The sequence below is a fragment of the Diplotaxodon limnothrissa genome, linkage group LG16 (assembly GCF_057381915.1).
Source record: "Diplotaxodon limnothrissa isolate DT_005_m linkage group LG16, D_limnothrissa_male_GT1.1, whole genome shotgun sequence".
NCBI classification, from domain to species: Eukaryota; Metazoa; Chordata; class Actinopteri; order Cichliformes; family Cichlidae; genus Diplotaxodon; species Diplotaxodon limnothrissa.
Genome location: NC_140611.1, coordinates 1,772,072 through 1,916,250, shown reverse-complemented (window position 1 = coordinate 1,916,250; position 144,179 = coordinate 1,772,072). Strand labels below are relative to the sequence as shown.

Here is a 144,179-nt window from a genome sequence, read left to right as displayed (position 1 = left end):
GAGTTTGTTCCAGATATAAGGAGCATAAAAGCTGAATGCAGCTTCTCGGTGTCTGGTTCTGACTCTGGGAACTGATAAAAGACCGGATCCAGATGACCTGAGGGATCTGGATGGTTCATACTGGGTCAGGAGGTCATTGATGTATTTTGGTCCTAAACCATTCAGAGCTTTATAGACCAGCATCAGAACTTTAAAGTCTATCCTCTGACGGACTGGCAGCCAGTGTAAAGACCTCAGAGCTGATGTGGTCCACTTTTTTGGTCTTAGTGAGGACTCGAGCAGCAGAGTTCTGAATGAGCTGTAGTTGTCTGACTGATTTTTTAGGTAGACCTGTAAAGATGCTGTTACAGTAATCAAGCCTACTAAAGATGAATGCATGGACTAGTTTTTCCAGGTCCTGTTGAGACATCAGATCTTTTATCCTTGATATATTCTTGAGGTGATAGTAAGCTGACTTTGTTATTGTCTTAATGTGTTTTTCTAAGTTTAGGTCTGCATCCATCACTAGACCCAAATTTCTCGCCTGGTTTGTGGTTTTTAGATGTATAGATTGAAGTTCTCTGGTGACCTGTAATCGTTTTTCTTTGGCGCCAAAGACTATTACCTCAGTTTTGTTTTTGTTCAACTGGAGAAAATTGTGGCACAACCAGTCATTGATTTCCTCAATGCGTTTACCAAGAGCCTGTAAAAGAATAAAAGAAAGTGCTTATAGATGATCCTGTCATCTCTTACATATAAGATTTGTATTAATTACACAATTGAAAATGTAAACTAAATTAAGACAACCTGGGGGGGGGGGGGGAAAAAAAAAAACCCACACACACAAACACACTTTTATGAATAAACAGATTTACACAAATATAACTTGTGCGTTATCTGACAACAGTTTCAGCTTCTGTACATGCATTTACCTGTACAAGATTTCAACTAAGTTGAGCCTTAAATGACATTGTTACATAATACCAAACACCTACATGAATTTTAATCTTCATTTTAAACATGTAAGCAGGACATTAAGGTTGACTTAGAACATATTGCTAAAAATTGTCAGTAAAAATTTCTTACAACATGATACCAAAAGGAAAAATTATCCTGCATTGCAGTCACATGAGGGGAAAACAATAAAAACATAAGCAGTATAACATTACTGAACACAAAATGAAAAACTGCAAAGAATTGCAGAAGTGCAGTCTTTTACTTCTCAATGAAACAGATGGTTTTTCATGTAGATACACACTCCCTTGACAGACGCAGCATCAACATCTTCACACTGAAATGAAATGTATGTAATTAGCATCTTCATTCAGCCCTTGTCCTTCATTTAAGTTTTAATAGTGTACTTTACATGAATGTTTTTAAAGTAAAGGCGCACAACTTAATAATAGGTTTACTGGCAATTAATAATAAGTTGACAAAGTGAAGGTTAAAAAAAAAACAAGCAGATGTAAAAATACAAAATGAGAGAATTTATCATGGGGAAACATTTGAAATCTTCCACAATTATAAAGTTTCATCCAAAGAGGATCATGTTAAGTGAATGTTGAGGCTTAATCACTTACATTATCCATTTATGCCACAATTCTTTTCAGTATTAGTCCACGCTCCCCTCTTCTGTTGACCAACTTCACCAGGTTGTCCAAGTGGAAATCCAGCTGAGCCAGGAACTTTGTTTGAGGGGGGATGATGGCAATTCTCTTAAACTCAGCGTTGATCTGAAAACATGAGCACAGAGGAATGAGCTTCAAAAGGTTTAATACCTGGAAGAAGGCCGCAATCACTCATGCTGAAGAAATGGGCTGTCAAATAACAACTGTGCCTTAACCATTTTAGGCTAATACCACAAGAACACCGTGTATGAGGCAAACCTTACCTCATGGAAATCAAATAGAGCAGGCCATCTTGCCATGAAAGCCTCCACCATTGGTGCATCACGAACAACTTCACGTCTTCTGTATGAAAAAGTCTTTTCCATCTTTAGTTTCACCAACTCTGTTACTATTTTTTTATGTCCATGTGGTGGGCTTTGACATGTCAATAGCTTTAAGAGTCCCTTTGTCTGCTACTTCTGAAACTGAGGTAAGGTTAAGAAACTCATTCCCAAACAAGGAATCCATAAACTGAAGTCTGAAACTGCCCTGAAGACAACACTGTCTCTTGACTTCAACGATGAGATCCTCAGTTGATTCAGGCGCTCCATTAGAGAGTGAGCCTTCGACAGGTTCCGTCAGCCAAAACAGTCTTTAGGACCATAGGACTCTGTAGGAAAAAAAGAATTAAATATCAGACATTCAGAAAGAATCCTTTCAGTTTAGTTTTCATAAAGCTATCCATACCAAATACTCAAAGTTATAAAGATCAGACATAAAAAAGAAGAATTTATCTAATGAAATACATGCGACTGAACCTATTACACTTATATGAACACCTTTTATTTCTATATGCCTTTTTAAAGTCACAATGTGGACTGATCCAATCTCATAGTCAACCAATGGATAAGTATCAAGGAGTTCACAGAGTGAAACGAGAGTGAATATTCTTGTGGATACTGGGCTGAGCTCAAAAGCTCTGTCGTGCTCTCTGTACCAGCCACCAAGCTCTCTGACAATGTAGAATATGCTGTGGTACAATGCAGATATGGGTTTTCAGTATTCTGGCAATCCACCTGCTGCCCTTTGGGCCAGTGCCATTCCATTTCTATAAGTTATGCCCTTTAATGTCACACACTGTGCAAGGTTGACCTCTAGAATGTCAGGGAATATGTACCTAATGACTTAAGCTATCTCCTTTTTAAGCAAATCCACTAGAAAGGCCGATACAGCTGAGACCTCTAATTCAGACTTGCCAAGAGATGGGGAGTTTAGATGTTAAGCTATCATCATCTGATGTTTTGACTTCTCTAATCATAAAGGTAAAAGATTCCACCATCACAAAAAACATTAATTTTAATTGAAAAAAGGTATTCCAGTCCAGAAGAGCATCAATGGTTTCTTTAAAGTACCAGTCTTTCCCTCATTTATACATAATGTTTTGAGAAGCAGCTCACATATGTTCTACACAAAGTAGAAAAAAAAAAAAAGGGGGGGGGGGTCCTAATTTGTTTTGGGCCGATGTTGGAAAATTCACAATACATCACTTAATAAGACATACTCTGAACAAACTTATCTCCTTGTAGATATCTGGGGCCTGTTCTTCGTACCGCGCTAAGTGAGTTAGCTGGATGAGATTGTTGACGATTTCGCGTGATCCTGGATCGTTCGGTTCCCCGAAGCCCATCCGGGACTTGCTGTCATAGCAACAGAGCCGTAAGCGTAAACCTGCTGGGGAGCAGGCTTACTTTATGTAAACAGGATTAGATCGCGGCCACGCAGGTATGTCCGCGTCATTTATACGAAAGCAACAGCGATATTCCACCACTGTTTCACCATAAATAAATAACATCAATGTAACTAAAGATAATGCAGCACTTGATCCTTTTATTGATTTCACACAGATACATACAGGTCATTTCCTAAAAAAGGGAAATGTACTATTAACATTCTATTACATGTATGTGATTATTACAGATGTAATTCATATTTCAGAGTAGTAATTGTAAATTACTTCGTGTAATCAAGATGAGAGACCACGGCTATAAAAGCGAAGGTGGATTTGGGAAGTCTGTCGCAGTCATATCCTGTCCGTTTACGCGAGCCACCCATTGCGGAAGGTGCAAGATTGATAAGGAGAGTCCTCAGAATTCAGCGTATATTGCGGGATAGACAGGATCCTTTAGCTCAGCGCGACAGTGTGCTCATTGAGAGATATCGATATTCCCGTGAGGGTATTATTTACATAACCAACTTGTTGACGAGGGGGTGCAGGACCACCACCTGTCTTTGTTTGCTCTGCCCTTTTCTTGGTTGCTGTTATGAACAAACAAACAGAGTATTCCAGGGTCTCTTTTCAAGAGACGACAAGCAATATAAGTGATAAATATTACCATTCTGTAGAATATTCTTATATTTCACTTTTACTTGTTCCCATGTTCTAGTGGGTCCTGTTGTGGCTCTAATGTGAAAGGGGATATAATATAACATATTATAATATAATATAATGTAATATAATATTGGATAATATGGTGTGATATGATAATTCTACCCTACCGCCTACTGGTGTTGGCCAGAGGGGCCGATGGCGCAATATGGCAGCCTGGCTTCTGTCAGTCTGCCCCAGGGCAGCTGTGGCTACAACTGTAGCTGCCTCCACCAGTGTGTGAATGTGAGAGTGAATGAATAGTGGCATTGTAAAGCGCTTTGGGTGCCTTGAAAAGCGCTATATAAATCCACTCCATTATTATTGTTATTATTGAATTACTTACGAGTTTGATTTGTCAGCAACTTTCTGCCAGCCCTCTCTCCTTGCTTTTGCAGCCTTTGCAGTGTTCCCTTGCGTTTTAATTAAACTCTGAAACTCCTGAAATCCCTCACTCAAGAGTTCTTGCTCTGCTGCCGAAAAATACCGAGCGCGCTCCTTCGACATTTTCGCCGACCAATCAAAGGGTTGCCGATCAATGTTTCTACTATCGATGCGTAGCCCCTGTTGGGCCACCCAGTGATCTCACATTACTTCATCCAGCTATACTAATCGTCAACAACAGGTGTGTTCGGGGAACCGGAATAGCGAGCTCAGAGTTAGCGCGATGATTTGGTCTTGGATGTTTCATTTGATCTTGGATGTAGTAAGCGACGTACGAAGCACAGGGCCCTGCTGTATTATTTGGGCGTGACCAATAGAATAGTCAAGTAAGTGACACTTCACCTAAAACAATGACTAAATGGAAAAATGATTTGGCATTTATGGACACAGGTTCTCAAACCCACGTCTAAGGTGGCAGGATCCTTATTATAACTTGAGTGTGTGTCATCAGCAAGAATTAAGGTATGGCACTGTGGCCCTCCCAGCTTCTTAAACTCTGACGGTTACAGCCACACTAATTAGCCAATGTAGCCATAGCTAGCACGAGTAACACAAACACTATTGCTCTCTCAGTGACGTTTTAACTTGCTAAGCCATCAAAAACGTCAGTTCTCTGTCACATGGATAAATTCCATATCTGACCGACAACAGCTGCTTTCTCCCGACTATGTGCAATTTGTTAATATTTTTCAGCTTTAGCCACAAAGCTAATACCAACTTTAGCTAGCACTGTAAAAACAACATTACAGATTACGTTTCATATAGCATGCACTACAACAATTCTGTGAAAACGTACCCAACTAAAACAAATGTATTTAAATTACTTACCTTCTCACTATGACTGACTCGGTGCCAAAGGTTGCATGTGGCTGAACAGTCTTCCAGAATCTGGCGGTCAATTGCGCTCTCCTTAAATTATGTTGTTGTCTTATTGGATAAGGTAGGTCTTATTATCCAATCATATTTAGTTGTTGTCTTTGAATATATTGCATCATTTCCGGTTGTGGTCAAACATGATTACAATGGTTTTAGTATTCTAATTTAGTCACTTTAAATCAATGCAAGAAAAATGAGTAGTCTCAGTATTGTTTATAATCAAGTAAATGGTACTTTATTTAATCATGTAATTAAGAGAAACATGAAAGGCTTGTGTAGCATTAACTAAATTCATTTGTGCAAATTCAAAAGCCTGCCAATTCCCATTTTTTCAGTGTATCTGAGGTAAAAAACAAACAAACAGGCAAATGATCACTTATATCATTTATGATGAAGCCACTGTTAATATTATTCAATAAACTAAACTGTGCTAATGCACAAAAGAATACCTGCAGTGGTACTTCTGAGTAAAAAAAAACCTCATAAAATATGTATGTGGGGTAATCAGGTTGTGAGCTTTTACTTGTTGCAAATCTGCAACGCCTGCCTCGAGAGGGTTAATAAATGATCAGTTAATGTTGCTGATGTATCCGTTATTCTACTCGGCTTTGAAATCGGAGGGTATAATCCATTTCCAAATAATAATTCTAAAAAGTCTGATGCCATCTTGTGATTAGTGTCTTTTCCTAACTCTGTAGGAAACTGACACCTTTCTTATTTATTTTATTTTATTTTTAATTTTGCTAGTTTTTGATCTGTGTTGTTCAGCACTTTGGTCTGCCTGGTGTGTTCTTCAAGTGCTATACAAATAAACTGATGATGATGATTGGGTAGATGTCTGCCTCTCCGTGAGCCCAGTTCTGCTCCGTGTTTGCTCATGGGATCATGAGATCATTGGGATTCTCTCTTTAATATTGCAGGCTCTTTAGCTTACAGTATAAAGTACCTTAAGATGACTGTTATGGTCAACTGGAGCTGTTAAAATAAAATGTAACTGCATTCACATGCCCAGAAACCTTAAAGAAGACGTGTCAGAAGGCAGCCTAATCAAATGACAGAAGCACATCAGGAGCTTCTTTCGGTGTGCTGGAGCAGCAGCAGCTCTACTCTGAGCCCCTTTGGGATTACCGAGCTCCTCACACTATCTAACGGTGAGCTCGGGCACATTTCAGAGGAAGCTTGTATCTGCAGTCCTGTTTTTTCAGTCACTACCTGCTTTTTTGTATTATTAATGGCATAACAATAAAAGTAATGTTTTAAATAGTAAAATACACTCTTCTTTCAATGGAATAGTACAAGTCTGGTTGCCATATTGTATGAAAATGGTTAAATGGACTTTAACATGTGTGAAAATACCCACTGGTTGTCTTAGGAAAATAAATTTCCTTTGGTTTATAAAGACATCTCTAAGAATGATACAATACTGAGAATACAATGATTTCACACTTTTTGCACATTTCGACACGCTCTCATCTCAGAAGCTTTTTTCTAAGCTTTGGAGGATTCTGGTGTCTGATGATGCAAGTCCTGGCAGGCAGGAACGGCAGCTGTAAGAATCCCCACTGGGAGGTGTGTGTGTGTGTGTGTGTGTGTGTGTGTGTGTGTGTGTGTGTGTGTGTGTGTGTGTGTGTGTGTGCGTGCGTGTGTGTGTGTGTGTGTGTGTGCGCGTGTTCCATTTCCTATATTGCGAGGACATGTCATAGACCCCATAAAGCTGTGCTTGGTGTTGGCATGACTCATGGCATCATTTCTGCAGATTGTCTCTCTCAGTCTGATTGGCTTCAGAGTGTTCTGGTTATAAATCTCTAACACATGAAAGATAGCCAGTGTGAAGGTGATCAGGAAGGGAATCTAGTGTAAAAATCTGTGGAAATTAAATATCTGGATCCATCTGCTCTGGTGACTAAATTAACATAATGTTGAAACTAGACAATGAGCCTCTCTGCTGTTGTTAGCTGGTATCATACATGTGCCACAAAATGATGATGGACACATGGTGATGGACGCAGAATGATGTGACGCGTGGTGATGGACGCATGATGATGGACGCACAATGATGGACGTGTTATGACGGACACATGGTGATAGACGCAGAATGATGTGACGCATGATGATGGAGGCGTGGTCATGGACGCACAATGATGGACGCATGGGGATGGACACGTGATGACGGACGTGTCCATCCCCATGATGGACGCAGAATGATGTGACGCATGATGATGGAGGCGTGGTCATGGACGCATGGTGATGGACCCGTGATGATGAACGCGTGATGATGGACGCGTGATGATAGACGCGCAATGATGGAGGCGTGGTGACAGACCCATGGTGATGGACGCACAATGATGGACGCATGGTGATGGACACGTGATGACGGACACATGGTGATGGACGCAGAATGATGTGACGCATGATGATGGAGGCGTGATGATGGAGGCATGGTCATGGACGCATGGTGATGGACCCGTGATGATGGACCTGTGGTGATGGACGCACAATGATGGACGCACAATGATGGACGCATGGTGATGGACGCATGGTGATGGACCCGTGATGATGGACGCGTGATGACGGACACATGGTGATGGACGCACAATGATGGACGCATGGTGATGGACACGTGATGACGGACACATGGTGATGGACGCATGGTGATGGACACGTGATGACGGACACATGGTGATGGACGCAGAATGATGTGACGCATGATGATGGACCCGTGGTGATGGACGCGTGATGATGGACGCACAATGATGGACGCACAATGATGGACGCACGGTGATGGACGCATGGTGATGGACCCGTGATGATGAACGCGTGATGATGGACGCGTGATGATGGACGCACGGTGATGGACGCGTGATGATGGACCTGTGGTGATGGACGCACAATGATGGACGCACAATGATGGACGCACGGTGATGGACGCATGGTGATGGACCCGTGATGATGGACGCGTGATGACGGACACATGGTGATGGACGCACAATGATGGACGCATGGTGATGGACACGTGATGACGGACACATGGTGATGGACGCAGAATGATGTGATGCATGATGATGGAGGCGTGGTGATGGACTCAGAATGATGTGACGCAGAATGACGGACGCACGGTGATGGACGCACAATGATGGACACGTGATGATAGATGCGTAATGATGGACGCGTCGTGATAGATGCAGAATGATGTGACGCGTGATGATGGACGCACAATGATGGCCACGTGATGATAGATGCGTAAGGATGGACGCGTCGTGATAGACGCAGAATGATGTGACGCGTGATGATGGACGCGTCGTGATAGACGCAGAATGATGTGACGCGTGATGATGGACGCACAATGATGGAGGCGTGATGATGGAGGCGTGGTGACGGACACATGGTAATGGACGCACAATGATGGACGCATGGTGATGGATGCCTGATGATGGACGCGTGATGATGGACACATGGTGATGGACGCAGAATGATGTGACGCATGATGACGGACGCATGGTGATGGACGCACAATGATGGCCACGTGATGATAGATGCGTAATGATGGACGCCTGATGATGGACGCGTGATGATGGACACATGGTGATGGACGCAGAATGATGTGACGCGTGGTGATGGACGCATGATGATGGACGCACAATGATGGACGTGTTATGACGGACACATGGTGATAGACGCAGAATGATGTGACGCATGATGATGGAGGCGTGGTCATGGACGCACAATGATGGACGCATGGGGATGGACACGTGATGACAGACGTGTCCATCCCCATGATGGACGCAGAATGATGTGACGCATGATGATGGAGGCGTGGTCATGGACGCATGGTGATGGACCCGTGATGATGAACGCGTGATGATGGACGCGTGATGATAGACGCGCAATGATGGAGGCGTGGTGACAGACCCATGGTGATGGACGCACAATGATGGACGCATGGTGATGGACACGTGATGACGGACACATGGTGATGGACGCAGAATGATGTGACGCATGATGATGGAGGCGTGATGATGGAGGCATGGTCATGGACGCATGGTGATGGACCCGTGATGATGGACCTGTGGTGATGGACGCACAATGATGGACGCACAATGATGGACGCATGGTGATGGACGCATGGTGATGGACCCGTGATGATGGACGCGTGATGACGGACACATGGTGATGGACGCACAATGATGGACGCATGGTGATGGACACGTGATGACGGACACATGGTGATGGACGCATGGTGATGGACACGTGATGACGGACACATGGTGATGGACGCAGAATGATGTGACGCATGATGATGGACCCGTGGTGATGGACGCATGATGATGGACGCACAATGATGGACGCACAATGATGGACGCACGGTGATGGACGCATGGTGATGGACCCGTGATGATGAACGCGTGATGATGGACGCGTGATGATGGACGCACGGTGATGGACGCACGGTGATGGACCTGTGGTGATGGACGCACAATGATGGACGCACAATGATGGACGCACGGTGATGGACGCATGGTGATGGACCCGTGATGATGGACGCGTGATGACGGACACATGGTGATGGACGCACAATGATGGACGCATGGTGATGGACACGTGATGACGGACACATGGTGATGGACGCAGAATGATGTGATGCATGATGATGGAGGCGTGGTGATGGACTCAGAATGATGTGACGCAGAATGACGGACGCACGGTGATGGACGCACAATGATGGACACATGATGATAGATGCGTAATGATGGACGCGTCGTGATAGATGCAGAATGATGTGACGCGTGATGATGGACGCACAATGATGGCCACGTGATGATAGATGCGTAAGGATGGACGCGTCGTGATAGACGCAGAATGATGTGACGCGTGATGATGGACGCGTCGTGATAGACGCAGAATGATGTGACGCGTGATGATGGACGCACAATGATGGAGGCGTGATGATGGAGGCGTGGTGACGGACACATGGTAATGGACGCACAATGATGGACGCATGGTGATGGATGCCTGATGATGGACGCGTGATGATGGACACATGGTGATGGACGCAGAATGATGTGACGCATGATGACGGACGCATGGTGATGGACGCACAATGATGGCCACGTGATGATAGATGCGTAATGATGGACGCCTGATGATGGACGCGTGATGATGGACACATGGTGATGGACGCAGAATGATGTGACGCGTGGTGATGGACGCATGATGATGGACGCACAATGATGGACGTGTTATGACGGACACATGGTGATAGACGCAGAATGATGTGACGCATGATGATGGAGGCGTGGTCATGGACGCACAATGATGGACGCATGGGGATGGACACGTGATGACAGACGTGTCCATCCCCATGATGGACGCAGAATGATGTGACGCATGATGATGGAGGCGTGGTCATGGACGCATGGTGATGGACCCGTGATGATGAACGCGTGATGATGGACGCGTGATGATAGACGCGCAATGATGGAGGCGTGGTGACAGACCCATGGTGATGGACGCACAATGATGGACGCATGGTGATGGACACGTGATGACGGACACATGGTGATGGACGCAGAATGATGTGACGCATGATGATGGAGGCGTGATGATGGGCGCGTGGTGATGGGCGCGTGATGATGGACCCGTGGTGATGGACGCGTGATGATGGACGCACAATGATGGACGCACAATGATGGACGCACGGTGATGGACGCATGGTGATGGACGCATGGTGATGGACCCGTGATGATGAACGCGTGATGATGGACGCGTGATGATAGACGCGCAATGATGGAGGCGTGGTGACAGACACATGGTGATGGACGCAGAATGACGGACGCATGGTGATGGACGCACGGTGATGGACGCACAATGATGGCCACGTGATGATAGATGCGTAATGATGGACGCGTCGTGATAGACGCAGAATGATGTGACGCGTGATGACGGACACATGGTGATGGACGCAGAATGATGTGACGCATGATGATGGAGGCGTGATGATGGTCTCGTGATGATGGTCGCGTGATGATGGACGCAATGATGATGGACGCGTGATGATGGACGCGTGATGATGGACACATGATGATGGACGCGTGGTGATAGACGTGTGATGATGGACGTGTGATGATGGAGGCGTGATGACGGACACGTGGTGACGGACACACAATGATGGACGCACGGTGATGGACGCATGGTGATGGACCCGTGATGATGGACGCGTGGTGATGGACGTGTGATGACGGACACATGGTGATGGACGCAGAATGCTGTGACGCATGATGATGGAGGCATGATGATGGAGGCGTGATGATGGACACGTGGTGATGGACGCGTGATGACGGACACGTGGTGACGGACACGTGGTGACGGACACATGTCCAGCGACTCTTCTGTCGCTGTCTGAAAATGTCTCGTTGGCGACACATTGGCTTTCTGCTTACCCAACACTGCGACCTAGTGTGAAATGTTCCACATTCAGCTTTCTGACTTTGTAGTTTTGTTGATTTGACTCAGTGGCACATTCACAAAGACGAAACAGACGAAATCTCTGTACGACTCAACAAGGAATGATCGTGTTTGAAACATCAAACATTTAGAAATTTTACCATCACATTTTTTGTTTTCATTTTTTCTTATAACAATATATAAAAAATAACAATTTTTCTTTTTTCTTTGATGCACATGTTTTTCTCTGTTATAAACAACTGACAGCTGTTTGTTTAAAATAGTATACCAAAGCAATGGGAATACGTAGCCATAGCAACAACAGTCCAGAATATCGTACATGCATAGAAAGACTGCAGAGAGTGTGATTTGGTTCATTACTACATTATCACAGTTGAAAAAGCAGCAGAAGCTTTGATTATGTAGTTATTTCACCCCAAAGAGAAGAATATGAATGGCTGTTTACAGACTCAGGCCATGAGGCCACATGGTTCCCTGGTGGCTGTAAATGACAGTGTTTACATTTATTACTTTTTTAAATATTAAAAAATATTCAAAGTTGCTTTATGAAGCTACACAGTTTATTAAACTTAGATGAGACGTTGAGCATGAGCAAACCAAAGAATGGTTCGATTGTGATCTGTCTTTGAATCAGTTCCTTTAAAATTGTGAGAAAGGTTATAATGGATTGCATTTATATAGCGCTTTTCTAGGTACCCAAAGCGCTTTACAGTTCCACTATTCACTCACTCTCACATTCACACACTGGTGCAGGCAAACCACAGTTGTAGCCACAGCTGCCCTGGGGCAGACTGACAGAAGCAAGGCTGCCATATCACACCATCGGCCCCTCTGGCCAACACCAGTAGGCGGACACAAAAAAGGTTAGAGTGCACATTTTCAGTGGCTGTTCAGTTTAATACCAGAATGAGTTTTACTAATAAGTACTCTTATAGTTACTTTTGGGACTGCATCACATAGCACTTCTATTCTTACTGCCCAGTTAAAGCCTTTAAAATTGGACAGTCTCTGTTTTCAGGCTAATTTGTGTCTCCTGTATAATAGTGATGTGTCGGTCGCGAACGAAATGGCTCTTAGAGCCGGATCTTTGACGTGAACGACGCGAGCCGTGGGGTTTTTTTTTTTTCTCTCACCCTCCCTCTCTCTCTCGCACTTTTTTTCCGCGTCACTCCGCACGCGAGCCTTGTGCTTTGTGCTGGGAAGAGAGGGGGGGCGGTAGTTACACTCAGTAGCACAGGAACAGAGCGGGAGGGAGAGAGAGAGAAAGAGAGCCAGGGACAACAACGTCACATTAGAAAGGTATAGTAATCATCCACAACTATTTTCAGTTGCAGATGATAAAGGATTCAGAAAGTTTATTCATGCGGGCCCATATGACAGAGAATATGCATCTTCTTTTTGTTTTCATATTTTAATTTATATTTAACGTAATAACTCAGAAGCACGTAAAAAACACAACAGAAGTGCTCCAGGATGCTAGGGGGCAGTGTTGAGCTTTTGTTATCTTGTGGCTACACAAGCCAGCAAGTACCAACGACCAGATTTGGTGTGTGGTAGTAAAAGGGTACATGAACTTTTTTTTTAAATTATTTGAATATATATAAGTGCCTGTGTATAAATACACAAACAATACACATATGCTTTCAATTGTGTGATTTAAGTGATCTAGTAGCTCTGTTTCGAAGTTCAGTTCATGCTAGAAATGTGCTTTGGAGTTTGTACATGTTTTGTCTCTAGGGGCCACCGCATATATTTATATATAAACATATATAAATAAAACCACTTCTTTTTTTAACATTAGTAATTCATTTTGTGCATAATTTTATATTATTGTTAATAATAAATTAATTAAAGCAACAAAACAACCTGAAGAGCCGGTTCGGAGCCGAAAGAGCCGGTTCTCTAAAAAGAGCCGGAAATCCCATCACTAATGTATAACCACCTTGTTATAAACATTCTGTATTAACATTAATGAAGGCATCTCTTGACTGGAGTTTGTTATACTACATGATCATTTGGTTCTTTTTTCCCCAGCTAGTGAATACGCTCGTTCTTTTATACAGAACAAACACAAAGCTTTCAGCCTCCTTTACCCTTTATTATTATGCTTTATCCTTTACCTGCAATATCTCTTTGGACTTTATATTAACAGGTCCAGTGAAAAGCTACCAAATGCGATTTCAACACTTGAAATCAAGTCCATATCTTTAACTGAATTCACCTATCCATGAAACTGCTTATATGTCAATATGGTACCTTTGTCCCTGACAAAGCGTACTGTACTGTTTTACATCCGGCAGATCTAGAAGAAAAAGTCATGTTCTGTATGAATTTATAACAATATTGTAACACAGTAACAGTTGGGATGTGGTTTGGGAAAATAAATTAGAAGTATTTAGCTGAAGTGTATTTTATTTATGTTAGTTATTTTTTACCTTGTAGTTCTAAATTGGAAGATTATTGTGATATCGAAATATAAAAATTTAATTATATTCTATTATTTTTTCATCGCTCATAATAAGCATCACACTGGCGGAAGCCGGTATACCCGCCGAAACGGCGTGCATTTATCGAGACTTTCAACCCCACGTAGGCCAATTATGGATCTTCGGATCCACATTATGTCAGCAGCTCCACCGTGAACTATGTTAAAACAAACAGCGCTCACGCCTCACAGATGACAGCTTACAGTCCTGTAGAGATGAAAGTGACTTCGTACAGGGGCGGAGCGTGGGGGTGGCTTACTGGGCTTAAGCCCAGGTTGTTTTGTCAGAAGCTCTTTTGGAGTGTAATTTTTTCATAGTTAGATGCCTGGCTGACAACTGTATAAAACAAAAAGTACACACAATGTTCGAAGCACATAGTGCACACTGTGGGAATTTACGACTGTGCGTGAATCCCCCCTGATATTGGTATGATCCGAGCTCAGACACTAAGCGCGAGGGGGCGGGGCAGCTGCTGCCTGTGAGTGCGCTGTTGGAGAAACGGAGCCAGCCATACTAAGGAGAGCTTAAGTTTGAGCAGGTACCAAAGCAAATCATTCGTACTGTACAAATAATGTAACTATGACGGTGTATCACGAAAGATTGATATCAAACTGATCACTTGACCAATATTACGTTACTTGCTCTTCAAGTGAATCAACAAATGGCGAAATGAAAAGCCGAACAAATGCTATTTTTTTTAGAGTCTTAGCTTACGTGTGTTTATTTCACATTTTCAGTTCTTACCCTCCCCGACTAAATCGGTTTCAGTTATGTACTGAAATATAAGAATGGACATTAGAGGGTTCTTTCAAAGAAAAAACTCAGGTAAATGTTATTTTATATATTATGCTTTGTATGTTGTTCAGTATATTTCTATGCAAAACAAGGCTATGTCCACACATACCCGGGTATTTTTGAAAACGCAGATTTTTCTACACGTTTGCACCTTTCGTCCACACGTAAACGGCGTTTTTAGTCACTGAAAATGGAGATTTTTAAAAACTCTGTGCAGGGTGGATATTTTCTAAAACTCAGTTTTTGCATTTACGTGTGGACGAAAAAAACGGAGAAAACGCAGCGTCAAAGCTGTGAACCTTTTTTGACGTCACAGTGTGCGCCACGTTATTGTTTCGGTGAAATGAATTTCTACAATACTGTTACTGTTAATTTTACTCTCTGCAGTGTTTAAATGCTTACATATACACACAGTTACTGTCCCTCCACACATACGAGTCGGTTCTGCTTCTATGCCCCAGCTTTGTTTACTTTTTCCCACCGAGGCTTCTAGACTTCTGATTGGCCAACATTTCTACACGGTTAGGAATCTAGCGCCACCTGCTGCTTTGGCATGTTCATAGCAGCGTTTTCCTTCATTTCTGCCTTTATGTGTGGACGGGATTATTTTTTAAAACGAAAACGGAAAATCTCTGTTTTCAAAAATACCCGTGTACGTGTGGACGTAGCCCAAGAGGGATTTCAGTACACAGCAGGATATTCACATTTGTAACCAGATATTTACATACACTTTAGGTAGAAAACATAAAACATTTTTACTTTACAACATCAATTTAGAGTAAACTTTTGTTTTAGATAAATATTGAAATATATTTTGAATTAGTTAAATGTCAGAATAAAGAGAGACAGAGCTTTCTGTTTTTTATCACTTTCATCAAATTTAGGAGTACATGTACACTAAGTTTATTGTTAATTAATAAGAAACTCCAGACGATTCCATTCTGAGCTGAAGAAGCTTCTGATAGGTTAGTAGAGTGAACCCGAAACTCTGGCTGACCCACACCCAGTTTCACACCTTGGCTCAGGCGATTAGAGGATCATCAGGGGGTCCTTTTGTCCCTCTGTGGGGGGTTACTCCTACTAGGTTTATATCTGGGACTCTCCACCATTTGACCTTAGAACTGAAGAAGCTTCTCGGATGAGAAGTGAAACATCTTCAAGTAACTTAAAGAAGTCCAGACGCTTTTCTTTGCAAGCTCCTTTGACTACGATGACCTGGATGACTGAGAACCTTCACAGACATATCTCGTACCTAGTGTTTCTTTTTAGGTTTGTTATTTTTCAAATTCTATATTTATTAAGTTCTGCAGGCTTGTTTGCACAACAAGGCTAAATAATTATATAAACTTTTCTCAATCTAAATATTGTACTTTGGTAGAATTAAAAAATAAGTGTAGTGCAGGTATATGATGATTTTTAGTGCTACTATCATCTAGTTCTGATTATGGTTCTGTCTTGGTTAAGTCCCAAGTAGTCCTGATTTTGAACTGTTGTAGTCCTGTTTTAATTCTGGATCAGTTCTGGGTCTGGTTGAATTGGGGTTTAGTCCTCGTGTCTTGATACAGCCCTGACTTTGTTCTGCCTTGCTGCTTAATTAAAATACTAGTTTAAGGTGTCCTGCACATGTGATATATATTTTTCCCTATATGAAGTCATTCTTTTTTGAACAAAACTCAAAACAGAGCCAATTAATCTTTGTTAGGTAGACTGACACGGATGGATTACGTGGCAGAAACACACACGGACACAAAATAGTTTGTGATGCAAGTTTATATACACGAGTAGGGGATATTTACAAGGGAAGGGGCTATATACAGTGACAGATAAAAATGTGCCAGGAGATTAACACCGAGGAGATGAGACGGAGCCGAGGTATGCAGGTAGGCAGATGACGCACCGGAGCTACCTGACAACAAGGAACAAAACAGAGTTTACGGCATACCGTTGATAGCCGAACGTTAAACACAAGTGGACGGAGAGAGTTGGAAAGCTTACTTGACACACAAACCACAGCTGCTGCAGTGACCGCAGCCTGATGGAACGTAGCACTCCGTCGCGGATCCACAATAGCCAACACAAAATCCTAGGTAGGCGGACAGGCAATGGAACAGGCACTTGTGACAGCGACAATACTCCGACACCAGACGTCCGTGACTCTGCTCCCTAAAAGCGCTCACTGATGACGTCCGATGCGTCGCAGGTGTGTTGGAATGCCATCAAGCCCCGCCTCGCCTACCTATAACAAAAAGGAAAACAAAACCCAAACAACAACAATACACCTACCCACCACCTCCTAACAGTATCCCCCCCTCAAGGAACGCCACCCGGCGGTCCTCCAGGCTTGTCAGGATGCCTCCTGTAAAAATCCACAATAAGCGCCGGGTCCACAATAAAGGCCCTAGAGACCCAGGAGTGCTCCTCCGGGCCATACCCCTCCCAGTCCACCAGAAACTGGGAACCACGGCCACGACGGCGCACATCCAGCAGCCGCCGGACCGAATAGACAGGACCGCCGTCCACCACCCGGGCAGGCGGAGGAGGTTCCACGGGTGGGCACAGCGGACTGCGAGAGACTGGCTGCAGTTGAGAAACGTGGAACGTAGGATGAACCCTCATGGAGGCTGGCAGTTGCAGCCTCACGGAAACAGGATTGATGATGCGTTGGATGGTGAAAGGACCCAGGAAGCGAGGGGCAAGCTTCCTGGACACGCACTTCAAAGGAACATTTGCAGAGGACAGCCAAACCTGTTGGCCCACGGCGTATTGAGGCGCAGGCGTTCTCCTCCGATCAGCAGTGCAAGACACGCGCACGCACGGCCGCCAGAACAAACAGTTTACCCAGCGGGCCCGAACCCGGGTCCGGATCCTGCCGCTGCGCTTGACGCACCAGGCTCTCGATCTCCCATGTCACGGCCCCCACCACGCAAGACGAGGGAATGATCGGAACCACCCCCGTAGACTCAGACGCGGGGGAAAATTGACGGGACAAGGCGTCCGGCTTAACATTGCGAGAATCCGGGCGAAACGAGATAGTAAAATGGAACCGGCTAAAAAACAGCTGCCACCTGGCCTGCCTGGAGTTAAGCCGCTTCGCACTCCGAATGTAAGAGAGATTCTTATGGTCCGTCCAAACCACAAACGGCTGTTCCGCCCCCTCCAACCAGTGACGCCACTCTTCCAAAGCCAGCTTAACCGCCAGCAGCTCACGATTACCCACGTCATAGTTCCGCTCAGCCGGAGAAAACCGCCGCGAAAAAAACGCGCACGGATGGAGACGGCCATCATCGGGCGAGCGCTGCGACAACACCGCCCCCGCACCCACATCAGAAGCATCCACCTCCACAACAAACTGTCTGGCACCATCTGGGTGGGCGAGAACGGGCGCGGAACAAAACAACTCCTTCAACCGAGCAAACGCCTGCTCGGCCTCAGGAGACCAACTGAAAACTCGAGCCGGGGACGTAAGCCGGGTGAGGGGAAGGGTGATCTGACTGAAGTTCTTAATAAATCTGCGATAAAAATTAGCAAACCCCAAAAACCTCTGCAGGTGTTTGCGCGAGGAAGGAGTCGGCCAATCAGCGATCGCTCTGATTTTACCAGGATCGGGCCCCACCCGCCCCTCAGCAAGGACATAGCCCAGGAACGACACAGAACGAGCATGAAACTCACACTTCTCCGCTTTCACGAAAAGTTTGTTTTCCAGAAGCTGCTGCAAAACGCTGCGCACCTGCTGAACATGGTCCTCAAAAGACCGCGAAAAAACAAGGATGTCATCCAAATAAACGAACACACACCGATTCAAAAAGTCCCGAAGCACATCATTAATCAATGCTTGAAACACCGCCGGCGCATTCGTCAGCCCAAAAGGCATTACCAGATATTCGTAATGTCCACGGTGAGTGTTAAAGGCCGTTTTCCACTCATCTCCCTGGCGCATGCACACCAGATGGTACGCATTGCGAAGGTCCAGCTTCGTAAAGGTTCAAAAGCAGAAGAGATCAGGGGAAGAGGGTATTTGTTCTTCACAGTAATGTCATTAAGACCCCGAAAATCAATGCAGGGTCGGAGAGATCCATCTTTCTTATCCACAAAGAAAAAACCTGCCGCCAACGGCGAAGACGACGGACGAATCAAGCCCGCCTCCAGTGACTCCGTGATATACCTCTCCATGGCCGCCTTCTCCGGACCAGAGAGGTTATACAGCCGGCTGGTGGGCAACGGAGCTCCAGGTAACAGTTCAATGCCACAATCATAAGGACGATGGGGGGGAAGCAAGAGCGCACAGCGTTTACTGAAAACCGCCCCTAGATCATGATATTGTTCAGGTACAGACGAAAGATCCACCTCCTCGGGCGCCAGCTTAGACGAGCAGACAGGCGAAGGCGGAAGAGCAGACTGTAAACAGTGAGACAAGCAGTGGCTACTCCAACTCTCAATGCAACGGGAGGACCAATTGATATGAAGATTATGACGCTCGAACCACGGGTAACCTAAAACGATGGGAGACTCCGGGGAGGAAAAAACAAAGAAACGAAGAAGCTCACGATGATTACCAGAAAGAATCAACGAAACCGGTTCAGTCTCGTGAGTGACGGAGGGCAGTAACTGACCGGTGAGAGCCACAACGGAGACGGGAACCTGCAGGGGTTTCGTCTCAATACCGAGACGCCGCGTGAGACCGCTGTCAATAAAATTCTGCTCAGCGCCAGAATCCAAAAGTGCGTTAGTGGAGAAAGTGCCAGAAGCGGCGTTCACGATAGCAGGAAGCTGCATGCGGGGAACTTGGGAAAGAGAGGAAGTGCCACCCACCAGTACTCCCACAGTTACTGGTGGGCACCGCCTTTTGACCGCAACGGGCAGGTGGACACAAAATGGCCCGACTGGCCACAATACAAACACAACCGTCCCTCAAACCGCCTCCGATGCTCCTCCAGCGTCAGCCGTGTACGACCCAACTGCATAGGCTCTTCAGCGGCGGCCGCCGGAGGAGACCGTGCGTGGGCCGGACCGGGAGGAGGGGGACGGGATACTGTGCGCACAGCAGTGCGCTCTCCACTCCCAGCACGGAACCGGCCACCCCTCTCCCTCTCACGCTCGCGAAGGCGATTATCGATATGAATAGCCAGATTAACTAGAGCCTCGAAACTCTCCGGTTCGTCACGAGTGGCGAGCTCATCTTTCATGCGATCGTTCAACCCGATGACGAAAGCCCCGCGCAACGCGTCATCACCCCACCCCGTCTCCGCGGCCTTAACCCGGAAATCAATAGAAAACTCCGCCACCGACTGGCCCCCTTGGCGGAGCCCGTGCAGTTGCCGCGCGGCCTCATCCGAGCGCAGGGGGTGATGAAAAACAGCCTTAAAATCCCGAACAAACTGCTCATACGTGACAGTCTCCAAGGGATGCAGAGCGAGATAAGACTCGGCCCAGTCCAAAGCACGATCACGAAGGGCACCGATAACATGAGAAATCTTAGAAGCATCATCGGAAAACGCTTGGGGAAACCGCTGAAAAAGCAGGGAAACCTGAATCAAAAAACCCCCGCAACGGCCCAACTCTCCCGTAAAAGGCACCAGAGCCGAGGGAGCGGGGTCACGAACAGAGCCCGAACCCCGTGAGGCAGACGGTACAGGCGGGGGGGCAGAAACAGCAGGAACAGTAGGAGGAACTAACCGAGCCAAAGTCTTTTGAATGGCTGACAGGGTCTCATTAACCCGGCCCGCCCATTGCTCGGACGCCGCCAACTGCCGAGACAAGCTTGACAAAGACTCCTCGTGTTTCTGGAGTAAATCGCCGGAAGCGGGACCTGTGTGTTCTGCCGAATCCATCAAAGTGGTCGGAGTATTCTGTTAGGTAGACTGACACGGATGGATTACGTGGCAGAAACAGACACGGACACAAAATAGTTTGTGATGCAAGTTTATATACACGAGTAGGGGATATTTACAAGGGAAGGGGCTATATACAGTGACAGATAAAAATGTGCCAGGAGATTAACACCGAGGAGATGAGACGGAGCCGAGGTATGCAGGTAGGCAGATGACGCACCGGAGCTACCTGACAACAAGGAACAAAACAGAGTTTACGGCATACCGTTGATAGCCGAACGTTAAACACAAGTGGACGGAGAGAGTTGGAGAGCTTACTTGACACACAAACCACAGCTGCTGCAGTGACCGCAGCCTGATGGAACGTAGCACTCCGTCGCGGATCCACAATAGCCAACACAAAATCCTAGGTAGACGGACAGGCAATGGAACAGGCACTTGTGACAGCGACAATACTCCGACACCAGACGTCCGTGACTCTGCTCCCTAAAAGCGCTCACTGATGACGTCCGATGCGTCGCAGGTGTGTTGGAATGCCATCAAGCCCCGCCTCGCCAACCTATAACAAAAAGGAAAACAAAACCCAAACAACAACAATACACCTACCCACCACCTCCTAACAATCTTTCAGTCATTTCTACCCCCCTCCCAAAAAAAACAAAAAACAAATCCCACATGCATACTACCCTTTTGGGCTAAGCCCCGGGTGTTTCAAATGTCTGGCTCCGCCTCTGACTTCGTACAGCCCTGACCTGCAGACGCTGTGCGCAGAGGTTCAGGAGCAGAAGTCCCGTTGTAAACATATCACGGCAGACCCGACGATGTTTGCATGAACACGCTTTTCACACACGGTTGCTGTACGCACACAGCCGGCTGTAGCTTTGCAGCTCACAGCCCGACACACACCAACACACCAACACAACAGTAGAGAGAGCACAGACGTTAAGGCGGCGATGCGTGATTGCGGGTGCCGCTCAGATGAGTCCGCCCCCCCTGCAGCGGCGCTGCAGACCACACCCCGCCGCACACATTAACCAGGTTAAATACATATTTAGGCAGAATTTTGCAAATATCTACTTTTTTTTTTTAGCAGCATCGAGCTTTTTTCCAATTATTTTTTTAAAAGTCAGGTCAAGGCTCCAAAAGCGAGATATAAGGGTGGCTCACAACAGTTTTTCTTTGCTGGATCATTTTAGTTCAGCGTCTTTCCTTTTGTTATATTTCTTTAAGAGTTCAAAATGTGTTAATTACATAAATAAAATGTAATTTTCTCTGTCATGGATTTCATAAGCAACACACCTTAGTTATTCACACAAAGCATAAAGGTAAAAAACAATATGTACAGTGTTATCTTCATTTTAGATGTCAACAGTGCCGTAGCTCCGCAAACGCACATAACGCACACTGCGCAGGGCACCAAATGGCCGGTAGGGCACCAAAAAAATCAGGGTCGTAAAAAAAAAAAGTAAACCATATTAATACTATAAATATCATATGCATTAATATGGTTAAACAATACAAAAGCAACATAAAACAATTTTCCCGAGAAAAGGGGTGAATCTGCTTTGTGCCCTGTCTCCAGTCTCCTCCTGGTGCCCCCCCACTCCCAGTGGTCTGTTCTATAATTGGTAAACACCTGTTTGAACATGGCCTCGAAACGGCAACAGGAGTCGGGAGCGGAGAAAAGAAAGAAGAAGAGGAAGCGTGATGAAACTCAGGCGTCGCTTGCCGGTAAGGCAATGTTTAAATAATAATAATAAAAAAAGTTCATTATTGTAGCCCTTGCTTGCACGCTCATGTCCGTCAACTCTGTGATAGCTCCTGTTAGCAGTGTTCATACTGTGTTAACAAATGTTGCAAATGATTGATGTTGGGTAGTTTGTTTACGTTGTGGATATGAATATAGAATGGACTACTAAAAGCAACTCATCATGGTCACTCAATTGACGGTTTTCAGATAACGTTAGCAATCGTGACTCACGATTGCTAACGTTATCGTGATTCGTGAGACTAGCATTTCCCTCCTCAGGTTGCTAGCTGGCTAACGTCATGCATGCTACTGATTAACCTTAACTTTGGGATAGGTCAGTGATGCAGTCAAGTATTATTATCAGATTAGACAAGATTACTTTGTATGTTGCTGCATTTCAGGATATCTATAAAGACGCATATCTTATTTATGCCATTGACGTCTGAACACATAAATAGTTCTCGTCTTTCTTTAGGTTCATAGATCAAGGGCGACATCTGTTGGTGAAACTGTAATATGAAACCTATATCTTCCAGTAATATAGATTTCCTACTTGCGCATTTATATCAAATTATGTACAGCATGTTTATATTGCCATTTGCCATTATGAAAATCTATACATGTAAAATATAGTTAGTAATTTTTAAATGTACCAGTGACTTACTTAATTTATTAGTCTTATAATGCAATCTTTCGTAGGCCTACTGTAGATTCAAAATTGTATTTCTGTAAAATCCCTGAATATTTTCTCTTGTATGCAGGGTCAATGCTTAAATATGTTCAAGGAGGATCTCAAGGACAGGATGAACCATCCAGTAGTAGTGCCATCCCTGGACATCAACCACCAGCCATTGTAGACCCTGCAACAATCCCTAGCCAAGAAGAACAAGAACCATCAACCACCAGTTCAGGTACAGTTCCATACACAAGTACCACTGAGAGTCCTGTCACTGAGAGACTATCAGAAAGTGACACTGTGGAGACATGTGTGCCCCCTTCAACCGATCCTGCTCTTTGGCCAGCTCACATTGTAGATGCTGATCGTGTTGAAATTGTGCGGAGAGGTCCTTTTAATGTCAGCTCTGATTTTAATTTTCCAAAGGGGCCTGATGGAAGAGCATTTCACACTAGCCTTAAGTTCAAAATTCTTCCCAATGGAGAAAAGGTTCACCGGAGCTGGTTAGTGTACTCACCGCAGAACAATGCTGTGTTCTGCTTTGCATGTAAGCTTTTCAGTGTGAAGGATATAAAGCTGAGTACAGAGGGCTTCAGTGACTGGTCGAACATCAACATCCGTTTGAGGGGTCATGAGTGTAGCCAAGACCACATACAGTGCATGCTTAAGTGGAGAGAACTGGACACACGGCTAAAGAAAAGCATGGCAATAGATCAACAGGAGTTGACCTTACTAGAGGCAGAAAGGAAAAAGTGGCGAGAGATTCTCAAACGATTACTCTCAATAACTCTCTCACTGGCTTCCAGAAATTTGTCTTTTAGGGGCTCTTCTGACTGTCTTTATGAGCCGGACAATGGCAACTTCTTGAAGGAAGTAGAGCTTATGGCAACATATGACCTTGTAATGGCAAATCACTTGGCCAACATAAAAGATGAAGGTTCCCACACACATTACCTCAGCCCTGAGACACAGAACGAACTAATTCAGATTATCTCTTCAGAAACATTCCGCGCCATTGTGAAGCAAATCCAGTTGGCAAAATACTTCTCCATCATTCTTGACTGTACTCCAGATGTGAGTCACACTGAACAAATGTCAGTCATAGTACGCATTGTTTGTTTCCAAGCACAACCAGATATTAAAGAATACTTTCTTGGCTATATAAATGTGGAGCAAACAACTGGCCTTAACCTGTCCAATGTTGTCCTTGACAAGTTGAAGGAGCTTGGCATTCCATTTGAAAACTGTCGAGGACAGGCCTATGACAATGGGGCCAACATGAAGGGGAAGAAGCAAGGTGTTCAGGCCAGACTGCTACAATTAAACCCGAGAGCATTGTTTGTGCCTTGTGGAGCTCACACGATGAATCTGGTCATAGCTGATGCTGCCAAGTCCTCTCCAGATGCAACTGGCTACTTTGGGTATTTGCAGAAGTTGTTCAATTTCTTTTCCAGTGCCACCCAGCGATGGGCCATTTTAACAAAACATGTGAAATTGACACTTAAATCTTGGAGTGACGTTAGATGGGAAAGCAGGCTTCAAAGTGTAACTGCTGTCCGGAGTCAGACAAAAGAAGTGAGGGATGCTCTCCTGGGGGCCAGAGAAGCTGTAAGTGATGCAGTCGCAAAGGTGGAGGCTCAAGTGCTTGCTGAGGAAGTAGCCTCATTTCGATTTTTGATTTGCTCCATCGTGTGGTGTGAACTTCTTACAATCACAAACCAGGTGAACAAGTTACTACAGTCCAGCTCCATGCAGCTCGATGTTGCTGTCAGGCTCATTGACACTGCCAAAAGTAACCTCTCTAAATACAGACAGTCTGGGTTTGATGAGGCTGTGTCAGCTGCCAAAGAACTCTGTGAGGCCCTGAACATAGAACCACAGTTGAAGGAGAAAAGGCTCAGGAGCACAAAAAGGCAGTTTGCATATGAAGCTGTTGATGAGCCCCTCCATGATGCCCTTAAAAAGCTTGAGGTCACATTTTTCAATTGTGTTGTGGACTCTGCTTTAATCTCCCTACAGGAGAGGTTTGAGACCATGAATCAAGTGAAGGAGAAATATGGAGTGCTGCTTGATTTCAGCAAAGTGAATGGGATGTCCAAGGAGGATTTAAAAAAAACACTGCACTGAAGTACAGAAGACACTGACAGATAAGGGAGTAGCTGACATTGATGGACCTGAGATGATGCAGGAAATCATCAACCTTCCTCAGCTGCCACCACAGACGTCTGCTTTGGAAATGCTGTCATTTTTACATGACAATCAGCTTCAAGAGGTATATCCCAATCTGTGGATTGCTCTGCGTATTGCACTGACCCTGCCTGTCACAGTTGCCTCTGCTGAGCGAAGCTTTTCAAAGCTCAAACTCATTAAAACGTACCTGCGTTCATCAATGGGGCAGGAACGTTTAAGTGGTCTGGCTGTTATCAGCATCAATGGTGACGTGGCTCAGAAGCTATCATATGATGACCTTATAGCTGATTTTGCAACCAGAAAATGCAGGCGTGTGCCTCTCTAGGCCCTAGAGAGGCACACCACGCCTGCATTTTCTGGTTGTCAGAGTATGCCCTAGAGTCTAGGGCATACTCTGACAACGAATTGTAAAAATGTTTAACATAGTTACTTAAGGAATGTGGCTTTTGTGTTCAAATTCTTATTTTTCTTATTTAAGTTTCTTATTTAAATTCTATTGTGAAACTATTTGTAAATATATTAATAATAATACTATTATATTATATATATTATTTTTTTATAAAAAAAATTACACATTATTGCCAGGCTCTTTGTTCTTGTTCCAATGTTCAATTTTTGTTTCAGTATTTATTTGTAACAGTATTTTTAACCTCCTTTAACCTTATTTATTTGTTTAACTGTCATGTTTGTTGTTATTTAATTAAACAAATTCCACTGAGAAATTCAAAAGTATTAATGTTTTTTTGTTTTTTTTTCAGTGGCGGGGGGGGGGGGGCACCATAAAGCATTTGTGCTTAGGGCACCCAAATGGCTAGCAACGGCCCTGGATGTCAACAAGTATTTGTGGCTCCCAGAGTTTTCTTTTGCGTGGAAACTGTGTCCAAATGGCTCTTTGGGTCTTAAAGGTTGTGACCCCTGAACTAGACTGTATCACGTCATCTCAACAAAAACGAATTAAGTTGCTGAATTTCATGCAGAGCCTACGTGATTTAATTATGTTCACCATAGAAACATGAAATTATTTTGTTCAAATTACAAGTTAGACTTTTGTAAATGTAACAACCACCCAATTTCCTTTTTTGAGTGTAGAAAAAGATGTCTTTGATTTAATTGGAGATGTGTCAAACTGGGGCCTATTGAGCAAACACAACAATGCAAAGTGAACATTTTTTGTACTACATCTCTTCATCCAGAGGAGGGCAGCATGACTCTGTGTAACGAAGCAGTCCAGAGACTGTTTTCATTTACAAGCAGAAAGCCAGCTGACAGCTGTGGATCAGGCTCACAGACTCAGTCCAGGGGTCCATTCTTCGTACTTTTTTTCGGCAGCAGAGCAAGAACTCTTGATTGAGGGATTTCAGGAGTTTCAGAGTTTAATTAAAACGCAAGGGAACACTGCAAAGGCTGCAAAAGCAAGGAGAGAGGGCTGGCAGAAAGTTGCTGACAAATTAAACTCGTAAGTAATTTAATAATAATAATAATAATGGATTGCATTTATATAGCGCTTTTCAAGGCACCCAAAGCGCTTTACAATGCCACTATTCAGTCACTCTCACATTCACACACTGGTGGAGGCAGCTACGGTTGTAGCCACAGCTGCCCTGGGACAGACTGACAGAAGCCAGGCTGCCATATCGCGCCATCAGCCCCTCTGGCCAACACCAGTAGGCGGTAGGGTAAATTTATTATATTACACTATATTATATTATATTATATTATATTATATTATATTATATTATATTATATCATATTATATTATATTACATTATATCCCCTTTCACATTAGAGCCACAACAGGACCCACTAGAACATGGGAACAAGTAAAAGTGAAATATAAGAATATTCTACAGAATGGTAATATTTATCACTTATATTGCTTTTCGTCTCTTGGAAAGAGACCCTGGAATAATCTGTTTGTTTGTTTATAACAGCAACCAAGAAAAGGGCAGAGCAAAAACAGACAGGTGGTGGTCCTGCACCCCCTCGTCAACAAGTTGGTTAAGTAAATAATACCCTCACGGGAAAATCGATATCTCTCTATGAGCACACTGTCGCGCTGAGCTAAAGGATCCTGTCTGTCCCGCAATATACGCTGAATTCTGAGGACTCTCCTTATCAATCTTGCACCTTCCGCAATGGGCTGCTTGCGTATACGGACAGGACATGGCTGCGACAGGCTTCCCAAATCCACCTTCGCTTTTATAGCCGTGGTCTCTCATCTTGATTACACGAAGTAATTTACAATTACTACTCTGAAATATGAATTACATCTGAAATAATCAAATACATGAAATAGAATGATTAATAGTGCATTTCCCTTTTTTTAGGAAATGACCTGTATGTATCTGTATGACATCAATAAAAGGATCAAGTGCTGCATTATCTTTAGTTACATTGATGTTATTTATTTATGGTGAAACAGTGGTGGAATATCGCTGTTGCTTTCGTATGAATGACGCGGACATACCTGCGTGGCCGCGATCTAATCCTGTTTACATAAAGTAAGCCTGCTCCCCAGCAGGTTTACGCTTACGGATCTGTTGCTATGACAGCAAGTCCCGGATGAGCTTCGGAGAACCGAACGATCCAAGATCACGCGAAATCGTCAACAATCAAATCCAGCTAACTTACTTAGCGAGGTACGAAGAACGGACCCCAGTACCTGTATTTCCAATGTCAACAGTGATAATCCCTCATTTGCCATTTAAAAACGATTTTGTTGGCCCAATAGGATTAAAAAGATTTCTTTTTTCTTAATCTTTTGTAACATTTGCTCTCAAGCACCAGAGTTTTGTTCGCAACACGGTTTATTGGGGAGGTACAGGAAAGAGGGCACAGGAAAATCCCGAGGAGAGTCAAATGGCCTGTATTTGTACAGCGCTTCACTAGTCCCTAAGGACCCCAAAGCGCTTTACACATCCAGTCATCCACCCATTCACACACACATTCACACACTGGTGATGGCAGCTACATTGTAGCCACAGCCACCCTGGGGCGCACTGACAGAGGCGAGGCTGCCGGACACTGGCCCACCGGGCCCTCTGACCACCACCAATCAACTCACTCCCCCGCTACCCAACAACAACAAGAGCCCCCTCCCCTTCCCGCACACACTCGTCTTTTCCTGCAACCCAAACACTTCTCTTAAAGAAACAGTAACAGTGCACAGACAGTGAACCTGTCAAAGTAAAATAACCTCAACAATCGTTACAATACTTATAAAAATCATCATTATTATTATCATCAAGAAATACTTTAGGAGCAAAAGTCATCCATCCTGATTTTTTGTATGAAAACTTTAAAGAATATACACAACCGGTCAAAACTTTCAGAACTGCCCAATTCTCCAAGTTATATTTTCCAATGAATAGTTTGAAATGGTACAAATGTGGTGAACTAGGTTAAAAAAGGGTAAGGTTACCCAAAACTGTAAAATAATGTACATTTCAGAATTATACAAAAATGCCTTTTCAGGGAACACAATGTTGGTTAACAGTTTAAAGCTGTTCTGCAGTAATGGGGGCGGATGAGGCCTTGAAAGCTGCTGCTACTAACTCCTACAGCTGTTCCAACCCCCTCTGCAGTGTTGAACACACTGTAGTTAGCAGCTTGCGTGATAAGTGGCTCACAGGACAACAGCTTCAAGCACAGATTAATGGTGGCCGTAGTAAGTGGAGGAGGGAGTGTGATGGTCTGGGGCTGTTTTCGGTGACTTGTACAGAGTGAGAGGCTCCCTGAGCCAAAATGGCCGCATTCTGCAGCGCCATGCAGCACCCTCTGGTATGCACCTAGTCTGTCAGGGCTTCATCCTACAGCAGGATAATGACACCAAAAAGAGGTCCAAGCTGTGCCACAACTACCTCAGGAAGAAGAACAAGATGGTGAGCTTGAAACACGGAGTGTCCAGTACAGCCTCCAGACTGAAACCCCATCGAGCTGGTTTGAACTGGACAGAAGAGGGAAAGCAAAGCAGCCTACAAGGTCCACATTCGTGGGAACTTCTGCTACAGATGTGGGAGAATATTTGATGTCTATTGTAGAAAGCCATCAAAAAGAGTTTTCATGTTTATATGGGGCCTTGCCTGTTCCTGTTAAAATTTACAAAAAACTGTTTACATTTTTTTAAACAGCAATATGAGAGGAAGCAAGCTCAGTATAAGCCAGTTCATTGTATAATAAAGCAACTGTAGACAACAGTCAGAAACTCTGTACATGCTTAAAACTGCAAGGACAGAGATGTGACATAGAAACAGGTTATCACAGTGCAACAGATTAGTGCAGAATACGGATATTTGACACATTCATTATTAGCACATGGATGGCTCCACATGATCAAGTTGAAAACAGGTTGTTTCTGTCATATCTGGTGACATGTGTTAATGTAGACCTTCCCAAAGTGTGGGGCCCGTGCCCTAGGGGGGGGGCGCGGTATGAAAAGGGGGGGAAAAAACAAAATGCTTGGACACTGCTAGCACTGGGCGCCTACAGAAAGGCAAAGCAGGAGATGAAGCATCGCTGAATATGTTTCCAAACCAACTTCATTTCAAGCCAAAGACTAGAAAAACAGCTGCGTTTTCAAAAATACCCGTGTAGGTGTGGACGCAGCATAAAAGAGTTAGTAGTTTATTTTATTACTACCTGTAATTTATTGCAGATTACTGGTATTTGCTTAATTGTTTACTAAATGTTTGAGGTGTGAAATAAACCGCAGCGGAGCAAAATATGGGCGTGTGTGGTTGGAGGATGTGTTTGTGCGGGGGGCGAACATTTTTCTTGTAAAACAAAGGGGGCCCAGCAAAAAACTTTGGGAACCACTGTGTTAAGGTCTGAATATGTGACATTTCAGTCTGATTCGACACTGATTTGTCGTGGAGGTGTTCGAGGACGGAAACGGAAACGCCTCTGTTAACGTCACGACCTTTATTTTGAAAACCGAACCAGACAGGAAGTTAAATGTTGCTGCTCGCTTTAAGTTAGTCACTGGACGAGTGCGTGCTTCGGGTGTTTCGTCAGTACCTTTACTTTGCTGTTTCTGATCGTGTCGATGCTTTGTTGTATTCGTCGTTTACTAACGAGCACGAGTCCCGCGTGGCTGTTCTCTAACTGATCTGTTACGTTGGATACTTTTTGCTGAGAGTTACTTCCGCATTTTAACAGGAGTTGGTGGGAGCGCCAGCAGGGTTTTTCTCAGCGCAGCTGTGTGACACTCGTCTCCAGACATGGCGGTGTTCGACAACTGCTCGGTGCTGTTCGAGCTCAGAGGTTTGTCGTTCAAGGAGAAGAAGACGGTGAAATCAGCAGTCACAGGTCACGGAGGCAACCTTTCGTTTGTGGTCAACAAACAGGTCAGTGAGCTGTCAGCGCGGGGGGAGGGGGCACTCCTCACGGCTGAATGCTCAAATGAAACTTTACTAAACAACTTTACTTAAAAAGAGCTTTTTTCTTTGGTACCTGCTGCGTCCATATCGAGCTGCAGCACGTGACTATTTCAGTATAATGTTCACAACATGCCAGAGCTGCACCACGAATGATCGAAGTCATTCTCCCACATCTATAGAAACATGTAGTTAATAGTTGGTTATGAATCGGCTGCACTTCCATGGAGCCTCACAGGACTGTCTGGTACCAACAGAAGCACACAAGTGAGCAAAAGTGCTCGTTCTGCAGAAGGACGTCCCTGTGTTAGTGACGATGGTGCAGATGCTGAAGTCTGACCTAATAGAGCTAGGTTCTCTTCTGCTGGGAAGCTTCAGCAATTCATTATTTTTGTAAAAGTATATATTTGCACACTGACTGACCAACACAGGCCAGCAGTGCAAAACGCCTTTTGGATTGTGTTGTGCTTTCAGCTACAAACCTGCAGTGTGTGCATTCTGCAGCTTTATGTTCAGAGACCAAAAACCAATAAATACATTTAAAAATCTTAGACTTCTCTCTCATTTCTTCCTACATTTCCCACAGTGCTCTTTGGTAGTGACAACCGATGTATCCAACCTAAGCTCCAACAGGCTGCGTAGCATTCAGAAACACCACACACCTGTGGTCGGGGTGGATTACGTGTACAGGTGTGTGGAGAGAGGAGTTCTCCTGCAGGTGGATGAATACAAGCTGGACACGTCCTCTGCCTTATCAGCTCCTCTTCATCGCTCCTCCTTCAAGGCGGCTCCACTGGCTTCGCTCGCACCTCAGCAGATAGGTCTGTATAGAAAGCACCACTAAGCAGATCTTTACAGTTTCATTTATTTCTGTATTTTTTTTCCATTAATTTGCGTTACAGACTACAAGCTGCTAATTCTACCCACATGCAGCACAATGACTGATATTTCCTTTACTGTTCAGTAACATCGTCCCCCCACGCTGATTGAAATACATTCACATTAAAAATGTTCAGCAGACTCAGCCAGCAGGTTGAACTAGTTTTATTAGGTCAGATGAACATGGGTGTGTGCAGCTGTGTGCAGCTGTGTGCAGTGTTACACATTCACATTGTGTTTAAAGCTGATGCAGCACTGTTGTGCAAATTGATAAGAACCTGTTTGCTACTCGGTGTGTGCAAAGATCTGTGCACAAGGTGATATGATATGGAGTTAATTATTAAACTGTGTGTGTGTCCATACTGCAGGGTCAAAAGGCCGGGCCCAACCTGTGGAGTGTGTCAGTGGGACTCAGAGGGCAGAGAGTCCTGAGAGGAGTGGGAATGTGCTGGACAGGTTCAGGTGAGAGACGCCATCTGTCTATTAGTGAGTTACATTAGGACCATCTGTCTGTTAATGTCGACGCCCTGAGTTATGAAGACACCTCTGACCTGTCACGGTACAGGACAAAGTACCAGGGATGCACTGATCTAATATTTTGGATCAGATGTGTCTGATTCTGGTTCAAGAACCTGGATGTGGTACATGGTTAACAGCCAAGTTCATTCTGCTCTGATTTACACACAAACTGGGTTCATGTGAGCGATTACGCGTGTAATAGGCATGTAATAGGCGTGTAATAGGTGCACCGTGTGCGTTTCACACTTTGCCTCTGCCGAGTGTGAAGTGGACACACAAGCAGAAGTTGCTTTACCAGCAGGAGGAGACAATATATTTAAAGTCAAGAATCACTAGTAAAGGCACGAAGTACATCCCAGCGTCCTTCTGTGCCAGAAAGGATAAAGCTGGGCTGCTAATATGTAATTACATGTTTATACAGCACCACATGACAACAACAGTGGTGTCTTTATATTGTGAGGTAGAGCCTACAGTAATACAAAGATTGTGACTGTGATTATTGTCATGTTGGCTTGAAATCAGGTGTCTCCATCTGCTGGTACTGCATTGAACTGCAGCACAGACAGCTTTCTCTGTAAGCCCCGCCCACGTTGGCTTCAGATCTGGAAACATTGGCCTGGTTAAAAACCTGAACTGTTTGTTCTCTAAGCTGCTGTAGTTATTAGATTGGTTTAATAGTGCAGATAACTGCTCTGATAAGCTTCCTCCAGTCATGGCGCATCAGAAGAAAGCTGATGTTTGAAATGTTCATCTTGACAGAATTTATAGAGACACTGATTCGGATCTTCCATCAGACCAAAGTGACTTTCAAGTGGCAAAGTATTCGATCTTTGAAAAGGTAAAAGAACATTTTTGTAGCTTACCACTAATGACATTCCCACAGCAATAATTACTGTAATGACTCTTACTGGTATGAAACATATGCACTGTAGGTAAACAGCAACAGTTGGTGTGTGCTGGAGCTGCAGAGCTTCAAAGGGGAGGAGGGGCGGCAGTACCGTGTGGTCAGATACTGGAAGGATGATATACTCTGTGGGGTAAGAAGTGTTTTTACATGTGTGTATACATGTGTGAGACTGACGCGACTCCACTCTGGTTCATGTTTTCTGTGTCCTGATGTGAAACTCTATAAATGTACATTTGTCTTTTGAAATGAGAGCTGAGCTGGATCCCTGCAGAGAGCGTAGTGTTGCTTCTTTAGCTGCTCGTCTTCAGGTCCAACAAATATTAGTGCGATGAAATCTCCTGACAGAAAAAACCAATCAGTCACAAATGTAGCGTCAGTGTCACGCAGTGCTGGTGAAATACTGTGTGTCATGTGCACACTCTGTCAGTGCGCCCCAGGTGAGCTCGGTGAGCTCGAAATCATCAGCAGTGCTTAAACGAGTCCTGTGCCAAACCTAGAAGGGTTACGACCAACTCCTGGTGACTTCCTGTTTCTCCGTACAATAGCAGCCCATCTGTCACTGCTCATACCTGAAGGATTGTGTGCATAGACAGTATAAAAGATGTTTCAAATATTTTCAAAATAGACTTTTTATTCAGTGTGACCTCAAACAGCTGACAGACTGATAAGATCAGCAGGAGGGTCAGGACGACTATCGTAGTCTAGGTCCTTCAGATGGAGAGCAGCTTTGAGACGTCCTCCGAGCTGCACTAACGGCAGTGTTGCTGTTCTCTGTGCAGCCGGGTCTGAGACAAGTAAGCAGGGACTGTCTGCAAAACAGGAAGACGTGTTCCACAGTGCACTGTCAGCACAATCACATGTCACTGCTTGCATAGACCTTTGATTTTGTGTCTTTTTTTGCACACATACTTGTGTTTCACAGAAGAAGGCCGTGAGGGACAAGCTGGTGTTTTTGTCCACCTCAGAGGAAGCTCTGGAGGTGTTCCAGGCCCTGAGAGACAGCCTGGAGGCTTCAGGTCTGCGGAGGCAGAGCAGGTTTCCTCCTTCTGCCCGTGAGATGGGCTCTGCGCCCCTGCAGCAGGTCTGACACACTCACTGATGAATATTGCATCACATCTTTGCTCTTTGCTCTCAGCTTTTAGACTCACCTTTATTTACTTCACTCGTTTTTTATTTGAAGAATTAAAGTTTAAAGAAATTTTCTTCAATACAAAATGTTTTCCACTTTCTTTCTGAGGTTTAATGAATCTTCAGTTTTTCCAATGAGGAATATTGTTGAATATCAACACTGACCAAAACACTGGTTATAATTTTTGACATATTAAGAGGACACAATATTACAAAGTACACTCCCACCAACCACTGTGGCCTGAAGCATCAACCTTTACTACAGCGATCTTTCTCTCTGTTAAACTGTATTGCAGCAGTTTACAGTACAAAGCTGTGGGTGGATCGGGTCTCACACCATGAATAATAACAGTTCAGTACAGATTAATTAAGAATGTCACCGTCACATCAGATGCTCTGCTTTATGTGTTCGTGTCACATTTTATATTTGTGCTCAGATTAAAGTTTCCTAAAAGTAACATAGAAGGAAAACACGAGCGTTTTGGACGTGTGTCCAAATCTGCTTTAAACTAAAAGGACTGAATTCATGTTTCTGGACGAGAGAACATGTGGGAAATCCTGTTTCTTAGTAGCACGTTTGACATCTGAGACCTCCATCTGTGCTGCTCAGCAGTTGGATGATACATGCTCTGTTTGATTGACAGCTGCTCCTGGAAGAGAAGCTCAACACAGGAAGCTTATCACAGGAAGTGGGTGTGTTTGTGGAGCTGCTGTGGACCGAGGCGCTGGGCTGCCTCGACAACATCCTCAGAGTTTCAGTGGACAAGCTCAGCCTGAATGATGTAAGAGTTTCTCTGTTTGTAAAACGTGGAGCTGCTGACGGTGACCACTGAGAGAAACTGCAGCTTTCCCATCAGCCTGACCTGATAGGACCGTGTGTGTGTGTGTGTGTGTGTGTGTGTGTGTGTGTGTGTGTGTGCAGGTGAGCAGGGCAGAGGGCTTGTTGCTTCAGGCTCAGAAGAAGCTGACAGAGGGAAACCACACTGAGCTGATGAGTCTCCTGGAGGACGTCTACACTCTGCTGCCACACAGACAACCCTCCATATTTCCCAGCACCAAGCTCATCTCTCAGAAACTGGACCTCTGTCAGGTACCACGCACACGGCTCTGAGACACGCCCACTGACGTCACACGTACTGAGAAAAATATCCTGCAGAATGATTTCTGTCAGAGATGCAGTGTGACTGAGCCAGGACAGAAAAGCCAACAAAACTATCACAATACAACTTGCAAAAACACGAGAGCACCGACTGGTTCCACCGCTTTGGCACCATGTAAGAAACAGTTCCATAAAATCTTAAAGGTCAATGTGAGGCACGTGATGTAAAGTACACATAAGGCCTCTCCCAGCTGCTGGGAGTGTTTCTGAAGGAGGAACGTTGCACTATGAACTACGACCCTTTAACTCCACCAGGAGATGGCGCTTTTTCACAAAAACCTTTCACAATTTTTTGATCGCTTTTACACTGAAATATAAAAAATTGGTTTAGAAAATGTCAAACAGGTGGATAAACGTTAGAGTCAACCTGACCGTCCTGTGCACTGCGACATACACTACAGACGACCAAAACAATCCCAGCATGCATTTCTTCATTTATCCAGAGATGTTTGGGCTTCAGCTATTCTGGTTCACTGTTCCTCTTAAGAACTTTTCAGCTTTTCAGGTTTTGCTACTAAAACATATTAACACAGTAAAATGTTAACCGAGCTAGCGCCGCAGCACTGGTGTAAGCTGAGTGCTTCCTGGCTCTGTCCTGTGTCTCAGATATCATCACACATTTGTAGAAAACATTAAAGAAAAAAAATACACGACGACTTCAAAGGTTAAAAGTCTGTTTGAAGGGCCAGAGGAGGATGATGATTGGACAACATCACAAATCCCCCCACTCCAGTGCACAAGTCCATGATATCGATCAGCTCAGCCTCTGTGTTCTCTTTGTATCTTTAGACTAACACAAAACAACGATTTGATTTCCTCCAGTTAATCCGAGATGTTCTGAATGCAAGTGAGATGACTCTGAGGAGCCCCGCCCCTTCCACTGTGGGGAAGTATCGAGCTCTGAGGTGCAGCGTTGAGACGGTTCCCCCCAGTAGCTCCGAGTTTCAGGCTGTGACCGATCTCCTGCAGGACAGGTAGTTTCACGTCTACTTTCCAAACGAGGATTAAGTAACAGCGACACATTCAAATTCATGGTGACATATTGTGATAAGGACCCAACACACAGGATTTCATGTTGTTTTGACGTTTTGTGGTCACTCAGGAATAGCTGCTGCATTCCACACACCCTCCTCCATCTCCGCTGTCACTATATATACCAATCAATCAAAGCTTTATTCGCCACATGCAGGTCGCCCTGCAGTGAAATGGGACCCCCCCCCCCGACCTTACACACACAACACAGACATCACATGGGGAGACAAGTCGGAGATCGGTAGCGTTACAGAAAAACACTGAAATGTACACTACAATGGGAAAGTACAAGAGGAAAAAAAGAGAGCTCTACTCATGCTGTGCTTCCATGGCAGGACAGCACGAGAACAGGAAACAAAAAAAACTCCTCTGCACAGAGAGCACATAAATGTCCACAGCACAACTTTGTGAAAGACATGACAAGCCACAGGATTGGGTGGGGGGTGAGGAGTAATCCGAAGCGAACACAGCAGCCGCCCTGCACAGCGCTACCATTCCAGCGCGGCACACCAACCCGCCGTGTTCCCCCGCAGGAAACAAGCATCGAAGGCGTTTGGAAAGGGAGGGGGATGAGTGTGTGCTTATCAGTGTAAGTGTATGTGTGTGCGTGTCCAGAGTTCAGCGGAGACAGTGTCCTTCGCCCTGCCAGGCTAAGTAAACAGTCTTCCAGCCAACCCAGGTGGCCTTGTAGGGAATGGGAAGGAACAGACTCAACAGAGTCGTTATCAGGGTGTTGTTCGGCTCCGGCCTTGAGCCCACAGCTGGCGCTGAAGGGGTCTCCGCATTATAATGGTGGTTTTTCTTTTACAAACAACTCATGAGAATTTCAAGCCGTTTTTAACACTCCGACACCGACACTGGTCTCAATCTCCCGTTGGATAGCTGCGAGTTTCTCCATGATGTTATTTACCTTCAGTTCTGTGATCTTTTCAGTCTTTTGCTCACATAGCAGATTCTGAGACCTCACAACCGCAGCCAACTGATCTGCGATGTAATCCAGCTTCCACCCAGAGGTGTTGTTCCGAGTGGATTCTTCCCTGATGTACTCCAACATACGCTCAGAGGTGTTATTCTGAGCATTCACTGCAGCCGTAAGCGCCTCCAAGCTCCATGCTGCCTTCAGTGAGCCCTTTCTGAGAAGTCGCACCTGTCGTTCCAATCCCAGCGGGCAGCCTTGTGGGGGTTTGAACAGCCGGTTCCGCTCTCTTAATTCTCCGATAAGCCAGGGCCAAGCCAGCTCCGATCAGCAAGAACCCTGTTATCATGGTTCATAGGTAGATATCTTTAGCGTCCTCGATCGACAGTCCCGCCAAGCACACGATCCTCTGCCACCCGTCCATCGTGTATCCGGCAGGGAAAGTCCCTCCAGGGCACTCGGGTTCTCCCGAGCCCAGACTTCTCGTTAAAGGGTGTCAATAGCATCCAGAGACCAGTTGATCAAATCCATAATTCTCTTTTAGGTTTTAGACACAGACTGTGAGAGAGTGTTCCAGGGAAGTGAAAAAAGCACGAGACAAGACAAGGACATAAGAAGCAAAGCAGGGAAGATAAGGGAGAGGAGTGCTTTTAGGTGCTCTGCCCCTTCACTTTGGAGTTCCCCCGACCTCACAAACATCACTTTATTCCCTCTTTTTAAGTCCAACCTTAAAACCCACCTGTTGAAAATTGCCTACTCCATATAACTCATCCATGAACTTAAACTTTCCGTCTGCTGCTCTTATTATTGTGTATATTTCATGTTTTTATGCCTGTTTATTTGCTGTACAGCGTCCTTGGGTGTTTTGACAGGCGCTTTTAAATCAAATGTATTATTATCCCTGCTGTAAGAAGCCGGTCGTTGCAGAGGTAAACGAGCCAACGTGTTCACAATGATCTGTCTTCAGTTTTCTGGCGCATGTCTTCTGTATGCAATGACACAAAGATCTCTTTCACAGATGTTCCCTCGCTTTAATCTGTGTTTCGCAGCAGGGTGCAGATCCAGCAGATTGTGCGTGTCGGCCGAGGGGTGGAGCTTCAGACCTTTAAGAGCGAGCTGGGGAATGTTAAGCCACTCCTCCATTCCTCCAGTCCCAACAACTTTGTGGGAATCCTGTCTCGGTGAGAACAACTGATCCTGTCGTTTGTCTCATACCTGATTTACTGTAAGAAAACCGATTTCAAGCTGAACCCACATCGACAAAACTCTTCTGTAAAGCCGTCCATTCAGAGACTTAGCTCGTCGCATCGAGCTGTGGTTGACACTCTCATATACACTGAAACAAAGTCTGAATGTCGTCAGGGTGTTGTAGCCACCCGCCGTGGGCAGGCAGGCGGGTGGCGTGAACAACAAGTCAAGAACGTGGCGCTGTGGGGAATTTAAACACTTTAGCTGCAGCTACCAAATATCTCGATGAGTCTGGATCTCAGTGACGTTGACCTCGAGGTCAAAGTTGTCTGGAAACTTCATGATAACTTTAATTGATACCATAGCTGCATGTAGTAGTGACCTTGACCTGAAGGTCAGAGGTCAACTGAGAGTTAATGAGGAACATTTATGCCATAGATGCGTCTTTGGGGAGGGGGCGACTTGTGGCCGTCAGTATTTAATTTTATTCAACTTTTGGGGATAAAACACAACCGTGTGGACGTCTTAGTCCGTTTGCATGAACACGTTTGATTTAATATGTCGACCAATCAGATCAAAGACTGAAGGAAAAAACAAAGGTTTTCTGTATTTATTGTGTTTATTGTATTTACATGTAATCTAACTGATAAGCTACCAGGACATCTCTGCCTGTGTTCTGCTGCGAGTTCAGATCTGTGATGCTGTGTGGGAATAATGAATGGAAACTTAATGGGACAGAATCCCGTGTGCTTGGATTCTAAGAAGAGCAACAACAGCTTGCTGTCATGGTGTGCGTGCAGCAGGACTCAAGGTGCCAAAACTCAACTTTATTTGCTGGACAGGAAACGAAGAGAAAACTAACTAGACTGGGGAAGATAAACAGGCAGACAGAACTCGCATGAGGATACAACATGACACAGAGCAACAAAAACACAGGGCTCGAATAAACACCGGAGCAATCGGGGAATGGGAGAGGGAAACACAGCTGGGACAAATCAGACCTAACTAGACAACAGAAGCAAAACCAACACGCTGCACACAGGACAGGGACTATCAAAATAAAACAGGAAACACAGAAACAAAACTTAAGGACTAGAAATTACAGAACAAAGAACTACTAGAGCTCGAAATACAGAACCTTAAACCAAAAGACTGGTAATGATAAACCACGATGAAAGCTCAATAATTATACCAAAATCAAAACACACGACCCAGGACTGTGACACTTTGGGTCACACCAAAGGTTTGTTGTCTGTTGTGAGACATGTCTCGCTTTTTAACCAGTTAGAGGAAACTGTGATTCGTCTTTAACCCTTTAGAGCCGGTCGGAGCGGGCACGCTCTGTTTTGTGTAACTATTTTTAAATCCCGGTAGCTCTGCAACCACGTGAGCTAGCGCAATAATTTTTTTTGCATATGAAACCGGAGGAGTTGTACTTACATCTGATGCCATCAGCTTGTCCTCGGTCACGGTTTCCTTCCACATAAAGCTTTGCAAAAACTGCATAAAAAGCACTTGCAGCAACAAAAACATAATATTCCAGAAACACGCTTTGCCGATCCGATCAGCTGTTTGTAACACTTCCTACGTCCATCAGCATGAACTATCACATGGCCGCCATGTCCTGCCCGAAACCGGAAGTGACGTCATTTTTCGCGGAAATGTAGTTTTTACCATCAGGGCCTCATGAGCCTATACTGGTGTTTTTAAAAGTTATCTTTGACTTTATGACTTTCTGTGTCGTTTCTGGGATGCTGAGGACTCATATTGCACTGCTGGAAATAGTTTATTTTGATGCATATGCTGCTTTTTGCAAATTTGCAGTATAATATTTATTTTCGTTTTTCCTGCAGTATATAAAAATTGGTGTATTTCAAAAACAAAACTATGAAGACACTCAAAATAAATTTCCTGTGGTGGGAAACTATTTTGTGCAACTTTTTTGTATTTACAGTTTTGAGGGATAAGCCTCTTAAATTTCTCTAACTAGAAATATATGTTAAAAAAACAAAAGCGATTTTCAGTTTTTTTGTAGTTTATTGCACTTTTTTGCAATTTATGTAATTACTATGCACTTAATGCAGACATATTATTAAAATCTGGGCTATAATGGTTGTATTGATGTATATCAACTTGAAATGCTCCCAAAAATGGCTCCACAGCATGTAAAAATATAATATAAGCTCTGGTGGACTTGGTTCTATGGTAGGTCCTAAAGGGTTAAGGACACTGACTGGCCAGGTGGATTTCAGCCGGACACCGTGTCTCTGGATGTTTAGTGCTTTATTTCTACAGCCCCAAATCACAACAACAGTCACCTGAAAATGTTGTTAGTGGTTTCACATTTATCGTGTATACAGACACGCACGATGTGTTTATCACATCACTTTGAAACATGTCGTTTTTTCACCTGTCCTCTCTCTTATTCTTTCACTTTAGATAAACATTATGTCCATAAATATTTGGACAGAGACAGGTTTGGTTTTTTATCACAATGAATTTGTAATGAAGTTCAGACTTTCAGCTTTCATTCAGAGGGTGGAACAAAAAGATGTGAGGAACACAATCTCATCATTTCAGGGGCTCAGACGTCATTGGACAAACGAAACAAGTGAAAGTAATTGTTGAAACGCCTTTTCTGGCACTGACAGCCTGAAGTGTTGAATTCATGGACATCACCAGACGCGAGCCTCCTCCTTTGTCATGCTGTGCCTTCACTGCAGCAGCTTTCAATCGCTGTTTGTTTGTGAGCCAAAGTCTTCAGCCAATGAAACGCTCAGCTGGGTTAAGATCAGCTGACTGACTTGGCCTTGGCTCCGGCTGTACGTCTTGTGTCCATCTGTATTAGGAAACGCCGTCCAATCATTTAGCTCGATTTGAGCAGACCTCCTTTACATAACGATATCTTTACTTTCATATGAATTGTGTGTCTTTAATGTTTGTGTCCTCCTCTTCAGTGGCCTGCTGCTGCCCCGCGTGGGAGTCGAGCACCACGGCATAGAAAGAACCGACGTCGGCAAACTGGGCGGTGGGATCTACTTTAGTGATTCCCTGAGGTTAGTCGAAAATCTCAATTTGACCAGTTTCTTTGTGTGTCTGACACATACGCTGCTGTGCAAAAGTCTTGAGCCGCCCCTCATTCATTGACAGTTTGCCATTGAGTGAAAAGTGTAATACGACACATAAGGCAAGTATGAAGAACTAGTTCAAGGACGAGAGACGTGTTACAATCTGGACACAAATCTGATGGTTCCATTGATTTTGATTCCCAACACCACTGGCTGAACTCCGTGTTGCACCTCTCCCCCGACTACGTGCGCATCGGCAACGCTTTGAACCAAAACGTTCCAATTTGAATAAGATCATGAGACTTGTTGCCACTTGTTTTAACGTGATCTTGTGTAATCTGCACGCCTCAGCATCTTCTCCTTGGTTCCCTAAGAAGGGCTGTGAGGTTCATACGCTGTGGAGTGTTTTCAGTCCTCTGGTTGTAGAGTTTCCTCTGAATGTAAAGCAAACACTGACCTGCAGTAATACAAGCTTTCACTTGTTATTATTGGAGTTTTGATATCTCTGAACCAAGATGGCAGCAACACAGTCACGTTTTCCATCCACAGCACCAGTCTGAAATACTCCAAGCCCGGCGTGACGAATGGCTCCCGGTTGTTGTTGGTGTGTGACGTTGCGTTGGGACGTTGCAGGCAGGTCTACAGGACGGACGTCCTGCTGAAGCAGGCTCCCGACGGATACGACAGCGTGCGCGGAGTCCGCCGCGCTCCAAACACTCCCTCTGAGTTTGAGGTACAGTAGGACTGTGTGAGCGTTTACATGCACATGGATAAACAGACAGAAGAAAACACTTACTGCCCATAAGCTGAATTATTGTTCTTTGCTGAATATTTAACTGTTGTCACACTAGGTTCACTCCACTAACGCACACAAACATGCATCCACTCTTGTGTCCTCCAGGATGATGAGTATGTGGTATACAGTCCTGATCAGGTGAAACTCAAGTATGTGGTTCAGTTCAGCATCCAAGGAGACCAGCTAAAGGCCTTCACTCCTGCCGTGGACATGTCACCTGAGCTCTGTCTTCCTTGTTCTGCTGAAGGTGAGCACTGGACAGCTGCGCCTTTGATCGGCTCTTATTTATGGCGATGAACGTGAGAGTACAGTGCGCTCAGCTTAGTGGTTGAACTTGAGCTTTCATACGTTTTTACCCCTCAGCTGTAAAAGGCTCATGTGGTAGCATCGTCACCACGTTTATAATTCCAGTAAGCTGAGAATGAAATTTGAACCTCAAGTGCTAAAAATCATCAGTGACCCTTGACCTCAAGATAAAATTCATAGGTCTGAAAACTCCAAAAGGAAGCCACCCAGGATTATGACACTTACTCACATTAAGCCCAGACTGATCCAAGTGGGGTTAACCAGTAACACCACCAGATATAACATGTAGTGGAGCGAGCACTGCTGCACAGCTGTCTTTAAAGGTAAACAGTGACGTCATTCATTAGATGCAGCTTATAATTTACAGATGGACTTCTTTACTCAAAGCACTTTTTAGTTTATCGTAGAAAGACACAAAACCTTTGCATGTAGAGTTGGTGAAACTACACAACAACAGTTTTTTGTCAAGCTCTTCAAAGTGTTTGTTTGCACGTGCAGGATGTTGGTTGTGGCCCTCAGCTACAGGTTTGTTGCCATGCAGGCTGAGTCTAAAGAAGTGTCGAGATCCTGCTCCGGTGGCTTCGTCTATGTGAGAGGACTGTGTTTATTGGTCAGGATGGGACTGACAGTCTCTGAACAGCTATGAGATTAGTGGAAATCCTTTGTCAGCACGGTCTGCTATGTGCGAATTATAATTATGAAGCTGAAAAATAGAAATGAAGCTAACCACGTCATTCTGCACTGTTTCGTCTCTTGTTTCTGTGTGTAGAGCTCAGTTTAGGCGATGATATGTTTGAAAGCAGTAAAAACCCCTTGGAAGAGGTGACCGCCGGACTGTTGGACAGCGCTGGTCAGCAGCTCCCTCTGCAGGCCGTTCATGTGAAGTGTAAACTGATGGATCTGCTTTCGCAGGTAACGGTGGCACATCGAGTCGTTTCAGTGTTTTTCATTGTTAGCTTGCTGACATACGATTTGACATTTGATGTGATCGTCTGTGTCCTTCTTAGGTCATCATCTTCCAGAAATACACAAATCTGAGCTCAGTGCCCATTGAGGCAAAGTATGTTTTCCCTCTAGATGATTCAGCTGCAGTGTGTGGGTTTGAAGCTTTCATCAACGGGAAGCATGTCGTGGGACAGGTAACGGAGCGTTATTCAAATACTAGTTCACCGTCTGAAAGTTTTCATTTCCTGTTTCTGTGAATTACAATATAAACACCTGTCAAACTCTCTCTATTTATATATATATTAGGGGTGCAACGATACACAAAATTCACGGTTCGGTTCGATACTTTGGTGTCACGGTTCAATATTTTTTCGATACAAAAAAAATGTTCATGCCTTTTTAATTTGTCATTTATTAAATTTTCACGGCACATTCTGCACCACATCTCTGTGCGTTCATCATTTGTTTGAAGCCAGCTCACCTCCTGCAAACACTTTTCCAAGAATACGTGCTTCTTTTGTGGTTCGGACTCCTTCTGACATTTGTTTGGAGGTGGAGGAACATCACAGTAATTGCTTAAAGGAGCTTCTTCGACATCTTTAAGAGTTCTAAACAAATGTCTGTCCTCCTCCTGAAAATCTTATGTACGCAAACACGCGTTGCAACTTCTTATCTTGTGCGCGTTTTTTATTTTGACAGCGAATGCGCACCTGCGGACCACTTATGTGCAGCCCTGGTTATTTAGCTTGTCATATTGCAGCCACAGAAATTCTTTTGTCCATGAAACCATAAAGCTGCACTTTCTTTTTGCCTTATAGTCTGATTTGTCACAACTTCTCCGTTTTGTGGTAAGCTTTTCTTTGGCTGTCACTTCTTCCCCCTGACCTGTCTTATTTGGCTCAGCAGAACTAAAATATATATCCTGCTGCTTTTACACACACTCACATAAGCTCAGCGATTCTCTGCGCGATCAACCTCTCACATGTTTAAGCTGCGGGAGATTTCACTTGTCATGTTTGCATAGTAAGCTAACGATTAATAAGACGATGTCAGAGGAATTGGTGCACAAATTATCATCACTCACAGATCAGTGCTGTCGCTCTCTATACACAGTTCGCAGGATTGCAAAGTGAAAGCAAAAAACAAGCGCAAATTCAAACGCGACTTCAATATGTCACATATTGACAGTGGCTCACCGATGCCAATGACATAATTACCCAGCTACATTTCTGAAAGAATGCAAAAGCATTGACATATATTTTTCCTTCCTACAATAGCCCGACGGGCAGGGCAGAGAGAGATTTTGGTAGCCCGACTGGAAAAATCGCTAGCCCCGGGACGTCGGGTTTTACTTTAGTCCATGACGCGCTTACCTTCAGGGTCATACATCACATGAAAACCAAAATAATTCCAAACGCCAGATCTGAATGAGGGTGGGGGAGGTTCAATTTGCCATGTTGCAAGTAGAGCTTAACTTCTGTCTCGCTAGCTTGCCCTGCGCTCTTCCTTCTGACGATGCTGTCTGTGTGGAGCGCTCAGTGGATCTGCGCTCGACAGTGCAGCCTAGGCGGAGTAGTCGAGCGCAGATCCACTGAGCTCTCAACACAGACAGCATCGTCAGAAGGAAAGTTGATAAAATAAATTAAAAATGTTGTATTGTTCGATACATATGCGTACCGAACCGAAAGCACTGTATCGAGTGGTTCAATATCTATACAAGTATCGTTGCACCCCTAATAAATATATATATATATATATATATATATATATATATATATATATATATATATATATATATATATATTAATATTATATTATTTTTTTTTTTTTTTTTTTTTTATTCATGAAAATGTGACCAAAGCATAACAGGATCTTTTATTATTCCTGTTGTTGTTGTCAAAGCCCAGCAGTCTGTTGATAATACCCAGTACTCTGACGCTGGAGGGAGTAGAAAAGCATTCTTTAGTGTTTTCCACAAAGTTCTGCCAACATCAACGAGCCTTGAAGCAGCCGGGTTTGTAAAAGACTTCAGGCTGTGACTACATCACCCTTCAGCTCACTCGCTCTTTTGCTAGTTTGATCTATCAAATGCAACATTTAGGTTTATTTTGGACATTGAAGTTCTCATGAGCTCATTGGCTAATGATTTGTGAGTCACAATTTGTTGACCAATAAGCACGTGGGTTCTCTCATTTCACAGCCCTGTGCTCGTGACATTTGGATTCAAAAGATGAACGATGAATAGTAAAGCTGCTCAGTTTGAGGCACTACGTCTATCGTGTATATAAAGCCTGTGCTGTTCAACACAACGTGAGCAAACCAATGGATGTTTGTTTCTCAGGTGAAGGAGAAAGAAAAAGCTCGCAAGGAGTACAAACAGGCTATTGAGAAAGGACATGGAGCTTATCTCATGGACCAGGATGCACCTGTACGTCTAAGCACGCACACACACACACACACACACACACACACGCGCACACACACACGCACACGCACACACACGCACACACACACACACACACACACGCACACACACACACGCACACACACACGCGCACACACACACGCACACACGCACACACGCACACACGCACACGCACACGCACACACGCACACACACACGCACACACACACACACGCGCACACACACACACACACGCACACACACACGCGCACACACACACACGCACACACACACGCACACACACGCGCGCACACACACGCACACACACACACGCACACACACACACACGCACACACACACACACACACGCACACACACACGCACACACACACGCACACACACACACGCACACACACACGCACACACACGCACACACACACACGCACACACACACGCACACACACACACACACGGTCATCATGCGGGTCCAGAGCTGTTTAGCGTCTCCTGGTGTTATGTAGGCCCTTTTAGCCGCCGCTGGTTGTGACATGGTCTGTATCCTCACTGCAGGATGTGTTCACCATCAGTGTGGGTAACCTGCCCCCTGGTGCAACTGTCCTCATCAAAGTGACCTTTGTCTCCGAGCTGATCGTCAGGGACGGCACAATTCTCTTCTCCCTGCCCGGCAGCGTGGCTCCGTGGCAGGAGAGTGCATCCCTCAACCAGACCACACAGGTAACAGAGATCCTGTCCGGCTCATGATTGAATCAGAGTTTGCTTTGATGACAAATATGACTTTAAACGTCACTCCACAGGTCAGTGTGGAGAAGGTGTGTGTAACTGATGAAGCTGCGAGTGTGAGGTGAGCGAAATGAAGCATTTCTGTTAACCAGTCTGAACCTCGTCTGCTCATATCCACCTCCAAACTGTTAAGAACTGAACAACAGCTTTGCAGTATTTACAGCTTCATTATTTCGTGTATCGTCATGTTTTTGGTTTGGGGTTGTTCAATCACTGTTCCTTTGCTCTCAGAGAGTTCACCTTGGACCTGTCAGCTGAAATGCCCTATGAGATCTCCAGCCTGCAATGTATCACTCACCAAGTCAAGATGAAGGTCATTTGGCTTTTTATTTTACATTTAAGCAGTGAAACTGAATATTTTATTTACAAAAAATGTGTCCAAGTGGAAGATGGTAGATAATGAAAAGAAGAGGCCCCAGGACAGATCCCTGCACGCCTGCAACCAGAGGAAAGGGCTGAGAAGTGAAGGATTTAAGTCGAATAAACTGAGTGATTTAAACCTGGCTAGTGGGATATGGGAGAGACCGAAGGAGGCGAGCCTACTGAGGAGAATTGAGTGAGAAATGGTATCAAAAGCAGCAGTCAGATCGAGAAGAATAAGAATGGAGAGTAAACCAGAGTCGGCTGCCATGAGAAGATCATTGGTTACTTTTATCAGCACAGTTTCAGTGCTGTGGGGCGGCGAAGACCAGACTGCAACTGTTCATGCAGATTATTATTAGTTACGTATCATCCAAATCCTTTGGGATTTAAGTCCCTCTGATCGAGCATGTGAACAAATGACAACCTGGCTGCATTTGGAATTGAATCAAGTCATTAAAATGAATTCTGCTACTAGTAATAACAATAATAATTACAATCATTATTATACTTGTTGCCGTTTGTTCTTCATTTACAGCTTTCCAAAACACCGTCATTCATTCTATTTAAAGATTTCGATTGTTAATATTTGTTTAATGTGACTCTATTTCAGTTGGAAATCATTTCTATTTGACCTGTTGTCTGTGTCCAGTCAGAGGAAGGCTGGGTGGACCATACCACTAATTGTTTTACCTCAAAGTTTAAACCAAACTGCTGTTTACAAATATGGATTTATTGCATGCAAACCAATCATTTTTTGCTCTTTAATGTTTGTGGTCATGTAGAAAACCGACTGTAAGGCAGTGGTGAGCGTGCTGCCAGGACAGATCATGGGTCCAGATGGATTCCAGCTGTCCATCATGCTGTCTGACGTCCACCTGCCCAGGATGTGGGTGGAGAAACACCCTGACAAGGACAGCCAGGTTTGTCTGTCGCTCTCTTTGTCTTCTCCTCCTGTCACTCTAAAAATGCTGCTTTTTTGTTCAGCCATCTCGTTTCCGTCCCTTTAGGCCTGCATGTTGGTTTTCTATCCAGACTTTGAGGTCAGCTCCAGTTCAGACGCAGATGAAGTCATCCTGCTGTTGGACACATCCGAGTCCATGAAGGGAGAGTCTCTCCGCTCGGCCCGCAGAATCGCCCTGCAGATTCTCAAAAGCCTGGATCGCAGCCTGAGACTCAATGTGGTTTTGTTTGGAACAGGTCGGTTTGTACTTGCAGCCTGAGGCAGCTTTTAGGCTAACATTTAAAAAGTGTTAGCTCAAGTCAACCTGAAGGATGTGAATAACAAGAGCAGCACGTCTTTCTGTGAGCAAACCTGTGTCACTCACAAGAGTTTCATTTACAGTTTGTCATATTTGCATTTTTCCCACACAATACTTGGATGAAGCTGTTAATCACATATTACTGAGGAAACCCTGCAAATGCTTGCTGTAGCCAGTGGTAGCTTTCTTAACTTTTACTGTGTTTGCCTTTCAGATCACACAGAAGCTTTTCTAACAGTGACGCCACTTGGTGAAGTTTATGAAGAAGCCCAGAGATTCATCAAGGTCAGTTATAAATCTGTGGTGCTCTTATAGCTCCGGGTACTGAGTAGCATGGCTGCATGCTGCTCTATTTGTTCTATTCTTATCTTAGCAGGTACGCTAACACTAGCTAACATGATCCAGAAAAAGCCCTTCTTTCACCTCAGCCCTAAAAGGCTGATGGGGTTTTGTCACCACCCAAGTTTGTGAATGTGATAACTTGAGAACGAAGCCATGTAGGATTTTCAAATTCTTACTATAGGTGTATCTACCAACAGTGTCAGACATGTTTGAATCTTAGTGACCATGATCTCAAGGTCAGAGGTCAACTGTTCTGAAAAGCTTCAATTCATTTTTATTTATATAGCACCAAATCACAACAAAAGTCCCTCAAGGCGCTTCATATTGTAGAGTAGATACAGAGAAAAACCCAACAATCATATGACCCCCTATGAGCAAGCACTTTGGCGACAGTGGGAAGGAAAAACTCCCTTTTAACAGGAAGAAACCTCCAGCAGAACCAGGCTCAGGGAGGGGCGGGGCCATCTGCTGTGACTGGTTGGGGTGAGAGAAGGAAGACAGGATAAAGACATGCTGTGGAAGAGACACAGAGGTTAATAACAGATATGATTCAATGCAGAGAGGTCTGTTAACACACAGTGAGTGAGAAAGGTGACTGGAAACTTAACTTGTGACACATCAAACTTATTGGTAATGTCACAAGAACAACAATGGTGTGCTTGGTTTCAACGTAACTTTGTTCTTTCATGAGTTATTTACAAGTTTCTGACCACTTATAAAATGTGTTCAATGTGCTGCCCATTGTGTTGGATTGTCAATGCAACCCTCTTCTCCCACTCTTCACACACTGATAGCAACACCGCAGGAGAAATGCCAGCACAGGCATCCAGTATCCGTAGTTCCAGGTGCTGCACATCTCGTATCTTCACATCATAGACAATTGCCTTCAGATGACCCCAAAGATAAAAGTCTAAGGGGGTCAGATCGGGAGACCTTGGGGGCCATTCAACTGGCCCACGACGACCAATCCACTTTCCAGAAACTGTTCATCTAGGAATGCTCGGACCTGCACCCATAATGTGGTGGTGCACCATCTTGCTGGAAAAACTCAGGGAACGTGCCAGCTTCAGTGCATAAAGAGGGAAACACATCATCATGTAGCAATTTCAAATATCCAGTGGCCTTGAGGTTTCCATTGATGAAGAATGGACCCACTATCGTTGTTCCCCATATACCACACCAAACCATCACTTTTGTTGTTCCAACAGTCTTGTAGGGATCCATCCAATGTGGGTTAGTGTCAGACCAATAGCGGTGGTTTTGTTTGTTATTATTCTGCAAATTCTGTGCACCGATCGGGGTCATCCTCGCTGAGATGCTGCAGCAGCTGGAGTTTGTAATGGTGCCATTTGTGAGTAGCACTACTGCACATATTACTTTGTACATTTACACTACTCTGGTCAGTTGTTTACTTGCACTGCTGTGACAATACATTGGGGTGCTAATATGGCACAAGACACTTTAACATTGTATTCACACAATGTACATTTTCAGATTTTGAATTTAAAATTTCCACATTTTTGCTATTTAATTTATTTATTGTATATATTGTCTTTTTGCACAGTCAAAGGAGAGTTCAGGACACATTTCACTGTGTTGCACTCGTATGACTCTGCATATAACAAATAAAGAGCCTTGAATCTTGATGTAAGGAGCAAAAGACCGCACTAGGGACTGAGCTCTTGGAAACTGAGCTACTGACTGTAGTGACGTTTATGGGTGAAGTTGAGCAGCTGACTGAGCTAATTGCTGAGTTTCATGCTGAGCTGGCAGCTCGGACTGCTCTGGCCACAACTCAGCGTTCCCTAAATCAGAGTGCTCTAATTCAGCACGTGCGATTTCAAAGTCCACTAAAAAAGCTACACAGTCCGCTGAATTAGCTCACTTGATCCCCTCGCCAAGGTCGAAGGCGGTTGTTCCAGAACCATGTTCTGCCTCAGTTACTAACTTTAAGGCAGCAGGTTAACAGCCACACAAACAGTCTGAGAATGCACAGCCTGTTAATGGGCTCTAGTTTAAACACTCCGGTCAGAATGAGCACAAGAAAAATAGTTTCCATCACTCCCTGAACACTCCTGCCCAGAATGAACAGTCACTGTTTCAGCAGGTAGTGACAAAATGCCTCGGTTACTCACAACAGCTTCACAATTAGTAACTACAGGGACGGCTGACAGTGAACTAACAGTCTCCAGGCCCACTGGCCCAGAGAAACCCACAGTGGACGGGTTAGACAAAACCTTTCTCTCTACTTTCAGCTGGCTTAGCATTGCTAGTGAGTGGGGAAGAAACGGCCTTCATCTTGTTAATAGCAAGTGGTGTTACAACTATGGTGGAGTCTGAGTTACTTTGTCTGCTGACTCAGCAGACGTTGAAGGAGTTAGAAAAGATGGGGTAGGGTGCCGATGGCGAGGAAGCCTTCTTCCCTGAAGTGGAGGGTCCAACAAGTGAGCAGCAAACGACGGTGGGGAAACTGTCCGCCTATGAAGAAAAACCAGGCAACAAGAACTCCCAGGGAGGCAGCCGCATCCTCCTCGCCCGGACCGCCCAAACCAAACGGCTCAAAGCTGGAACTTGCCCTCAGCACGGTTACAATTCGAATTCTTTTTTTAATGTCCAAAAAGCTCACTACACACTACCCGTGTGTGACGTGAAGGACGGGATTTATTTATAGTGAGTGGAAAAAAACATGTACAAATGCAGCACTGTGGCTCCCGTGGCGATTCCTCTGCGAGTCCGACACACGTGTCCATAAACAGTGAGGAGGTGACAACTCCAAAACCCGATTGCGCTCCGTGGTTTCCCCTCGAGACGACACTACCGACTCCTGGTGGCACAAAACACACACAGCTCAGCAGGAAACCCACAGTAGTGATGTCGTTCACATAAACGCTCATCAATGGAGGTACTCTACAGGTTTGGAATAGACTGGAGCTCCGCCCCCTTCTTAAAAAGGACTCTCTTGATGAGGCCATCAGCTGCAGCTGCTAACGAGCGGCAGGTGTCGCAGTCCCTTCAGTGGCCCAAAGTACCCCGGAGCGCGTATGACCACACACACAGGGAGGAGGAGGAAAACCACCAAAAACACAACATATAAAATAAACATACAAAAAATGCATTAGCTTACTTAGACCCAGGCCATGACAGTAACCTCCACTAAAGCTGTTTCTGTGCTGTGATGAGCTCTGAAACTAATGGTGGACATTGGCCTTTATTACAGTTTGTTACATGTTTTTGCTTTTATGACTCCAGTAACACGTCAAAAGATTTTGCAACTTGCCCACAGACAAAGAAATGATCAGTTTCTATGGTGGGTTCATGTGAACAGTGAAAGACAGAGCAATGAGGAAAAGCATCTAGAAAAATGCATTTGAAAAACGTTACACATTCATTTTCATGAAGGAAAAATATTTGATCCTCTGGTAATCACAGAGGTCAGGCGTGTCGTGCAGTTGCAGGTTTTGCACACATCTCAGTTTGTCCCGCTCATGTTTGCAGATCCTCTCCAAGTCAGAAATGTTTTGTGGCTGATGAACTAAAACCTTCGGCTCCCTCCACAGATTTTCTATATATAGCTTCTATTATAATGTGACTGTGTTGTATTAGTGAATATATTTTGATGTTAATGGCACTGGTAATGTTGTGTTTAAAGCCAAACTCAACAGAGAGTTTTGAACAAGCTCGATTCTTCTCTTTCCTATTAGCACTCCGCTCCATTAGGGGGAGGCACTGAGCTGTGGCGTCCCCTGCGAGCGCTCAGCCTGCTGCCTCCATCGCGCGGCATCAGGAACCTGCTGCTGCTGTCGGACGGCCACATCCAGAACACCGAGCTCACCTTGAAGCTGCTCAGAGACGATGCTCAGCACAGTCGCCTCTTCACCTGTGGCCTCAGGTCTGAAAAGGGTTCTGAGTGGGAAAATAATAATAATAATAATAATAATAATAATAATAATGGAGTGGATTTATATAGCGCTTTTCAAGGCACCCAAAGCGCTTTACAATGCCACTATTCATTCACTCTCACATTCACACACTGGTGGAGGCAAGCTACGGTTGTAGCCACAGATGCCCCCAGGGCATCATCTATACACATCTATACACTGTGTAGCAGCCTTGTGTTTAAATAGTTGCCCTGTGAAGTTATTCTCTAAGCTAAGTTGTACACAAGTACAGGATGTCATTTGAGAGTTGTTGTTTTTTTAAGTGTTACACAGCTGTGTCGTCCTACAGCTGTGGTCACAAGTTTACATCCATTTATCATGAACATGATCGTCATGGTAACAGTAGGCTTTCATGATTTCTCTGAACCGCTCGTTTTCCAAGATTATTATACAGTTTACATCTTTAATGAGCTTAAAAAACAAGACGTGGGTACACAGTTTGTAAACGTTTGCCCACAGCTGTATACTGTCGCATTAAAGTGTGTCCTGCTGTTTAAACGGTACAGTCACCAGTAAGAGACGTGAATTTACAAAGCACAAGGCCTGAATAACAACATTAACAACACGGATCATTGTAATGGACGCTGTGATGCTCTGCACACTGAGCTTCTTCTTGATTTGATCCATTTGATCTTTTAAATATGTATAAAGTATATCTATGTGTCTGATGATTTTAGCACAATGGCCAACCAACACATGCTGAGAGCCCTGGCTCAAGCAGGGGGCGGAGCCTATGAGTTCTTCGACACAAAAACCAAACACAACTGGGCAGAGAAGGTGAGCGCTCATGTCATACATAAGCAGCTGTTAATTGTTGTTATTCAGTTGTTGACTCGTTATAAGAAGATCATAAATAACATCCAAAATTTTCTCTGTCTGTTTTGTTTACAGGTGGCCTGTCAGCTGAAGCGTATGGCATCTCCTGGCTGCAGTTCAGTGTCTGTCAAGTGGCAGCAGTTCAGCCCAACAAGTCCACCTCTGCAGGCTCCCAAGCAGCTGCATGCTCTGTTCAATGACTGTCACACTCTGGTTTATGGCTTTGTGCCACACTGTACTCAGGTAAGCTGCTTCTCTACTCTCTGAACACAGCCCTGCCTTTTCCTTCTTTTCTGTCTTTTAGAATAGAAAAGAATAGAATTCAACTTTATTGTCATTGCACATATCATGAAATGCAGTTTGCATCCATGCAGAAGTGCTTTAGCCATGATATAGGTATATTACAAAATATATATCAGCAATAATAAAGATATATTACAAAAATGGGTCTATTATGGGTGTGTTACAGTGTACACGGTATGAAGGTATGTTATGAATATGCAATAACTATAAGTATATACAGGCTGTAGTAGGGCTGTGCGACATGACAAAAATCTAATATCCCGTTATAAGACATTTATCGTCCTGACAACGGTATAAATCACAAAAATTTAATATTTTCTGTAAATTCTGTGAATCTCGAACAACTTTACTTGTGTGAAGCTTTTCCAGCTGGGCGTCCTTTACTTGGACTCCAGTGTTTTAACCGATGCATGAAACTATACAGGTCGCCCTGCAGTGGAATGAACCCGCCCCCGACCTTACACACACTACACAGACATCACATGGGGATACAAGTCGGAGAACGGTTGCATTACAGGAAAACACTGAAATGTACACTACAATGGGAAAGTACAAGAGGAAAAAAAGAGACCTCTGCTCATGCTGGGCTACAGGAGGACAGCATGAGAACAGGAAACAAAAACTCCTCTGCACAGAAAGCACATAAATGTCCACAGTACAACATTATGGAGCACGTGACCAGCAACAGGGTTGGGTAGGGGATAAGGAGTTCTCCCAGGCAACACAGCAGCCATCCTGCCACTGCGCCGACTCTCCAGCGTGGGCCCAGACCCGCCTCGTGTTCCCAGGAGGCAACAAGCATCGAAGGCGTTGGAAGGGGAGGGGGATGTGTGAGTGCTTATCAGTGTAAGTGTGTGCGTGTCCATAGTTCAGCTGAGACAGTGTCCTTCGCCCTATCAGGCTAAGTAAACCCAGCCAACCCAGGTTCCTTGCATAGAGTGGGAAGAACAGTCAAAACAGTCGTTATCAGGGAGTTTTTGTTCGGCTCCAGCCTTTAGACATAAGTTGTAACGGACACCATTTTCTTTCAAAGTTTGAGTCCAAGGTTTATTTTTTAGCACCTGACGGCTCTTTTTTTTCTTAAGTGCACAAACCTCCACCTCTGGTCTTGCCGGAGTCATCTGCTAGCCTGTCGGCTCGGTGTGTGTAGCGTCCTGCTAACTCAGTAGCATATTGTCCGGGCAGCTGTTGTTCAGCCAACCTCCGGTGTTCTGGAGATCTCTGGGATGAGTCGGAGATCGGCGATAAAACTGTTGGAGTTATGAGTCCAAATGTCCAGAAGGTCTCGTCTGCTGTAGGTCAGCAACGCACAGCAATTCTGGATGAAGAATCCGGTCAAAAATGGATTAAAACAACCCGCTAAAAGGCAGATTCTGGAGGGACACTGAGCCTCGTGTTGTTCATGTGACGCCATCTTACATTTAGAAATGTACAAAGTACGTTTTGCTGCTGCTAAAAATGTCCATGTAACAAGTGAGAATATGATCGGCAGTGTTGTGATTTGCTGTGTGGCAGACAGGATTGGACCCAAACGCAGGACTCACAGACACCAGGGTGAACTGAAAGAGGCAGCTTTATCTTGGCTAAAGTGGAAACACTGACGTCGGACAAGGACTATCAAAATAAAACAGGAAACACACAGAGCGAAACTCAGACTCAGGACACACAAGCTTAACAAGGAGACTTTTTTGTTGGTTTGTTTGTTTTTATGAGATGTTTTGATTTGATAAGTATCTGAGGCTGAGACCCCGATGCTGTAAAACATGATTGCTGGGCTTCATTTCTGTATCCAACTGTAGTTCTAAGATTAGCTGTTTACTAGCTAATGTTGTTCATGAGACTCATCTCACCTTGGTAATATAAATATAATATGGTGAAGATATTAAAGTTATCATTTTCACCATTATTAGTTATTACAGCAGTGAGCTTGAACTGTGCCAAACGCTGAGCCTCAGTAAAGATTCAAGTTGCAGTTATTTATATTTCCTGTCTCCTTAAATCTTCACTCAAAGACAAGTAAGTATCTGTGACAGTGTGTATACAGATGTATTATAAGAGACAAATATTGTTCGTTTAATATGTTGGCATTACTAAATTTGGCTCAATGCTTACATATATGTGTAAAAAGCAAATGTACGAGCTGTGATAACTGTGTCTGATAGAATGAAGAGTCGACTGATATATGAAATATTCCTTTATTGGGTGAGAAAATCAGACCATGTCATAACTGCTGTAAGTCACACAGAATAGACATCAGAGCCTTAAACAGGCTGACGTCTGCTAAATGGGTCAAACTGGGCAGAAAGTCTACAAACACATAACATCCTTATAGAATATGATGTAACACTATAGATCAACTTAGCTCAGAATATATAAAGCATATAAACAGTTACAGCAATATGATGCAACAAACACAGCAGCTACTGATCCAAAATACTCAAAGCTTCATAGAACTGAAACCAACATTTATTTTAGCTCCATCCTGCTGCTGATACAGACTTTAGGTTTCTGAACATTAAACTTGTTGCTGCCTTTCATAGTGTGTAACTTGAAGGCCCTGAGTACTTTCTCCCACACTGGAAACACTGGGATGATCACATTATTTGAACATTACCTAATAAGACTGATTCAGCACAGACAGTTATGTTAAACTTTCCTAGCAGTCCTTCACAAACAGGGAACAGTCTGTCTATTCTCTCCATCTGTCAGCTGCTGCTGGCTCTTCCTCCTCCTCTTCCTCACACACTGCTGAGTTTGTCCTGGTGGATCATCAGGGCTGCAAAGCCTCACAGATGATGTGCAGCAGTGGCTCCCTCAGTCTGTCCTCACTCTGGACACTTGCAGTCGTCACACATGGAAATCAAATGTGTGATAAGCTGCAGGATTCAAACACAAGTGTAACTTATAAACACATGTTCATACTTTTATTCCACAATCAGAGAGAAAGAAACAGAGAGAGAGTGCAGGACAGACAGACAGGTGACAGTCTCAGGTGTACACACTGCTACACAACAGCACAGAGAAGCAGGATTTAGTGTTTGTGTTATTACGAGTGTAAACAAGAAGAGTTCCAGATGGTGCAGTGGACACATGTGTGACTGCTGTGATTAAAGCATCTTTCTTTCAGCTTAACGAGTGAACCGTCAGCTCGTTCAAACACACGTTAAAGTCCGTTTGGCTCGACACCACCGAACAGAGGCAGCAATATAACATAGCTAACATTAACAGTGCAGTGAATCCTGCTGGTGCCGTCATATTCAGGACTGCAAACCGAGCAGCATCACTGACTTTCAGCTTGTTGTGTTTGTGGATATATGACTGACTTTAATTATCCACAAAATCATCACATTCTCTGTAAGATGAAGGTCGACTATTGAACGGCGTATATTTTAAAGTAAAGGTTTTAAAACCAAGTTAGTACAAACATCACTAATGTCACATAACTTTCCCGACATGTGGCCAACAGTAATGTTTTAATGTTCTTCATTATTAAACATTCGCACATAAATAAGTGGCATAAGCTGTGTCCCAAAACGTAGGCTGCATCCTCCTGAGGCTGCATTTGTAGACCTTTTAACATCACAGCGACGCAGCAAAGGCTGTCCGAATTCGTAGACCCCTCTGAATCCGGCCGACAAATGCGTCCTCCTTTTCCCCAGATTTCAAGAATGGGTCGGTGTATCCTTCGTGGCCCGCCATATCCCAGAATTCATAGCGCCGCCCAGCCAATTCCAGTTTCCAACAATGGCTTAACACTGTAGTGTTTGCTGTACAGGGTATCGAGGAATGCTCAGACCTCTGCATTGGAGAGACCAAACAGCAACTTCATAACGCACGCCACAACACAGAAGAGCCACCGCCACGGGACAAGACTCGGTGGTCCATCTGCATCTAAAGGTCAAAGGTCACTCTTTGAGGATGCCAGTGTTCACGTTTTGGACAGAGAAGACAGATGGTTTGAAAGAGGAGTGAAAGAAGCATCTATGTCCACTGTGAGCGACCAGCTTTGAACAGAGGGCGGGGCTTATGAAACCAACTCTCTGCCATCTATAATCCAGTTTTGAGATCCTTCCCAGACGCCTTAACGCCCACTCACATCCTGGGCCATCTGACCTCAGGAATTCGCATGATAAGGTGGGGCCAGATTTCACAATGAGCTCACCCGAAACTCTGGCTGATTGGGACCCACACCCAGTTTCACACCTTGGCTCAAGCGATTAGAGGATCATCAGGGGTCCTTTTGTCCCTCTGTGGGGGGGACACTCCCACTCCCACCATTTGACCTTAGAACTGAAGAAGCTTCTCGGATGAGAGGTGAAACGTCTTCAAGCAACTTAAAGAAGTCCAGACGCTTTTCTTTGCAAGCTCCTTAGACTACGATGACCTGGATGACTGAGAACCTTCACAGACATTGGAAGTGGATCTTTAACTTATTCCCAGTACCTAATTTCACTCTGTCACTATTCTATGGATAATCCAAATTGCTACTAGGTGTGAATGTGAGTGTGAATGGTTGTCTGTCCCTGTGTGTTGGCCCTGCGACAGACTGGCGACCTGTCCAGGGTGTACCCCTCCTCTCGCCCTATGACAGCTGGGATAGGCTCCAGCGCCCCCCGCGACCCTGAAAAGGATAAGCGGAAGCGAATGGATGGATGGATGGACTATTCTTTGGTTAGTAATGCTTTGGTTGAAACTTCAGGCGTGGTTATATTTCTACCAGCTGAACAGTAACTGCGAGTGGCCTGAGGGGAAGAACAAATGAGTTAACACTAATCTGCATCAGTGTGACTGCTGACTTAGAAACTGTGAAGAGCAAAATATTTGAACTTTATTTTAATTTGCAGTCTCTGGCTTTTTGACCTGATTAAAGAGTTACAGCACAACACCGTTAGACAATAATGATAATGCCGTTGTTTTAACACAGGCGACTCTCCTGGGAAATCTGAGTGGTCAGGAGCTCAAAACAATGGTGTCAACCAGCGAGCTGCAGAAAACAAAGGGCACAGTAAGAACGCACACTGACACTCAACAGTAGCTGCTGTATGAGCATACATCTCACTTGTTAAGCCTGCAATCCTCACGCAGGCTGACTGCCATCACAGGACAGTGAGGTAATTGTTATGTCATGTGTTTAGTTTCTTCACAAGCTCACCGCGAGGGCCGTCATCAGGGATTATGAAGACGGGAACCTGGACACCAGTGAAGCTGAACACGAGGTACTTTGCAGATAAGTGAGACCAAAGATTGAAATTTACAGTAGTTGTTGTTGTTGTTTTACTGATATATGTATTTTATTGTTCTTCAAATTTTTCTTCCAGTTCAGTTTAGTTTCAAAATCCTTATTACAATAAATACAGCTGTGGTCAAAGGTTTACTCATCATGGACATTATGTTCGTACTATTTCGTACTACATTGTGAACTGTTAATCATTTCTTATAGCATATTTTAGTGATGCTGTAAAATGATGTTATGCTTATCTTTACCAGCCTATAAAGTTGTGTTTGATAGCACTGATTAGATTGACCAGTAGAAGAACAGAAAAGAACTCAGTGAAGAAGAATTGTAGATTTGGACACATTGGGAAGGTCTCTTGGAGACCTTTCTAAACAACTACAGATTCCAGCACCATCAGTTCAGGTGAACATTATTATTCAGATGTGTCACCACTCTGCCAAGGTCTGGAAGAAGACACAACCCCTCAGATGAGAGGAAGTTTGTAAGGATGTTCAGGAACGACCCAACAAAGCTCCAGCCTGCCAGAAACTGGAAATGATATCCGATTCAGTAATTTAGGTCAGGATCGGACCGATACTGTATATTGGATTGGTCCCTAGTAGAACGTACATATATTTGTTTAGAAATGTAGAGAGTTAAAGTAAAAAGCAGTCAGAAAATAAACTACTGATAAACTAGTACTTGGAGCAGGGCGATATGACCAAAAATATTTATCACCATATACATTTGAAAATTTGCGATAACGATATAACTGACGATATAATTGACACCAGACAAAACACTTTAAAACTCCACAACTTTATTAGTGCAAAAAAAACCCATCAATGTATTTTCACTTAAACAAGCAGCTGTTTTTATCTGCATTAAAGTTATATAAAAACGTAACAGTGCAAACTCCTCGCTGACAGTTTAACCAAAAGGCATTTCCGGTGGAAACTGAACGACACATCCTCAGCGTAACCATGTATAACATCCACTGAACTTAAAAAGAGGTTATACACACACAATACGGTAATATCATGTTGAAGCACAGTACACATCACTCCGCGAGGCTCCGCCTACGATAGCCGTAATGCTCCGACCAGTGTTGCCAACTTAGCGACTTTGTCACTATACTTAGCGAGTTTTCAGACCCCCTTAGCGACTTTTTTTTCTAAAAAGTGACTAGCGACAAATCTGGTGACTTTTTCTGTTGTTATTGGAGACTTATTTATGACGACAGATGATGTGCAGATCGATCCTGAAATATCGATTCCTCCGATACCAATCGTTTATGTTCTAGAATCGATTCTCACATTAAAATATCGGTATTTTAGTACTTTAGAGTAAATTTGTAGTTTATCATTAACAGGAACACATTGGAAAGAAACTATAACATTTGGATTGTCTATGTTTGGAAGGAACTATTTTCCCTTCCGCCTTTCATAGTCATGTGTGAAACACGGCTGTATAAATGTGTGGCAGCCTCTGGCGTGCGCACTCACAACAATGGCTGAGTGTAATTGGAGTCGTGTGGACGTATTTTACCTCCACAAGCAGCCAAGACGTGGTTTGCAATACATGTGGCATGAAAGTGAAGTGTTGTGGCAACATTAACCTCGTCAAACACCTCAGAGTAAATCACATCACAGAATATGATGAGCGCATGTTGAGGTGAACTGAAGAGGAGAAGAGGGACAGGTGCTGCTAGGGCGAGACAGACGTCTCTCACAGAGTCCTTTAGTGCTGCAGGCAGGCAAGGTGTTCAAATAGCACAACTTCAGTTTTTTATTTCTGTATGATGAACTCTGCATCATTAAGTGATAAGAACAAGTAATCTGATGTAATCATGATGACGCTATAATTTGAGATACAATAAATAAAATAAGTTTTTGTACAAAGTATCGGATCAGTATCGTCGATACCACCCTGAATATTACTTGGTATCGGATCGGAAAGGAAATCAGTGGTATCGCACATCACTAATGACCACTTTTTGACGTGAAAGTATGTATCGCTCTTCTCAACAAGCAGCGGTGCTGCCGTGGGCACCTCACCCATACCAAAGCGCTCACGGGCGGAGGATAGTGCTCCCCCCGCTGCTATCAGGGCAGGAGACGTTCACACCTGTGCGTCCAAACTGCAAATGAATCACGCATGAGCGAAGCCGCTGCTCCCGCCCTGACTGTAACGCAGTCAGTTCTCTTATTGTTATGCTGTTTTGTGGATCAGGTTTAAAACTACTTACACACACACACACTGTAACTACACCAGAGTGCCTATCTCGGGTCACTTTTGCTGGTCCAAGCCCGGGTAAAGGAGCAGGGTTGGAATTGTGACATTAAAAAAAACAATAATTGCTAAAAGAAATTTAATTTGTAGTTCTAAATAAATTTTTAGAAGGACAAGCTAAACCAGTTCCACACCAGTGAAGCTGCAGCATGTTTACAAACCAGTTCAGGTTCATCAGTTTCATTCAACGATCCGCTTTCGCCCTTCTCGTTCTCTGTCACCATCATGCTTTTTCCGCCATGTACGTATGAAAACAAAGGCACTGCGCATGCGCGTTTGACCCGTATTCTATCACCATATTTCATTTTCCTATCATTGCCCAACATTACACCGGTGTTACCGTGAACGGTATGATACGGCCCAGCCCTACTAGTACTGATACCTAAAAATCGTACTTCATTACAGTAACACAGTATTTGTACTTACTTCTTACTTACTTCCCACCTTAGGGGGATATTATTACATGACGGATCAGCCGGTACTTGGCCATGGACCCACCAGGTGCCTGTCATGGGCCTGTCAGGAATAAGGCAGCCTGTATAAGTGGCTGTATCTGTACAACAGCTTATCTCTGGCCGAAATGATGTCAAGCAGCAGGACAATGATCCCATTCGTTCCCACTGCTGTCCAAACTGACAGGAGTTAGCGTAGGCTCTCTAGTTAACAGTGCTGGGATTGTTTAACAATACATTCCTCATGGATATCTTCAGAGGTGACGACAGGCTGATTGTTAGCATACCTGGGTGGGCTGTGAGGGAGAAACTCTGGAAACTGACTTTTTTACTTTTACAGGGTAAGAAAGCAGAGTTGAAGTCCTTCATCATCGAGTTAAGCAAAGAGTTTTCCATCCTGTCTCAGTTTACCAGCTTCGTGGCCATTGAGGAACGGGTTTGTCAAATCAGCCTTTTTCACATTTACAGCTTGTTTTCCATTCTTTTAGCTTTTTTATCAAATATTTATTTAACTGATCTTATTTTTAGGACTCAGAGCAACCACAGCCTGGTTTTACAGACATCTCCAAGCTGATTGCAGAGGAAGATGTGGACTTCCTTCCCTACATTAACTGGATTTCTCCCGAGGATGATGAAGACCTAATAGAGGAATACTCTTTGGTATGAATTTTTTAAACTGTTGTTCATACATGACTAGTCCTCATGCGCATAAACTGGAGCTGTAGTTTTGCCAAAGATTTTGTTTCAGTGGCCGAGGGAGCAACACATCTGTGTTCCTGTCCTTTACTAAACATGTGATCATCATGTCATTGATCGTACTGACTGTGTTGCTGCTGCAATCTTCACAAATGCTGACGTTTATGATTTCATGCTTTTGTCTTGCTGCTGCAGGAGGAAGATTGCAGCTTTGGTTTGTTTGACTCTGGTGGTTCATTCACGGTTAGTCCCCTTACACTAAGACGCTGATGCTGCACATTCAGTAAAACAAATTCAAGAAATTTAACAAATATATGGAACAATAATCAATTCAGTTCAATTTCAGAAATATCTAAATGGCATGTAGCAGATGTCCTGCAGGCAAACAAACTATGTGATTCTTTTGTTGAGTTAATGTTGATGTAGAACTTTTATTATATTGTGAAACCTGTCAAAAGACATTACCAACAGTATTTCTGATAGAATTCATCTCAACACATTTAGAGGTTTGTAGAGTCGGAGTTTAAATTTCTGCTTATTTCTCTCCTTTCATAGAGTCCCGACTCCTCTCCTCCAGCTCCACCTCCTTCTTCTTTTAAGGAGCTTGCTTCAATGTATTCTTTTTCTGGACACCCGGCTCCCCCTCCGCCTCCTTCTTTTATGAAGCGTGCTTCAGACGATGTTCCCCACCTTTTTCTTGGACACCCGGCTCCCCCTCCGCCTCCTTCTTTTATGAAGCGTGCTTCAGACGATGTTCCCCACCTTTCTTTTGTTGGACACCCGGCTCCCCCTCCGCCTCCTTCTTTTAAGGGGGGTGCTTCAGACGATGTTCCCCTCCTGTCTTTTTCTAGACCTCCACGTTATTCTTTTATGATGCATGCTTCAGAGGGTGTTTCAAGACTTATTCCACAAGGACTGTCCATCCCTTCTTCATTTTGTGGTGACTATCCTCGTAGTCAATCCATGGATTCATTTTCATTTGCCATTTCATCATCATCAGACAGTCAGGCAGTGAAGGACATCGATATTCCAATTCAGAGCTGTAGCACTCAGATTAGCAGGTCATCACTCCACACTCAAGGTTACCCTTCAGCGATGAGTAATTGGGTACTGAGTGCACTTGATTCTGTGTCTGATGAGGAAGAACAGAGTTCATCTGAGTATGTTGAAGGCGTTTCTTACAGGGCCTGTAAAAAGCCTGTAAAATACAAAGACATAGCAGCCAGGAGTCCGTCTTTCAGACAACAACTTCCTGAGATGTCAGCTCCAGCGGATTTAGAGCACCAAGCAAAACCTCACCTCCAAATATATGGTCGGGAAGCGAAGGTAGGGAAAAGACCCGAGTTTAAGAGTAAAGTCTTTCGTGAGATGTCCTATTTGCCTCCTGAATTGTGCGGCCTCAGCACAAATGGGAGTCTTCCTGACACTGCTCCTGCAGCAGTACCGTCTCAGATGGTTGTTGAATCTGATGAAACGGCTCCTCTGTTTGTTGCACAGACTGCCAGAGACAGAGGGCCGTATTTTGGGTCAGCTAAGTTTACTTCCAGTGGCTTTCACTCTCAGTTAGGTAGCTCAAGCTCCACCTATGATGGTGCTCCGGGATCTACAGTGGTTCCTGTGACGTCAGCTCCATCAGATTTAGAGCACCAACCAAAACCGGACTTGTGCTTAAAATCATTAAGGCGGATTAGGGGCCCCTGCAGGATAACAACCTCTTATCTTGCGTCCTCTTTACCTCCCACCTGTTCCGACAATGATGTTCCTGTAGGCCCTGCATGGGCTCCTGAGAAGGCCGCTCGGCTTCATCTCAGAGGAAGGGCTCCCTCTTATCGTTCACGCAAAGTTACGAGTGCATCACAACCTCACCATGAACTTGAAGCTCAGAGCAATGTTCGACAAATGTTCGTCGTTGGTCATCAGGATCTCCCGACTAACCCTGTCCTGCGTCATCAGTCAGCTGCGTGAGTCTCTGAACATTTCTACACACATTCTGTTTGTTAACTATGAGAAGTGTTTGTCTAACAGATGGAAATGACTGTATGTTAACTAGACTGAATGCAGCAGAATCTCCTGAAGCGCTGAAGCTCAAATGGATGAAGATCTTCCAGATGCAACATTCAGTGAGCTTTTTGTGGTTTTATAGTCTTGGGTTCACTTAAGCAAACATAGCTGTTTATCACTCGGACAAAGCAACAGCTTCCTTTGGCTCTCTGACAGGTTAAAACTGCGAAGGAAGCTTAATTTTTTTACTGAATCACTTGTTAACATCTGTTTTATTTCTATGGGACTTGTCATTGTTAGAGTCATGGGTGGGTGGAGCCTATTCCAGCTGTCATGGGGCGAAAGGCGGAGTAGACCCTGGAGAGACTGCTAGTGTATTGCAAGGCTAACACAGAGAATTTAACCTCCTAGGACCTGGCGTCCACATGTGGACATCATATTCTGGGTTGTCTAGACCAAAATCCAAAATTTTGGTAAAAACAAAGAATCACATAATTCTTTGTTTTTACATTCATCAGGTTCAATCAGCCCAAATAACGAGAAGAGAAATTAAAAATGCCGTGTAAGAGTTCAGGTCTTACGAGGTTAAACGTAACTGTCAGGTTAGGCTCAGACTAGGGTTTTAGTCTGTGTGATATTAACAGAGCATGCAAACATCCACTGTTTTGAAACTTTAAGCTACATTTCAGAGTTTTATGATAGGAATATGTAAAGAAAGCTTCCAGTGATGCCCCTCTGCCTCCTTGTAGACACACCTGTCGTATCAATTTGAAAATTCTACCTCACCTCGTTCTCAACTCGTCACATTCACAAGATTTCCAGAAAACTTGACCTCCAACCTTTACCTTATACTAAAGGCCACTGGTATTCAAACTGGTCTGAGGTTTGTAGTGGCTGCACCTGTTTTTGAGTTACTGCATTCACAAGCTCAAGTGCCCATGCTGCCCACCTGCCCAGCAGGGTGGAGACGGTACCCCATCACACTTTTACAGCCGAGGGGTGAAAATCATTTTGACGCAGAAAGAATCGCAGCTAATGATGAGTGTGGGATCATAATGGGGATATAAACAAGACCTTGCTATCACGTTTACCCAGAATGCAGTTTTTCAAATGGTATCCAGTTAATTATCAGAAAACAGATAAAACAGCCACGTTTCTGTCAATCTACATCACAGATATTAAACTGGTAATATATGTCATGACAGTGATGCTCAAAGTTGGTCATAGAGTTAAAAGTGTTTTATCGTAGTGAACGTTTCATGTGGTTAGCTCCTGTGCTTTGGTAGAGTTAGCAAGGCTCAAAAAAGCTGGACAGAATTATTAAAATGACCAAGGACAAAACTGTAACCCACACCTTTGTACTCTGAGTGCATGCAACTGGAAAAAATGTAAATGTCACTTTGATATAATGGCGTTATTTTTATGCGTGTTGTAGGAAGGGTACTGGGAACTAACCACAGAGCTGGGGGAACTACTTAATGTCAACGTGGACCTGTTTGCCAACGTGTTCCTGAAGAACAAAGGCATCCATTCTCTCGGTGAGAGCTCGTTCAATTCTGATCTGGAGGTGGAAAAACTAGCTTTGTACTTTCAAGTTTTATGAAAGTTAACAAGTATGTATGCTTACTTGGGATCATGTTAACAATGCATATAAAATGTGACTCACATCCACCAAGGTCTTTAAGGTCAACTTAAGATTTATTGGTGGAAAATTGACAAAAAGCCTCGAATAACTTAGAAACTGCAGTTCTTACATGTGTGTTTTGTTAAAGTACATAAAGTGCCATATAAAGATTTACAGCATCATGTTACATTTGAGGTCTGACCTAAGTAGTACTAAACAGTAAAAAGAAATGACACATATCCACATAAATAAAACCTAATTCTTTGCATTTGTTTTCATGGCACTTCTTAAAGTTTACAAAGAGCAGAAAACAAAGTGGTTCCCAACAAAAGCCGATGCTGGTCCTTTAAATAAAGCCCAGAGACTGATGGGTGCACAGATTTGTGCTCTGAGTGCTTCTTGTTTTTCAAGTTATTGTAAGTTTACTAAAAACATAAATTTACTTAGTTTTATAATTATTATGAGCTCACACTTAACCCTTTACCTCGATGTCTGTAAGAAAAATTTTGCAATAACCATTTTATACCAACACGTTCTCACTCACAAAGCGCAACATTCTGCGCTAAGTGACAAATCATCGATATATTACGCTTCCGATCACTCAACACGTCCCTATATTACGAGATCGGAAAAATGAGGAAACCATTTGGAATGTATCTACACGTTTGTTTTACTCGCTTTGGAAAACACGATCCAACGTCATTGAAGTGCTGGTTATGGTTTGGGATCAGGTTAGGGCTGGAATACATGGCAGAAGCGTCATTCTATTGGATTTCATCCATAACCCGGTATATGCTGTTTTCTAGGAGCTCAGATGTTAATTAACCTTATTTTTCATTATTTCTTTAAAAAAATCAGGCACATGTTAAACCTGTAGATTATTCCCCAGCGCGACGTTTAAATGGGCAGCTGTTGTTTGAGATTGATTCATTATGTTGATTCTGTTCGTCTGGACGTTGCGTCTGGAACACTTCGGTTATAAAAGGACCATTTTGTGATTTACTTTGGGATCTTTTTTGCATGTGTGTTTGAAGGCGTGACAGCCCACAAAGATATCCTGAGGCTGGTGGCGACTCTTCTGGTTCTGCAGCTGATGAAAGTGGACAAACTGGAAGAAGGCAAACTGCTCCGCACCCTGTTCTGTCTGGAAGAAGCTTCTCAGTCCAGGTCTGTCCAACACAGGATGCACAACAGCTTAGAGTAAAATTTCTCTGCAGTTGTTACAAATCAGCTGAAATTAAGCTTGAAAAACATTTTGTACAAAATGTGATTTGATGTATTAATGAAGCTTATTTCACTATGCCTTGCATGACTTTAGAAATGCAGGTCTGGAAATATTTGCACCACGATGGTTTTAACAAGGTTGTTCACTACTGTGACTGTCTTTTTCATTCAGGCCTGAACGATGGGAGCAGGTGAAGAAGGCGGTGGACTGGGTTTGCTGGGCTGACCGACAGTACCCCTGTGTCTATTGTCGGCTAGAGTTTGGTTTGAGCTGGGAGTCCGCCACCCGTCAGCTACTGGGTTATGAAAGCCTCCCTCCCTTCTCGCCTCTCTGTGGTCTTGATCTACAGAGGACAACGGCCCGAGTACTGGTCCAGTGAGAAGATGCTGTGGACACCGCGTAGCCTTTCAGAGGGGATTACAGTAGCTTTAGATATGCTTGTAGATGAATATGCATGTATTCCTTTTCCTTTTAAGAATTGTGTACTCTGTGTGTTTATACATGTATGGATAATCTCAAATCTGCTGTAATCTAATTTCTCAAATGTTACAAATACAGGTCATTTACACGGAGCATTTACTGCACATAGAGCAGTTGTTTTGTCATCTGTGAAGTTTGCCCGAAAAGCAAACTGGTGTTTGATCCAGGTCAGGTGGTAAAATGTACTTAATTTGAGACACAAGTTGTTATTTTTTTTATTGCATAGCACAGTATCGGTTTTTTAAAACACTTCATAGCTGTTGGTGTTGGTGGCAACAGTTGTTGTTTGTGCAGTGGGATAATGGTGGAGGGTAAATACCTCTGATGCTGGAGGACCGATGTTGACTCTCCAGTGATTGGGTAGCAGAATGTAGGAGTCTCCCCTGGTTACGGGCATCAGCCAGGTTTGTGTCCTTTGTGTTTGATGCACATTGTAACGTGATTTTATAGTCAGTCAGTGACTTGATACTTATTTACATGTAACAAGGGTTGTTGTTAATAAATTGCTACTGTGACCTGTTTGTGCCGGTGCTTTACCTTGCTGCCTTTTACAGCTTCTGCCGTGTTAAGTTGCTGAGGGAGGCTGAAGAAATTGAATACATGCAAAGGGTACCAGGTTTGAGGGTCTCGGGATCTTATCACTGCTTTTTGAAGATGAAGTGGTTTTCTTAGGTTCACCAAGCTATCACATCCGGCTGACACCAAGATGGTCATAGTAAGGAGCTCAGTCATTTAGGTGAGAGAGGTGTTGACTGGCATGAAAACCATCACTATGGTCAGGCCGTCCCATCTGTGCTGAGAACAGAGGCAATGAGTTGAATGTGTTTTTCAACAGATTGAAATGCTCACCTCCCTCCTGATTTACCTGTAGTCATCCTTCAGTCCATGCCACTCTCTCTCCACTTTGCACCTCAGGCTACGTCTACACTAATCCGGATAAATCTGAAACACTCCGCGTCCACGCTATCATTTTCAAAGAGTTGTGCATCCACACTGAAACGACCTAAAATGCTTACATTCCAGTCCTGCGCATGCATGTAAAGTAAGAAGATTCGACCCGCCTCATTTCTGTCTGCCGTTTATTTTCTTTCCGGCTCTTTGAAAATTGGCCAAATGTGGAGGAAAAGCACCGAGTTTTTTTAAATGGACTAACAATGAGGTGGAGTTGTTGCTGCGAGGAACACAAAAGCACAAATTGCAAAAGCGAGTGAGAATTAAAGCATTTGAAGAAAAGCTCTCTGGAGCATGTGCAGACTGATATTAATCTTTAACAGGGCTGTCAAACCTGAGAGCTAACAGAACAACTGCTGCTCCGCTGTCTCAGTTTAATTGGTCACATGACTGCATCATATAACTAAAATGCGTCATCTTTCCAAAAGTCTGCGGCCACGTGAAAACAGCGTTTTCAATTGTTTCTGCTTTTTCAAAAAGCTCCGTTTTCCTTGACCGAAAACCCCGTCTCAGTGTGGAGTGAAGGCCAAAACGGAGACAAAAAGATGTGTTTTCAAACGAAAACGTATTAGTGTGGACATGGCCACAGCCTCCTGTGAGTCCTGACACCCCTCCCCCCACCTGTCACTTTCACTCATGTCCAGGCTCATGAAGACTGGACCAGAAGGCGAGCACTGTGCCAACTCTCCTGGGTGATAAGCTAACAGCAATGAATGTGGATGCTTGTCTTGTCCTGGATTGTTGAGTATGTGACAGGAAAGTCACAGTATGTGCGTCTTCTTTATTGTGTGTCTGATAAGGTGACCAACAACACAAGGGCACCCCTTCCTCTTCACCATCTACACTGCACAGAGTCCTGCCACCTTCAGAGGTTTTGTGATGACTCTGCGGTGGTTGGATGCATCACTGAGAGTGATGAGTCACAGTACCGGGCTGTGGTCGACTCCTTTGTCAGGTGGTGTGATCAGAATCAGCTGCAGCTCAACGTGGCAAAGACCAAAGAATTGATAGTGGACTTCAGGAAGACCAGGAAAACTGTGACCCCTGTTTCAATCCAGCGGGTCGATGTGGACATTGTGGAGGGCTATAAATACCTCGAGTACACACTGATAGTAAACTGGACTGGTTAAAAACACCACTGCACTTTACAGGAAGGGCCAGAGTCATATCCATTTTCTGAGGCAACTAAGGCTTAGACGTTTTCAGCTGAACTTTGCTCACCACTTCCCACAACCACCCTGACTCTCCTTTCCCTGTGTTTCAGTGCCCTAGACCGCTGATTCTTGAACCACACTTTTCCTGCTGACCCAGCCAGTTTAAGCTCATGTCTGCCTGGTCTGGAGTTTCATAGTCCATGTTAGATGTGTTTAATACTCTAGCTTGTGTCCCGATCCGTGATTGAGGTGTGAGACAAACAACTACTGGTCCAAGTGCGTCAAAACAATGATTTTATTAAACACGTGTGTGGAAAGATACAGCTCTATATTGTCAATGCAGATCTTCCGTCAAAACATACTTTCAGCATGGTTTTATTATGTCAGGGTTAACGCCCCTTCTTGCATCAGAAAAAACATCACATGTACAGGTTATAATTAACGACAGTTCAACAAGTTTCCGTGTTCAACAGCATTTCCTCCTTATTTGGTTGTCTGGCCCCCCCAGATGTTTCCTGTGGACCCCGGATCACTAGTTGCTAAGCAGAGACAAAGTCTTTCACCTTTACCCTAGAAATGATACTTCATACGTGTATGTAAGCGTGTTAGGCCTTCATTCACAGCATGCAGGTCATTGCATCAACATATCAGTTCAGACATGGCGCTGAGCCTTCCTTAGACTGTATGCTCAACTCTATCATGAGCACAAATGCAATGTGCGTAATAACCTGATTGAAACTATGTTTAATAAATGGAATAAATGACACTGCTCAAAGCTAAATAAAAAGATGTAAAAGAATCAACCTGATATAAAATGATATAATCCCCACACTTGCACATTCATAGTTCATTTGCTCGAATCCGGTTTCATAGCCTTAGTTCTTGGTCATTGTGTTGTACTTTGTTTCTGTAAATAAAATCTTCTAATCACTAAGCTCTGCTTTTGGTTTCATTTCTCACTGCTGGCTACCGAGCCTTGACACCCCCAAGGCAAGTGTTCCAGATGGGAGCCCACAAATCCAACACAGAGGGTCCAGTTGTCCAGTATGTTTGTTTTCAAAAGAAACAGCAAATCGAGCTATTTCTTACCATGTCAAAACAGCATCCCAGTAAAGGAAAGCTTCAGCTCTCAAGGTTGCTCAGTGACAAACTCTTCCAAGTCTGGAACATATAATAGGTTGTTTGATAAAGTGGGAGACACAAACAGATGAAAAAGGTTTTTACTCCATATAGCTGAAAAGCATTTCTACCAGGATGAAACAAATAGTTGGGTAGCTCCACCACCTTTTCATTCTCCAAGACCACGACTCCCCAACAACAGACAGCAAGCCAGCCACCCTCTTGCTTCACTCAGTCGAATGCTGAAGAATTGACCTGGAATGAGACAATAGTTTATGCAAGGCATATCAACAACAGCCTTCTGGGTGTCCTTGTGCGGTTTTGCAAGGATCGAGTGGGAGCTACTGCTGATATCAAAGACATTTTAGTTTTCTAGTGAAAAGACACTAAAAAAGAAGAACTTTGTGCAGTACTTTTGGTATTTATATTTGTAATTGAGCTATATTAGACCTATTTCTTTTATTTTGTAACTTTGTAATATATTGTATTATTTAATTAGTTCAGTCTGTTACTGTTCTTTTTCTCTTGGAGCAACTGTAACAACATTATTTACTTCGGGATTAATAAAGTTTTCTGATTTTGATTCTGATTGAGAAGAGAACTGTTACTCCTTCACAGCAAAAGGAAGCCGGTGAAATGGGTCAGACATCTGGATATGATGCTTCTTGGACACCTGGATGAGGTGTTTGGGGAATGTTTATCACAAGACCCTGCAGGGTCTTGTGATAAACATGTCATGTTGTGATAAACATGTCATCATGACATGCTGGTGACATTATGTCTTTGGAGCCCAGAAAAAGAAGCATAGGTGGCTGGACAGGAGGCATAGGCATCCCTTCTTAGACTCGTGCGCCTGAAATCCAGGAGAAACAGCAGGAAATGAAATGATGTATCGGTGGAATGGGTGTGTTTTTATTTTTGTCAAGCTGTGAAACATAAGTAAATCTCAGGACGTGCATTTCCAGTGAAAGCGTTAGAGAATATCACACAAGAGATTTTCTGTGGTGGATGGAGAAAAGGAGTAGGAGGAGTAAGGTAAGTCACATTACACGGATAGCTTTAGTCAGAAAGGTGCCAGTGTTCAGCAGCTTTCATCTTCTTTTCCCTTTCTGCTCATGGAGAACGTGTATGGACAACAATTCTGCTTTCCACAGCTCCTCAACACCTCCTGTAGGAAGCCGCTGCAACATCACAATCAGACCATTTTTCTCTACATTCTGCTTTGCTGCATCTCTCTGCTCAGAGTGACTCTCAACGTCCTGGTCATCATCTCTATCTCCCACTTCAGGTGTTAAAGTAAACTTTACTGTGATATATTGTGTTTGACTTGAGCATACTTGGATTAGCTACAGAGTACTCTTCACATTTGGCCTTTACTAAACTGTAATAGCTCTCTTTTAGAAAGGAACAGCTGATGTGATAAATGCTTGTACTATTTAACTGAAATGATTTTATATTCTGACCTCCTCCTCTCAGAATGATGTGGAAACGAGAGGTTTGCCCTACTTTGTTGCACTGGATTGTTTATTGTATGTTGTTTTACTTTCAGAACTGGTGCATTACTGTAGCATTCCACCTGCTGCAGGTTTATTAATATTATGTTACATCTTTCTTTCTGTTTTTTTCTTCTCAGGCAGCTTCACAACCAAACCAACCTCTTCCTCCTCTCTCTCGCTGTCTCAGACCTCCTTGTTGGCCTCCTGCTGATGCCGCCTCGAATCCTCCTTTTAGGGGGCTGCTGGTTTTTGGGCACCTTCATGTGTGGACTGTTTTACTATGCCTCTTTTGTTCTCACATCTGCCTCAGTAGGAAACATGGTGCTTATTTCATTTGACCGGTATGTAGCTATTTGTGACCCCTTGTCCTACCCCACCACAGTTACTGAGAGAAAAGTCCAAATCAGTGTCTGTCTGTGTTGGGCCTGTTCACTGCTGTATAACGGCACAATACTAAACAACTTTCTGAAGCAGCCAGACAGGTATAATTCTTGTGACGGGGAATGCATAGTTGTAATTAATTTCATAACTGGTGCTTTTGATGTTGTAGCTACCTTCATCGGCCCCACTGCTGTGATCATATTTCTGTACATGAGAGTATTTCTGGTGGCTGTGTCTCAGGCTCAGGCTATGAGATCTCATGTTGCCTTTGTTACTTCAAAGGGTTCAGTTCACGTTGCCATTAAGAAGTCTGAGAGAAAAGCAGCTACAACTATTGGTGTTGTTGTGGCTGTGTTTCTGATGTGTTTCTGTCCTTACTTTTATCCCTCTCTCGCAGGGCAGGACACATCAACCAGTGTGGAATTTTCAGTTTTTGGGGTCTGGTTACTTTATTGTAATTCCTGTCTAAATCCACTTATCTATGCGTTTTTCTATCCCTGGTTTAGGAAGACTGTTAAACTGATAGTTACATTGCAGATTTTGCAGCCTGACTCTTGTGATGCCAACATACTGTAGAATTAAAATCCTATCACTCCTCAGTTAGTCAAATACACTGTAAAGGTCAAAATGTGAAAAAATAAGTTGATATCTGACATCTTCAGCTGTTAATGAAAAATTGCATCAATTATTTGTAATAATGTATCAATATTGATTATTACCAGCTGTAATAAACAATATTAATCAAGAATTGATCAAGATCCTTTAACTTCTTCATGAAAAATGCACATGCATACTCCAGAGTCACTATGAAGACTTGTGTCTCATCTTCATTCACTCCACTCTCGTCAAAGAACCTTTTTATTTTGTAGATGGTTCCTTAGCTATTACAAATGGTTCTTTAAAGAACAAAAGGTTCTTCATCCTTAGCTGTCTAAGTTGGTGGTGTAAATGGCATAAATATTTACTCACTATAACGAGGCTGTGAATTCTACTGTGTGTTTTGTTTGTGTGCATGTGTGTGCGAGGGGGGAGGGCGGGTTACCTGGTGATTACCCTTTAAGAGCAGATGGTAGGAAACTGAATATTCAAATAAAGTTAGAAATACTTGCTTAAAAATATACTGGTGGCAGGTGTGGGGGCCAAAGCCTAAAGACCCCCCCCCCCCCCACACACACACACACACACCTAACCCAGCAAACCCATTGATCACAAATAATGTGGTAATAGAATATGAAATTTATTATTAAGATGTTTATGAATATGGTGAGTTAACAAACAGTAGACACAATACACACATTCAAACACTGTACTTTAGTTTTAAGTTTTAATAAAGCATTACTACTTTCTGCTTCAAGGCATTACTTTTGAGATTATTATATATCTTAGAAAATATAGCATAATGATAATACTAGTTATTGTAAACTTTACAAACCACCCAGCAGTATGTAAAGTCAAATTATAAAATACAAGTAAATAACAATTGCACAACAGAATGTCAATGAGTTATGACAAAGCGCACTGCTTAGGTAAAGGATCTGAGCACTTGTTCATCACTGAGCAATTTGTTAATATGTGTTTTTAACCCAAATGACAGGGAGAGAGAGAGACGTCAGAACACGTCGTACTATGGCAACCTCCCGGGAGGGACGGAGGGGGTCAGTCGTTGGGATGCGCAGGCAGATCGTGCGAACACTAGTGATGTGTGATACTGATTTCCTTTCCGATCCGATACCAAGTAATATCCAGGGTGGTATCGACGATACTGATCCGATACTTTGTACAAAAACTTATTTTATTTATTGTATCTCAAACTATACCATCATAATGATTACAGGACATCAGATTACTTGTTCTTATCACTTAATGATGCAGAGTTCATCATATAGAAATAAAAAACTGAAGTTGTTATTTGGACTATTTGCTATTTGAACACGTTGCCTGCCTGCAGCACTAAAGGACTCCGTGAGAGACGTCTGTCTCGCCGTAGCAGCACCTGTCCCTGTCCTCCTCTTCAGTTCGTCTCAACATACGCTCGTTATATTCTGTGATATGATTTACTCTGAGGTGTTTGACGAGGTTAATGTTGCCACAACCATACATGCCAACCCTCCCGATTTTTCCGGGAGAATCCCAAATTTCTCCCAAGTTATTAGATTAGATTAAATTTAATTTTATTAACCCATTGGGAGGGGTCCTCTGGGGTTTTCACACAGCTGAGTAAACGTTAAACAGAAAACTGATTAAAGAAAGTGTGAGATGGTCGAGAGTTTATGCCAGCGCCCGGTTATATTTGAGATAGCAAGGAGCAGACGGCAGTTTCACTCCACCGAGGGAGCTCGTGACGTACTACCCGACTTTCTTTAGACCACGAAGGCCGGTCCTCAGGTGGAAGCGGCCTCTGAACTTGGACACCCCCGCTGTTTCCGGGCCGGCCAATAATAACGGTGACATTTAACGTATTTTATCCGATAAATAAACCCTGTAAAATATATTTATCCCCCCCCCAACAGCCCTTTTGAATGTCTCCCTAATTCTGAGGTAGAAACTGCAGACAGTCAGATTAACAGTATTTTGTCTCTATCTGCCATTCTGCAATTCATCTCATGTAAACAATAACGTGGCGCACAGCTGACGTGAAAAAAGGCACATACCTGTGACGTTGAGTGACGAACTCTGCATTCCTCGTCCACACGTAAACGTAAAAAAGGAGTTTTAAAAAATCTCTGTTTTCGGTGATTCGAAACACCGTTTACGTGGACGAAACAGCTGCGCGTTCAAAAATACCCGTGTAGGTGCGGACGCAGCGTAAAAGAGTTAGTAGTTTATTTTATTACTACCTGTAATTTTTTGCAGATTACTTGTATTTGCTTAATTGTTTACTAAATGTTTGAGGTGAGAAATAAACCGCAAACGAGCAAAATATGGGCGTGTGGTTGGAGGATGTGTTTGTGCATGTGCGTGCACGCGGGGGGTGGGGGGGCAACATTTTTCCTGTAAAAAGTCTGGCAACCACTGCATTAAGCCAAGAAGAGGTCATTATACTAACAGGAGGTATCAGGTATCAAGGCTGGGCCAAAGTTCAGCACGTGGTTAAAGTTTGTAATCCAGCCGGGGTGTAAATATCACTCAGCAGCCAGTCGTAGAGCTGAAGCATCAACACATAAATCTACCCGGCTTAAATCACAAGAGCACCTCTGACCGAAAAGCTGTAGATTTTTCTTGTTTGCACAAATTAATATATATATATATATCTATCACCCTTATGATAAAACCCATGTCAGCCATTGGTTTATGGACTTTGTATTTTGAAGCCTCAACATTTGCTTTATCGCTATGTTGTTTTTTTGTGAGCCTTTTGGGACCATATTAGGACGAGGGATCAGAATCTGGAGTCGTGCACACTATTGTTTCATTTATTGTGTATCCATAAGATTTATACAGCAGATCCAAGTTGTGCCTTGAAAACAGGAAAGTCGTCTGCACAGAGGAGAACTTTAATAGCAGGCTTGTACAAAGTGAGGCTTTGTGCTCACATTTGCTGCAAACACTCGATTTACCCTGTTTTGATGCAGAATTCACTTGAAATCAGGCAAGAACTGGACTTATTTTTTATAATGTGTTCTTGTGAATTGATTGTGTATCGCATATGTTTGATTTGACTTTCTGCAAGACAACAGTTGTCCGCTGGCCAAAAAAGTTTTCCAAATACCTCCACGTGATCAAGCCTGGATTTAGAAAAGAATAGCAAAAAATCTGCACCTCCTGCTTCACATGCAATTTGTGTTTGTGTGTTCAGAGTCGAACATTAACTCAGCTCTTCCAGGGCACCCTGCAGACTTGGCTGCTGGCGACAACGAGGGATGACGTGAACGCCAAACTGGAGTCCATCACAGGTCAACTGCAGGTATGCGAGTCAGACCTTCTGAGGAGGGTTTCACTTTTCTCTCTTCTTTATAATTGACTCTTTTTCTCTCTCTCTCAGCTCCTTGTCTCAGAGTGGGAGGGATTTGAAGCACAAAGGGAGGAACTTGTCGTTTGGTTGGCTGATATGGATGTCCGCCTGAGTGAGGTTGACCAGCTGACAGGAAACACCAGTGAAAAACCGAAACAACTGCAGGTGTGGGCTTGTTTTGATATGAGATATATTTGATATGATACATACGTCAGAGACATTATCCTAAACTGGTCTAACAAAGGACATGAAACTTACCTTACATAATGCTGAAGTTCATTGATAATTTTAATCAAAAACTTGTTGTTGAAATATTTTTACTGAACATACAAGCATCTGCTGATGAAAATGTGTTGATTTAATGGTCTGTTATGAAGCTATTGCTATTTCTAATGTGTTTTATCACTTTCTGATGTTTTATTAATTAAACAATACATGTATTAATTGTTGCGTTATCTATAGATATAGTATTTATATATATTTATTTATAATATAGTAAAAATATTGAATTATTACTGTTTAAATGACTAATATGTGACATGTATTAGTAGTGATGTTGTGCTGAGGGTTAAAATGCCTTTTTGTCTTTTGGTAACTACGAAATGGCAATAAACCATTAATATATGTCTATGCTGTGCTCGTATTTATTTTACGAGCACAGCTCGTAAAGAACCATTTTAAAAAAGGTTCTTTGAAAAAACATTAAAGGTGCCCCAAAGAACCACTTCTTGATGGCTCTTTGGGGCACCTTTAAAGGTTCTTCAAAGAACCATTGTTTGAAAGGTTCTTTGTGGCACCAAAAAAGGTTCTTCTATGGCATCAGTCTAAAGAACCACTTTTGGTTCCAGTTGGCACCTTTATTTTTCTGAGTGCAGAGTGTTTTTGTTTGTTTGTTTGCTTGTTTTTAACAGCAGTGACTGATGAGCCTTAAGGTATGAGATACAGCATGTGTGAGAACAGCAACTGTAATAAAGTGTCAAAAGAGCTAGAATGTGGTTGGGTCCGTCATTGGTACTGAAACCCAGGAGGCAGCATGGCGGAACCACGACCGGGCCAGCCAGCGGAGGTGTTAGCCTGAATGGTGGCTGAGCTAGCACCCACATGGGGGGAGTAGGCGGCGGTCTCTCGCCGACAGGCGGAACAGCTGCAGGACCGGTCCAAGCAGCTGATAGCGAGTTTGGCTTGGTCGGTTCTGTTCCTTGCCAACACTCCTGCCGGCTCCACCAGCGTCTTTTAACCACTTGGGGGAGGGAGGAGACCCCCGCATCTTTCCGGAGGGACCTGTCCAGGCTGGGCCTGTGGTCAGCACATGAAGAGGAGGACCTGCTCTGCCTGAGTCGGAGGTCGCTGTGCCATCCTCACCAGAGGCCAGCACGCCATCTGGACCTCCCACAGTTCTGCCAGAGATCAGTGCCCTGTGTTGCCCCGCGCTAACCCCTCTAACCCCTTGCAGCCTGTGAACCCTGTCTCTGCCACGCGGTGGCCTCCGGTCCAGCTCCATGGGCGGCCCCCAGATCCCATTCATCCCTGCTAATGGTCCATGACCTGGGGATGCGGACGGTGGTGGCTGATTCCCTCTCCTGCTTGCGGGTCTCAGTTGGGCAATGTGGGTATGTGGCAGGCGTGGTTTGTGGTGCAGCTGCAGGGGAAACCGACACACTGGAGCACATCAGCAATCATGCCTCATCTGCTTAAAAAGAATGAACTCAGTCCTGAGCTGTTGTTGTTACGTATGTGTGGCTGACAGCTGGAGAGCTGCAGCCGAGTGTGAGAACAGCAACCGTAATAAAGTCAAAGTCAAATTTATTTATATAGCACATTTAAAAAAACAAATGTTGACAAAGGTGCTGTACATTTAAGATAATCAAAAGAGAGAAAAACATAGGAAGACATGATAAAAAATTAAACAAAAGAAGCATGAAATGAGAAGATTTGAGTAAGAAATGAGACAAATGAAATGTCTGTGAAGGTTCTCAGTCATCCAGGTCATTGTAGTCTAAGGATTGTGAGATTGTGATATTATCTAATGCCATGTTATACCCCTGATTAATGATTGTGAAATTATTATGTAGTTTTAGTTTGCATTATTCTCCTGAATTAGAAGAAGGTGATAACTATTACATTTGTTAAACTGATTTGTATTACATTAGACTGCTGATTTATTGTGAATGAATGATATTGTTTATGATGCATTATACTGCTGAGTTATAAGAAATACTGTTTTCAGAGAGTCAGGACCTTGTTTTCTGATAATAGAGGAGACAGAGAGCTTCTGTCTGGTAAAAGGTCAGAAGCGTCAACGGGCGGGGTGAGGCCGAGTGCATTTTGAGGTCGAGACACACGAGACGCAAACAGTAGTTAGACTCATGTTTAGGTAAGAGTTCAAATAATAGTTTGCAAAAGCTTGTAGCTGCAAAATGATGTCTGCATAAGGGACAGTTTGCTCCAGGAGATAAGCGAGAGTTGGAAGATTAATAGGAAGCACCTGGCCTCGAGACGGAGAAGATGTCCTTTTAGATGTGTCAAAAGTTGTCAACAGAACATCTGTGCTTTTGAAACTTATGCATGTGTTGTATCTGCTTTGACGCATGAGGGGGCGTCATAAAAGTAAACCCTGATGTTATAAAAACAACTGCTTGTGTATCATTGGGCGGCGATCGATGCTGTCGGTGTGCAGTGTTCATCTCCCCACGCGTGTGTTCATTAAATCATCGTTTGACTTAACTCTCCTGGACCATTGTTGTTTTTGTGCTCACCCTCAATATTTGAACTCGTAACAGGACAAATAAAAGTAATACAAACTCATTCTGATTTAAAAGCCCAGGAATAAAAATGGGTTTTCAAACAGGTTTTGAAAGTGTCTGATGTTGGGGAGGATTTGTAATCAAGTGTTGAAAGTGCCAGAATGTGGTTGGGTCCATCATTCTTGCCACAGACAAGGTGTATTACAAGCGAGTGGACTGCCCCAAGTGGAAGGGAGTTGTTACTGGTCAAGACGGAGCAGTAGTGTTCGTCAGACATGGAGGTAAGTGACGGACAAGGTAAGCGACTCATGTTGTAACTGACGTCAGACCCTGGAGATTTTGGTGGAAAATTAAAACAAATGGTAGTTTAGAAATGAACAAATTCCTTTAAGCTTCAGTATTACCAAATACACTTATCAATTGTCTTATAACTAACAATATTTGTCTAAATCATCTCCAACACCCTGGAGAACAACGGGGAGAGTTTAGAGGCTCTCCAAGATTACATTGATCAGTGCTTCCAGGATCTCGTGATGCCAGCCGGCAAAGATATTGCCGACATACTGGAGTCAATCGACCAACGATTGTCCAGTTTCGACGCAAGGCTGTCCTTGGTGGAGATTCTTCACCGGGAATTTAAATGCTTGCGAGAATCCCTGGAGTTCAGCCAGCAGCAGGTGGAAACGCTTGCTGCTGAAAATGCCACGCTAAGGGAGTCGGTGAAATGTCTCACAGATAATGTTACCCAGCTCAATAGAGAAAATAAAAAAATAAAAGAAACAGTTATCGATCTACAAGCTCGTAGCATGCGTGATAATCTGGTATTTTCTGGTATTCCAGAAGCCGCTGGAGAGGACGCGGAGACCACGGTAAAAAGCTTCATCAAAACCCACCTGAAGCTGCCGGAGGACACTGTGAAGAACATCGTCTTCGATCGGGTACATCGCCTCGGCCCCATTCAGGCTACGGCCGGGAGACCACGTCCTATCGTGGTCAAATTCGGCCACTTCAAACAAAAGCAACATGTGAAAAGCCGCGGAAGGGAATTAGAAGGAACGGACTTCAGTGTGAACGACCAGTTCCCCAAAGAGATCTTGGAACGACGCAGGGTCCTCTTCCCAATCCGACGCGGCTTCATCCAGAAGGGCTCCCGCGCTGTCATCGCTGTGGACCGGCTGTACGTGGACGGACAGCTCCACCGCGACCCCAACATCACTCCGTGGCTGTATTAACCTCACACCAGATAAGAATCAGCTACACCATTTCCCTATCCACTCACACTAACTTGCATTAACATCTGTTTAACTTACCAGTATCAAATCGCATCTTAAAGTGTGATTTCATAGCAGAATTAAAACCGTCACTCTCCGTCAGTGATTTAATTGGAATGTTTACGTTTTGTTTTTTTTTCTTCTCGTTTTTTTTCTCTCTCTCTTTTCCCCCTCTTGTTTTTATGCTGCTCACCCCTGTCCTTGGTTTCTTTCTTTTTTATTTTCTTTCACTGCTTCGATCACCTGCTTCCAGACTCATTCACAAACAACATCCTTTATTTCGACATTATACGCACAACACGATCACGCACAATCATGCGCTCAACGGCAGCACATTTACATCAGTCAGACAGCGCACACAGTCATATAAGATACACACACACTTAAGCCAAGCCTACTCATATTAGTAAATATGCAAACACATAGTCAGACTCAGGGAGCATCTCGCCACACATTTTTTCTCTCTCTCCTTCTCTTTATTTATGAACAAGTGACGTATTCTCTCCACCTGTCTAAGCGACGCACACAGCATACATCCCTAGTTATACACAAACATCTATGGGTGCACTGAGGTTCATTACATGGAATATAAATGGAGCTGGCTCCAGAGAAAAGAGGTTAAAAATATTTAACCAACTCAAAAAACTGCAGGCAGATGTTGTCCTATTACAAGAGACCCACAGACCTCTTAGAGGTTCGAATGAACTTAAAACACCTGAGTTTCCTAATGTGTTCTCAGCTTGTTATAATTCTAGACAAAGGGGAGTAGCAATTTTAATACATAAAAATATTAATTTCACAGTACTCGATACAGTTATAGATCCAGAGGGCAGATTCTTAATCATTAAACTATCTATACGTGATAAAAAGCTATGTATTGCAAGTGTATATGGTCCAAATGTTGATGATCCCTCATTCTTTCACGGTTTTTTCAGTGCACTCTCTGAACACTTAGATGGCACACTTGTTCTTGGAGGCGACCTCAACCTTGGACTAAATGAAGACATGGATAGGCTCAATACAGCAGGAACTCAGCGTAATTGGCAGTCCACAAATATAATCAAACAGTATATGAGCGACTTTGGTCTTTGCGATGCATGGCGCTCCCTTCACCCCACCAGTAAGGAATATACTTTTTTCTCACATGTTCATCACTCTTACTCTCGTCTGGATTATTTTTTGGTCAGCAGCTCACTGCTGAGCGACATTTCAGACACTGAGATTCACCCTATAGCTGTCAGCGATCATGGTCCTGTATCTTTAACACTAATGCACAAGAATAATACTACGCCAAGAAAAAACTGGAGATTTAATACATCACTACTTAAAGATGAAGACTTTATTAAATATTTAAAAAAAGAGTGGACTTCATATTTAGACTATAATGACACTCCCGGAACATCAGCTTCTGTTCTATGGGAAGCAGAGATGGGCAGTAACCGGTAAAGCGTTACCGTAATCTGATTACTTTTTTCAAGTAACGAGTAAAGTAAGGGATTACTATTGCAAAAACGGTAATTAGATTACCGTTACTTTCCCGTAGGAACGCTGCGTTACTGCGTTACTAAAACCGTGATTTTTTTTTGCGAGAATGTCTCACGACAGTGACGTAAGCGAGTGCGCCGTTAATGACAACAATGGATCATATATCGAGGGGAGAGAGTATGAGCGTGCAGCGTTTAAAGCGTGGAAGTACTGACCTTACTTTGAGTTTGATTCCATAAAAAGTGACAAAAACATTCGTGTCCGCTGTGCGTGGGAAGAAAACTTCTTTTTACAGCGAAAAAAACCCTAAACTTCCAAGCAAGCACCGAGTAGCTATGACGTAATGGGAAACTCACAGAGAAACTCGCGGATTCTTCAACTGACTGCTGCACACCTGCACCAGGGTAAACCTCCGCCTACCCCACTCCTGCTTTACAGGTGAAAATAGAGCAACAGGACCGCTAGTCTTTGACTTTATTTATTTTCTGCTGTGTTTTACTTGCATCTATTTGAAAGACTGAGTGTAAACACACCAAAAAAAATTTATTTTATGTGCTGCAATGTGCAGAAAATAGGTTTAAATGTTAAACTAATTTATTCAAGTCAGAGAATGTTGCATATAATTTTATTTTTGCTTGATGCATAAAGTTAAAAGATTAAAACTGATAAAACAAGTTAAAAAAAGAAACTTTTCCATTTGATTACATTTTGTATGATGGATTATGCAGAAAAAGTAGAATTGGGCTGAAAGATCTATCACTTTATCACCTCTTCAGGTTGTAAATCGTGTTTTTAAAAAGTAACTAAGTAATTAATTACTTTTGAAAATAAGTAATCAGTAAAGTAACGGGATTACTAAAAACTCCCTGAAAAGCCTTCAGCTAATCCAAAATGCTGCAGCAAGAGTCCTGACAGGGACTAGAAAGAGAGAACAGATTTCTCCTGTTTTGGCTTCCCTTCATTGGCTTCCTGTTAAATCCAGAATTCAAAATCCTGCTCCTCACATACAAGGTCTTAAATAATCAGGCCCCATCTTATCTTAATGACCTTGTAGTACCATATCACCCTATTAGAGCACTTCGCTCTCGCTCTGCAGGCCTACTTGTTGTTCCTAGAGTATTTAAAAGTAGAATGGGAGGCAGAGCCTTCAGTTTTCAGGCCCCTCTTCTGTGGAACCAGCTTCCAGGTTGGATTCGGGAGACAGACACTATCTCTACTTTTAAGATTAGGCTTAAAACTTTCCTTTTTGCTAAAGCATATAGTTAGGGCTGGACCAGGTGACCCTGAATCCTCCCTTAGGTATGCTGCAATAGACGTAGGCTGCCGGGGGATTCCCATGATGCATTGAGTTTTTCCTTTCCAGTCACCTTTCTCACTCACTACGTATTAATAGACCTCTCTGCATTGAATCATATCTGTTATTAACCTCTGTCTCTCTTCCACAGCATGTCTTTATCCTGTCTTCCTTCTCTCACCCCAACCGGTCGCAGCAGATGGCCCCGCCCCTCCCTGAGCCTGGTTCTGCCGGAGGTTTCTTCCTGTTAAAAGGGAGTTTTTCCTTCCCACTGTCGCCAAAGTGCTGCTCATAGGGGGTCATATGATTGTTGGGTTTTTCTCTGTATCTATGAAGCGCCTTGAGGCGCCTTTTGTTGTGATTTGGCGCTATATAAATAAAATTGAATTGAATTTGAACGTTTTTGGGGAAGTAATCTGTAATTAGTTACTGATTACTTTTTTCAAGTAACTTGACCAACACTGATGGGAAGCAGGGAAAGCTGTGTTGAGAGGTAAAATAATTTCTTTCTCATCACACAAAAAGAAAGAAGAAAACAAAAATATTAAGGAATTAGAAAAAAACCATCAAATCCCTAGAAGAAGCCTACGCGTGCGACCAAGATCAGGAAACATTGAACAAAATACGCAAAACAAAACTAGAATTAAATGAGATAATTGATAAAAAAAAACAAAATTCTTACCACAAAGACTACGCTTACAAAATTATGAACATGGTAATAAATCCGGTCAATTTCTAGCAAACCAGCTAAAAATAAATAAAGAAAAAACAACTATAGGTGCTGTTCAAGATTCATCTGGGAAGTATATGACCCGAAACAAATAAACAACATTTTCAGGGATTTCTATAAAACGTATTCACCACAAATAAACCCGTCTAAAAAGGAAATTGATCAGTTTTTGGACAACATAACTCTTCCAAAATTATTAGACACTCAAGCAATGACACTGGATTCACCACTGACACCAGGTGAACTCCAGGAAGCCCTGATAAGTATGCCCAGTAATAAGGCTCCAGGTCCAGACGGCTTTCCTGCAGAATTCTACAAAGAATTCTGGACGATTCTAGCACCAGTTTTCTACAGAACGTTGTTGGAAATTAAAGAAAAGGGCAGACTTCCATCAAATATGAATTCTGCAAACATTAATCTCCTGCTAAAACCAGGCAAAGACCCTGTATATCCCTCAAGCTATCGTCCAAAATCCCTTATAAATGTAGACCTTAAAATAATCTGCAAAGCTCTCTCAAAGAGACTGGAGAAAATAACCCCCCTCTTAATTCATCCTGACCAAACTGGTTTCATAAAAGGTAGGCACTCATCAACAAATACACGTAGATTACTTAATTTGATAGACTACTCATACAGTAAAAACCTTGAAACTACCATATTTTCTTTAGATGCAGAAAAAGCGTTTGACAGTTAACTGGTCAATTTGGTAAAGTAAATCTGTTGGGCATCTTTCTTCGCCTTTAGACAATAATTCTGATGGCAAAAGAGCCAAACGGGACAGGCAAAAAAAGGAAGGAATACATGCACGTTCGTGTTAATGCGCAATGGGAATGTGTTTAAATATGGATTTTGCATTTTACATTAGCAGTGCAATGAAATAATCATTTTATGCTTTTATGTTCAGGAACACAAGTCAGCAATAACCACAGAATGCAGAATATTTTATTTGCTGCAAACATATATCTGTATCAATATTTAATAGAAATGCTGATTGTATCATAATTATACAATTCCTGAACAAATTTAAAAGGTATAAATATATAGTGTAGCAAGCGTGTAAATGAATGCTCCTCCACACTGCTTCCCCTGGAGGATAAACGAGACATTACCACTGTTTTTCCTTAATGCCGCTTCGGGGAGTTATTACTCATGGTTGCATCATCCACATCAAGGGCAGAGGATATCGTTATGGCCACCCATCAGCCTGAGAATCGGTCAGGATTCCAAAGGGGACACTAAAAAAAAGGACTCAAACAGATGAACTTTACAAATAAAGAAAACTAAACACACATAAAGATGTGACTTAGAGAACATAGAAGACACTAGGAAAACCAGAGACAAGTGTTGCCTTCCTGGGCAACAGGAAGGCAACACTCAAGGGAACTAATTAACCATTTCTCAAAAAACCAAAACAGTCAAGAATTAACAAAATTTGAAAAATTCCAACACAAATGCTGGGTCACAGACACAAAAACACCCAAACAAACAAACAAACAAACAAACAAACAAACAAACAAACAAACAAACAAACAAACAAAAAACTTAAAACTTAAATAATCTTAACTTCATTGGACAACTTAGCAAGAGTTGCATCATCCTTTGATATTCCACCTTGCTTTGACTGACATTAACAATTAACACCTCTAATTTGAGCACTGTCATCATTTGATCACTAATGAGAGCATGTGGGAAAACAGTCATTACCTACAGAGTCAAACAGTCATTAGCAGCAATTAAAGGGCAACACACAAGCTGTTGAGAGCCTGGTGAGACTCTTAATAATAATGTGTGTGTGCATGCGTGCATGTAGGTGTGCATGTCTCTGTGTGTTATGTAAAACTCAGTGGTTATTAATAGTGGGAAAAAGTTGAAGTTGAAAGTGAAACAAACAGATATGTGTTTGGAGACAAGTTCTGTACAATTACATTTTCCATTGTATCAATATTATGATTGTCATTTAGTTTTGCGATTTTGCACTGACAATCTAGCCCACATCCCATCACACATTTGCTAGTGTTTAATTCTTAGTCAGGTCATTTAAAAACAGTTTTATAGCTTCTGATTATGGAAAATAAGATTGAAAACCAAATCCAAAAAACATGACATGCTGTGTAAAATGTAAAAGGTCAGGCTATGTTTACCACAGTGTAGCATTTCCTCTTCTTTTAACAACAGTCTGTAAACATCTGAGAACTCCAGAGACCAGTTACTGGACTTTTTGAAGATGAATTTTGTCTTGTTCTTGTCTGATATAAGATTGTAGCTGTTTAGCAGCTGGATTGCATTGGGATTTGTTATGGCTAATATCTCATAATTAGCACCACATATTTGTGTTTTATACTTTATTGTATACAGTAAAGTAATGTAAAGTAGTATTAGATGTAGATTGCTATACTCAAATACTAACATACATAAACAGTTCAAGTTCAGATTTATTTATATAGCACTTTTTAAAAAGTGTTGAACAAAGTACTGTACAATAACATGGACAAAGCAGAAGACATAAACAAAGAAAAATAGAATAGTGTTTTAGAAGAGAATAAAATCATAAAAAGAATAATAGTAAAAAACTCATGATGAATCAAAAGCCATAGAATACAAACCAGTCTTCAGACAGATTTTAAAAGTATCCAGTGTTGGGGAGGACCTGATATGCAAAGGCAATGTATTTCACAGTTTGGGGGCAGTCACAGCAAATTCCCGATCTCCTCTATGTTTTAATCTGGACCTATGGACAACCAAAAGCATTTGGTCTGCAGACCTCAAGGATCTTGGGGGAGAATACCAGGTTAGGAGGTCAGCAAGATATGTAGGGGCTAGTTTATGCAACGTCTTAAAAACAAGTGTTAAGATCTTAAAGTCAATTCAAAAGCTGACTGGCAGCCAGTGTAGTGATGCAAGTATAGGAGATACAGTGGGGCAAAAAAGTATTTAGTCAGCCACCGATTGTGCAAGTTCCCCCACCTAAAATGATGACAGAGGTCAGTAATTTGCACCAGAGGTACACTTCAACTGTGAGAGACAGAATGTGAAAAAAAAATCCATGAATTCACATGGTAGGATTTGTAAAGAATTTATTCGTAAATCAGGGTGGAAAATAAGTATTTATTTTATTAGTATTTATTAGTATTTATTTAAATATTTAATAGTATTTATTTATTAAATATTTTTATGAGAAAGTTATTTTCTGTTATTTTCTGGTATTATTTTGGAGCCCCAGCTGCCGGAATATTACTGCTTTTTTAGGATTTTTTTTTTTACAGTGTAGTTTTCTAAGGGGCCAAGGTCATAATGGTCAGAAGGAGCAAAGACAATGACCTGAGTTTTCTGTTCATTTAGATTTAGAAAATTTAGAGCCATCCGTGGCTTGATATCTTCTAGACAATCAAACAGTCCCTTCAGAGGATTCACCGATTTTCGTTTCAGTGGTAGGTAAATCTGAGAGTCATCTGCGTAGCAATCAAATGAAATACCATATTTTTTAATAATTAATCCCAACGGAAGCATATAAATTGAAAATAGGACTGGACCAAGGATAGAGCCCTGGAGGACACCCCAAAAAGGTGTGGTCCTTGGAGACAATGTGTCTCTGAATCTAAGAGAGAAAGTTCGATTAGATAAGTAGGATTTAAACCATTCCAAAGCAAGCCCTTTAATTCCAGCACATTGTTCCATTTGAGTGATAAGAATCCTGTGATCTACTGTGTCAAAAGCAGCACTGAGGTCTAATAATATTAAAACAGCTGAGTGGACCTGTTAACAGGTAATGCCTGATTTAGATTTTTATAAGAGCAGGCGAAGGGATCTGCTGTATTTGAATTGATTGTACAAGATCGGAGTTTGGGCACAGTAGATCTACCAGGCTACCCTGAAAAGGGAACCTCAAATAGGACAGGCATGTGTTCCGAAAAATTTACAGTATGTTACAGATTTCAGTGTCAAAGAGTGACAGGCTGTAAAAAAGTACAAAATCCAGGGTATGACAGCATTCGTGAGTTGGGCCTTTGACTGATTGAACAAGATTAAATGAGTCTATAAGGTTTAAAAAATCATTGGTAAGCAGAGTATTTAAGCAACAAATGTGAATTACTGAGCACAGAAACATCTGTGCTCTGTATGGCCTGGAATTCCAAATTCCAAATGGGAGATACCCCCTCAGCTAAGAGCCTGTGGGACTTCCAGATACAGACGAAGAAAATCATGGTGGCTAACCAACCAGACATTGTCGTGGTGGACAAGCAGAAGAAGATGGCCATAGGAAGATGGAACACAAGAAGGTTGGGAACTAACAAGGACTCGAGAAGATGTGGAGGGTGAAGGTAAAAGTGGTCCCAGTGGTAATTGGAGACCTAGGTGCAGTGACTCCGAGCTAAGCAAGAAGCTCCAGCAGATCCCAGGACCAATACTGGAGATCTCTGTCCAAAAGAGCACAGTCTTAGGAACAGCTAAGATACTGTGCAGGACACTCAAGCTCCCAGGCCTCTGGTAGAGGACTGGAGTTTAAAGGACTGACCACCCACAGAGGCAAGAGGTGATTTTTTTGTATGTGTGTGTATACAGTATATAATAACAATTTAAAGCTGTTCTACAGCAATGGAAGCCTTGAAAACAGTTGCTCCAACTTTTCTGGACAACTTACTGCGGCGGGGTGTGTCTTAGGTGTGGTGGCTGCTGAGACACACCGGAGCTCCATCAGCTCATCAAGCCTCACCCGCAAGGTGCCGAAACCCAGGTGCTGGGATGGCGGAACCAGGACCGGACCAGCCAGTCGCCGGACCCAAGTGCTGGCCCAAATGGTTGCCGAGCTCATGGCCACACAGAGGGAGCAGTGTTTTGCCATCAGGTGGAACAGCTGCAGGACCGGATGCAGCTGATAGGGACTCTGGCAGCTTGGGACAGTTTCCTGGCCGACACCGCCGCCGGCCCCACCAGCATCCCTTAGCTACATAGGGGAGGGAGGCAACTCTTATGCTATTCTGGAGATCAGCACGCCAGAGGAACCTACCCTGGCCAAGTCAGAGATCTGCGCACTGTCTGGACCTGCTCATGCCGAGCCGGAGGTCTGCATACTGGAGGGATCTGCGGCAGGGGAAGCTGAGACACACCGGAGCAACAACAGCTCAACACACCTCCCCTGCATAAAAGAGTGTGCCAGGAACCTTAGGTTGTTGTTATTGGGGTTTTTTTGTGTGGGGGGGGGACCCTGCTGAAAAACTGCAGCTGTGTGCTGGAGAACACGGAATTATCCCTCTTAAAATGATTAAAATCACACAGGTGTTTCATGTCAGGTGCACATCATTAGTACATCGTTACTCAGCATTTTAAAGGAGCCTTGCCTATTTAAACCTCAGATTTATTTTAGTGTGCTCCTGACTGTTGGGGTTGTTTTGACCCAGGTTATTGTTGCCGTGTGGTGCTGTTACTCGCCACACCATGTGGGGGCATTGTTTGTACTCTGTGATGTCTGTGTTATGTAAGTTTCCAGGTGGAGGCTGACCATTGGTGGAAGAGGGAATGAGGCCAGCTACAAATTGGGACCTGACTGAGCCGGCAGCCCCTCCTCCTACTTCCTGTTTCCAGTGAGCTGCGCGTTTGGGGCCCTTCGTGCCGTGTGACAGAGCTAGGCTGCAGTAAAAACAGTTTAGAGAGTCGTTTATCTGGACATAGTAGCTGTAGGGGTGGGAAGTTGTTTCTTTTACAACCTTTTTCTCCTGTTTCGGGTAGGGAGACAGGTTAGAGGTTTGTATTTTCTTTTGGGGTTGACTCACTATAGTTAAGTTAGTTCTGATTCATTTCCAGTGTGTTTTGTTTGTTGTTTTGGCCATGCCCACCCTGACGCTCGCTACCTGTCAAGTTAATAAAACGACTAGTCATTGCAAAGCTGTGGCTGTGTGATTTACTTCTTTTTATTATTTTTCTTGTGTTGCACTCCAGCCCCCCAAGGCCAGTGTGTAACATAATTGGGGGCTCGTCCTTGCCCGTTTGTGTTTTGTGGGGTTCGTGTAAATGGTAAATGGACTGATTCTTATATAGTGCTTTTCTACTCTCCCGGAGTACTCAAAGCGCTCTATACAACATGCCTCATTCACTCATTCACACCCATTTCTAAACTCAAGTGCAACCTAAACTGCATTCATACTCCGATGAAGCATCGAAGGGCAACTTGGGGTTAGTATCTTGCCCTAGGATATTTGCCATGCAGACTGGGGATACCAAGGATCAAACCATCAACCTTCCGATCAGTAGCTGATCTGCTCTACCACCTGAGCCACAGCCACCCCGTGTAGGCGTGTGGTGTTTGTTGCTTTGTGTGTCTATTGTTTGGTGGCTGGTGTGTGTTGTTGGCCGCAAATGGAGTTTGATTTGGATAAGTTCGCTAAGACTCCTACCTTGCAGCAGTTGAACAGGTGTAGAAAGGAGGATTTGCTGCTTATTGCCGGCCGTTTTGATGTGCATGCTCCAGTGGTGGTGAAGAAGGACGAATTGCGGCGGCTGTGGCCTTGGGTGAGCGGGGCCTGTTGGCGGGTGTGGCGGTTGCCAGTGAGGCGGGCGAGGCTGCTGTGGAGCCGCTAGCTCATTTACCTGTTTTTTCCACTACTCCTGTAACCTCTTCTGCTGTAGCTCCTCCTATTCCTACGGTGGGGACGTCAGCTGAGGAGCTCCAGCTGATGCTCCGCATTAAGGAGGTGGAACTGAGTAATCACAAGTTGGAGGTGGAGGCGATGCACCTTCGGGTGAGAGCGCTAGAGCTAGAACGCCAGCCTCCGCCATGTAGCCCTACGCCTGCGCCACCCACACCTGGTCTCACCCAAGCTCCCCATCAAGATTCTGATGTGGGTAAGCACATTAAATTGGTGCCACCCTTTAGTAAGTCTGAGGTGGATTCGTTCTTTGCTGCTTTTGAGCGTGTTGCTACTGCGTTGAAATGGCCGGAGGAGGTCTGGGCCTTGCTGCTGCAATGTTGGCTGGTGGGTAGGGCTCAGGAGGTTTGTGCTAGTCTCTTGGCAACTGAAAGTTTAGATTATGATGTTGTTAAGGCTGCTGTGTTGCGTGCTTTTGAGTTGGTGCCTGAAGCGTACCGTCAGAAACAATCTCCCCCGCTTTCAAGGCGTAGCCCTACAGTGGCGGGTGGGGACCGCAGATGTTTCTATTGTCATGAACTCGGTCACCTCATTACATTTTGTCCAGTGCGATGGACAAAGGATCGCAGACTAAAACCACATCCAGTACAGTGTTGTTCTACTGTGGACCGCCCTGGGCCAGTGCCAGATGGGGTTTTTCCGGTGGCGATAGATGAGGTGTTCAGACCTTTTGTCACTGTCTGGTGATGCAGCGGACCAGGTTCCAATCACCATTGACCAGGAATGTTATTTTAATCTCACTGTGTTATTATTCACCCGCACTGTCAGTATTCCATTATTACTTCATTAGTCTGCATCAGTTTATCATGTATCATGTACCATGTAATACAGCACCAGCATAGCCTGAGGCCCAACAGGTCCAAGTCATCTCAGGACACTTGGACCCACAATTTCACATTACTACACACGATACACACTTGTTTTTGTCTCAGATAGGTTGAGTGAAAACATCTGGAGTACAAGTCCGGGAAAGGGTTGTTATCTGATGAGTTCTGGGGGAATTCTATTGACGTCATAATGACTATAAAGCTTTCTGTCTTTGTGCAGACGGAGAAGAAGTCCGGCTCCTCCCACACTGTACTGTGTGTTTTAATAAAATAATCTGTGTTGACCCACTATGGACTTTTCAGTCGTATGTCTCTTCCTCAAAATCGAACCACGACACCATATTAAGGGATACGGGGGCCAAAGCATTCTGTAGCGCGGCGTGGAATTGTGCCTTTCTCTCAGCAGTCGTATTGTGGCTCTGATTTGTTGGTGTGGGGGATTAAGATGAGTATTTTGCGCATGCCGCTTCATACTGTTACCTTGACCTCGCCCTTTGTATCGGGCGCAGTGCGGGTGGAGGTGCAAGATCAGCTGCCAATTGAAGGCATTGATCTTAGTCTGGGAAACGACTTGGCTGGGGGAAAGGTGTTTCCGGCCACTCCTGAAGTCACTGAATGTCCTACTCTGGATATTTTTTGTCATACCTCTCCTGGACTTGGCGACTCCACAGTTTTCCCGGCATGTGTGGTTACACGTGCTTGGGCTCGTCTCCTTGGTGACGTGGTGGTGCCATACTACTTACTAACACTGCGCCTGTACCAAACCCATACACAGCATTATCAGCTATCACGTGTGACCAAAAGTGGTTCATGTGTATTGACCTGGCAAATGCATTCTTTTGTCTTCCACTGCATGAGTCACTCAGGGACATTTTCTCATTCACATACAGAGGTCAGCAATTCAGATACACACGTTTGCCACAAGGCTTTGCACTTTCTCCAGGCATTTTCAATCAGGTGCTCAAAGAGGCCCTGTCAACATGTAATTTGCCTGATGGATGTACATTAACCCTCCTGCCATCCTTTAAAAAAACTCACACCCATCACCCTAGGGACCATTCTCAGCCACGCCATAAAAAGACGATATATCCATATTTTATTCCACTTTAAATTAGCCAACCTTGTAAAACTACTTCTCCCTGAAATATTCATGTAAAGTTTTAATTATATTTTCGTTGTTTTAACCCTTCAAATCCCAGTGTTATTACATGAGCGCCCTGTGTTATAAGCCCCAAAAACCAAAAAACGAAACTAAATATTTCCACAAAAAACCAGTTGAAGTAATATGTGATTGTCATTATAAGTAGGCCTTTAGATGGACCAAAGATTGGCACCAACATACATTTTGACCTGCCATTATTTTTTTTGCATTTTTTTTGCAATTTAAAAATTAAAACTTCAAGGCCCTGAGTCTTCATTGACATCCAAGAAAAGAAGAAAAAATAAAATCATATGATGATAATTTGGGGTTGAAAAATAGCGTTTATAATGGAAGTCAATGGGCAGAAAATGGTCCCCAGGGTGATGGGTGTGGGGATTTCTGCTGCTCAGCCATTTTAGGCTGATTTAAGGAATTCACACTGGAATATTAACATTGACAGGTAAAAACTATCCTGTGGCAAGTTTGGTTATATTCCACTGAACACAGTGGAAATGGCAGCCATTTAACACATAGCAGTGGCACAAAAAGGTCCCAAGAAGGCAGGAGGGTTAATACAGTATGTTGATGATCTTCTCATTGCAGCCCCGTCAGCAGCGGATTGTGCAGCAGCCTCGCTCGTTGTGTTGAATAGATTGGCAGAGGGTGGCTTCAAAGTGAGTAAAGAAAAGTTGCAGTTAGTTCGACCTGAGGTAACATTTTTGGCCAGGTAATCGCACACAAATCAGCGGGTTTGATGAACACACACACAGACCAAATTCTGACACATCCAAAACCGCGAACTGTGAGAGAAATGCTTTCTTTTCTTGGTTTGACAGGTTACAGCAGACAGTTCATTCCGGATTATGCAGGTAAAACTGCCCCTTTAAGGGGCCTAATGAAGCAAGTTGGCGTTCGAAATCTCAAAGCTGAGTTGCCTTGGACACCTGACACCGAAACTGGGAACTGGAGAAGGCCTTGGCTGACCCAGATGAGGTGAGTATCATAAAATGCAAAGCGCACTCACAAGGAACCAGCATGGTGGCAAAAGGAAACCAGAAAGCAGATGAAGCCGCAAAGGAGGCGGCAGGCTACAAAGGACGGAGACAAATGATACAGGTAACTGCAGAAGAGGAAGTGTCCACTAACATGACTGAGGAAGTCAAACAGGCTCAGGAGGAGGCATCCCCGTGTTAACAGCCAAAATGGCGAAACAGAAGGTGAATGAGGCCCACGGGCTTGCCCACGTGGGGGTAGCACAGATGGAGAGAAACTTGTGTCATTGGTGGCATCCTGAGTTGAGAGAAATCTCATCTCTCATATCTGAGACGTTCTTGGATGGTTCTGAGTCACATAATAGCCCTTCCCCGGAGGTAGACGGTGACAAATCTAAAGTTTTTAGTGTAGTATCAGAGGACTTGTGTTTGGCAGTGAACAGGGAGCAGCTTGTTGAGGCTCAACAGTCTGATGATACTTTGTCTGCCTGCCGATCTGCTGCCCAGCAGCAGGTGGCTGTACCTGGTCCTGCATCCTACCAATTTGACCGCGGGGTTCTGTTGCACAAGTGGACTCCGGTGTCTGGGTTAGAGGGTGATGTGGTCACTCAGATTGTGGTGCCGACGGAGTACCGATCCCAGGTTTTGAGTCTTGCCCATGAGCATCATCTGTCGGGCCACTTAGGGATTAGAAAAATGTATGACAGAGTGCTCCGCTATTTTTTTTGGCCAGGGCTTAAATCTGATGTGGCTCTTTATTGTCGGTCCTGTCATGTTTGTCAGGTGTCTGGCAAGCCCAATCAGGTCATCCCTCCTGCCCCTTTACATCCTATCCCTGCAATAGGTGAGCCCTTCGAACATGTCATAGCGGTCTGTGTAGGGCCCTTGCCGAAGACCAAGGCAGGTTACCAGTATGTACTTACCATAATGTGTGCGACCACACGGTTTCCAGAAGATATTCTACTGCGATCGCTCAGGGCAAAGGCCGTTGTGAAAGCACTAGTTCAGTTTTTTTCTACATTTGGGTTACCAAAATACATTCAAACCGACCAGGGATCTAATTTCCTGTTTAGGGTTTTTGCTCAAGTTATGTCTGAACTGTCTGTTAAGCACCGGGTGACTAGTGCTTATCACCCAGAAACTCAGGGGGCATTGGAGCGATTCCACCAGACTCTAAAGGCCATGTTGCGGAAGTACTGTGTTGAAACTGATTCAGAATGGGATGTGGGCCTGCCATTGTTGCTGTTTGCCATTCGAGAAGCCACACAAGAGTCCCTGGGTTTTAGCCCGGCGGAGTTGGTTTTTGGACACACTGTGCATGGACCCTTACGTCTGCTCCAGGAGAGGTGGCTTGCAGACCAGCCGAGACCCGCGCACAATATACTTGATTATGTGAGTTCGTTTAGGGAGAGGTTGCACGCTGCGTGTGAGTTGGCACGTAGCTCGCTTTCTAATGCCCAGAGCAATATGAAGGAGAGGTATGATAGGAAAACCCCCAAGCGCACCAACATGGGCTCCCCTGTTGTGACGGTGGGATCACCCTCCTACCAACCTGAGGTGGATGGGTTGCATGAGCACCAGGGACCAAGTTCTGGGGGACGCTTAGAGAATTCAAAAATCCTGGAGGATCTTGAGGCTCATTTGTTTTACTTGGATGAGCCCCTCAAGCAGGACATATATAGTCTGATTTGTGGCCATGCCATGCTTTTTAGTGACAAAAAGAGACTCAAACCACCGTGCTTGAGCATGATAAAGATGTTGGTGACCACAGGCCCATTAAGCAGCATGCCTACCGGGTCAACCCAGTAAAGCGGGCTGTTATGAAGAAGGAGGTGGAATACTTGCTGAAGAATGGTTTTGCAGTCCCTAGCTTAAGCCCCTGGAGTTCACCTACCCTTTTGGTGCCTAAATCTGACCAAACTCCACGCTTCTGTAATGACTACCGCAAAGTAAATGCCGTCACTAAACCAGACTCTTTTCCGCTCCCACGCATGGATGATTGCGTAGATAGGGTGGGTTCAGCCAGATTTGTCACAAAGTTGGATCTTTTGAAAGGTTATTGGCAGGTGCCCCTTTCACCACGGGCGGCTGAGATCTCTGCTTTTGTGACACCAGACCACTTCCTGCAATATACTGTGATGCCGTTTGGGTTAAGAAATGCTCCAGCCACGTTCCAAAGACCGATGAATATGGTGCTATTGGGTGTCCATGGCTGTGAGGTTTACTAAGATGATATTGTCGTTTATTCACCATGTCCATGGCCAGAGCACATGGACATGGTGCGGGAAGTTTTTGCCCGGTTGAAGGATGCCTGTTTGACAGTGAATCTTGCCAAGTGCGAGTTCGGCAAAGCTGTGGTTACCTATCTGGGGAAACAGGTGGGACAGGGGCAGGTACGCCCTCTCACGGCCAAAGTCCAGGCCATTTTGGATTTCCCAGTACCAACAACACGGCGTCAACTTCGCCGTTTTCTGGGTATGTGTGGCTACTACCGTGGGTTTTGCCACAGCGGTTACTCCCTTGACTGCGTTGACAAGTCCGTCACACCTCCTTTTGTGGAACTCTGACTGTCAGGAAGCATTTGACTCAGCCAAAGCCCTGTTGTGCTGTCCCCCAGTTTTAGGTGCCCCTGATTTTACTCGCGTGTTCAAGTTAGAGCTGGATGCCAGTGCTTAGGGTGCAGGTGCTGTACTTTTGCAGTACACCTACTGAGTACAACCCATGTTCCAATGTCCAGCCATCTGTTTGTGACCTCAAGCTGAAGTGCACTTGGGTTCTGCAGCAGGACAATGATCCAAAAAACACCATCTCTTAATGCCTTGAGAAAACAAACTGAAGACTTTGGAGTGGCACTAATAAAACCAAGGAGCTGGTGGTAGACTTCCGCAGGCACAAGCATCCTCCACTGCAAACACTGAACATCCAAGGTGGCTGTGGACAGCTACAGATACCTTGGTGTTTATCTAAACAATAAACTGGACTGGACTCATAACTCAGACGCCCTCTACAGCAAAGGGCAGAGCAGGCTGTGCCTGCTGCAGAGACTCAGGTCTTTTGGAGTGAAGGGCTCACTCCTGAAGACCTTCTGTAGTGTTTTCAACGAGGATGTTGGTGACACCGAGTTAAACCACAAATGAAGACCCTGGAGTTTAGTTGCAGCTTGTTTAATTGTCTCCATGAACATGTGGTGAAAACTGAAATGACAGAAAATAAACTCCATCTCAAGAGGCAGAAGCACGTTTACATCAATAAAGTGCATTACTCTCACTAAAACATTCATGTTAGCAAAATATACATTAATATCCAAAGCTATCTATATGAACTGTCATATAAAGTAACTTACGGCGTTCCAGCCTGATAATTCGGAGTAGATGGCATTTGATTACATCTCCATACTGCCTTTAGCATGAGGAGCCTGTTTCTCAGCAAAACTGAGTGCTTGACCAAAACCGGAAGTGCTTGACCGGAACCGAAAGTGCCCCGCCAGAACAGGAAATACATTTTAGCGATATTTTCCTTTTAAACAAAACGTATGTAAAGCATGAATTATTCATTTTAACAACACATATTAATTTTTTAATGGCAAATCTTTTTAGAATTATTTATTTAAAACTTATGAACCTATTTATTCAGAGAAATGCCTTAAGGGCAACACACCTTCTATAACTCTGTGGTGGCCTCAGCCATGTTTTATGGTGTAGTCTGCTGGGGCAGCAACATCTCTGCCAGGGACAGGAAGAGACTGAACAGGCTGATCCACAGGGCCAGCTCTGTTCTAGGATGCCCTCTGGACCCATTGGAGGTAGTGAGTGACAGGAGAATGGCGTCATCCCTGTTGGACGACATCTCCCACCCCATGCAGGAGACTCTGACAGCACTGAGCAACTCCTTCAGTGGCAGGCTGCGGCACCCACGGTGTGGGACGGAGAGATTTCACAGGTTTCCCCCATGGTGTCAGACTCCACAACAAAGACTTTTGCAGCTGATCAAACACACACAAACCCACACATGTGCAATAAGACTAAGTGCAATAGTCTTTTTATGACAAAGTTGTATTTTAACTCAGTTGTATATAGGATTTGTATTGTATTTTTATCCTATTGTATATATTATTTGATTTGATTTGATTCTATTGCATACAGTATTTTATTTTATTCTATTCTATTCTGCAAAGTTGTGTACAGTATCTTTCTTTATATTCTTATTGTATTCCAGTGTTCTCTAATTTTTGCTATATAACTTTGCACTGTCCATTTTCTGCTGTGACAAAACAAAATTCCCACGTGTGGGACTAATAAAGGTTATCTTATCTTATCTTATTTTACCTTATCGTATCTTCTCTTCTCAAACAGATCCACAGAGGATGCCATCGCCCACGTCCTACACACCACTCTCAGCCACGTGGACAAGAAACAGGGTAACTATGTGCGAATGCTGTTTGTTGATTACAGTTCAGCGTTTAACACAATAGTGCCCTGCAGACTGTTCACAAAGCTCAGGGATCTGGGACTTAACAGCCGTCTGTGTGCATGGGTGTTGGACTTCCTCACTGGCAGAACTCAGGTGGTGAGGGTGGGCAGGTGCTTCTCCAACAGCATCACCATCAACACAGGAGCACCTCAGGGATGTGTCCTCTCGCCACTGCTCTACTCCCTCTACACTTCAGACTGTGTGGCCACCCATGGCTCCAGCACCATTGTGAAGTTTGCTGACGACACAGTGGTGTTGGGTGCCATCTCCAACAACGATGAGGCGGCCTACATGGATGAAGTGAAGAATCTGGCATCGTGGTGCCAGGACAACCACCTCCAGCTGAACGTCAGCAAGACCAAGGAGCTGGTGGTGGACTTCAGAAGGGGTCAGCACAGAGACTACAAGCCCATTATCATCAATGGAGCTCCAGTGGAGAGGGTGCAGTCCTTCAAATATCTTGGTGTCCACATCTCCTCAGACCTGACATGGGCTGCCCACATTCTGGTCCAGACCAAAAAGGCTAGGCAGCGCCTGTATCACCTACGACAACTGAGGAAGTTCAGGGTCTCTCCAAAGATCCTCAGGATTTTCAATGCAGGCGCTGTGGAGAGCATCCTCACACAGAACATGACATCGTGGTTTGGGAACAGCTGTGTGAAGGACCAAAAAGCTCTCCATAGAGTGATCCGTACAGCAGAGCGCTGCTGCAGGATTGCTCTCCCCCCGCTTCAGGACACCTACACCAGGAGATGCCGGACTAGAGCAGCGCAGATACTGAAGGACCCGTCCCATCCTGGCAACAAACTGTTCCAACTTCTGCAATCTGGTAGAAGGTTCCGCATCTTCCGGGCAAGGACAGAGAGACTCAAGAGGAGCTTCTATCCCCAAGCCATCCGAGCCCTAAACACACACACCCGCCCTCTCACATCATCTATAATTGACTGAGACAGGACTCTCTTCCAGACACTCTAAACCCAGACACAATGTACATTTCAAATTCCTTTAAATTTAAATATGTTTATATTGTCTATCCTGTAAAATAGTCAGATGTCTATTCATATTAATGTACAGAATTCACCTGCTTGCTGCTACTACTGCACATTCACCCAGTGTATATACTATATGTATATATATATATATATATATATACATATTTTTGCACATGTCGAGGAGCGTGTCAGGCTACATTTCACTGTGTGTTATACTTGTATAACTATGCATGTGACAAATAAAGAACCTTGAACCTTGAACCTCTTAAAACCCTCCAATGTGGCTGAATTACAACAATTCTGCAAAGATGGGTGGGCCAAAATTCCTCCAACACGCTTGATTGGAATTTGATTTTTTGCCCCCTAATAATAAAGCCCTTCATTATGAAACTTCATTTTGTTTTCTTGTGTAATCTTTGTCTTATATTTTAATTTGTTTGATGATCTGAAACATTTGGGTGTGACAAATATACCAAAAAAAAAAATGAATTCAGGAAGGAGGCAAACAATTTTTTAACACCTTTGTCCATTACAGATACTAAAATTGGTCTGTGAACCCTTATGGAGCAAATGTACATAGGGCTCAATATGAGATGAGATGAGATAGCCTTTATTTGTCAGTTGCAGATCTTTTTCCCACAACCAAGATGACAGACCTTGCCGACCGTACATACAATACACAAACATCACACTGGGGAGACAGGTCAGGCCAGGTAGCGAGGAAAAAAAACATGGAAATGTGTAACACAGAAGGATAATACAGGAATGCACAGATATCAACACACCATAGCACAATAAACACAGACAGCAACATGGGAAATATGTGGAAGGAGGGACCTTTTTTAATGAAGAGAACATGGGAGGAGTAAAAGAACAAGATAAACCTAATCAGCTCACCTCCTGTGATGATGATGGAGGGAGTTGAATTCTGCTTTCCACATCTGCTCAACTCCTCTTGCAGAAAGGCTCTGCATCCTGTCTCAGTTTCCACGCTCATTTACATGATAATATCTTCTATCTCTGTGCTCACTGCAACTCTTAACCTGCTGGTCATCATCTCCATCTCCCACTTCAAGTAGCCACATATTTTGTAAAGTTAAAAGATTAATAGCTTATTTTAAGGAAAAACTTAAAAAAAAAAAATAACAACTATGAATTTATGCTGCAAGTAACAAGTTCTTTTTTTCTCTAGGCAGCTCCATAATCCCACCAACTTCCTCCTCCTCTCTCTGGCTGTCTCCGATTTCTTTGTGGGTCTCTATTTGCTCTTTTACATAATGTTTATAGACGGCTGCTGGTATTTTGGTGACTTCATGTGTATTCTGTATTATGTTATTGGCACAATTAACACCTCTTCCTCAATAGGAACCATGGTACTGATATCAGTTGACCGTTATGTGGCCATTTGTGATCCTCTGCATTATCCCACCAAAGTCACTGCAAAAAGAGTTCAGATCTGTGTTTCACTGTGTTGGAGCTTTTCTGCCCTTGCTGGTAGTTTCCTCTTAAAGGACAACTTGAAACAGCAAAGCAGGTTTAATTCTTGTGTGGGAGAGTGTGTTGTCCATATTAACTTTATTGAATATGTTGCAGATCTTGCTTTGAACTTCCTACTTCCTATTACTGTCATTATAGTTCTGTATTTGAGAATATTTGTAGTGGTTGTGTCTCAGGTTCGGGCCATGCGGACTCATACTGCAGGTGTCACATACCAGTGTTCAAGGAAGGGAAATCCAAAGAAATCAGAGATGAAAGCAGCCAGGACTCTTGGTATTGTTGTAATTGCATTCTTGTCATGCGCCTTACCATTTTATTGTGTCACACTCACAGGCCAGAATGCCTTCCTCAACGGATCATCTTCTGCATTTGTTTTATGTCTTTTCTATTTTAATTCGTGCCTCAACCCTATCGTCTATGCCTTATTCTACCCCTGGTTTAGAAAATCTATTAAGCTTATTGTTACATTTCAAATACTGAAGTCTGGCTCCAGGAATGCCAACATAGTCAAAGTGACAGAATAGTGACTAAAACGAGGTCTCTACTGTTTTAGCAGCAGTTTACGAGTAAGTCAGCCCAAACAAGCAGTGTTATATTTTCAGATTGCAACATTGCTCACATATCCGTGTCGTAACTAAACCAAGAAACAAAATAAAGTAAAAATGTGTTTGCCCATAAATGCCTCTTTACTATTGCCCTCATCACTACCCTGAAATCAACCCCTTGTGCTTTGAATCAGGGAACAGTAGATAATGTGTTCAAACAGAAATTCTTAATTATTACAGCCTTCACTGTTTCCTTGAATTCACTTTACATTACTTTTTTAAATTCTTTTTTTCTGTAAAACCAAACCAAAGAAATACTGAACAAATTTCATTCATTGAGTTTAATGTTCATAACTGTGTGAGTTAGGCCTAACTTTCTGCAGATCCAAAGCAATAGGCATCATTTTGAATCACTGTAGTATTGTAGTACTTGTAGTGAAAATTAGCAGTCAGGTAATATATAAAGTAAGGCTCTTTCAAATGTTTTTAATATTATAAAAACATCTATGATGTATGAACAGAGGAAACAGAAGTTCAAAGTGGGTTATTTCTGAATTTGTGACACCATCACAAGACCAAAATACAAAGAATAACCAAAACAAAAGAGGTCTGGATTAGGCAGTCTGGAAATATCCTTTAGGCTGCTGGGTGGGGGATTCCCATCACCCACTAAGCATATTTCATACACTATCTGTGTTTCTATACACTACCTTGTCAGGTGATGTGAGGTAGAGAGAAGCAGAAGTCTTGTCATCACAATTGCAAGTGAGTAAACTTTCAGTTGTGAAGTTGTGAAACCATCTAGCTTTATGGTCAGAGTGCTAAAACAAAGCTTTTCCTATTTTCAAATAATTAAGAATTAAAGTATTATTCCATAGCCAAGGTAAATGAAAATATAAGTTTGAACAATATGTTAAAAATTAGTTTCAGTAGTAAAAATGTTTTCTGTGCTTATACATGATCCAGTTTCAACTTCGGTAGATTAGTGGGTGACTGCAGAAATGCGAGAAGATAAGAACTCAGCTACAAAACCATCATTATACGTGACTAGGGATGGGTATTGATAAGATTTTCAAGATTCTGATTCCATTTTCGATTCTGTTTAACGATTCCATTCTTTATCGATTCTTTTTAAGAAAGGAGAACACTAAGGTCGATTAGCTTAGAACTTTTGAAGGCAAACCATTTCTCACTCACTATCGATAACTCCACAGTTTTCCCTTCTCCTCAGGTAAAGAGCCTTGGTGTCATCCTAGACAGTTCACTTTCCTATAAATCACACATCAATAACCTCACCCGTTCTGCCTACTTCCATCTACGTAACATTAACAGATTGCTTCCTTCTCTTTCCACCCAGTCTACGTCCATTCTTGTACATAGTCTTGTTACCTCCCGTATTGACTACTGCAATTCTCTTCTGCATGGTCTCCCCCAAAAATCCCTCCATAAGCTTCAACTGGTTCAGAACTCTGCTGCTCGCATTATCACCAGAACCCCCTCCTACACAGCAAAATCCGAAGTGTTGATGTGAGTTAAAATTACTGGTGTTAAAAATTTCGAGTTGAAAAGTGTTGGTTTGAGAGTTACAGTAACACTAACGGTGCTGAAAAAGCTCTGTAGCCGGAGTTATTTCAAAGAGTCAATACTATAACACTCATTTGGAGTTGATTTCCACATCCGGGTTTTTCGCGCTCATGGGCATGAGGAGTCCGCCAGAGGTTTGCTGTCAAGATCGAGGAGGTTGTTCAGGTAAGAACTATACAACAAGACCTATGTTATTTTATCATTATTAAATATTGTAACTAACTAGCCTATAACATTATTTATCAGAAGCATGCAATATTTTCCTAATGTGGAGTGTATTCATCTGCGGTAAGAGATGGGATTCGTTAGCTTAGGTAGCTAAACTATCCTCTATAACAAGTTAATATTGCAGCGAAAATAAATGCGTGCTCAATATAATTCTCAATTCTAGTTAGTTCTAATGTCATAAGAGAAATGCTTTCCAGTGTTCAATGCTTATTAAATGAAACGAGGGAGGAGTTAGCTATCCTCTGGATATGTTAAATGTAATGTTAAAATTTGAATTTGTGGTAGCCTAGCTGGCAGCTAAGACAAATGCGTTTAGCCCACTGCTTTTAAGGGAAGCGAACATTCGCCTCAGAAATATCCTATTTAAAAGTGAACTAAACAATCACATGGAGACGTTCAAGTCAAGTTTTGGAAAGCGTCAAGATAGGCTAATTACACGTGCTACCAGCGAGTTTAGCAGTAGCCTAGCCTACAAATCTTTGAAGTGGCAGGGGGTTATGGAATTCTGTTAGATGTTAGTGACCAAGCAAGGCGCGCTGCGTTTGTGCATGGATTGCTTGCTAACGGTTAGGATATATCATACATGTTGTAGTAGGCCTAATCTAAGGGAACATTTTCCCCTTTTCTACAGTTTTAGTGAAATAGGCTACCATCCAGTGTTTAAGACAAAGCGGTATAACGACTGAGGGTCGTTGACGTCGCCTCCACTGATAATCCTAGCATGTCGTGTCACAAAACAACCACCACAAAGTAGCAACTAGCCAGACGGCTGTGCATGTGTCAGAAACTCCCGATATAAATGTAAGACTTGCACTCATTAATTTACAGTATAAGGGATATTTGTTGTCATAAGTGAAAGCGTGATGAAGGCAGGTGTGCGTTCAACAGGAAATTTTATGTGGATTATCATCCTGACATGGTTTAAACAGAGATGCTTTTCCCCAAGTAGGCTACAGCGATTTACTCGCAACATAGCAGAACTAAGTATCTAGCCTGCGTGCAGACGAGAAGATCGCCGTTGTCGTCTTATAAACATGTGGATGGGTGGATAATTCATTGGATGCTATTTCTGTGTACCCAAGTTCAGCTATTTTAGTGCGCAGGGGGAAGCCAAATTATGTTCCTGAGGTTGAAGTGGTCTGTCACCCCTTCACAGATCATCACACAATGTATAGCCTAATATTTTCTTAAAGTTGTCCGGATTTGTTGCCACTTAAGCTATGGTTTAAATATATGGTAAAAAATATTCTGTGCCCCCTTCTCTCCACCAGGTGCTGTTGTAAGACATGTTGCTGAAAGTGAAATACCTCAATGTAAATAAGTACATTAAATTGCACGCAGGATTCACTTATCTAGAATTCATCAGTGAAGGTAAGATAACCTGGCAGAACAAAATTTGTTGCACATGTATCAGTTCATCATGTTTGCATCTCATCTATTTAAAAAACGAATTAAATGTTAACACATTTTATTTTAATGTGTGACATTAAAAACAGTACAGAGCAGTAGGCCTAGGCCTATATTGTTGATGCAGACTTGTCTAATTTAACCATTTTAAAGACAGGTAAAACAGCTGTTAATAAATATTAGCTAAATAAAAAAGTCAAAATTAGTTTTTAAAAAAGTTTTTCAGGCGTTTTAGGTGACATTATGCTTATCTTTTTGTAAAGCCAAAACCAAGTTTGGATTTCCAGATGCTGCTGACCTTGATATTTTCGATGAAACTGACACAGCTGTCGAAGAAGACATTTTTCTGGAGTTACTGGAGGCCCAACCAGACCTATGCCTGACAATACGTGAAAAGATTTCAGATGAAGGTAAATGTTATCATAACTTAAATTTTCATAGTATAGCCCACTCAATGTAGAGCCAAGTTCTTTTGCTCTTGATGCAGATGACATTGACCTGTCTTCATGCAATATACATGACAGTGGACAGGGCTGGGTCATATTTGTATAGAATGTTGTCTGAACATGAACATTGAAATTGTGTTATTAACCCTCCTGCCATCCTTTAAAAAACTCACACCCATCACCCTAGGGACCATTCTCAGCCACGCCATAAAAAGACCATATATCCATATCTTATTCCACTTTAAATTAGCCAACCTTGTAAAACTACTTCTCCCTGAAATATTCATGTAAAGTTTTAATTATATTTTCGTTGTTTTAACCCTTCAAATCCCAGTGTTATTACATGAGCGCCCTGTGTTATAAGCCCCAAAAACCAAAAAACGAAACTAAATATTTCCACAAAAAACCAGTTGAAGTAATATGTGATTGTCATTATAAGTAGGCCTTTAGATGGACCAAAGATTGGCACCAACATACATTTTGACCTGCCATTATTTTTTTGCATTTTTTTTGCAATTTAAAAATTAAAACTTCAAGGCCCTGAGTCTTCATTGACATCCAAGAAAAGAAGAAAAAATAAAATCATATGATGATAATTTGGGGTTGAAAAATAGCATTTATAATGGAAGTCAATGGGCAGAAAATGGTCCCCAGGGTGATGGGTGTGGGGATTTCTGCTGCTCAGCCATTTTAGGCTGATTTAAGGAATTCACACTGGAATATTAACATTGACAGGTAAAAACTATCCTGTGGCAAGTTTGGTTATATTCCACTGAACACAGTGGAAATGGCAGCCATTTAACACATAGCAGTGGCACAAAAAGGTCCCAAGAAGGCAGGAAGGTTAATGGCATTGTGGAGTAGCCTAAAGAAAGTTAACCAAATCATCTCTCCCAAAGATTTTTGTCCTTTAGGTCATTCCACACCATCCTCCTCGGATACATTATCTTCCCTCACGGACACTATATCACTTTCATCAAGTGACAGTGACCTCAGGGAAAAGGGCATTCCTGCAGGCCGCAGTAGATCCAGCAAAGACAGTTCTGCACCAAATGTTTCTGTGTCAGAGGCTGCAAAAGAGGTAATTGAGAACAGAAAATGTCTTTTGTATTTTTGAGTTGACACCATTTATACTGTAGATTGTTATACAAATTGAAATTCAAAACATGGTGGTTCCCAACTTGCCCTGTATGAAAAAATGTTAGTAGAAGTTAGTGCTTCTTGCTAGATATGTCTTTCACAGGTTTGTTGACATTCCTCTAAACTTTCACCTTTACTGACAAACAAGTTTTTATTGTTATTATTTTCCCTTTTATATGAGCAGATGGTTAAAAATGCCTTGACTAGGAAACCTGGTGGAGAGGAAATTCTTGAAGAATACAATGCCGAAAATTCACTGAGCCACCGCACCCGGCGGCAGCTTGTTAACATATTGGCAAGTGATATGACTGAGAGACATGGGTAAGAGTAATAGTACCTAATAAAAAAGTAAAGATGGGCCATATGGAATATTCTTGTAATGTATACTGCAGTAAAGACACATACTTCTGATTTAACATTGTCAATTGTATTTCCTCTATAGCAGAATTCCCTCCCGTAAGCAAAAGGAGAAATATGCCCTTGGAATAATTACACTCTTTCCCTCATTGAAGGATCCATTTTCTCCAAACGGCTATGTAAGTCATGCAGTGATTGTAAAACAGCACATTATTTAGTTTTCATCATGGAATAATTACATCAGCTAAATGATTTAAAAGAAAAATCTTAATTCCTCTTTCGTAATAACTATTGTCATAAAACTGTATTGAAATTGTGGATGTTGTTCAACATGTATTGCACCTGTTACATGATAATAGTTCTTGGGTTTCTTTTTGCTGAATCTGCAAAGTCTGTAAGATCGCATTTGATGTTTATTTTTCATCTATGTTTAAATGTGACAGGAGCATTTCTACGACGGAGTGAAAGGCACTGGATATGTAGCGTGGCGCCTCAAAACCATGTCCAGTTTTTATCCAGTTTTTATCCAAGCACCAAATTTAAGTTGGCTTGTTCACAAGATGGTTGCAGCCGTCAGTTCACTACATATTCTGGTTTAAAAAAACATTTAAATAGTGTTCATGATGAAGATTGTTGTCAAAGTGGTGATGCAGAACCCTCAGAGTCATTTCAAGCTGATTTTGACAGATTACAAGATACAGACATAGCAGTTGCAGGAACAAGTGTTACTCAGAGCCTAGAGGTTGGGTGTTCTGAAAACAATGGGTCAGGTCAAAGAATTAAAAAAAATTCTGAAGCAATTTGCACTAAAATTATTGGTAAACTCAATGGTAGTGATTTGGCAAATAGTTTTGTGTCATCACTTGTTTGTGATTTGGAAGATTTTGCAGATGGACTGCACTGTGAGTTTAAACATAAAGTACTGAACGTTGTGCCAACAGAAAATCCTGTTAGATCTCCAGTGGAAAAATGTCTTGAGACTTTTGACAATCCAGTTGAGAAGTTCGACACTGAAGCTAAAAGAAAGTCATATTTCCGTGAAAAATGGGGAATTGTGGATCCAGTGGAAAAGACTTTAGGAATACGCTATGATACAAGGTTAAATAAAAAATCAGGCACTTATGACCAGGTACCAGTAAAAGACACTTTTGTGTACATTCCAATTTTGGAAACAATCAAATTTATATGTCGCAATTCTTATATTTGCGAGCTGCTTGCTAAACTATGTGTATCAAAAGAAGACAGATATGAAGACTTTTGTGATGGGAGTTACTATAAGTCTCATCCATTGTTTTCAAAACCACAGACTTCTTTGCAAATTCAGCTTTATTATGATGACTTTGAGACTGCTAATCCACTTGGTTCCAAACGTGGTGTTCACAAAGTTGGTGCAATCTATTTTGTCCTCAGAAATCTGCCTCCAAAGTTAAATTCTGCATTGATGAACATTCATTTGGTTGCATTGTTTCATGCAGAAGATGTGAAAAAATACGGCTTTGATCCTATTTTACAGCCTCTGATTGATGACATAAAGTTTTTGGAGAGCCATGGCATTGATTTACCCTTCTCATCTGAAAAGGTCCATGGCACTATATGTCAGATAACTGGGGACAACTTGGGGATGCACTCAATTTTGGGTTTTGTTGAGTCTTTCAGTGGACGTTACTTTTGTCGTTTGTGTTTAATTGCAAAACAGGATGCACAGAGTGTGTATACTGAGGATGATCCAAAGATCATCTTACGAGGGAAAGAACTTTTTGAAATGCACTGCAGTGAGTTGCAATCTGATCCTCAAAAGCTACATGTGTTTGGCTTAAGAAAGAATTCTACACTGAACACTCTTCAATTCTTTCATGTTTGCCAGAACTTTTCCTTGGACATTATGCATGATATTCTCGAAGGGGTAGCACAATATGAGATAAAGTTACTGTTGGAATATCTGTCAGACAATTTTCTGCCGAAACCTGCTCTTTTGTCACGGATCTATGCTTTTGACTATGGCTACTTGGAGAGCAAAAATCGTCCAACAAGGGTGAACTTAGACAGTAGTGGTAATAGTATAGGTCTTAACTCCATTCAGACTCTTTGTCTGATAAGAAACATTCCTTTAATTTTTGGTGATATTGTGCCAGAAGGAAATCAGAACTGGACTATGCTATTGCTATTGTTGCAAATAATTAACATCATATTCTCTCCATCTGTTACACATGGCATGACTGTGCTTCTAAAACATTTAACAATGGAACATCATGACTTGTTCAAATTGTTGTATCCAGGTAGGAACATGATTCCCAAACACCACTTTATGTTGCACTACCCAACTTGCATCAGAAAAATTGGGCCATTATTGCATGTATGGAGCATGAGAGGTGAGGCTAAACATAGGGTGTTCAAAGACACCCTTAAGAACTTTAAGAACATCACAGTGTCACTTGCCAAAAAACATCAAACATCCATAGCATACAAGTGGGAGACGTCCTTTAAGCCATGTTGAGTATGGGCCCTTGAAATCATTTGATGTTGATAGTGAGGAAAATAGTGAAATGATCTCCCTAGGCTTGCCTGCTGTTGCAGAAGAGGCTTTCTCTGCTAATTGGGTTAACATTAATGGGACTGAGTACAGAACAGGATTGGTCATTTGTTGTGGTTCTGAACATGAGATGCCGGTGTTTTGCAGAATAAAAACAATAGTTTTGGTCAATAGTCACACCTACTTCATAGTTCAGAAGCTTGTGGTTGAAAATTTCAGTGAACATTGCCATGCTTATAAAGTGTTTGAAACGGATGAAAAAGATGTTGTTAAAGCAGACTGTATTGAAATATACAAGCCCTTTGATTTGCAAAGTGCTTATGGTGATGATGATGGTCTGTACATTGTGCCATTATTTTTGTTGTGAACGTATGCTGTATGGTGCTTGGAATTTAATATTTATTAAAATGCTTATGTGACCAATTTTATGTTTTCTCCTTTTATCCTGTAAAGGGACTTAACAAGGATTTTCACTGAATGTAACACAGTCGTCATACAGTAATTGCACTTTAATGCATTTTTGTATTCAGACAATTAATACAGACTAGTATTTAAAAGCTCATATATGTCACTTTAAAGTGCCAAAATAACACTGTAAAAGTTACAGAATAACACTCTAAGTGAAAACAGTCAACACAATCCAGTGTGAAAATAAACACTTAAAAGTGTCATAAATAACACCATAGTTGTTGTGTAGTAACACCCTCAGTGAAAAGAGTTAACCCAAGCCAGTGTAAAAGTGAACACTTATCAGTGTCCTAAAACAACACTATAAATGTTAGGTAGTTACACTCTGAGTGAAGACACTTCACACCATACAGAGTGAAATTCTAACACTATGGGTGTTATATTTTTAACACTACAATGGAGTTAAAATAATAACACTTTGCAAAGTGTTACTTTAACTCTAAACCAGTGAGAATTATATAAACACTGGAAAAGTGTTAACTTTAACACTATAGGAGTTGAATTAACACTGGAGATTTTGCTGTGTACCAGCACATCACCCCTGTTCTTCAGGAACTTCACTGGCTCCCTGTGAAATTCCGGATAATTTTCAAACTTTCTCTGCTCACCTTCAAGGCCCTTCATAACCTCGCTCCTTCTTACCTTTCTGACCTGTTAACCACCACTTGTTCTGCCCGTTCACTTCGTTCCTCTTCTTCTGTCCAGCTTACTGTACCCTCCTTCCGCCTCACCACCATGGGAAGCAGAGCTTTCAGCTGCTCTGCTCCCAGGCTGTGGAATTCCCTGCCCCCTGAAATAAGAAATATTGGTTCTCTCCCCCAGTTTAAATCCCAACTCAAAACTCATCTGTTCAAATCTGCATATTCACTGTGAATCCACTGTTTGTTCATTTTATCTTGTGCTTTTATTTTATTGTTCTTATTCTGCCATTGTTTTACTAAGTGTTTTATCCTATTGTAAAGTGTCCTTGGGTGACATGAAAGGCGCTCATAAATAAAATTTATTATTATTATTATTATTATTATTATTATTATTATTATTATTATTATTAATAACTTTGTTTTATATCTTCTCTTTGAACAAGATAGAAATTTAGGAGTAACATGGCCTTACAAACCCAACACTGAGATCTTAAGTGATCCACAGCCTACGGCTCTTCAATGGGGTGTCACAGGGTCCCCGGGGAAAAAAATTGTAAATGTAAAATAATAAAATAAATATTCTTCTGTAGCAATAACAAAGTATAACATAAATTATTCTGTAGCAATTACACAAGAATATCCAGTAATGTCCCTGCCTACAATTAAACACATTCACTTACCGAAAATCATCTGCTGTGGCAAATGGGTGCAAGCCTTTGACCACAAAGTTAGTCACTGCTCGGTGACATTCGTCTATCCTGGTCTGAAAGGAGACGCTACCGGTAGACTGCAGCGAGAACTGCCAGCATCTGAACCAGACTCTTCCTTGGTTTTCTTGGTGTTTAGGGTGAGGTTATTGTAGTTACACCATTCTGACAGTTGCTGGACCTCATCCCTGTAGGCGGTGTCATCATTGTTGGTGATGAGCCCCATCAGAGTGGTGTCGTCTGCAAACTTGATGATGATGTTGCAGGGGTGTGTAGGGGTGCAGTCACTGGTGTAGATGGTGTATAATAGTGGACTCAGCACACATCCCTGTGGTAAGCCAGTGCTGAGTGACAGGGTGGATGATCGCTGGTTGCCAACCTTGACTGATTGTGAACGGTCTGTGAGGAAGTTTTTGATCCATGCACATGTGGAGGGGGGGAAGTCCAAGTTTACCAGCTTGTCTATAAGAATGTCTGGGATGATAGTATTGAAGGCCGAGCTGAAATCAACGAAGAGCATCCTTACTGATTGTTGGGAAGCATTTAAGTAACAAAGTGTTGCAGGTTACCTTTGTGGTGGCCATCTTGTTTTCCCAGTAAAGAGGAAGCCTGCCTCAATTGCAGCTCTTTTATAGGCCAGTCTGTATTAAGAAGGTGTGTCTTTAGAGTATTTAAAGGGAGTAGGAAAGGGATGAGGGGCCATTTTGAAAAGTTGCTGTCTGCATGTGTATGATGTTGGCAAGAGATAATAAAACAATTACTTTAATTAAGATAGAGTGAAGTCTGATGTTTCCCTCACCGCCCCTCACTGTGTAACACTGATGTCCCAGGATTCTCCAGGTGATGAAGAGCGGAGTGGACAGCAGTGGAAATTGCATCCTCTGTGGACCTATTTGCCTTGTAGGCAAACTGGTGGGGGTCGAAGCTGGGTGGGAGGCTGTCCTTTATGTGTTTTAGGACCAGCTTCTCAAAGCACTTTACAACCGCTGGAGTCAGTGCGATGGGTCTGTAGTCACTGAGGCTACTGATGGTGGTGGACTTGGGGACTGGGACTATTGTTGATGATTTCAGGCAGTGAGGGACAGAGGCATGTGTCAGGGAGAGGTTGAATAGTCTGGTGAACACAGGAGCCAGCTGGTCGGCACAGGCTTTGAGCCCTCTACCAGGTATTCCAGCAGCTTTCCTCTGATTTACTGCTCTGAACACATTGCGGACCTGATGTTGTTGGAGGCTAAATGTGTGGGGGCTGTGCTCAGAGGACACTGTGGGCAGGGTGGTGTGCATGGTGGGGGTGACTGCAGTTTTCTCGAAGCGGGCAAAAAAAGTGGTTAAGTTCCTCCGCTAACGAGATGTCCATATTATCTATATTTGTCCCATTGGCTTTGTAATTGGTGATGTGTTTCAGGCCCTCCCATACCTTCCTGGAGTTGTTATCAGAGAGGTGATCTGAGAGCTTGTTTGAATAGTCCAGTTTTTGCTGCTCTGATGCCTTTTTTAAGGTCTGCTCTTGCTCTGCTGTACATGTCCTGGTCCCCCCTGTATGCAGAGTTGCGTGCCTTTAACAGTGCCTGAACCTTGCTTGTCATCCAGGGTTTACGGTTGGGGTAGAACCGGACCCGCTTTTCCGTGGTGACAGTGTCCATGCAGTGTTTGATGTAACCCAGCACTGCGGTTGTGTGAGTCTTGATCTCCTGGAAGCTCAGTAGCACAGCTCTCTGTGTGATGTCTGCTGTGCTGAAGATGATCTCTGATCCTCCTGAAGACTCTCTCCTGGCCTCAGCTCCCATCTTGTGGACGATCTCAGCCACTCCTTCTCGTCATGGCACCTCACGACATCTACAGATTAAAAATAACACTCCTCTTGCCACACGGCTTTCACCATGTGTCAACTCCCCAATGAGACATGCACAAGAATGTTGCACAGTCTCCCTAAAACAATCTCCAGGGTTTCCCACTTGGAGCAGCCATACTCCAACCTGTAACTCTGTGTAAAAACATTAATCAGCAGTCACATGTTAAACTTGTTTAACTCCCAGCTCCACCTGGAGCCTGTAACCTGGAAAACAAATCTGCTAAATCAAACTTCACATTTGCAACCAACTATAGATCATAAGGGTAATAAAGTATTCAGCATAACAGACAAGTATCATGTGCAGGTTTTCTCCAATCATTAAATCACTATTATTGCCATAATTTGTCCCAAATCATGAATCATCCCAATTTATTCCACAATTTAATCTGTGACTTTCCTTAAACAATGTCACTCCACCCATTTCATCACTATGAGCTCAATAGTGGCCAGCTAATGAGCCCATATTCAACTATTTCATAAACACTGCATCTCTTATTTGTTTCCTCATGTCACTTGTCTGTTTTCTGCTGAATCCTCTACATGCACTCTTAGAAAAAACAAACATTAGGAACACACATGGATCGTCCTGGTGGGCAGGTGTCGGCCATCCACATTCCAGAGGTGCCGTAAAAGGCCATAAAATTAAGCCTGCTGTAAAAGGAATGACACTGGTTTCAACACAGTATAACAGCATCACCAACTCAAAACCTGTAAACACAGTTTTCTTCACACATAAACCCAGAAATTCTGTAGTAGAAAAACATTAACTAGTTACTGCTCCTGTAAAAAGAAACACATAAATTCATCCACCCTTTCGTTCTGTCTAGGTGGAGGTTAACCTTGAGTCGTGGTCAAGTCTTATCAGCTTTTACCAGTCGGTTTTTCCTCTTTCACTCATTCATTCATACATTCATTCTTTCTTTCTTTGCTGATAGTGGAAACCTATCGTCGCATTTAGTTTCCACTTTCAGCAAAATGACGTCATTTCAAAAGAAAAAGAAGAACTTTAGATTGGATTACTTCGCTGAATCCTTTTTAGGCAGGGACTCTCATTTTCTAATTGTCCCAGATAAGTGGCTTTCTCCTGAGCCCATTTTAATGTGGAGAAACTCACTTGCAACAATTTTCTCGACGACGTGTAGCGCTTTAATTCCCGACGTGCAGATCTGCTTAAAGAAAAGAAATTCACAAACAGAAATCAGCGCACTGTTCAAAAATAAAAATAAAATGAAAAATAAAAGATAAAACTGTAAAACAAAAGTAAATAAAAATACAGAAGCCCGGTCTTAGGACTTGTTGCAGTATATTCTTTCTCTTATACGTGAGAAAACACCAAATCTAAAACTTGGTGCCATGGTAAAACTTTCCCCATACTTCAGAAACAAAAACAAAACAAAACAAAAAATCTGCCAGTTTCACTCATTTAAACTCTGTGGAACATGATAGCAGGATTCTGTTCACCCTGCTGTCATGTTCCCCAAAATAATACTAATTCAGTCGTCTATGTATCAGTTCTCAACCCACTCAATAAACCAGACAGGATGATGGTAACAGTATTGCCTACTTAAAATTGTGTTTGATCTTCATTACGTGTGTGTGTGTGTGTGTGTGTGTGTGTGTGTGTGTTAGTCGGGTTAATACATTTTCTGTTTTTATGTATCCTTTCATGTACCTTCCCCCTTTTTTCTGAAACAAAACTCCGCTCACTCCAAATTTTGTTTCAGAAACATCCAAATGAAGAACTCTGTCATAGTCAGGCACAGCTAAACCCCAAATGCTTGCAGGTTACCATAGGCAACCACACTGTGTGTTGTTAACCCCTTCTACAAATACCCTCTTTTAATATGTAACACTTTGTGTATGATTTTTTTTTTTTTTTAATCTCTGGTGCATATTATCTACATGTGTGTTGTCACCTTTCCATTTTTCTAACAGTACACTTGCATACCTCAGTGCTTGTCTTCCTCCCCCTTTTGTGGTGGTCTGGACACTGTGTCAATCCTCCACTTCCAGGCAGTCGCTTGTCTCCCTGGATTCCTTAACCCAATTTGATTCCCCACACTAAAACAGCAGCCTCAGCCCTCTTCTGCTCCTTTTCTTCTCTCCCACTTTTCAGTCCAATGGCAGTCAGTTTTCTTCAGCTTTGTCCCGTGTCTCTCTTTGTCCCACTGTCTCTTTCATTGCCATCTCACTCCAAACATGGCAAATGTCAAACTCAGACAGTCTTCTCAAAAGTCCTTCACACTTTGCAGCTTGCTGGAAACGCATCTCCATCCATCCAATCTAGATGGTGGTTCTTCTCTTTCTGATGCCGTTTGCCCACAGCGCTGCTGGACCTCTCTGCTCAGAACTCTGGTATTGTCTCTTGGACTTCTGTCCACTGTTGATGTTCCTGCTCGTGCTTCTGAAACTGCACTCGGCGTCTTCAGGGAGAGATTAGCTTCCTTGGAGCTTGCTTGTTCAGGATGAGGACGGGAAGCTGCAAAACAATTCAGCCAAAAATTCTGGCTGGGTGTTTCTATTTTTTCTAATGATTTCAACCTATAATTTTCTTCCGACTGCTGCCCGTGGAGAATTGATCCAGGTCCGTTCCCCACCTGTAAACGACAGACTGAGAGACTTTCATTATTCATTATTTACTCTTTGTAAATGGTAAATGGCCTGCTTTTGTGTAGCGCTTTTCTAGTCTCTAAGGACCCCAAAGCGCTTTACACTACATTCAGTCATCCACCCATTCACACACTGGTGATGGCAGCTACATTGTAGCCACAGCTGCCCTGGGGCGCACTGACAGAGGCGAGGCTGCCAGACACAGGCGCCACCGGGCCCTCTGACCACCACCAGTAGGCAAACATGGGGTTAGTATCTTGCCCAAGGATATTTTGCAGGCAGCCAGGAGGCAGCCTGGGATCGAACCACCGACCTTCTGATTAGTGGCTGACCTGCTCTGCCACCTGAGCTACAGCCATCAAGGAATGCACACACACTCACCGGCTGGTCACTCGCCCCCACCTTTTCTTTCTCTCACACACACGCACATTTTACTCTTCATTCGTTCCACCTGTGAACCCGCCCCCTCGAGGCTGGCTCACACACACTTCATGCTTCTCGCAGTCCCATTCAAACTTTCTGCGAGACACTTCTGCTTATTCCGGACAACGCCCTAAGCGGCACACAGAGCGGGTGCCGTCCGCTCTTGTGCACCTCACAAATTATTCAAACTGCACCACGGACTCGATACCGCGGTTTCTCTTCCCCTAAAAAATATAAAACCAAATTCAACCCCCCAATTGACTTCACAGCTTCCAACGACTCGTGACACGGCCTTCTGCCGCGATTTCTGCACACCACAAACACACACTTTTAGACACGAATTCTTTTTGTTACTTTAATTGACTCCCGTACTTCCGACTAGACGCCGACTCTAACGGCGCTTTCACACACACACGCAATCTACACACTGCAGTCAGTGGGCTGAGCCAAGCAGTCGTACTCTCACTACGAACGAACTTGCCCCCACTCTCATGCATGTTATCAACCGCGACTAGGATCCAACACCTAGCTTTAGTTATTTAGGGCGCCCTCAGTGCCCAGGTTACCAACCTGGCAAATCCCAAGGACGCGTCCGACCAAGGGTGGAGTTGCCAAACTCGGAGCACACACGGCCCTCAGCCGGCGACAAGGCCTTAAACCCCGCTTTCTAACTAATAGTAACACACGTTTCCTGCTTTAATGCACGGGGACGGTTCACAACACCGCCACTTTTTTCCTAATAACTAAGACGGATCACACACCGCCGCGGATGAAACACCGATTCTATTAATCCGTAACAAACGTCTCCTGCTTTAACGCACCGAGATGTTCTTACGAGGCGCTAAACATCAACCTGAGTTCTTAGCAAAAGTCTCTTGCTTTAGTCGCTCACAGTACGCTAAACATCAACTTGGAGTTCTTACAAAAGTCTCTTGCTTTAACGCACTGAGACGGACGCTAGCCGCCTTTTTTTCTACTGAGTGAATTTACACTGGGATACGTTCAACTTAGCGAACAGATAATTTAGGCTTTAAACAATATGCACAGTTCGAAAATAAACAGGTCGTGCTTACCTTTTAATCATGTGAGCTAGCTCTCTGTTCGCCTCGTTTCACGATCTCAGCTCTGCCAATTCATCCTCTCTGTGCCTCGAGCGAATCCCGGGTTTCACGGCACCAAAACTGTTAAGAAATCAGTTTTACCCCGGTTCTTTTTATTCCTCGAGCATCCAGAGATGGCACCGGACTCAGTAGTCATTTTCACAAAACTTTATTCATCTTTACTCATCTTTTACTCATCTTTACGCATCTTCATTTATCCTCATTTAAGCATGCATCTTTGTCAGGGAATAAACAATTATCAAACACTCAGGTGAAGAAATGACACTCAGACACTTTGACAGTTAACGTGCACGGGTGAACTCAGAGAGACTCACGTCCCACACAGATCTTACATCTTTATTTATACTCATTGTACATGGTGAAACACAGATAAAACAGGAACTTAGCTGCACGCCCTTCACTCGTGAGTGGAGAACATGCAGTTCCTGGAACTTAATCTAACAATAACAGCTGGTTTTCACAACTCATTGTGGTTAATGCTTTGTACGCTATCTATGGCAAACCTTCTGTTGCTATTAGAGATGGCACGATACCACTTTTTTATGTCCGATACCGATACCGATATCATAAATTTGGATATCTGCCGATACCGATATGAATCCGATATAGTGTTTTTTAAATCAACAAAACTGTTTTTTTAAATATCTTGCTGCATTTTGTATAAGTTCATACTCAAGTTTAAAACAACAACTACACTAAAGCTATTCTGTTATACCTGTATGCAAAAAAAAAATATTTCATAGTTCAGCAATACTGATCAATCTAATAAACTTAAACCTACACCATCCTCCCTATTCTGGTATTTTAAAGAGTACTTAGCATAAATATTAAGCAACCTAACTAATAGGGTTCCAACTCCCAGCAACAACAAAAATAAATAAATAAAAAATAGGGAACCCCCCCTCACGCGCCACCTCATGATGCTTAATCGACGTAATCAATCTTAATTTGATGCAGTGTGAAAAAAAAAGCTCAGAAATCAATTATTTTTCAAGAAATATTAAATAGATTCAACATCTTTCTTCAACAAAATTGCAGACTGCACAGATGGTACCTTCCCAAAGGAAAAAGTACTATAGCTTACTAGGGTATATATATTAGACTTAATAGTCACTATATACAGTAATGGACTTCTATTCATTTTACATCAAATTAAAACTTTGGGTGTAAGATTCAGATAATTATTTAATAACAGCCAGACATTTTAAATGAGAATAAGAAAGAAAAGTATGTCTTTGTGCCCCCTTTTCCCTGTTAATGCCCTATCGGCCCCCCTGGCTAAACTTTGCTAGATCCGCCCCTGCACAGTTACAGCCGTCAGCTGTAGAAAAAGATCCTGGTGTAGAAAGTAATATTAAATAAATTTTAACAACAGCTGATCAAGCTTAAACGTGCTGCTGTTGTTCAGCCGCTGGTTTCCTCTTTCTGGTGCAAAGTGGGCCAAAAACAAACAAGAGAGACGGACTCGCAACAGAAAAGCCGATCAGCTGATCATTAAGCAGTTTCATGATTGAAGTAGCAGCAAGAAGAGGCAGTCGCTTGTTAAGCTTAACGCAGGAATGCTTTACAAACATTCAGAGATGGACTTACACACTTGCTTTACTTCTCTCGGGATAACTTTGTCGGAGATGAAATGCCAGGTTGCTAGCGAAGCTCCAAATGCTATCCAGACCACCGACAGGTCCCGCATGCCACAGCCGCTCTATCACGTGATGCCTACTGCTCCGACGTGCTAACGTTCTGAGGTGAGTTACGGCGTGTTGCAAGTTTTGTGAGGTGCTTTCGTGATATTTAATGGATCGGATTACATTTTTTATTTTTCTCCGATATCCGATCCAGTAATTTAGGTCAGTATCGGACCGATACCGATACGTAATATCGGATCGGTCCATCTCTAGTTGCTATGTGCTGATAACTAGAATATGCTTAAAGAAACTGACAGAAAAACAACTGCTATATATGTGCCGGCAGTCAGGGAGTGTGCTCTCATGATAATTAAGTTTTGCACGTTCCTCTGACTGCTACAAGCATAAGGGAAATTTAAACATAATACACTCATATTTATTTCGCTGAAGGCATATATTCATAAAAGATAAAAATACTGTAACAATCTTCTAGAAGGGAAGACTTGCCAGGCCGGTGCCCCTTTGCAAAATCTTCACTCCTTTGTCTGTGAAACACAGTTTTGTAGGGGCGACCCTATCATAAAACCCCCCCACAGTGTGCTGCAAACTCTGTCTGTGTCTATGTGCACGAGCACATGAATGCCTATGAGAGCGCACATGAGTGAGTGTGCGTGTGGATGTGTGTGCGTGACAGTTAAAACACTGTGGGTGTAGGTGACTCCCTAGAGGTCATAAAAAACCCATCTCCCTTCCAGACCACAGTTATCCAGGTCAAATGTTGAGACCCCCACCCAAACATTCTCTGGGGAATTTCCACTCAGCATTAACTCCTCTCTGTTTTACTTTCACAGTTCAATTGGGGAGGGTCTCCTATACTCTACTCCTAAGTTCATGACACAATCAGGCCTTTATTACATTGAGGGCAGTGTCAGTGTCTCTACAATAATTCTAGATTCTATGTTAACACATTTCTAAACTCTAAATCAGCTAAACATTTCTACAAGTCCCCCTTTTTTATCTGCCCTAAGGCAGATAAAACTAAACTAAATCCCTCACCATAATGTTTTCATACTGTGACTCCCCATTTCCCAAAAGTGGCATCATGGTGTCGGCCTTTGTATCAGATTCTCCCACAGCACGATTGATGAGTCTTACAAGCAAAGCTCTGATACAAGGCACACAACAACACCCACATGTCACTAATACTGCAATAATACTGCATCCAAGATGGCGGCGCGTGAACAACGCGAGGCTCAGTGTCTCTCCAGAATCTGCTATTTAGCGGTTTTTTATCTACTTTTAACCGGATTATTCGTCCAGAATTGCTGTGCGTTGCTGACCTACAGCAGACAAGAGCTTCTGGACATCTGGACTCACAACTCCAACAGTTTTATCGCCGATCTCCGACTCATCCCAGAGATCTCCAGAACACCGGAGGCTGCCCACTCTCCCCGGCCGGGCGGAAGTGCACGCAGACGGCGCCGAGATCGTAAACAAAGGCGAGGTAGGCGCGGAGGGCTACGGGCTAAGCTAAAGCTAACACCACACCGGCTGCCTTTACCCAGTATTTTCCTCGCCAATGTCCGTTCTCTGGCAAACAAAATGGATGAGATACGGCTCTCCATCACTAACAACAGACGGATTATGGACTCAAATGTCATGTTTTTCACCGAAACATGGTTGAACAACAGCTGCCCGGACAATGCTATCGAGTTAGCAGGACGCCACACACACCAAGCCGACAGGCTAGCAGATGACTCCGGCAAGACCAGAGGTGGAGGTTTGTGCATTTATATTAACAATGCTTGGTGCATGAACTCCACTACTACTGAGAGTCACTGCTCACCTAATGCGGAGTTTTTAATGGTCAAATGCAGACCTTATTATCTCCCCAGAGAACTCACTTCTATCATACTCACTGCCGTGTATATCCCCCCCGACGCTAATGCTAGGTTGGCCATGAAAGAACTTTCTGCAGCCATTAACAAACACCAGAATAAACACCCCGAGGCTGCTTTTATTGTTGCTGGCGACTTCAACCACACCAACTTAAAGACAGTCCTCCCCAGATTCCACCAACATGTCTCCTGCCACACCAGAGGAGACAAGACTTTAGACCATGTGTATTCCAACCTGGCTGGAGCCTACAAAGCCACACCCCTCCCCCACATTGGACAATCGGACCATCTCTCCCTGTTCCTCACACCTAGGTATTCACCACTCATCCAACGTGTGAAACCTGCTGTGAGGACAATTAAAGTGTGGCCAGAGGGGACAGACGCAGTGCTCCAGGACAGATTTAAAAACACAGACTGGAATATGTTCACCCACACAGACCTGGACCAGTACGCCTCATCTGTACTGGATTACATCTCCGAAACCACAGACAGTGTCACCACCCAGAAACGGATCACCATGTACCCCAACCAGAAGCCTTGGATGAACCGGGATGTTCGTCTCCTCCTGAAGGCCCGCAACACCGCCTTTAGGTCAGGAGATGCACACGCCTACAGCACAGCCAGGGCTAATCTAAAGAAGGGCATCAAAAAAGCCAAACACCATTACAAAAAGAAGGTAGAAGAACACTTCTCCAACTCCAACCCCCGACGCATGTGGCAAGGACTCCAGACCATTACAGACTACAGGACCACCAAACCCTCCCCCGCATCCTCTGATGTCTCCTTCCTCAACGAGCTCAACAACTTTTATGCTCGTTTTGAGCGAGGGAACCCCACAACCACAACCAAAGCAGACATGACGCCAGACCACCAACCTCTGACTCTCTCCCCCACCGATGTAGGAGCGGTGCTGAGCAGGATCAATGTCCACAAGGCTGCAGGTCCCGATGGCATCCCCGGGCGTGTTCTCAGAGCGTGTTCTGGGGAGCTTGCAGGAGTGCTGACAGACATATTCAATCAGTCCTTGGCCCACGCTGTGGTACCGGCCTGCTTCAAATCCACCTCCATCGTCCCGATACCCAAAAACTCCAACCCATCTTGCCTCAATGACTACCGCCCAGTAGCACTCACCCCCATCATCACTAAGTGCTTAGAGCAGCTGGTCCTAGCACACTTCAAATCCTGTCTCCCCCCCACCCTGGACCCCCACCAATTCGCATACCGCCAGAACAGGAGCACAGAGGATGCTGTCTCCATCGCACTGCACTCTGTCCTCTCACACCTGGACAACAACAACACCTACGCCAGAATGCTGTTTATAGACTTCAGTTCAGCGTTCAATACAATCCACCCCTCACAACTCATCAGGAAACTGACAGACCTGGGCATCAGTTCCCTCATCTGCAAATGGTTACTGGACTTCCTGACCAACCGCCCCCAACATGTCCGGCTGGATAACCACTGCTCATCTACCATCACAATGAACACCGGTGTACCACAAGGCTGTGTGATGAGCCCTTTCCTCTACTCCCTCTTCACCCACGACTGCAGACCTGCTGATGGTTCCAACACCATCATTAAGTTTGCAGATGACACCACGGTGATTGGCCTCATCAGTGACAACGATGAGGCCGCCTACAGGGAGGAGGTGGATCGTCTGGCTGAGTGGTGCGACACAAACAACCTGCTGCTTAACACCGAGAAGACCAAGGAGCTCATCGTGGACTACAGGAGGAATGCTGACCCACATCCACCCATCCACATTAAGGGGATGGCTGTGGAGCGTGTGAGCAGCTTCAAGTTCCTGGGAGTCCACATCTCCGAGGATCTCACCTGGACGACCAACTGCTCCAAGCTGGTCAAGAAGGCTCACCAGCGCCTCTTCTTCTTGAGGACTCTGAGGAAGAACCACCTGTCCTCAGACATCCTGGTGAACTTCTATCGTTGCACCATCGAGAGCATCCTGACCAACTGTATAACAGTCTGGTACGGGAACTGCTCTGCCTCGGACCGGAAGGCGTTGCAGAGGGTCGTGTAAACTGCCCAGTGCATCGCCGGAGCACCACTTCCTGCCATAAAAGACATCTACAGGAAGCGGTGTCTGAAAAGGGCTGGGAAAATCATCAAAGACCCCAGTCACCCATCACATGGACTCTTCACCCTCCTGCCCTCTGGGAGGCGCCACAGGAGCCTCCGGACTAAGACCACCAGGTACCGGAACAGCTTCTTCCCCACAGCTGTCAGACTCCTGAACTCTGCCTCCTGACATCTGACCCACGTTAAACTCATGGACTGAACATACACACCCCCACAATGGACAACTGTACCCTCAAACACACAATAATAACATGGACTGAACCACCACTCACAACCACTAGCACTTTATATAGCCTCTGTAGAAACTATCTACACCCTCACTTATCTTAACTGCACTACTGTATAGCTCTGTGTAAATAATCATTCTGTACATTCAATAATCTTTAATCCTACAACTGTTTACAACTTGCATAGTTCCCATTTCTGTATAGCTGTATATCTCAGATTTCTGTAAAGTTATTTATTTCATATTCTGTATAGTTTTTCATATTTATATCCTGTTCATAGCCTGCACATAGCTTGTACTCACTACAGCCTGTACGTACTTAGTTATAGAATATTCACAACATACTTCATACCGTGTACATTATAACATACCACAATAGACCCATTTCTGTAATATACTTACATATCTATACTATTGCTAATATATATTGTAATATATCTATATCACTAAAGCACTTCTGGATGGATGCAAACTGCATTTCGTTGCCCTGTACCTGTGCATGTGCAATGACAATAAAGTTGAATTCTATTCTATTCTATTCTATTCTAAAAACAGACAAAGAAACCATAATTGACATAATGAAACCTTTCCATTGCCCAAAGATAGAGGTCATCCACGCTTCCAGCGGGTCATCTAATCCCGAATGCTCATACATTGTGATGGACAACGTTCTCAGACCTTCCAGCGCTCGGGTCACAGAGCCATCGGGAGCTGTATTATTTGGAATAAAAGTACAAAACATATCCTCAAACATCGTGCAAACGCCCCCTTTTTCTCCCAACAACATACAGTAAGGCAAAAAAGTATTTAGTCAGCCACCGATTGTGCAAGTTCCCCCACTTAAAATGATGACAGAGGTCAGTAATTTGCACCAGAGGTACACGTCAACTGTGAGAGACAGAATGTGAAAAAAAATCCATGAATTCACATGGTAGGATTTGTAAAGAATTTATTCGTAAATTAGGGTGGAAAATAAGTATTTGGTCACGTCAAACATGGAAAATCTCTGGCTCTCACAGACCTGTAACGTCTTCTGTAAGACGCTTTTCTGTCCCCCACTCGTTACCTGTATGAATGGCACCTGTTTGAACTCATCATCTGTATAAAAGACACCTGTCCACAGCCTCAAACAGTCAGACTCCAAACTCCGCCATGGCCAAGACCAAAGAGCTTTCGAAGGACACCAGGAACAGGATTGTAGACCTGCACCAGACTGGGAAGAGTGAATCTACAATTGGCAAGCAGCTTGGTGTGAAAAAATCAACTGTGGGAGCAATCATCAGAAAATGGAAGGCATACAAGACCACTGATAATCTCCCACGATCTGGGGCTCCACGCAAGATCTCATCCCGTGGGGTCAAAATGATCATGAGAACGGTGAGCAAAGATCCCAGAACCACACGGGGGGATCTGGTGAATGACCTGCAGAGAGCTGGGACCAAAGTAACAAAGGTCACCATCAGTAACACACTAAAACGGCAGGGAATCAAATCCCGCAGTGCCAGACGTGTTCCGCTGCTGAAGCCAGTGCATGTCCAGGCCCGTCTGAAGTTTGCCAGAGAGCACATGGATGATACAGCAGAGGATTGGGAGAATGTCATGTGGTCAGATGAAACCAAAGTAGAACTTTTTGGTATAAACTCAACTCGTCGTGTTTGGAGGACGAAGAATACCGAGTTGCATCCCAAGAACACCATACCTACTGTGAAGCATGGGGGTGGAAACATCATGCTATGGGGCTGTTTTTCTGCCAAGGGGACAGGACGACTGATCCGTGTTAAGGACAGAATGAATGGGGCCATGTATCGTGAGATTTTGAGCCAAAACCTCCTTCCATCAGTGAGAACTTTGAAGATGAAACGAGGCTGGGTCTTCCAACATGACAATGATCCAAAACACACCGCCCGGGCAACAAAGGAGTGGCTCCGTAAGAAGCATTTGAAAGTCCTGGAGTGGCCTAGCCAGTCTCCAGACCTCAACCCCATAGAAAATCTGTGGCGGGAGTTGAAAGTCCGTGTTGCTCGGCGACAGCCCCAAAACATCACTGCTCTCGAGACGATCTGCATGGAGGAATGGGCCAAAATACCAGCTACTGTGTGTGCAAACCTGGTAAAGACCTATAGTAAACGTTTGACCTCTGTTATTGCCAACAAAGGTTATGTTACAAAGTATTGAGTTGTATTTTTGTTATTGACCAAATACTTATTTTCCACCGTGATTTACGAATAAATCCTTTACAAATCCTACCATGTGAATTCATGGATTTTTTTTTTCACATTCTGTCTCTCACAGTTGACGTGTACCTCTGGTGCAAATTACTGACCTCTGTCATCATTTTAGGTGGGGGAACTTGCACAATCGGTGGCTGACTGAATGACTGCAGCAATTTCCTAATGTTTTAAACCTGCTCAACATTTGGCAATAAACCCCTTTCTGATTTCTGATTTCTGATTTCTGACTAAATACTTTTTTGCCCCACTGTATCTAATGCCATCCGATTTTGTACTGCCATTAAAGATGTTGGACCCAACTGCTCAGCAAGCCCTTCAACCGCGTCCCTGGTCAGGTTCGCCAATCTCAGGACATTATAGTGCACATAATTAATACGATCCACATTCTTATTTGGAGTTACTGGAAAAAATGCAGAAATTATGGGAAGATTTTCAAATCCTCCAGCAATTTGGTCAGCTAACTTAAATTCATTAGGCACACCCCTAGGGACTCCAATGGCATCTATATATGTTGGTGATCTTAATGTAAGGTCAAACGATCCTGGTGACCGCTTGGCCAACACATGGCGTCTCCGTCTGGCTGTCAATTGAGCGGTGCCGGGCTTACCCAGCCGCACCCCCTTTTCACCTACTAAAACGAGAGGTGCACCTAAACGTACCATAGCACAGAGACCAGAAGTCCCACTAGGAATTCTAACATATAATCTGTACCCACCACAATAATAATACAAACCAGCACGTGCCCACAGGCCTATTTCGGTGCCAGTGTCTCTTGATAGCTTTCCTCTGGCCAGGTACGTCACAGTGCACCAATCGGCGTTAATCTCCCCGGCCTCATGCTCATGTCTGTCAGGGAAAGACACAGTAAAGTTAAAACACGTATAGTTGGCTTTTCTTGGTGTGAAAGCACCAAGTACAGTGTCATTACCTATTGGTGGAAACAAACTAGCTAACGTAGTACAATTACCTTCAGAAACCGCTTCTCTCGTGAGTCTGAGCATGCACTCAAATCCCCACTGGTCTTCTGGATATAGGGGAGCTGGTTCTGTGAAAAGATGTGGGCGAGCAGCTGCGCACCCCACACAATCTCAAACATTTTGTTCTCTAGCATTTTGGATGAGCCAGTCTAGCCACAGATTGCTGTCATGATAGCCAGTGGCCATTGAAATGAGCTGTTTAGGTTTGAGTCTTGTATAATCTACTTCAAGTATTTGTGGGCCCGATTCAGAAAGTGACAATGGTGAGGGAGATGTTGAGACAATTATTTCAGCCACATCAGGTGCAGAATCTTTAAAATTAATTTTAACCAGACCATATGGATCCTTCCCTGAGACATCTGCTCCTATAAATAAATACACCACAGATCGGGCAGGCCACACAGTGTCATACCAACGATTCAGTGAGAGAGTCAACGGGTTCTGCCCAGTTGAGAAGTCCCGCTGAAACCCAAGCTTCTGCCACGTGGTGTCCTTGTAGGGGCGCCACATGCCAGAATACTCCACTATGGTAGACCAGTAATCACAAGGGCCCTTCCAATAAGTGTGTTAGGGGTAGCCAAGCTTCTGATTATTACACTCTATATCTACCATTGGATTGTAACCTACCCAAACATCATATCTCCGCCATGAACTATTTAAGCCTTTACATTTAATGACAGCACAAAGATCGAATGCATACGAAGTAGTGGACCCTTTAACGTAGTCCAGCTCTATACCGCCATAGTAATCCAAACACTCATCAGATTTACCTGTTTTGCTGCGTTTGGTTCGCTCCGCCGTGGCCTGTGAAGGTGGTATCCCCGGAGTGGACTCAGATCTGTCTCTGGGCAATTCACTTTCAAGAAAAATTCGAGTTACAATTACGACAGTTATCACTCCTAACACTACCATTGCTCTCCAATTTCCCCATAACCCCATTTTGGTTATTTCTCTCATCCCTTTTCTGTCCAATGTAATTTCACTTGTTCTTTGTTTGTTTTGTTTTGTTTGTTGTTGTTGTTTTTTTAAAAAAAAAACTTTATCTTCTGAGTCAGGTGATTCTCTGTTGCTCTTCTTTCTTCAACTTCCGGGGTGGACTACCCTTCAGTCGTTGCATGGATCAGGGATTTATTCTGTCCCTGGGCTGGGATCCATGTGGGGGTCTCAGCCGAGTTCCCCCTCTTTTCCTTTGCAGAGAGCCTTTCCGACCTCTTAGGCTCTTCCGCCACAGCACACTGGCTCCAGTGGTACCAGGTTTCGCGTTACCCTTTCAGTCGGACCGCATGTGAGGTCCTGGTCTCCACCTCGAATGGACCTGTCCACCTGGGCTCATTCCACTTTCGTTTGTAGACCTTCAGCCACACCCACTTTGCCTCTGGCACCGTCTGCTCCTGTCCTTGGCCTGCAGTCACCTGTGATGTAAAACTTAAGACAAGAGCTTTCAGTGTTTTAAATTGCTTTAAATGTTCAAATGTAGGCATTTCTTGTCTTAAAGCTGGCACCCCTGCAGTGGGGCCAGGAAATTGTCTCCCAGTGAACAACTCATAAGGAGTAAACCCGGTGGACTGATTTACTGAGCATCTAATGCTCATGAGTGCTATTGGTAACGCATCAACCCAATCCATTTTAGTTTAGTTTTGATTCATTCGCTCAACCTTACCTTGAGACTGTGGATAATAAACTGTCTCGAACCTGTGTTGCAACCCTAACATGGATTCCACTTCCTGCAAATGTTTATTCTTAAAATGTGTCCCATTATCTGATCTAATTCTCTCTGGGAATCCATGCCAGGGAATATAATGATTTACCAAACACTTAATGACTGTGGTGCTGTCTTCTCTCCGGGCTGGCCATGCCTCTGGCCACCCTGTCAAACTATCCACACATACCAGCAGGTATCTAAAACCCCTCACTGGTGTCACCATGTCTGTGTAGTCAATCACTATTTCCTGGCCCGGCCTCTGTGTCAGGGGAAACTGACCATCTCTGGTTTCACTGTAGGTTTAGGATTGTGATGGCCACAGATAAGGCAGGTTCGCACATATTCCCTCAACATGTCCTTCAGGAATGGGTGCCACCAATGACAGAGATTCCTCTCCATCTGGGCCACACCCACATGCCCAAGGCCATGAGCTTCTCTGATCTTTTTCTCTGCCAAATCTGCAGTCAACACTGGTCTTCCATCTGGCCCCCTCCAAATGTTGCTTACCTTTATGGCTCCTCTCTCCTTCCAGAGTGACTTTTCTTCTGGAGAGGCCTTCTCTTGTTCTTTTATGATCTCTTCGCGTTCCAGCCCTGGATTTTCTTCCCAATCCATTCCCACACTTACCATTTGTCTGATCCCCGTGTAGCCAACCACCTTTTTGGCTGCTTCATCCGTTGCTCGATTACCTCGAGCAACCCAAGTGGCTGAATCATCGTGCCCCTTGCACTTTATTATTGCTACCTCCAGGGGTCCTTCCAGCGCTTCTTCCAGGGCCTTCATCTCCTTCTCATGTTTGATTGGTTGTTGATTGGTAGTGAGAAATCCAGCTCTCTTCCACTGACTCAGCTCCACATGTGCAGCTCCAAAGGCATAGGCTGAATCAGTGTAAATGTTTATCTTTTTTCCTTGAGAGCTTCAATCAGTGCAACCACCTCTGCTCTCTGCGCTGACTGCTGCCCTTCCAACTTTACTGCTTTGATCACCTCCAGCTGCTCCCCTCTCTTACTTACCACTGCATAGCCTGCCTTGAGCCCCTCCTTCTCTAAAGCAGCAGCCATCTGTGAAGAGATCCTCTGCTCCTTCCATGGCTTCCGCTTTGAGATCTGGTCTGGTTTTCTCTTCTCTCCAGACCGCCTGGGCACAGTCGTGCGGTTCCCCTGACCCCATTTGGTCTGCCATGTTTATCCCTTCATGTGTGAAAGTCAAATTTGGAGCCTCCAGCACTTTGCTGAGCCTCTGTTGTCTAAGTGGGGTCATGGTGAAGGCCTGAGTGTTAACATAAGCCACCACACTGTGTGTTGTTAAAACTCTCAGTGAGTGTCCTCTGACTATATGTGCTACTTTCTGGATGGCCTTTGCCACTCCAGCTACATGCTGAGTGCATGTAGGGTGCCTTTTCTCCATGTTGTCTAAACATACACTGATGTACATTAAAACCTGTCTGCCTCCCCCTTTTTTCGGAAACAAAACGCCATTCACCACCCCTTTTGTTTCAGAAACATCCAAGAAGTCCCTGTTGTAATCTGGCACAGCTAAATCTACTGCATGAGAAAGGTCCTGTTTCAAAGAAATGAAGCATTGTTCAGCGTCAGTAGTCCAGTTAGACTTAGCAGTCAGGTCTCTCATTCCATGCTGCTTCACCAAATCACGCAAAGGCTTAGTGCGGCCCACATAGTCTGGAATGTACTGCCGGCTGTGAGACCTAAAAAAGAAAGCATCTCTTTCACAGTCTCCGGGGAGAATGGCACTTCTATGAGCAGCCACCATCCCCACCATATGCTGTTTCACCTCTCTCCCTAAAAAAGTCACCTGTGGTCTCACCAACTGTAATTTTTCTTTACTCACTTTAAAGCCCGCCTCCGCCAGTCTCCTGAGCACGGTCATGGTGGCCTGAAAGCAAGCGTCTGCCGTGGGAGCGGCAATCAGGAGGTTGTCCATATTTGAACCAGAGTGCAGCTAGCCGGCATCACACACGGTTCCAACATCTGCTTCAACACTTGGTTAAAAATCCCCAGTGACAGAGCAAATCCCTGTGGCAACCGAGTATACCTTAACTGTTGACCCCTGTAAGAGAAAGAAAACACATCACGCAGAGAGTGGTGCAAAGGTAAACAAAAGAAGGCATTTGCCAGGTCAATGCATGTAAACCAACGCTGCTCTGGGGAGAGATTAGTCAACGCAGTAAATGGATTAGGAACCAGCACAATTTTAGTTTTCAAAATTGCACTAATAGCCCGCAAATCATGAGCCGTACGGTATTTACCTGTGCCATGCTTTTCCACTGGCAAAATGGGCGTGTTCCATTGAGACGTGGAAGGCTCCAAACCCCCCACCTTTAACCAGCTCTTTTGTTCCTCCGCCAAGTGGACCAGGGCTGCTACCCCCTGCGGTCCAACATAAATATCCCTGGTAGAGACCTGCCATGCTTTCCCCTCCAGGAATTCATGGAACAGGTCTTCATACCACTCAGTATTTTCGCGATCATAAAAGAGTGTCACGTGGTATGGGTCAATGGGTGGAGCATACACCTCTAGGCCCATGACCCGCTCCAGGCGCACCCCTTCCATACCCCAGGGTGCCTCTCACACCCACCGAGCCACCACGACCTCTTGCCCTTCCTCTACCGGCCCACACATTACCTCCCCAACTGGCCATGGGTGCGCTCTGCAAACCATCATAATGTGTCCAGGGATTCATTGGATAAATATTTGGGTTAAATTCAAGTATTTTTGGCTCAGGAGGGCAGTCTTGAGCTACCATCACCTTGGGTGTTAATTTATTCTCTTTTTTCTTTTCACTTACCTTGTGTTTCGCTTCTCCCAAGTTAAGTTTAAGCAATTGTTCTTGAAGCTCCTCCAACTCCCCTTTCTTTTTATCCTTGATTTGCTTATATTTATCCAAATGATGCACCAAGTGTCTCTCCCAGCGATGTGCGTCTGCCCCTTCTAAATCAGGGTCATCTAAAAATTTTTCTCTTACCTGTTCTGGTACTCCCTCTAGCACTGCCTGTCTAAACCAAACCTGATGAAGGCCACGTGTGGAAGGGTTATAACCCGTGTTCTGCAACCACTTCTCTTTCATCTGTTCTACATAATCTCTAGAATTTTGATCAAGGTTCCACTCTAACTTAATAATGGCAGACACATTCGGGGTTGGATATTGTTGGCGCACAGCATTCCCAATCTGCTCCCGCACTCTAAAAAAGGGTGTAGAGTCTGGTCTAGTGGTGACAGCTGCTCCAGTGCAGTAACTGTCATACACCGGCCAGCTTTTTTTTTTTTTCTCGTTTGGCTCTCAGCGAAGGCGGTCGCACTTTTTCTCCTCTCCTCCTTTCCCTTATCTTCCCTGCTTAGCCTCTGTGTCCTTGTCTTGTCTCATGTGCATTACTTTCCCTGGAACAGTCTCTCACTGTCGTTCTCTAAAACCTAAAAGAGAATTTGATAACGACTGTGTGATGACTATTCTTCCCATCCCATGCAAGCCCACCTGGGTTGGCTGGAGGACTGTTTACTTAGCCTGATAGGGCGAAGGACACTGTCTCAGCTGAACTCTGGACACGCACACACATATGAAGGAAATTGCCGTCCCGGGTTTCCTCCGTGGCGTGAGCGATAAGCAGAGTTTTGTCCTTTCCTTCTAAGATTCCTAATTATTTAAAGTAACACTCAGGTATGCCATTCAGCGTGTTAGTACGAGCTCGGGAGCAGCTTGGGAGAACAAGAAAACAGAGACTGCTTTAGGTTGCCTTCCCAATCGACTCAAAGGTTTATTTGATACACAGCAGTTTATATAGAGGAAAAAAAGGTTCGTGTGTCAGCAAGTTCTCAGTTCAAACCAGTACAGACCAAATAAGGAAACGTCTTCCTGCCTTGTGAGCAAAGAAGTATCCTGTGTGTAGTTTATCAGCTCAGCTACAATTTATGATCATCCCAGCAAAATACACAGAATACAGAGTTCTTTCATTAGTGAATTCTGAAACAAACCACCTGGCCTTTAACGAGCCTCCTTCTAAGAGATAAGGAAGGGAGGATGGGAGTAAGGAAGTGGTCTCATCTCTGTGGTGTTTTCGACCTTCTGGTACCAGCTTGTGAGTCTTACACCTTAATTCTTGGGTCACAGAGAAAGAGAAAAACAACTAGTAGATGGGCCTTATTGAGTAACAGAGTTTTCCTGCATAATGTCACTATAAAACAATATCCAGTAAATGCTACCATGGTACTAAAATACCTAACACACATACACTTACACTGATAAGCACTCACTCATCCCCCCTCCCTTTCCAACGGCTTCGATGCTTGTTGCCCACTGGGAACACGAGGCGGGTCCGGGCCCGCGCTGGAGATGGCGCCGTTGCAGGATGGCTGCTGTGTTGCCTGGGATTACTCCTCATCCCCTTCCCAACCCTGTGGCTTGTCATGTCTTTCACAATGTTGTGCTGTGGACATTCATTTGCTTTTTTGTGCAGAGGAGTTTTTTTTTTTTTTTTTTGTTTCCTGTTCTCGTGCTGTCCTACCATGGAAGCACAGCATGAGTGGAGGTCTCTTTTTTTCCTCTTGTACCTTCCCGTTGTTGTGTACATTTCAGTGTTTTTCTGTAACGCTACCGATCTCCGACTTGTAACCCCATGTGATGTCTGTGTTATGTGTGTAAGGTCGGGGGGGGGTCCCATTTCACTGCAGGGCAACCTGCTTGTGACAGATAAAGCTTTGATTGATTGATTGATTGATTGATTGATCGATCTATGGCTCGAAAATCCCCCAAGGCGAGCTGTGTGCCTGATGTCACTTTATCAAGTTGTCTCAGCCAGCCCGCGCCTCCATCAATGATGGGTGGGAGCATCTGCGCCAGGGATGTAACATCCCCTACCCCATATGGTTTATATCTTCTCTCACCTCCTGCTGCAACCACTAGGAGCATTCCTAATGCAGAACTGGGGTGTCGCAGGACTTCCCCCTGGGGTTTTTCTGCCGCTTTCATTTGACTTCTTCTCCACATCGGATGACCTCCAAGCTCTCCTCCACTGCGAAGCCATTGCTCCTCCATCTCCTCTTTCTGTCTTCGAGATCCAAATGCGGGCCATCCTCTTGAGTCATCTTCATCCCCTCCTGCACTCTGAATCACACTACACTCATCTATATCCTCTTCCAGAGTGCCCTGTATCCAACCATCCCAGGAGTCAACACCTCTTACCTTAGGTATTTGCACCTTAAGATGCACCTTCTTCCTCACATCTGGACCTAAGACTCCACTCCCTTTAGCTTTTACCTTTTGCTTCTTAAATTTTTCCCAAAATTGTTCTTCATCGAACCGTTTACTCACCATGTCCACCAGTTTCTCTACCTCTTCGGGTAATAATTCCAGAGGAGTCCTAGCTGTTGCTCCGGCTGCACCAGACTGTTCTTCCTCTCCTTCCTCGTCCTCACCATCTTTTTGTTCCAAGTTGGTCTGAGTATGACCAGCAGGTAGCGCTGTCTTTGTAGGTCCTATTGCTATGTTTTGTTGCTGCGGCTTAGGGCGGTGCTGGTCCTCATAGTCACACTCCGCCTGCCCTCCAGTTAGGCGCAGCACCGTTCCCTCTTCATTCTCCATCCTGCCATCCTCAATACTCAATGTTGGATAATTACCACAATATGGTGGAGGACGTGCTGAAAAAGGAGGGGCTGTGGGGTGAGGGTGTGAAAGACCACCAGGTCTCAACTTACCTTCCTCTTCCACAGGTTCCCTCATCCAGTGCTCCAGTCCTTGGTAGCTGATTCCCCATACAGCCAGCCTGGCTCGTTTCTCCTCCTCCTCTTTTATTTGTTTCCTAACTCCCCTCTTCTCCAAAGTATGTGCTCCATCCAACTCTCTCCTGAGTTTCTCCTCCTTCTCCTCGGATGCCTTGGCCGCTTCCAATAAAACCTTTGCGAGAGAACATTGCATATCACCTTTTATTCCAGCTTGATCACATACACTCATTATTTCCTTCCCCATTTCCAGTATTTTATCATTCTTACCTGTCAGATGTCCGGTCATGGTGATCTTCAATGCTTCCCCTAATTTCGCTTTTTGCTTATCAACAGTTTTCCATTGCATTTCTCCCTCTGTTGGACTCCTCACTCCTTCTCTAATAATCTCCTCTTGTTCAGCCATTATTTTTAACCCACCTGGAATTCCGTTACTTACCACCAGATGTCGTCGTTTGTTTTCGTCGGGACCCTCCGAGCTCCTCCTTATTACTCCTCCTTCGTTTCACCTATGAGCCCACCCCTTAAGGCTGGCACTCACACACCTACTTCTCGCAGTCCAGTTCGCAACTCACTGCAGGACACTTCCTCCTCTGCTTATTCCGGACAACTCCCTAAGCGGCACACAGAGCAGGTGCACCTCACAAATTATCAGAATCAGAATCAGAATACTTTATTGATCCCTGGGGGAAATTATTTTTTGTTACAGTGCTCCATTTTAAACCAACATTAAGACAAGACAGACAATACGCTAACTAAGAATAGTACAATATATACATATATATACATACATACATACATACATAAGTCACTTATAAATAAATATTTGGAAAAGAAACATGTGTAGCTGTAGCAGCAAACAGTGTGTTAAGTGGATGCGTTGTACAGGGAGATGGCCACAGGCAGGAATGATTTCCTGTGTCGTTCAGTGGTGCTTTTCGGTAATCTCAAATTATTCAAACTGTGCCACGGACTCGATACCGCGGTTTCTCTTCCCCTAAAAAATATAAAACCAAATTCAACCCCCCAATTGACTTCACAGTTTGCAACAACTCGTGACACGGCCTCCTGCCGCGATTTCTACACACCACAAACACACACTTTTAGACACAAATTCTTTTTGTTACTTTAATTGACTCCCGTACTTCAGACGAGACACAGACTCTAACGGCGCTTTCACACACACACGCAATCTACACACACTGCAGTCAGTGGGACGAGCCAAGCAGTCGTACTCTACGAAGCAACTTGCCCCCACTCTCATGCAGGTTACCAACCACGACTACGATCCAACACCTAGCTTTAGTTATTTAGGGCGCCCCCGGTGCCCAGGTTACCAACCTGGCTCCTGTCCCACAGGTCCCAACAACGCGTCCGAAGATGGGTTGAGTTGCCAAACTCTCAACACACCCACGGCCCTCAGCTGGCGACAAGGCCTTAAACCCCGTTTTCTAACTAATAGTAACACACGTTTCCTGCTTTAACGCACGGGCACGGTTCACAACACCGCCACTTTTTTCCTAATAACTAAGACGGATCACACACCGCCGCGGATGAAACACCGATTCTATTAATCCGTAACAAACGTCTCCTGCTTTAACGCACTGAGATGTTCTTACGGGACGCTAAACATCAACCTGAGTTCTTAGCAAAAGTCTCTTGCTTTAACGCACTGGGACGGACGCTAGCCGCCTTTTTTTCTACTGAGTGAATTTACACTGGGTGAGCTAAGTCTCCATTTTCCGGAATGTAAAATTAAAGATCTTTTGAGTTAGACCACTTTGAGCCGTGTCTCTCTTGGCCGTTGAAGAATACAAAGAATGGGATTTAATAGCACCAAGTTATTTAAAATTTTAAAAGTATACAAAAGGATTTTAAAAATGATACAGTATTTGATGGGGAGCCAGTGTAGATTGGCTAGGGCAGGGGTGAAGTGATTATGCCTTCTGGAGCCAGTTAAGAGACGTGCTGCGGCAATTTGAACTAATTGTGTCCTTGGGCAAGACACTTTACCCTACCCTACTACAGTGATGGCGCAATATGGCAGCGTCGCTTCTGTCAGTCTGCCCCAGGGCAGCTGTGGCTACAACTGTAGCTGCCTCCACCAGTGTGTGAATGTGACTTGTAAAGCGCTATATAAATGCAATCCATTATTATTAGTAGTAATGAAAGTGAGGATAAGCTTTTTAAGGTCTTTATGTGGAATATAGGGCTTTGCCTTGGAAATTTGGCATAGCTGGTAAAAACTCATTTTCACAACTGTGGAGACTTGCTTGAGGGAGCTATCCAGGACCACTCCAAGATTTCTAACGGTATAAGAGAGATGGCCTACATAGGACCCCAGTGTATCAGTTAGCTGGTTCAGGGGAATGTGACTATCAAAAACAATAATTTGTGTTTTGTTTTCACTTAGGATTAGAGAGTTCAATAGGGGAGCTACTGTTAACACGTGGGACTGATAGGATTTGACCTGCAGTGCTTCTCAGGTTTGCTTATTTTATCAGTGTTAGCAGGGAAGACACCTGGAAAGTTTTGAGGTATGTAGGACTGAGCAAGTCCCGTCAGCTCCATCTGAACTGTACATTATCTACTGGGTAAGACTCATAGTACATATAGGAGGGCCAGGCGCGATAAAATACATTAATTAAATATGCCATTAAATACAAGTTTCCTTTAATTTCTGAGGAATATTACAGTAGATCTGGATGAAACTTAGTCCAGAGGTACAGTAGGAGTCCCAGAGGAAGAATGTGTTGAAAGTTGGACATCAACTATTGAGGAAGATTTTTAATGAATTTTTGAAATTGACACAATTCTATTGTGTTGACTGTATTGCATTGAATACATGTTTCCTTTAATTTCTGAGAAATATTACAGTAGATCTGGATGAAACCTGGTCCAGAGGTACAGTAGGTGTCAACTATTAAGGAAGATTTTTAATGATTTTTTTGAAAATACAAAAAATACAATAAAAGTGTATTGACTGTATTGCATTGAATATAAATGTCCTTTAATTTCTGAGGAATATTACAGTAAATCTGGATGAAACTTGGCACAGAGGTACAGTAGGTGTCCAAGAGTAAGTCTCTTTTGGAAGATGGGCCTCAACTATTAAGGAAGATTTTTAATGTTTGTTTTTAAATTGACATAATTAAAGTGTATTGACTGTATTGCATTGAATATAAATGCCCTTTAATTTCTGAGGAATATTACAGTAGATCTGCATGAAACGTGGCCCAGAGGTACAGTAGGTGTTCCAGAGGGGGAATGTGTTGAAAGTTGGGCCTCAACTATTAAGGATGATTTTAAATGAAATTTTGAAAATGACATAATTATACTGTATTGAATTGATTATAAATGTTCTTTAATTTTTGAAGAATATTACAGTAGATCTGGATGAAACCTGGCCCAGAGGTACAGTAGGTGTTCCAGAGGAGGATTGTGTTGAAATCTGGACATCAACTATCAAGAATGATTTTTAATGAATTTTTCAATATGCAACCAGACTGTCCCGATGGCTGTATTGGGCTATCCCATTGCAATTTGTGTGGGCGTGTGCGTGTGTGATTGTTCGCATGCGCGCACGTGTGCGTGGGTCTAGGCTTTCGATCGGGAAATAACGAGAAAAGGCGCTACCGTAAATATTGGTGTAGAAGCGCAAGAAAATTCATGCGGTGGATAAGAAGCGGCTTGCTTGACCATGGCTCACAAATGACGGCTCACTTGACCGCGGTCATTAATTCCCTCTGACGTTTGCTGTTTTGCTTCCACCACGATAAAAATCAAACTTCATGCACAGCTCACTGTGTGTACTTCAAGAACAGTTTCCCATCTCAAATCTCTGTTTTCTGCATTATTCATTCACTCATTATTACCCACCAGTCTACCGTTGTTTACAGCGCTGTCGGCCACTGTGATTTTTTTTCTTACTTAAATGTCCTTGGACAAGAAAGCCTAATTTCTGCTGTTCAATACTGAAGAAATTTAAACTTTTTAAGATTATGCAAAATTGCAGAATATTTTTAAGGTTATCTGCTTTAAAAAGCCAGGCCAGGAAAAGCGCCTTCATGTTTTTCTGTGTTTTATTCTCAGTTACTTTGACACAAAGGCATCTGTTGTGATGTTACACCTATGATAAAGTCTCATAGTATCAGTACTGATAAATGATCAGAAATATAAATTTCTGACTATCTCAGGCAAAATTGAATCGAATTGGAACCTTGTGAATTGGAATCGAATGGATTATAGAAATCAGTGATGATACCCAGCCCTAGTGAGCAGCTAGGCCCGACAGAGTGGATGCAGCTGTGGGTAAAAAGAAAAGATGAAAAGAACTATTGATACAATTTTTGTTAAGGCCTGATCCGTAGACAGTGCTCTGACACGGAGCCATCAGTCTCTGAACACTGAAAAATCACAGTGTATCCAGAAAACACATTATATGCTGTGATAAATCCACTGCCCAAGAGTACCCTCTCGCCACTGCCTTTCAGCGAAGGAGGCCAATGTGATGATTAAGTTTAACATTGTCTACAATGTTGCCAAAGAGTGCCAAAGCACTTTAAGCACAAGCACTTTTACAGTAACTTATCTTTTTTGTAGAAATGTGCTCCAAATAAATAACTTTGTTGACAAGTTTGTTAATTAATTGTTTACAAATGAATATTGTCTATATAGACCGCAATTTTCCCCCCAAAAAGTGCACATGTAAAACTGCGGTGTTGAGCGTTGTGGTTGAAAATTTGGGTGTGCCTAAATTTTGTGCTGGTGCGCCTAAAAAAAAAAGGCGCACCAGTGTAACCGTGGCAAAAAGTTAGTCTAGAGCCTTACATAAGCATAATATATTTATAATAACCAATCATTTTTATCTCTAAATAGTCAAATCCATATCATACAAACAAATAAATTAGTTGAATATGTCAACACTTGATGACAGTATGCATTCTATTGCTCACTATCACAATTATTATGTAAATAAAGATATCGCGGTAGCCCGTTGTGTTTCCTTATAAACCTATGCTATTTTTTTTCTTTCAAGAACAATGCAGCAATTTTATTTATTTAGAGAAGACTTTCAGAGCATGTCACAAATAATTGCAAGTGCATTACAATGGATTCACAAATATTGATATCAAGAATATAGTACAGAAAGAAACATCGTATGGCTCCCACAGGACCCGGGATGATTAATCAAAGATTATAAGAGATTAAATACTGAGAGAGGCTGGATATACAGCAGAAACTGACATCATGGCATTCTGATATTATACAATAGTACCTGCAACAAAAAAGTACTGCGCCGCGTAAAATTTTAAAATGTTGTCAAGCTGCTCAAGTACCTCCAATAAGTATATGCAATATATAATTGATGTAATTATTTTTCTGTAGATTTTATCTATCTATCTATCTATCTATCTATCTATCTATCTATCTATCTATCTATCTATCTATCTATAATTGGATCTGGGGCACTTGCTTTTGCTTTTAACTTATTTTGCAATTTTAAGATTTTAGAGGCTATAAGGAACCAAAACAAATATTTTGATGTATTTGAGGCCACAGGCTAACTGGCTGCCAACAATAGAAAAGAAGAAGTAATCTTCTTCTTTTCTTTTGCAGTTTATATATAATATAATATATATTTGCAATTTGAAATATGGAAATATTATTTTATTTATTTGGCTTGACTTGAAGGGCTTATTTCAGTCACAGCATGCTGGCATCACTGGAGCCAGACTTGACTATTTGAAATGTAACAATAAGTTTAACAGATTTTCTAAACCATGGGTAGAAAAAGGCATAGATGATAGGGTTGAGACAGGAATTAAAATAAAACAAACATAAAAAAAAGGTAACGGATGAAATATCAAGCAGTGTGTCCTGGCCTGAGAGTATTACACTGTAATATGGGAATAGGCATATCAGAAATGCAACAATAACAATGCCAAGAGTCCTAGCTGCTTTCAGTTCAGATTTTTTTGGATTTACTTTCCCCCTCTGTGTGACAGCTGCAACATGAGGTTGCATGGCCCGAATCTGAAACACGGCCACGGCAAATACTCTTACATACAAAATTACGATGACAGTAATGGGAAGGAGGATTGTCAAAATAAGATCGGTAACTTGTATTGCAAAGTCAACATAAATAACACACTCTCCAAAGCAGGAATTAAATCTACCTGGTTTATCCAGGTTATCCTTCAAGAGCACACCGACTACTAGGAGCGAGCAAATCCAACACATTAAGACACAGGTCTGAACTCTTTTTGGAGTGACTTTGGTGGGATAATGAAGAGGATCACAAATGGCCACATAACGGTCAACTGAAATGAGCACCATGGTTCCTACTGAGGCAGAAGTAACAACTATGTCGAAAACATAATACAAGACACACATGAGGTCACCAAGATACCAACAACCATCTATGAGCATACTTTGAAAGCACATATTGAGACCCACAAAGAAATCAGAGACTGCCAGGGAGAGGAGGAGGTGGTTTGTAGGAGTGTGGAGCTGCCTGGAGAGATAAGAGATAGAAGAGATTTGTAGCATCAATTATTCCAGCCGATCATCCACATCAAAACATTGTCAAAAAGTTGTTCTGTTTAACTTATTTTATGTCAGTCATTTTCTCCTGTACAACTGCTAGACTTATAAATGTATTAAGTATCTACTTGAAGTGGGAGATGGAGATGATGACCAGCAGGTTTAGAGCCACAGTAAGAAGAGAAATGATGGTTAGAATTACATAAATAAGCACTGAGTCTGAGGGAGAATGCTTTACTCTACTGCAGGAGGAGTTGAGATTTGGAAAGCAGAGTTCAGTTTCTGCCATCATCAGTTAGAAGTGCTTATGAGCCCCTGACACCTTTCTAACAAACTCAAATGTTATAACTTTGTCCCTCTTCTAAGATTCTTTCTTACTTGATGATTAAAGTCCCTCCTCTTTTGAGGAACATGAAACAACTGAAAACAGTGGGTGAACACCCAGGAACCCTGGCACGCTGCTTCACAGCAACAGTGTTACTGGTTCGTATCTCTTCAATGACACTTAAATACAGGTCCTCTGAGAGAGTTTGCATGCTCTCCTTTTGCCTGTGTCCATTTCCACTTGGTATTTCTTTAGTTCCGAGACATTACTCTGGTCCCCTCCCTGACTAAAACTGTTATACTCTAGTGTGACCTGTGGGAGGTGCTGTTGTAATAGGAACTGAGCCAGTCATACAGTCAGTTCACAAGGCTTAATGCTAATACAAAATCTTTCTATACAGTAGCACCAATCAAACAATTTACAATTTAATAAACAATAAACAAAGATCTACTTTATTAGATACATTAAAAACTAGAAAATTTTATGATAGTATGAAGAAGACAGGATAAGCACTGCAGGGACTATGTTAATGCCCAACACCATGTGTCAAATTGGACAATTTTCTTGTGTATATTTTTGCTCGTTTAGATTCAAGTGTAGATCACTGTGCGTTCAATGCCCATCACCACTCAAGCTCACCACGGTACATGCAAAAAGCAATGAGAAAAATCTAAATTTCCATGCAGCGCGTTCACTGTCTGCAATGATAAGAAGTGATTAAATCACTCTAAAACACGATCAATGCATTAATTGGTGCTTTCTAATACAATAAAATAGCAATAAATAAACAAAATAAGCAACCACAAAAATAAGAACAGTCCTCAGCTCTTTGCTGTCAAGTTAAACCAGTTTTAAAACAAATTACCGTATTTTCGCAACTATAAGGCGCACATAAAAGCCTTAGATTTTCTTTAAAAAGTGCGGCGCGCCCTGTAGTGCAGTGCGCCCTGTGTGTTGTAAGGAGGACGTAGTAGAGAACACCATGAGAACGCTAAAGGGTGAAGTGTGGGCGTTGATTGTATATACTGGGACAATTGCACATACCTGTATAAAAGGACAGGTATGTGCATTATGCGGAACATCGTTGTTTTAACAACCCTGAAAATGGCAAAGAGACACGCTTACGAAGCACAGTTTAAACTGAAGGCCATCAGCTACGCGGAGGAACATGGAATTCGAGCAGCCGCGAGAGAATTTAAGATTAATGAATCGATGGTTCGCAAGTGGAGGAAGCTGGAAAACAAGCTCCGACAGGTCAAGAAGACGCAGATGAGTTTCCGCGGACATAAGGCGAGGTGGCTTGAGTTGGAGGAAAGACTCGAGCAGTGGATCATCGAGCAAAGAACGAGTGGGAGAAGCGTTTCGACGGTCACCATTCGACTAAAAGCAGTTTCGCTAGCAGAAGAAATGAAAATTGAACATTTCCGAGGAGGTCCGTCTTGGTGCTTTCGTTTCATGAAACGCTGCCATTTTTCCATCCGGACCAGGACTACGGTAGCGCAGCAACTTCCAGCGGATTATAATGAAAAGCTGGCCATCTTCCGCTCCTACTGCAGCAAACACATCGCCAACAAACACATCCAGCCCAGCCACATCACTAACATGGACGAGGTGCCGCTCACTTTCGACATCCCGGTGAGTCACACTGTGGAGAAGAAGGGGACCAGCACGGTAGCGATACGCACAACGGGGCACGAAAAGTCTTCTTTTACTGTTGTGCTTGGCTGCCATGCTAATGGACAGAAACTGCCGCCTATGGTGATTTTTAAGAGAAAGACTTTGCCTAAAGAGAAGTTTCCAGCAGGAATCATCATTAAGGCAAATGAAAAGGGCTGGATGGATGAGGAAATGATGAAAGACTGGCTGAGGGAGGTGTATGTAAGGAGACCAGGTGGTTTTTTCCACGCATCACCATCGCTGTTGATCTGTGACTCTATGCGTGCCCATCTCACAGCCGATGTGAAAAAACAAGTGAAACAAATGAACTGTGAGCTTACTGTCATTCCGGGAGGCCTGACAAAGGACATCGGTGTGAACCGGCCGTTCAAAGTAAGGCTGCGAGCGGCGTGGGAGCGATGGATGACCGATGGAGACCACAGTTTCACTAAGAGTGGAAGGCAGCGCCGGGCGAGTTACGCCACAATTTGCGAATGGATTGTAGATGCTTGGGCTAACACGTCTGCATAAAAATGTGAGTACCTAACTCAGTTTTGCTCCCGCTTCATTTTTAAATACGCACACTTGTATGCTGATGATGATGACGATTACCGGTAATAAAAATGTGAGTACCAAACTCAGTTTTGCTCCCGCTTTAGTTTTAAACACGCATACTTGTATGCGCCCTATAATCAGGTGCGCCTTATGTGTGTGTCAAATACAGTAATGGCACACATAACTGAGACTGCGCCTTTTAGTACGGTGCGTCTTATGGTTGTGAAAATACGGTACAATGGCCATAGGCGTATAAGGACCTCAGCCCAGCAGTCAGAAATCCACCCCAGCAAAGTAGCAGCTTGGCCATCTGTCTCTAGGTTAGGGTCACATTTTAATAAGTATTGGCAAGAGTGGGCAGAGTCCACTACAAGTTTCCCTACAGGCATGAAACAGTCTTTTTTCCTAAAGGGGTAAAAATAACTTTAAACATTGACGTCAAGGGAGCTTGCAAAGAAAACTTTACCAAAACTTGAGCAGAACGTTTTCTGTGACCTACATCTCCAATAGAAGGCTATGCCATCCACATTAAGCTGTGTTAGAAAAGTTAAAAGGCCAAATCGTACGGCTTAGACCAGGCATTCACACAGCTCCAGATTCACACAAAAGATCAACTAATTACCTGCACCTGTGCATATGAAAGGGGAAAACCCAGCCCTATATACCAGGGCCGGTTCCCAGACTCAGGTCTCACCTGTCACACTACGAAGAGTCCTGATGTTTCTGTCAGAGTTGATTCTTTGAAAACTGTAATTTGTGCAAAGTCACATGGCTATTGCTTGTATGTGCACTGATAAAAATAATTTTTCATATTAGGATGTAGCCTTTGCATGTAATGAGCAGTCTCGTTGCTGTAATTTTTCCATTGCACACAAGAAACCACAAGTTCCTGTTTTAATAAGTTTAGCAGGACTGCTCACTTCTGCTTTTGTACATGTTGGTTTGTTAAAAGGTCATGCCCTAAAATGGAGTGACTTGAGATGTTGTTGAAGGATCACGCCATAAATGGTGTCAGGAAATCACACACACACTCTTGCTTGCTCAGGTATGCTCGCCTTAACTGTCACGTGGTTAACTGAATGTATGACTGCATTTCATCAAGGCCTTACAACTTTGAGACCCCGGCCCAACTTCCCTTGCCGGCAAGTAAAACTGATCGAGCTCTGAGTGTCTTGCTTGGTTCACAGTGACAGGTCTCTGAGACAGCAAGGTCTGTGAGTTTAGACCTAACATCAATTTGGTCCTTCGAGCCGGATCCAAAAATATCACCGCTCACTGAGGAGAGGCAGGACACACCGAAGTCTGTCGACAGCCTGAACGTCTGGGATGCCAGAAAAAAGCCCTGGGATGTGAATTTTTGGACAGGCTGGTGGAGGACTTTTTTCCACTCAATAAAAGTTAATGTGAGAGTTTTCAATGGATAGGGGCAAATGGAATCTCATGGCAGGATGCTGTAAATGGACCAAACG

General features: G+C 43.4%; 5 protein-coding genes across 8 annotated transcripts; 4 read left to right on the top strand and 1 right to left on the bottom strand.

Moving 5' to 3' along the window:
- Positions 1-26,941: 26,941 nt before the first annotated feature.
- Positions 26,942-69,218, top strand: parp4 (poly (ADP-ribose) polymerase family, member 4). Of its 4 annotated transcripts, none has more exons than XM_085374882.1 (36): positions 26,942-26,974; positions 30,676-30,863; positions 31,480-31,714; positions 32,141-32,234; positions 33,051-33,129; positions 33,224-33,328; positions 34,121-34,279; positions 34,971-35,108; positions 35,249-35,416; positions 36,308-36,459; positions 38,483-38,614; positions 41,579-41,677; positions 42,239-42,422; positions 42,591-42,732; positions 43,561-43,703; positions 43,799-43,930; positions 46,078-46,164; positions 46,711-46,875; positions 46,956-47,002; positions 47,173-47,254; positions 48,087-48,224; positions 48,312-48,501; positions 48,778-48,848; positions 52,607-52,794; positions 53,521-53,620; positions 53,735-53,902; positions 58,887-58,967; positions 59,098-59,178; positions 62,262-62,357; positions 62,450-62,581; positions 62,813-62,860; positions 63,173-64,578; positions 64,668-64,737; positions 66,054-66,156; positions 67,277-67,409; positions 67,639-69,218. In XM_085374882.1, the coding sequence occupies exons 2-36, from the start codon at positions 30,738-30,740 to the stop codon at positions 67,844-67,846; spliced, it is 5,682 nt and encodes a 1,893-aa protein (XP_085231008.1). In that variant the 5' UTR covers positions 26,942-26,974; positions 30,676-30,737; the 3' UTR covers positions 67,847-69,218. The 4 variants fall into 4 exon arrangements, with proteins under 4 accessions (XP_085231008.1, XP_085231010.1, XP_085231011.1 ...); XM_085374884.1 differs by lacking the exon at positions 26,942-26,974 and adding an exon at positions 27,316-27,372; XM_085374883.1 differs by lacking the exon at positions 26,942-26,974 and adding an exon at positions 30,508-30,526.
- Positions 69,219-72,286: 3,068 nt separating this feature from the next.
- LOC146615554 (trace amine-associated receptor 13c-like) lies at positions 72,287-73,624 on the top strand. Its single transcript, XM_085373767.1, has 2 exons — positions 72,287-72,459; positions 72,805-73,624. The coding sequence occupies exons 1-2, from the start codon at positions 72,287-72,289 to the stop codon at positions 73,622-73,624; spliced, it is 993 nt and encodes a 330-aa protein (XP_085229893.1).
- A 26,868-nt stretch (positions 73,625-100,492) lies between these two features.
- LOC146615553 (trace amine-associated receptor 13c-like) lies at positions 100,493-101,608 on the top strand. The gene is made up of 2 exons (XM_085375277.1): positions 100,493-100,662; positions 100,780-101,608. The coding sequence occupies exons 1-2, from the start codon at positions 100,493-100,495 to the stop codon at positions 101,606-101,608; spliced, it is 999 nt and encodes a 332-aa protein (XP_085231403.1).
- Positions 101,609-104,727: 3,119 nt separating this feature from the next.
- LOC146615552 (uncharacterized) lies at positions 104,728-107,390 on the top strand. The gene is made up of 6 exons (XM_085375276.1): positions 104,728-104,812; positions 105,112-105,258; positions 106,209-106,375; positions 106,619-106,755; positions 106,877-106,970; positions 107,235-107,390. Exons 1-6 carry the CDS (start codon positions 104,728-104,730, stop codon positions 107,388-107,390), a joined length of 786 nt encoding a protein of 261 aa, XP_085231402.1.
- A 31,944-nt stretch (positions 107,391-139,334) lies between these two features.
- Positions 139,335-140,466, bottom strand: LOC146615551 (trace amine-associated receptor 13c-like). Its single transcript, XM_085373933.1, has 2 exons — positions 140,303-140,466; positions 139,335-140,145 (listed from the first exon to the last, which is right to left on the bottom strand). Exons 1-2 carry the CDS (start codon positions 140,464-140,466, stop codon positions 139,335-139,337), a joined length of 975 nt encoding a protein of 324 aa, XP_085230059.1.
- Between the last annotated feature and the right edge of the window lie 3,713 nt (positions 140,467-144,179).

Excerpts from the sequence above, each read along its gene's own strand:
- LOC146615551 (XM_085373933.1), bottom strand. The coding sequence starts at position 140,466 with ATGATGGCAGAAACTGAACTCTGCTTTCCAAATCTCAACTCCTCCTGC. Across the intron at positions 140,146-140,302 it reads ATCTCCATCTCCCACTTCAA|GCAGCTCCACACTCCTACAA; the intron begins GTAGATACTTAA and ends TTATCTCTCCAG.
- LOC146615552 (XM_085375276.1), top strand. The coding sequence starts at position 104,728 with ATGTTGCTGAAAGTGAAATACCTCAATGTAAATAAGTACATTAAATTG. Across the intron at positions 104,813-105,111 it reads TCTAGAATTCATCAGTGAAG|CCAAAACCAAGTTTGGATTT; the intron begins GTAAGATAACCT and ends CTTTTTGTAAAG. Across the intron at positions 106,376-106,618 it reads TGTCAGAGGCTGCAAAAGAG|ATGGTTAAAAATGCCTTGAC; the intron begins GTAATTGAGAAC and ends TTATATGAGCAG.
- LOC146615553 (XM_085375277.1), top strand. The coding sequence starts at position 100,493 with ATGATGATGGAGGGAGTTGAATTCTGCTTTCCACATCTGCTCAACTCC. Across the intron at positions 100,663-100,779 it reads ATCTCCATCTCCCACTTCAA|GCAGCTCCATAATCCCACCA; the intron begins GTAGCCACATAT and ends TTTTTTCTCTAG.
- parp4 (XM_085374882.1), top strand. The coding sequence starts at position 30,738 with ATGGCGGTGTTCGACAACTGCTCGGTGCTGTTCGAGCTCAGAGGTTTG. Across the intron at positions 33,130-33,223 it reads AGTATTCGATCTTTGAAAAG|GTAAACAGCAACAGTTGGTG; the intron begins GTAAAAGAACAT and ends TATGCACTGTAG. Across the intron at positions 62,582-62,812 it reads TAATAGAGGAATACTCTTTG|GAGGAAGATTGCAGCTTTGG; the intron begins GTATGAATTTTT and ends TTGCTGCTGCAG.
- LOC146615554 (XM_085373767.1), top strand. The coding sequence starts at position 72,287 with ATGGAGAACGTGTATGGACAACAATTCTGCTTTCCACAGCTCCTCAAC. Across the intron at positions 72,460-72,804 it reads ATCTCTATCTCCCACTTCAG|GCAGCTTCACAACCAAACCA; the intron begins GTGTTAAAGTAA and ends TTTTCTTCTCAG.